The sequence below is a fragment of the Lonchura striata genome, chromosome 14 (assembly GCF_050655825.1).
Source record: "Lonchura striata isolate lonStrDom1 chromosome 14, ASM5065582v1, whole genome shotgun sequence".
Taxonomy (NCBI): domain Eukaryota; kingdom Metazoa; phylum Chordata; class Aves; order Passeriformes; family Estrildidae; genus Lonchura; species Lonchura striata.
This window is the reverse complement of record NC_140716.1, coordinates 5,381,352-5,519,463: the sequence shown is the minus strand read 5'-3', so window position 1 is coordinate 5,519,463 and position 138,112 is coordinate 5,381,352. Positions and strand designations below refer to the sequence as shown.

Below are 138,112 nucleotides of genomic sequence, written 5' to 3'. Positions count from 1 at the left end.
GCAGCTGCCACGGCTGGGGCTCCGAACAGCATGGCAAGGATGGGAAGCAGGGAAGCAGCAGAGCCCCTGCCCCGAGCATGGGGGCCAAGCACCACCCCAGCAGCTGTGCCACTCAGCCCTTGGTGCAGGAGGAGCTGCAGGATGATGGCCTTTGCACGCCTGCCATGGGGAGCGTGCCAGCCCCGTGTGAGCACTGCAGCAGAAATGCTGGTGCCAGGCAGCTCAGGGGATGGGATGCCCTGGCTGGCTCCATCCACAGGGATGTCCAGCCTGGCACACTGTCTCTGATGGGCACAGCAGGAGATGGTGTTTCAGAAAAGTGTGCTACCCCTGCTGCTTTCCACTTCCCTCGTGCTCCCTGAGGTGCCTTGGCAGAGATGCTGGAGGTGCATCCCTGGCCAGGGATTTTAGCTGCTACTTAGAAATCTGTTTCCATGAGTTTGTCTAATCCCCTTTTCCTCCTGTGGCAGTAAGTTCCCAAAGTTCACTACCTGCCGTGTCCAGAAGAGCTCTTTTATCTATCTCAAACCTAATCTCTTACTGTTTTCAATTGAGTGCCTCTTGTTCTTGTATTTACAGGATTTGGTAAAGGACCGTTCTCTGTCCAGATTATCCACTACCTTCAGGATTTCCTAAATCTAAGCCAAATCTCCGTTCAGCCTTTTCCACCTCTGCCTGGCAGTCAGCACCACCCCTTACCTGCCTTGTGTGTTTGCATCTTGTCACAAGAGCCTGGTCCACTTTTTCCGCTGCAAACCTGGATCTCCTTCCTGTGAATTCAACACAAGAGTCTCCTGTCCCTGTGCTGCTGGTGCTCAGCATCCATGAGCAGACAACACTTAGCAGCATTTTCACTCATAGAATCAAATAATAATTTGGGTGAGAAAGGACCTTTATGATCACCAAGCCCAACCATTGATTCAGCACTGCCAAAGTCACCACTAAACCACGTCCCTAAGTGCCACATCTACAGGTTTTAAATACCTCCAGGGATGGTGACTCCACCACTGATCCAGGCAGCCTGTTCCAGTGCTTGACAACTCTTTGGTGATGAATTTTTTCCTAACAGCCAATCTAAACTTCACCTGGTGCAACTTGAAGCCCTTTCCTCTCATCCTATTTCTTTTTACTTGGGAGAAGAGACCGACTCCCTCCTGCCTACAACCTCCTCTCAGTGAGTTGTAGGGATGAGAAGGTTCCCCCTGAGCCTCCTTTCCTCCAGGCTGAGCTCCAGTTCTCTCAGCCACCCCTCATCACAGAGTTGTGCTCCAGACCCTTCCCAGTCTCTGTTATTCTTTTCTGGACTTGATTCAGCCCCTCAATGTCTTTTTTGGATTGGGGGGCCCTGAACTGAGCACAGGATTTGAGGTGCAGCCTCGCCAGTGCCCAGCACAGGAACATGATCACTGTCCTTGCTCTACTGGCCACATTATTGCTGATACAAGCCAGGTGTCATTGGCCTTTTTGGCCACCTGGGCACACTCTGGCTCGGGTTCAGCCAGTGTTCACCATCATCCCCACATCCTTTTCCACTGGGCAGCTTTCCAGCCACTCTGTCCCAGTTCAGTATTGCAGTCAGTCCTGACTGCTGCTGTTGGGATTTTTGGTTTCATGGCTGCAGGCAGAGACATCCTCCACCCTGATCCCAGAGTCCTGCCCACCCAGGACCTCAGCACAGGCTGAGCAGGCCATGGGTCATCCCTGACTTTAGCAGCTGGGTTAGAGTCCAGTGGCAATCGAGCTCACAGCTCTGCAAGTTGTTTCCTCTTGCAGCAGCTCCCCTAATGCCTTTCTGAAATACCTGTTGATATCGGTCTCCTGAGCTTCCTACAGGCTGCTGTTCCTCTTCCCATTCCTCCTGATAGCTCCTCAAGTTAATTCACAACCACCTAATCATTTCCAGGGGAAAGACAAAACTCTTGGGGCAGATAAACCAGAACTGTCAAACACTCGAAGAGCACAAGCCATAAATTGCATCTCGCAGTAATGGGCACAGTGCAAACAAGAAGAACACCCAGGCTACAAAACCAGGTTTGAAATGACATAAATTGTGCCAGAGATAAACAAAGAGCCTTTGGGCTTCCTCTGCGCCATCCTGGGAACCTGACAGGATCAGACCATGTTTAGCATCTCCTGAGGTATGCACTGGCCAACCCATGCACAGAGGCTCCACATCTACTCACCTTTAGTAAACACAATTTTCCTGGCAGTTCCATGGCTTCAGAAAGGGGTCAAAATGCAAAACAACCCATCTCAAAGGCTACAGCAGAGGTTTTCTAAACATGACTTGCATAAGGCACAGAAAAACGTGGTCGGTACATGGCACAAACACAGCAGGGCTGTGCTGGAAGCTGCCCTGCTCCTGAGCTGTGCAGGGACCCCTCCAGCTCACACCACTCCTGCTCAGTGGCCCCTGGGACCATGAACTGAGCCACCATGAAACAGGGACACTCTCTGCTCTCCTCATGTCTCTGCCTTCACATCCATCTCCCCTCCAAAGCGCTGGTGGCGTGAGCTATCCACGCCATGCTTGGGCACAGCTGTAAGTTCAGATCTCTAAAAAAATGAAAAAGTTGTTGTGTTCCCTGTTGATGAGTAGGAATAAAGTTGGAATAAATATCTGCATCGTTGAGCATATTGACTATTTTGTGCCTGGCCACTTTTTTCTTATTCTCATGTAGGAGTTACATTTTTAAGACAAATAATGCATTTTCAAAGGGACATTAAGGATGTTATTGCAGTCTCTGAGGGCTACATGCCATGGCATTGAGGACTAGTGATACAGAGACAAATTCCTTGATCCCTGCATCTGCAGTGTAACTAAAGACGTTTCTAATGAAAGAGCCTAATAAAAATAAGATTTTTCAGGAGTGCATGCTTAAACAATCTTCTGCAGTAGGGCCTAATAGCATTCCTCTGTGCTGGGAGCTCAATGTGGTGCAGTTTCCCCTCTTCCCAATTTTTTAAATAGGATATTACAATGCACTATCCATGAGGAAAAATCAATAGATGAAAAGCTGGGCAAGGAGCTGAGCTTTTTGGAGTGTGATTGGCTCTGAGAGCCCCCAGCATCCCTGAGGAATGAGGTGCAGGTCCCAGCCTTTCAGCCAGAATTTGAAATAAGGGCAATTCTTCCTTTGTCAGAACCAGCAGGGACAGTTTGATTTTAGTGCTCATTGGGAAAAGTTGAAGGGAGAGGGAGCTCTTCAATAATGCTGCAAATTACCCTCACTTTAAAATGCTAGTCCTTGATTTGTCAGCCTATTTTTGAATAATTTACAGTGGATTTGGCAGGTTGCTGTGATATACAGTGTAATATGCATGTGGAACTCTTTCAAAGCAGAAGTTAATACTTTCTAGGAGAAAAAGGAAATAATTGTGTCAAAACAAGCCTTAACCACTGAGGTTTACCTGTTTCCTAATATACAGGAGTTTGCAAACATGACTCCCATTAAAGCAAACGAGACACACACATATGAGTCTGTCTGCCTTGAGAAGAAAATATTCTTCACAAGTGCCTTTCTTGGTGTTGGATGATCAATCCACCATCTGCTTTTATTTATTCATGATTTCTCAGACTACTACAACAATATTGACATTAAATACAGCTTTGGCTTATTAATTTTTTTCATTCATATGTATTTTAAGTCAATTTTATTGACTTCCCCTTGGCTTGCTCTTTTAGCTGTTTGCTTGTTTTCCTGGCCTGCTACTTTGTGCCTACCCTTACATCCATTTCCAATATTTTCTTTCCAGCTCCTTGCTTCTGCTCCAGGTAGCCACCAGAGAGTAATTTTCTGTTCCAGGCACTGTGGATGAGCTTAATTCAGACCTATTGACCAGACTGAATATTTCCCCAGCTCAGGCTGCAGATTTGGGGCAGTCCTGCTTATCCCAGGATCACTGAGGCTCCAGCAAGGTACTCTCAGACCCTGTAGCTGTTCCAAAGTGACATCAGGACATCCACATCCCAAGCAAACCATCATTCTACCCCACACTGGCCATATGCAAATCTGTCACTTGTTCTTAGCAGTGTTTGTGAAACTCAGGACAGACAATTGTTAATTATATTTGTCCCTTTTCCTATCTCATTGCCCCCAAGATCCAAGGCCTGGCTAGGGCTGCACATTTGATAGCCCACCCCTGACTCTGACCCGTCCCTTCTCTTCCTCATCTCCACACCCTCTTCCTTCACCCCTTCACTGCCTCATCCCAGTTTCAAGCAACACAGGTCAAACAACTAAACCACAAAAGGCCCCCAGCCAAGGACAAAGTCTCCTTTCGGTGATTTCAAGAAAGACTTTGCCTACAAATATTTTCAAGTTTTGGATCTTGCTCTTAATTTGCCATCCTTATGGAAGGGGACAAATCTCATTCTAGCCCAGCAATTCACAACCCTACGCCCTCCAAAAGTTCCATGTACATTTTAGGGAGTATTGTTTCCTGTAAGATGTTTTCCCTGCCTCTCCAATAATCCTCCTTTTCCCTCTGTTTCTGCAGCCTTATCTTGCCCCTGTCCCTCACGAGTCCATACTTGTTCCTCTTTGTGCTCTGCTCTCTGATCACTGCATCCCCTCTTGTCATATTCTGCACTTGTGGAGTAACAACCTGTCACATTCATAACCTCTTTGCACCAAAAATGTTCTTTGATCTGTGTAAACTACATTTGATGCTGAAATCCTTGATATTAATATCTTTTGTTTGTGTGTCAATGTTCTCTAGAATCTAATTAAGCAATGTTTTGAGAGCATTGTATATGTTTGAACAATTTGGCAGAGCAGACAATATGAGCTATTGACCTGCAAGGATAAATTGTGCTTGCAGATTCTAGGAATTCACACGTGCATGCTTCTTTATGCTGTTTCTTCTGAAATATGTGCATTCAGAATGAGGCCTTGCTTTGTAATAATCTCTGCAAGGCTTAATCAACTATCTGCTCATGCTCTTTACTGTAATTGCAGTGGCAGTTACAGCAGGGCACAACAGAGGTAGGTTTAAGCTACCAACACACCCAGTATTAAAATACAACAGAGAGCAAGTTCTACCCATACACTAATAACAGAGATTATTCAATCAATAGCCTCTCGTTATGAATGAATAGGCTAAATTGCCTTTGAATGATGTAAAGATTGACAAGGCAGGGGTCAGCCAGAAAGAACTACTTACCCTGATTTGACTTGAGTGATTTGAAAGGTGGCACTGACTGGCAGTGGGGTCAGCCTGTGGGGCTGTGCAGGTGCCAAGAACATCCTCATAGGGGCACAGGGGCCCTGGGGGATGCTCAGGACCTGGCAGCAAACACTGCATACCTCCACTGGATTGGACCTGGAGAGAGGGTTTAAAAGAGGAAGCGAGGGAAAAAGAGAACAGCAAATTGTAGTAATGAGAACTGGAGAGACAGCTCAGCTGGGTGAGGAGTTGTTGTCACGCTCACTGCGGGCCCCGCTTGCTGGGACAGGTCTGGTGGCTTAAGGTAAGGAAATTGGGAAAATTGGGCCATTCTGAGCTTACCCCACCTTGATACCTGCTCAGATGCAGCTCCCAGGTAAGAGCAGCTCCCAGTCCTGGGTTTGGGGCCAGGCTTCCCCATCCCCATCCCACATGCTGGCTGTTCAGTGGAGGATGCAGTATCAATACAGGGGCCTTATCTCATTGCTTAGACCTCTTTAGGGAGCTGATATCAAAGAAATCAAGGAGGACCAGGATATCAGTGATACCTACCAGGCAGGACTGAGAGCACTGAGGAATGGCTCTACAGAACTCCACAATACTGACCTGGACATAAGTTAGAGTCAGCCTGGAAGGCAGGAACATTTTGAGTGGTGAAATAACTCACCCTAAACCACCTGCCCAGTGCTGCTGCAAGCGCAAACCTGGAGCCATGAACATGTCTCTGCTCCTGGAGCAGCAAGCACAAACCTCAGGATGTGTGAAATAAAGAGCATTCTCACACAGGGGAGGTTTGATGGAAAAACAGGCAGGGGTTTATTACCAGGAACCAACCTCACCATCCCTCACCTCTGTTCTGCTGGTGCTGAACAGCTAGAGTCCCCAGAGCTAAATTCATTCTCCAGACAAGGGTCACCAGCTGACCCAGCTGTCCTTCCTGCCAAAATCTTCTCCCCACAGCTGATTTCCTCAGCTGGGCACTGGCACAGTCCTGAGGGGTCCACTCTGCCTGAGCCTGCCCACAGAGGCTGCAAGGAGAAAAACCTTCCCTGATGAGAATCTGAACTCTTTTAACACTGACCTAGTTTTCTGGAGGGTTTTTGCCTCCTTTTTCCTGTTAACAGATAACGTCCCCTGTGGGAATCCAGGGCTTCCCTCTGGCTGCCCTGGCAGGTCTGGGACCCTGGCAGGGGTCAGGAACCCCCCTGGACAGAGCCCCCAGAGACACTGGCTGTGATCTCTGTCCATGGAAAAGTTTTCAATCTTACAGGATAAATTACAAGCTCTGAGTGTTTGACATAAGTAATAATTATGTGTGGCACAGGTGCAAAAGTAAAATTTTAGGATTCTAGATGAGGGGTCCAAAGGGGACAAGATGGAGGAAATTGGGTGTGTCTTGTCCTTTTTCTCCTTCTTCATGCCCTCCATGTCTCACTGTGGTGTTGGCATTTTTCTGTTGGTTCAGGCTGGGGACACACTGTCCAACGTAGGTGACAGATATTGGCACGTTCTTGTAAACCCAGCCCAGGGAGTTTCTGGTATTTAATGTTTGTAACATCCCACTGAGGGCAGAGCCCCACACGCTGCCCTGCAGGACATTGCTGGGCAGGGCAGCAGAACATGTGAGAGATAAACAGAATAAACAACCTTGGAACCAGCACAGACCAATTCTGGCTTCTGCTTTGGCAGCGGGGCAGAAAGACAGAGACTTTCTACAATCTGGGAATCATCAATAGCACAGATTCTGACAGTCTCACAGCTGTGCACAAATATCCCTGCCTTGCACAGTGCTTTGGGCCACGGGCAGGTGAAGGGCCATGGAGCCTTCTCCATGCTGAGATTTTGTGCTTCTGCATGGGGAGAAACTTCTCCCAAGTGCTAGGCTTTTCCAGCATTCGGGCATCCCATCCCGGCCTCCAGAAAGGCCGGGCTCCTCCAGAAACAGCACAGTGCCATCTATTGGCTTCCTCACCCTGCGATGGATCAGAACCCTCAGAAATCCTGGGAAATCTGAGAAAAGTGTGGGGGGAAAAGTTCTGTGCATCCTGGCTTTCCCCAAACCTGCCCTTCTCACCAGCTTCTGCAGGAAGAGATGGGTCTGGAAGTGGGAACACTTTGCTTTTGCATCTGATGCCTGGCATGGGGTGTGAGCTGCCCTCCTGGCCCTGCTCCCCCAGCCTCACCGGGGTGGTGGCAGCTCAGTCCCCTGGGATCCTGGATAATTCACTACCACCAGGGCTCCTCCAGCACAACTGCCTGGAGTTCTTTTCCAGGTGGAAATGGGGAATTTATCAGGGATGCCCATGACCCTGCTGGAAGTTCTGAAAGCCTAGACAGAGAGACAGCACAGGCAGTCTGTCTGACACTCATGTACCTGCACGGTAAATCCTAAAAATCTGACTTGGGCACAGCAAACTGAGCAGAAATGGCCACTTCCTGAAAAGTCTTCAGTCCACATTCTCCTGGGTGTAGGAATGAGTGTTGTCCCCCTGTCCCTGGCCTGTCTTACCGTGTTTTATATGGGAGCCCCCACACTGAGGTGGTGGGTGGGTTTATCACCGTGCTCACACATCAGCTTCAGTGCTCGAGGATGATTCAGTCTGAATGGCTGTGAACAAATGAAGATTATATTGCCACTGTACAGGATTAAGGAATGTGTCTCTGCTCCACACATTTTTCATTGTATTAAAGAAATAAAGGAAAAAATGCCAAAAGAAAGCTGAAATTCCTAATGGGAGCTAAGAAAGGAATTTTTTTCCTAATATTTTTACCCCCTTTTCTTACTAGAGGAGAAGATTTTGTAAGTAAACCCAGAGATGGTCCCCAGAGAGGTGCTGAGGGGTGCTGCCTGGGCCAAGTAGGAAGTTCAGGATCCAGTGCTGATCCTGCCCAACCTCCTGTCCTGCCTTGAATTTTCCACCTGAGAATGCAGAAGATAACATTGCCATACCTCTCCACTTCACAGGAGCAACCCAGGCCTTCATTAGTTAATACCTGCAAATGGAATTTGAAGATGTAAAGTGTTCCAAATATTATTATTCTTAAATATTATTATTCTTGCCATAAAGCATAAAGTGGAAAGGGACAGGGACACAGTTCAGCTGAAGAACTCTCTCATTACTGATAAAACAGTGTCTGGAGTGATGAACTGATAGAAAGTTTACACCATTTCTACAGAAGAATGCAATTGTCACCTGGAGTAGTTTCTCTCCAGTAGTTCAGTCATGTCCAGACCAGCCATGTTTAGTTTGGAGGTGGCCTAAGCAGCAGAGAGAACAAGAGAGGGTGGAGCTGAAGTGTCCCCATCCACATCTGTCCACCCCTGGAGCTGAGCTGGGGCTTTCTCCCCATCCCTGGTGTCTTTATGGCAGCAGCTTTTTGCTGCTCTCTACCCAGAAATGCATTTTTGCATTCTGGAAAGAGAGACTGGGAGATCCCTGCACCGTGATATTGAACAAGCCAGGGTGGTGAGCTTGGCAGCACGGAGGGAAGGATGGGCACCCCACAGACCTCAGCCCTGGCACCACAGTGCTGAGGAAGGGTCCTGAGCTTCACCGGTGTCCCTGTGCTCAGGACAGCAGCGTTGGGCCTTCAGTGGCCACAGGCCAGACACCAGGGAGCAGCCTGAGGGAAATCTAACATTTTCTACATTCACACTAACTGGAGGGAACGTTTGAGTCACTATTTCCAAGCTGAGATGTTGTGCCTGTTTCTGCACCCTCCCAGGGGATGAGCTCCAGCCACCAGGATGTGGCAGAGCCTATTTCTTTCTGGACTATGCTTAATATTTTTTTTGAACCTAAGTAGACCTCAATTTTAAAGAAAATAATTTCCTCATCTCATTCAACACTAAACCCTCAAATATTTTTGAAATACACAAAAGGCAGCAGCACCCTTTGGTCAAAGCTGCATTTTGGGAGTGAGGATGCTGCACACCAGAGTGAGTCTGAGTGAGGCAGAGACCAAATCTGTTCCTCTGTTTCCCTTCCCATGAGATGCAGCCAGCACCTACTGACCCATGTGCAAAATGCTTCCCAAACCACGCATGAAAGGCCTTACACAAGTAGTTATTAATATTAATAATAATAATTGTTGTTGTTGTTACTAAGCCAAGTATAAAAATAATTTTTCAGAGAAACAAAGTGCCCTGTCTCGTGGTGATAGATTACACGATGCTAGAAATTACTCACAGTATGAAGCTGGTTTCCAGTCTGGTTCTTTTCAATAAATTATAGCCCAAGCCCCGAGTGAGTACAGTTTACCAAAGTAAATTCAAAATGGGCAGAAAGTATATTCTCCTATCAATTGTGCTCACGACCATTTGGGTTTGCTCCTGAGAAGAAGTTAAATATCCCCCAGCAGTTTCCCAGAACCTTTTGCTGGGGTAGGTGGGGACATGGTCGGGCAGATGGCCCTGTGCTGTGCAAAGGGAAATGGGGATCCTGGTGGGGATGGGCTCTGTGTGGAAGGGGACATGTCCCACATCCCATATCCCATGTCCCATATCCCATGTACGATGTCCCATTTATGATGTCCCATATCCCATATCCCATAACCCATGTCCCATATCCCATATCCCATGTCCCATATCCCATGTACGATGTCCCATGTATGATGTCCCATATCCCATATCCCATAACCCATGTCCCATATCCCATATCCCATGTCCCATATCCCATGTACGATGTCCCATGTATGATGTCCCACATCCCACGTCCCATATCCCATGTCCCACGTCCCATATCCCATGTCCCACATCCCATATCCTATATCCCACATCCCATACCCCATGTCCCACGTCTCACGTCCCATGTCCCACATCCCATATCCTATATCCCATGTCCTATATCCTATGTCTCACGTCCCATATCCCATGTCCCACGTCCCACGTCCCATGTCCCATGTCCCATGTACCATATCCCATATCCCATATCCCATATCCCATATCCCATATCCCATGTCCCACGTCCCACGTCCCATGTCCCATGTCCTATGTACCATATCCCATGTCCCACATCCCATATCCCATGTCCCATATCCCATATCCCATGTCCCATGTCCCACATCCCATGTCCCATGTCCCATATCCCATATGCCATGTCCCACGTCCCATGTCCCATATCCCATGTCCCATATCCCATATGCCATGTCCCACATCCCATATGCCATGTCCCATATCCCATGTCCCATATCCCATATCCCATGTCCCACGTCCCACATCCCATGTCCCATATCCCATATCCCATATCCCATATCCCACATCCCACATCCCATATCCCACGTCCCACGTCCCCTGGGTGCTGCTCTGCCCTCGCCCGCTGCTCCCCGCGGCTTCACCGGGGACGGCCGCATCTCCCTGCGCACCACCTCTTTGTTTCTTATTCCCGTTCTGGGGGTTCCGCGCCCTCCCGCAGCAGCTCGGCTCCTTGCAGGCGGGGCTGCCGCTCCTGCCGCTCGCCGTGCGCGGGTCCCGCGGCGCTGCCCGCGGCCAGGTGCGGGCAGAGCGCAGCATATGCCGCGGCTTTGGCAGCGCCTCTCGCCGGGCAGCGCTCAGCTGGGACCTGGCGCCGTTCGCAAGCACCATCTGGCCCTGGCACGCCCGAGGAGCCTTCCCCAGCAGCGCCAGCCCGGTGCCAGCCGCGCTCGGCACGGCCCGGGCACGGCGGGCGGGGAAGGCGGCGGCGCTCCGGAGGCGCTCCGTGCCCCCGGCCCCGGGAGAAGCGGAGCCTTTGGCAGCCGCGGGGGCTCCGCGGGAGCCCCGGCATCGTCCCGTGTCCCCACAGGGGCCGCCAAGTCCCTCCAGCATCAGGGGATGGGGAGGTGGCGCACGGCAGGGAGCCCTCCTTGGGGCTCCCGCACATCACGGCACAGCAGCCTCTGCTTCCAGCAGCTGAACCTGCTGGTGTGGCCAACAAAGAGCCACAAATGGGAATTATTTATGGCAAAATGAATCGCTCTGCCTGGTGGGTCTGCCTTGGAAAGCTGCCCCATGCCTCTGACTGCCACAGCACACCTGGGATAGGTGGCTGTGTGTGCAGTATCCTATCTCCTCCTCCCTGAGGAAGTACCAGCACTAAAACCATTTCTGGGTGTCTGGAGTAAGGTCAAAAGGAAATAAAAACATAAAAACAAAAACAAAACAAAACAAAAAACCCAACAACAACAAAAAACCCACAAACAAACAAAAAAAAAACACCAAAAAAAAAACCCCAAAACCAAACCAAAAATAAATAAATAAATAAATAAACCACACCTGAAGCCTGCCTGGCATTCTAACAAAGTCCATGAGGGCAGAGTCCATGGCTACCAGAAATTTGTGCAGGATATGTCCCACTCAAGGACTTCAGGATAAAGCTAAGTCCATTTGGTTTGCTTTCTGTGATGCTCACACATTTTGCCTGTACCGTGTTCACAGCTCTGTAAATCTCACCCACCCTCCAGGAAAGCCCTGCTCCTGCCATTACTCCCAAATCCCTTCCCAGTGAGGACTGGAAGGAAAGGGCTGGCATGACCTCCTCACATGTGCAGTGCTGAACTCTGGGACCAGCTCTGGCCTGGAAACACCTGAGCAGTGGCAAGAGATGCTTCTCCTCTCACTGAGCTGTCCAGCGCTCCCAGCTCTCTGCCAAAATGTGCTCACGACTTGCAAACCCATTTGCAAAGGAAAAGGGCACAGGAAGGCTGCAGGGACAAGGGCTTCTCTCCCTCCCGTGCAGTGAGGGGTGATTCCCACAGGCTGCAACAGCCTCTGCAAAGCTGACAGGAGACAAAACTTTCTGGAATGAGCTGTGCTTGCAGATATCCCTGGGAAAAAGGGTTTCCCCCACCTCCTCAGCTATAGCAGCAGCAGTTGTGAGTCAGCAGGGTGATGTGTATTGTGGCTCCTGGAGGGATCCCTCTGACCTGCTCACTCTCGTGTTGGCCTCACTGCAACAAAGCAGCCCCTGAGCAATGGGTGCTGGCCACGAGGGCAATTGTTACAGTGAGCTCATGGGCACTCTATTTCCCCTTCTCTGGGACCCTGTGATTCTGACTAAAATATCCCTGGACCCCTCCTTCCTGCCCCAACAGGGTTAGTGGAGAGCCAGAGAAGCCCACCCTGTCCAAAGTCTGTACAGACCCCTGACATTTCCTGTTTGTCCTCTTTGCCCCGCTCTCCCCTTGGACACCACAGAATAAAGAGAGCTGCACCAACATATATCGGGGTAAAAGCCTCTTTTGGAAATCTTTGCCATCTCCTGACATTCCTCCCCCCACAGCCTCAGACCTCTGAGCTAGCCTAGGATATTTTGGGGGCTGTGCAAGGGGGGGAACGTCAGGCAATCCTCACCTGCCTCTGTCCAGGCACCTCCCCCAGCTCACATGAAAATTCTCATATCTTCCTAGCCAGTTCCACCAGAAACTGGCACATCCCTGAAAGCGACTTGCACCTACAGAAAGTGGCAGTGTGACATCAGCACGTGCAAATGACTCCTTTTGTGTGTGTTCAAAGTCAGAGAACACAGCTAAGTGGCTTGGATCCCGGGACCCCGTGGTCCTGGGCAAAGCTGTGCATCATCTGTGCAACTGCACAGAAAATAAGCATGCAAAGTCACGGCTGCAGTGGAGCAGAGCATCTCACAGGGTCCATTTGCTGCTATTTGCCAGCAAATTCTGGTTGCAATTACACTGACATAAACCCACTGCAAGACAAGTGTCAGCGACACTACACCAAACTCACCAGTGCACCTGCCAGGACCCATCAATACAAACTCAAAGCTGACCTCTCTTCCCTTCTGTCTTGAGAATAAAATGGTCTGATTTCTTCCCTGCCAGATACTGATCCCCAAATGCAAACAAAACTCAAGTTTTGCCAGATCCTTGTGTGCTAGAAGCTGTGAACCCTAAACAGCAAGGTGCTGCCTGTCCTGCAGACTACTTTGTGTAGCATAGATATATCTACCTATAGCTAAATAATCTATATATATATATGTACTACACAGCTGGCTATTTTACATGTCAAGCAGCTTAAAGACAGGGTAACCTCAAACTTACTTGAAGCCCTTTAGCTCTCAGACCTCTCTAACATCCCTCTGGGGTCTGTCTAGCCTGGGAGGATGCTGACAAAGGAGAAAGAAGAATAACAGATGCTCCCTGTGCATGGAGGCAAATAGAGATGAGATGAGGGGAAAATAGGAGCCTAAAGGGAAAGAAAATGAGTGTGCATGCACACACACACACACATATGCACACAAAGACAGGCAAGACAAAGGCAAGGGGGACAAGCAAAAGGAGGGGAGCTGGAGAAACCACCTGACATGCTTGGCGAGGGCTCCTCGTGAGATCCATCCACGACATACCTGCCTTGGTGAACCAGAATCCTGACACTGTCCCTTTGATAAATATTTGTCATGCCTGGCTCTCTATCACTTCAGTTTCCACCAGATTAACCTCGATTCTTCCAACAAAAAATGCCCTGATGTTCTGCCTGACACACACGTGCCACACTGACCTTCCTCCTCTGGATTCCCCAAGGCCCTCGCTCCCGTTCAGCTAAGGGAAAAATTTACTCTCATCAATCAGGACTGGATTTCTCCCATGCCATGTAAATAATTTAGAGGCACAAGCATCCATGGCACTGCTTATGTGAAGCCCAAACCCAGTGCCAGGAATCTTGGGAAAAGGGCCCAATAATATTGTACCAGTCCAAAGTAATTAAAGTGCATCATTACATATAAATTTGTAATTAAACACTTTAACGTAATCATCCCGCACAGCACGATTCCTGATGAATTAATTAAAAGAACTCCAGAAATTAATGTTTTACTTGTCACCATTGTTGTGCTAGCTGTAGCCATCTCCCTGACTATTCCTGCAGCATGTTGTGAAGTAATTATATAATTACTGGGGAACGGGAAGGCCCAAAGTCCCAACAGAGGAGAAACCTGAAACAAAGTGGAAACAGCAACCACAAAAGGCAGAAGCAGTGCCAGTCTCCCCTCATCCAGCCCCAGCAGATGAGGGGAGATGAGGGTTTGAAAGAGGATGAGAATGATGAGGTTTCCATCAGCTGCACATCACAGATGTGTTCTCCTAGGTGGGAACACCCATATGTGCGTGTGTAGGGATGGCTCCTGCACTCTCCTGCTGTCCCAGCCTGGATTCCTTCTCCCCATATGGATCTCCTTGTCAAGCAGAAGCAGAGTGGGCACACCAACAGCTGCCTCTCTCCATATATGTCCATCTATTTCCCTGCCTCAGTTTCCCCCCCTTCCACACCCTCCTCCTCCAGCTCAGGGTTGGTGCCTGAGAGGGGATTTCTTCCAACCCCATTCTCTATCCAACCCTCTTTCCACACAGACCTCCTAAAATCCTTCCTTTGTGCCTTGCATTACACTGGGCTTCAATTTCCTTTCTCCATCCCCAACTTCAGATATGGCTGAACAACCTGATCCCCCAAGAACCAGCCACACTCTCCCCGTCTCAGTGGCTTTAAGGTGCATGTCCCCCACTCCTGGCAGCACTGAGCGCCAGGATTTGCCTCCTGCAGCAGTGAAGGGGTTAAGGCTGGGCTCAGACCGAGTCCTTGGATGCAGGGGGTGTTTGTGCCAGGCCATCCCCGGGTGTGTGTGTGTGTGTGTGTGTGTGTGTGTGTGTGTGTGTGTGTGTGTGTGCATCCATCTGCACCAGCGTGAGCCTCGCTGCACAGCAGCTCCCGGGATGCACACGGGGCAGTCCTGCCACACCAGAGCCCCGGGCTCCCCCTGCTCTGCAGGAAAACGTGCAGAGGGGTGAAAGGAGGAGCCCAGAGCTGCCCTGCCCTGTGCTGGAGCTGGGTGCCAGCCAGCTGCGTGTGAGGAAGGGGACGGGTGGCACAGAGTTCAGTGTCCCCCAGCACGGTGCCCTGTCTGAACAGCATCTCCAGCACTGCGCAGACACGTGGCTTCACATCCCTCTGCTGGCAGCTCCAGCCACGGGGACTGTTTGATGGGGTCCACACAAGAGGGGACCCCAAGGTAAACCTCCCTCTTCTGGCACCCCACAAGGCGTGGGGAGCAGCAGGGGTGTCAGTGATGGTGTGGGGTGCTGGCCCACGTGCTCCATAACAGCAATGACTGTTAGTCCATAGCTGGAAGTCCCCACGAGGGCAAAGGATCTCCTGTTGTGCATTTTCCATGAATGACATTCCCAATACTGGTTCCTACTGCTCACTGTGCTCCAGGAATATCCCTCCCTTATTATCCTGGGCACCATCCCTGGTCTCACCTGGTTGTACCAATGCTGCCACATGGTGAAAAGTCTCTGTTCCCAGCCTGTGCCTCAGCATGGCAGCAATCAGTGGCTTTGGATTTTGTCTTTTTGTTATTTTATGCGCAGCCAAAAACAACTAAATACAGCTTGGTTTTACAGCAGCAAGGCAAGGGGATCAGGCTTGGAAGAGATGACAGTGCCTTCTGAATGAGGTATGGGACAAGGTCCCAGCAACTCCCCATCCAGGCTGAGGCACTCATGCAGAGTGTGACTCTGTTTCCCCATCTAGAGATTGTGCTTAACTGGGGCTGTATTAGTTAACATTTGTACAGCTCTTTGAAAAAGTAAAGTGTTTGAGGCTTTAAATCATGCCATGTGGGAACAGATCAACAAGATTTCTAACCCTTCTGAAAAATTAAAGCTTTTGCCAATTAAGCTGGCAAACGCATGGATGTGAATCTAAAAACCTCTCAAGTTCAAGACCAAGACTGAAGCCTCCTGAGAACAGCCTCTCCTGGCTGCTCCTCGCTCTCCTCCTGCTCACCCATGTCAGAAATACATCAAGTAACCAAGCTCTGAGCCCTTTCAGCAGACACACACTTGAAACATAACCAGGCCACAGGAAGAACTGTGGTGGGGCCACAACTCTGCACATTTAAAATGGACAATGTGGATGTACGGGTAACATCTTCTCCTACATCGCCTGATCTGACATTACAAAAATGTCATAGTAAAGAATAACTGACTTTAATTGTGCAATTAGCCCTGTAATTCGAGTTGCAGCTTTGATGCCATAAGCTATGGATGATCTCCATGCACACATCTGTAGCAGCATTGCCTGTGCCTGGGGGATGTTCTGGGGGTTAAGTCACTGCTGGAAGGTTACATCCTCCTGGATGACTCTGAGGTTTAAGTACTACATTTTATGCAAATATAATATAAAGCAATTTTGCACACCCTGCCTGTACATCCATTTTTGGGCAGATTTGCACCTTTGCAGGCAGAGCTGATGAGCAGCAGCACCAAGACAAAGATGTGGGGAAAATTCCAGCTTGCGAAAAGGGAAGGGCACTGCTCATTATCACACACACACTTGGAGAGGGACACGGACTCACCTGGAGTCATGCAGGCCAAAGGAAAACCACATAGGACAGTGGCAACACCACAGTGAGTGATGCTGAAGCAAATCACTCAATAACTGAACATCCCATTCCCCTCCAGGCTAACTTCCAACGTGGCACATCCCCACCAGCACTCGTTCAGCTTGTGGGAGTTCACCAGCAAAAAGCAAACCCCTGTGTTGCTGCAGCTGCCCAGAGTGTCCATGAGGAGGGGTGGATGGAGCAGGCACACAGCTTGCAATGCATGGTGCCAAGCAGGGGCACCTGAAGCAGATCCTAGGGACCCTTGGGCAGCAGTTCTTGGTGAGATCATTTATCCTGTGGGCTCAGGCCTCAGTGCCTGCCCAGCTCTGTGCCATGGAAAAATGCCTGGCAGAGCCCAGGGAGGGTGGCTCTGGGTCCACAGGAGCTTGGAGACACCAGTTCAGACTCCTGCTCCCTGACCAACCCATGCAACTTGAAATAAGTCACTCTGATATAATAACCCTGATATTGCACCCTCAGAGCCAGGGCTGGAGGGCAGCCTGGGGGAGTGCCCTGCCCTCCCCACCACGCTAACCCTGGGGAAGGTCTGGCTCACAGAGCCAGGGGCCCCTTTTTCACCCTTTGTCCCCAGTGGAACAATTTACCTTTCGGAGCAAGTCCAAGATATTAATTAAGATAAATCTACCTCAATTTTGAGATTCTCTTATCATGTAATTTATCAAAATTATGTTAATTATTTCTGTAGGGCAGCAAAATTATTACCTCTTCCGTGTCTGATTTGTATTAATATTCATAATTTAATAATTCAGCTTCCAAGCCATCTGGTTTGGGGAGCCATGCTCCTTCCCCTCCCTCTGCCAGAGCCAAAATGTTCCCCCCTCCCCACTCCAGCACCCATCCAGGTTGCCCCCGCCGGCTCCCAACTAAAACTGTGCCACCGGCTGCTGTCGGCATCGGTGCTGGTGTCCCCCCGGTGTCCCCGAGGATGCCGTGGCAGGATCCCGATCCCCGGGGAGGAGGAGCAGCCCTTCCCCTGTGCCAGGCTGAGCCTCTGTCACCGCCACCGTCTCAGCCCGGCAGGTGAGCGCAGCTGAATTGACATTTTCCACACTTTGTGATTTTTACACTGTAATTTGACATAATTAATGCCTACATTACTGCTGATAATTTAGCTAGTTAATTAAACTCGGAGGAGATAATTAAGGAGAGGCTACTGCTTGGACTGCTAATTGTTTTTGTCATTATTTTAGGGGCCCGACAGCTGCCGGCTGAGTCATCCTCCCCATCAGCTGATGGCCAAACGTGACGGCGGCGCCGTGGGCACCGTGAGCCCGGCGGAGCGGGGAGGCTGCCGGCAGCTCGGCCCTCCGAGGGATGGCCGGGGGCCAGCGGGGTCCGGGGGCCAGTGGGGTTTGGGAGTCAGGGGGTCTGGGGGCCAGAGGGGTCCCGGAGCCAGAGGGGTCCCGCCGCCAGAGCGCCCGCGATGGGGCTGGAAGGGACGTGCAGAGATGCGAAGAGGATTTTGCAGAGGAAGAGTTGAGTGAGTGGTGGAAATCTGGGAGGGCACAGAGGGAGGATGCTCGGGGCACTGGTCCGTGGAACGGCTCAGGTGCTGTCAGCTCATGCAGCAAAGGGGATCCCGGCACGCTTTGGGGCTCACTTGCCAGCACAGCCCCTGCCCACCCAGCCAGCCGGAGAGGAGAGCGGGACCTGCAGTTCCCTGTGCAGCAGTGCCAAGGGCTCGCCCTGGCACGGGGGAAGCCCATCTGCCTGCAGTCCCCAGAGCGGGAGGGGAAGGAGGCAGAGGAGTGTCCCTCACCCCCATATGAGTGGCTTTCCCCTTAACCCCACCCCAGCTGCCCTGGGCTGTGCTGCTGCTGCGTGTCCCTTCTCCTTCTCAGGTGCTTTGGCTTTATCTTTCACTGTGAATATGACCAAGCACTGAACAGAGAAGCAGGTGGGCAAAAAACCCAGCTGGTCCCTGAAGGAAAAAGCACACCACCAAGACAAAATCCCTGCTTCCCACTGTGTTTCTCATCTTCTGGAGCCCTCTGCCAGCCTTGTCCCTCACCACCCACCCTGCACCATTCCCTGCAAGACTCCAACCAGAGCTCCAGCTCCAAATAGCACTGACACAGGCATCGAGTTCAAAATTACTCACTCAGTGCCTGGATCTCCACACCAGACCATTTATTCCTCCATCCTGCTCAGCCCCAACCTAAACTGACACAGGAGCAGAGAAGCCCTCATCCTGTGGCCAGCTGGGACCTGCAGGAGCTCTGCACATCCCAGCCATTCCCCCTTCCTCCCTGCAGCCTGGTGGGAGCAAGGCAGCCTGAGGCACAACCATCACCTTTTTCCTGTTTCATGACAGCTAGAGAAGCTTTGTCCAGCCTTCCTGACATATAAAGCCCCCCAGCCTCCCCCTGCCCACTGGGCAGCAGCAGCCCATGGCCCCTGATGTCCAGTTTCCCTCCCCACCACAGGCAGCCCTGCCAGGCTGTTTGCTGCTGAAGATTTCTCTCCACCCTCTGCCTCCTGGCAAGCTCAGTGCTCCGAGCTGGAGGCCGGTTTGACATCTCAATCCAGAGATTAGGACAGAGACTGGTCACTGCCCAGTTCTGGCGAACGCCCTTCAAATAATTTGATTAATCATCTTAGCTTCACTCAGCACAGTTGGCATCCTCCAGAATCAAAGCCTCTCCTGAAATGCTGCGCTGAAAAAAACATAAAGCTGCTGTAAAGGTTCAACCAAGCATGGACCAAAGCAGAAACAGGGACTCCAGAGGCTGTACACTGGGTTGGCTAAATATTCCCTCTAAATATCTCTGCAGCTAGCAGTCAGAGACATATGAGATGTGTAACAAATTGCACAGGGGCTGCTTGTCCTTCTCTCGCTCTTAGGAGGAGAAATTTTTTTTCCCCATCCTGCATTTCTATTTACCACAATGCAAAACAGAAACGTGCCAAAAGGATTTTATATTTTCACTTGGAACAACAGTATTTGGACAGCCCCAAGGATAGCAATTGCAGCAATCATGAAAAAGTAATACTTTGCGCTTCTGTGGTCTCTTTCATCCAAGCATCTCACAGCACTTTGCAAATGTTGGCCGTGGTCCCATGGAGGCCCATGCACATGGATCATCCAATGTAGGAATTCATTCCACTGGGTTCAGCAAATCAGGACTGTGGGGCTCTGTGGGGCTCCTGAGTTGCTCACCTCCACGCTCACCGAGTCAGCCGCTCCATCAGCACTCGCACCGCATCCTGAGTTATTTGTTGATATTTAAGTCTGAGCTCCCGGAGTCAGGGGATTGTGTTTCCATTTTGAAAACTCTCTAGTTTGTCATCCTGGTGCAATCCCTACAACAGGAATCCTAAAATCCCAGAAAGCAAAAGAAAAATAAGACAAACCAAACATACTCCCTTTCCAGCGCGGTGCTTTTTTTGCAGGCTCATCTCTCTTTGGAATCATGCTTCAGGATTTTTGTATTTATTTTCACCAGAAGACAGCAATTCCTGCACTTCAGTACTCATAAAAGAATAAACCCAGCTGATCTCAAACTGCTCAGGGAAAACTATGGCAGGGAGAACGATTTGCCAAGATCTGCAGCAGTGAAAAGAATAAACCTCAGATGTCCTGGTTCCCTACAGACAATCACAGTCCAAACGCTCAAGGGTTTGGTTGGAGTTTCTACTGTCATCGTTTTCTTGCATAAAATCAAAAAAGTTTTTTTTCTTGCTATATCCAATGCCCTGCCAGGTACAGGAGGCCAAGAGCCCCCACTGACAACATCTCTCCTTCTCCCACTCATGTTCCAGCACCAAGGAGTGGCCAACATTCAAGACAAAGCTCAAGCCACAGCCCTCTTGCAGGGCTCCTGAGGGTCATTCCCCCTCAAATGGAGACTTGCATGTCACCCCTTAGAACTTGGGTTGACACCTCCATGAAGGACTAATTGTCATTGCTAATGAGCCCCTCTGCCACAGCGAAGCAGTGGGAGATAATCAGACATTGCTGTGAGAGTGGTTTCCTTTAAGGATGAAGAGGTGGCCCCCTCCTCTCCACACCCCAGTGCTGGCCTCATCAGGTCACCAGATTCCTCATAAGTGTCAGGATGTTCTTGCAAAGATCCCTGGAGAAGCCACTGCCACTGCATCAGTGGGGCAGCTCAGCTGAGTGGGAAGCACTGTCCCACGGATGTTCCAGGACATCATCCAGTGCTTCACTGGGCAACTTGAAGGTAATTATGGCTCTCCTGGGAAGTGTGGCCCCAGGTGACAACCTACCAACCAGAGCTGATGGCCCTTCAGGGCTGTTTTCTGCTCCTGGAGGCACTTCCAGCAAAGCATCCAGGCTGTCTGTGTCCCAGCTCCTTCCCCTGCGAGGAAGGACATGTTTGCTGCACTCGGAGAAGTGCTTCAAACCCAGCAGAACTTCAAACCACCCTTCCACCTCTCACCTCTGTGCTATCTCCCAGTGAAATTAATCTCTCACCTGCCCAGCCCAGCATCTTCATCCCAGCAGAGACAACCTCAGCCCTGCCTGCCTGCCCCCTTTCCCTGCGACGTGCTCGTGCAGACACGTGTGCGCGGGGAGAGCGCCCGTGGCAGCCGAGGGGAGCCAGACGCAAAGGCAGAGCATTAGGTGGAATGAGAGATAGCAAAAGCACAGGCATATCAGACTTCTCCAGGCAAGATAACACGATAAATAATCAATCAATCCCCACAAAATCCTTAAGTGCTTGATGTATCCTCCTGCAAATTGAATCACTTCTACCAGGAAGTTCTCTCTTGTAAATAAATGAGAGCAGAAATGGCCCATATTGAAAAATAATGTTGTTAAAACCACTGATTAAGTTTTACACAAGCATATGAGAGCAAACTAAAAGGTTTTAGCTTTTTAATTTAAGAAATGAGGAATATGATATAATTTCAATTTGTGATGAGATAAGATGTTCTCGATATTGTGGCTTCAATTGGATTATATCCTAATGTACTTTTATAAAGTGTCAGGCTAGCTGCAGATTAAGGTATGTGTGTAATATTCTTTATTAACAATTTAATGGACTTGCTTTCACTCTATCCATCTTAATCAGTGTTTCCAGTCCACCTGGGAGATCTAGTTAGTGCAGAACCTGAAACTCCAACCTGATGAAAGAGGGAACTCAGTGATCTGTCAGTGTCAAAAAACAAGAGGGAAGTACTGATAAAAGACTGCTGAGGATCATCTTTAACCTCCTGTCATCAGCATCACTCCAAAAGCTCTCAACAACCGCTCTTGGAGTCACTCAACAAGACATATGCCCTTCCTCAGATCTCCATCCTTCCCCTGCCAGACTAATACAGGGGCTTTTGGCAACAGGCAGAACTTCCCAGATCACAAAATGTAGTTTCCTGATCTCAAGGGACTGGTGCTCCTATAATCCTGTTTTACAGTCAAACGCCAGTGCAAGAGCAGCCTGGTTGTGTGGACTCTCCAGCACTTGTCCATAGTCTCTGCTCTGGTGCTTAGACACTTCCATCTCATTTCCCTATGAAATTTATTAATGACCAGTTTGTATCTGCATGTTTTGGTATCAACATTGGCCTTCAGCTTAACTAGCTCCTCTCCCTCTCTTGTCTTTATCTGCCTGTGCAATCACATCTTTCAGCCTTCCTTTCATTAGGCCTAATAAGCTGTGCTCGTTTAGTCTCTCATAAATGGGCTTCCCAACACCTTCCCCACTCTGTGACCTGGCTCTGCACCTCTTCCAGTTTTCCACACTGCGCAGAAGTGTGCAGACCCCTATGCAAATGTTTCCCCATCCCTTGGAAATGCCTTCTTTCCAGACAGCTCCAAGAACCAAGCTGCTACCCCAGCCAGCTCCTGCTCTGCAAGCACCCACCTCTCCCACCCTCAGGCACCCCAGGAGGGTTAAATCCTCCACCCCAACTGAGAGCTCTCATGCTGCAGCTGTTTGGTGAGAAATTGCTGTTTCACACACACGCCAGCCCACCACAGGGTGAGCAGGATAGCTCGTGATGCGCTGCACGAGGTCTCACCGCTGGCTGGATCCCCACCTCCCCCTCCCCACCACTTAGACTGCCATGAGCATGCACAAACAGGGACTTGATGCACAGAACTGGGAGCAGCAGTCTTGTAAATAATGGCCAATCAGGGGAGGAAAAAAAAAAGTTTATACATCTCATCTCCTTTAATTCCCTTGCAATGCGATGATTCTGCAAGGGTGGGTTGGTCGTAGCTGCAGGTGCTCCCGGACGGGGGAGGAGCACAAAAATGAAGTTGTTTGCGGCTTTTGATTCCATCCCTGGAATTATTTACAGCTGCAGGCAATATTAAACTATGTAGAGCAAGTGTCCTCATTTACATGCTAATTCATTTATACCCTCTGGATTGATTTCTCCAATTCATTTTCAGCCCACTAACTCTTCTGATATGAATTATATTATCACCTCCAGAACAGCAGCAGGGAAATGTGACGAAGCCACCCCAGCTCTTCTGATCTCTAATTGCCCTCGCCGTTCGGAGCCAGCATGGCCAGCTGCAGCTTTGCCTCCTGGCTACCAGCACCCAGCTTCCACCCATCTCCTGCAGGAAAACCAGCAGTGTGGCTCAGAGAGGGAATCATCCCACTGCCATCGCTCATTTTATTCTGGGGAAGACCCAGGCAAGAGGAACTCGGGCTTGCTTTGGAAGTCATTCCCTCTCTCTGCCCAGGAGGAGGAACCACCTCATTTCAGAGTCCATCTGTGTTCTGCAGAGGGAAGTCCTGGAATAGTAAAGAAATTGAATTAATCCTTGATTTCCCAAGGGACTTTCTGAGGCTTCTCACCTTTTCACAGCAGCCTCACACTGCACTGGATAGACAAGACACGTTCCCAGTTTTCCCTGCCTTGGAATGAGATACTCACCAGTGGGAAAGACACAGTGCCCAGAGAATGGAGAAGGGCAGGGAGGTCTGTTCACAGGTAGAAGTAGCTGGAAGCAGTAGGGCTTTACTCCCACCACTGTCACTGGCAAGGTTTAGACATCCTTTTCCAGAGGGCACATCCAAATGTGCAGATGCCTCTCTGGAATCCCTGCTTGAGGTCTGCCAAGGTAACAGCAGAGAAAAGACCCATCTCCTGCACTACACCTAAGCAAAAGGGTGAGTCTCCAGGACACCAGGTGGGCTGGAGGGAGGGGAGAGAAGCCACCAGCAAATGGAGGGCACATGCAATGATGCAGGTGCAGGGCAGGGCTGCCCATCTCCCTAAAAATAACTGTGAAGTTGGGCAGGTTAATCCAGGTGCAAACCCCAGTGCAGCAGCTGTGTGGGGCAGCAGCTGAAGAACGCATCAGTCACCAGGAAGATGCTCAGCTGGACAAAGCACCCAAATCTGGGCCACTGTGGTTCATCCTGGCCAGACGCCTCCCTCTCCCTTTGGCCCCAGGTGTCATTCAGCACAGGAACCCAACTCATGATAGACACCAGCATTGTGGTACATACAGACACATCCAAATTGGATAGACAGACATGGCATTCAGTACTTCAAAGATTTCCAGAAACCTTTCTACAGCCTGACTCATTCCTTGCTCACACCCAGCATCTTGTTTGTCAGAGGGACTGGATGGTCCAGGACTGATGGAAGTTAAACAGGACCACTTCCCATCCAAAAAACTGAGCAAAATGAAAGCTATAGGGAAATAAAGAGGTTTTGTGGTTGGTGTTTTTGTTGGGTTGTTCTTTGGTTTTGTTTTTGTTTGGGTTTTTTTCTGGATGGCAGGGAAACAGCAGCTCTGTGCTCCTGATTTACATCATCTGAAACAATTAATTTGTGAAATCCACAGTACCATTCCCCTTGACATCCAGTGTTTATTATGCTTCAGACCATTTCAATTGAGCACTTGAAAAGGAGACAGAGCCCCTCTGCCTCCTGATCACTGGAGGGAAGAGAACATTGTCCTAAACAGAACAACAGACTGTCCCTTCTTAATGGCACTTCAAAGCTCTTCGGACAAGAAAATTGATAATTGTGTCAAGTACAGTTTTTCTAAACTTCATCATTTAGTGCTGAAAACTGGGCTATTGAATTCATATAGTTCTTTGATCAAGACCAGTTAATTAAGTTATTCCCTTGATATGACTCTTATCACTTTAGTGCCAGACCTACATCACACTTGTGCAATTTACATCCTGGCTTTGATATGCATCATTTAAGCTTCCTAGACCAAACTCACTGGGTTTCTGTAGATTCCCTGCTACCTTGCCAGCTTCACCATTAGGATGGGCTCCAGGTCAGTCATTAATAGAGACTGTGAACACCAGAAGGCTCCTGGGTTTCTCTACTTTTGGTGACTCCTGTCGTTCCTGTTTCCTTCCCACCTGATACTTCCTGACCCTTCATCTTCACAGCCATCCTCCATTCACCCTCTGTTCCTGACCAGCTACCCAGGGCCTCTTTCAGCAAATCCTCTTCCTCCTCCTCCACGTCTGCTTTCCACAGGAGAGTGACAAGCTCCAATTTAGGTCTCCACAGTTTTTCTTGGGCTTATCCCCTTAAACCGGATTAGCTAACGTCTTAATGCCAGTGACACCAGTCACAGCTCACCATCTGATCCTGCCTTTCAGGATTTGCTGCATCTATGCACTTTCCATTGCTCAACCAGATCCTCTGATCTTTCCTTCCAAGCTCCCCAACTCACCCACCACCCTGCCACCGTGGCCTGCTCGTTTTACTCCTCATATCTAAGAGATGCCCAGATCTCCTTTCTTCACCCAGCACCTCCAGGGTCTGAACTTTTCCAACTCACAAAGACAGCCTTTGCACTTACCGTTTTCACAACTAGGACTATCTCTTCCAGACTGGTTGGTTCACTGTGAGACACAGCCTTCCTGCAAAACTCACAGCACCCCTTCCTCAGGCCTCCCTTTTCTTCTGCATCAGACACAAAACCTCAAGGCTTTCTTCCCCACCACCATCTACACACAAACCAGCCCACATGGTGATTCCTCTTGTGCCTTTTACACTGCCTTTACAGGCCCACGTCCTTTCCAATCATTCTTTCATTTTCCACCCATCTCCACTGCGAGGTGGAGGTGCTGCTGCTGTAGCTCTCTCCATGCAGCTGTGCTGAGTATCAGGAAGTCCTTTCCCCCCCATCTCCACCTCTTTGCCCTAGACCAGCTCATAAACATCTTAGGGTCAAACCAAGTATGTCATCAAGCTGTCTGTCCTGACCATATCTGTGTTCCTGAATTTTAGCTAGTCCCCTGCTCTCTCAGTGGAGGTAAGGGACTCTTTGGCTCAGTAAAAGAATTATTAGAGGGCAAGGACCAGCCTGTATCTCTTAAAGAGGTTCTGCAGCTGGTACCCACTTGTGACTAAGAGAGGAGATGGTGTCATCTGCAGCTTTCCATTGTGGTTCTTCCTTTCTGGGATGGGATGGAGGAACCATTGAGAGAAGTGTGAAGGAAACACAGGCAGTGGTGAGCCCTGGTGCTCCCCAGCATCCCCACCCTGGCTCATTCTGGTTCCCAGCTCGTGGCATGGTGTAAACAGCAGTCACATCCTCTGTGTGATCTTGGTGGTCAGGCTGTCCCTCCACACACATGCTCCCTTTGTCCCCCCTAAAATAAAACCCCAGCTGGGAAGAGTCACCAGCTGGAGTTTAATTTCAGACTCCAAGGCATATCTGGAGCCAATTTGCAATGCGCTTACTCCGAAAATCGCCCTCCCCTGTGACGCTTGACAGCTCCAGACCACAGTCCTGCTCTCAGCTCCGAAGGAAAAATGTTTTAATTTGTCACAAACCAATTATAGCGTCTCATCTATCCCTGAATTACTCATCTTGGCTACAGTCTAGGACAAAGGGCCCCTCTGAGAGGAGATTAGACATGGATATTAACAAGAGAAAAAGTGTCCACTGTCTCACCTTGCTGGGGACGAGGCTTCCAACGAGACAGGAAAAGGAAACCCCTCCTGACTGACAGCCAGAGGGAGGGCTCCCATCCCACAGCAAATCCCTCGTTTCACGCGGAAGAATAGTCACGACAAACTCCGTATTCAAATAATATTCATGCATGGCAGATAACAGAGTCACGGCTGGCAGAGCTGCAGCATGAATATAAATAATCTTCGCTCCCTCGGCTGCTGCCGCAGATGCTTTGCCACTGTGCTGGAGCGTGGGTGAAGGAAGGAGCTGTCAGAGCAGGGCAGGGGTAGGGATGCTCCAACAGAGGCACTGCCTCCTCTGAGCTTCACGTGCCACCCCTCTCAGGAGGCCCCTCTCTCCTGAGCCCTGCGCTAGGCTGGAATGCTCTCCCATCCAGTCCTCTCCAGCCACCTCCCACCTGCTGCCAGGTGTGTTTGTGGCTCTCACAGGGCACACCAGCATCCCTGGGAGTTCTTGCTTTGGACCAGACCTAGTTTCCCAGGATCCAAGTTCTGTTTCAGTGCTCCTTCCTTCCCTTCCCAACCCTGCACTCTCTCCTTTTCAGTGCTCCTTCTTTCCCTCATTAAATCCACACTGGTCCCAGGTATTACCCTTCAACCCAACAGTCACGAGCAGGGTGTCACCTTCCAGGCTGAGACCCAGCCTTGAGGATGCCTTTGCACTGTCCCATCTCCTGAGCAGCTCATGTTCCGATTCATCCAGCTGGAAACAAGAGGTGAACACTCAAAGGCAGCACCCAAAGCTCTCAGGGCAAGAAGCACAGTTGCAATGGTGACGAGTCCCAGCCACTTTGCCCAGCACTGGGGACAAAAAGCTGTGGGCAGAATTGGCCTCAGTCAGCTGGAAAAGCTGGAGGTGTTGTTGCTCTGTCTCAAATAGACTCAAAGCATCTGAGGGCAGCCACAACATCCCCACACTCACTGCAGATCAGCTTCTTACTTGGATGAAGAGGGAGAGGATGAAAGTCGATTTCCCTTTGTGCTCATGGCAAATAATTTGGAGAATTCCCCTTGTTTACTCAGAACTGTTAATGATGCATCAGAAAGATTGTAATTAAAGAAAACAGCAGAAGAGACACACACACACACACACACACACACACACACACACACACACAGAGCCTAATCACAGCTTCATCTGCAAGTCTGGAAGTGACAGAGCCAACAGCACCCCAAACCTGCAGAAGGCTCCCCGAGAGCCCCCGAAATGGCAAAGGCTCAGGGGTGCAGCCCCCCAGCCCTGTGCAGCCCCCACACTTCAGCTACAAAGAAAGCAGCAGCAGCACTCCAGGTATCCAGGAGCCACAAACCCGACTGGAGGCCATCAGGAAATGAGCAGGAAGCTCAGCCCCCTTAAAACCATTTTGGAAGTGGAGCAGCTGACCTAGAAGAGTAATTAAGGCCTCAGTCATCACCGAAATGCAGACACCCACACGCACACAGCAATGTATCTGTCAACCCCCTGCCAGCCTGACCTCAGGGCTGGCGTCTGCTGGGGCTGGAGCAGAGCACAAACAGCTCTTTCTCATGGAGAAGGGAGAGGAATTTGATTCCCATTTGGTTATAGGAGGGTGCCTGGACTGCCTAATTACTCAGGAGTGACCACTGTGGAGAAGCAGTCGAGAGCTGGTTTCCCAACACCTCCCTTGCTGCTCAGCCCGAAGGCCAAATCCTCTTGCTTTGCCTCCTGGAGCACTTCCACAGGGTGAGCAAAGCTGCTGGTGCCAGGAGAGCAAACAGGGGTCAGGCAGGGGAATCAGCTCAGCTAAAAGCAGCCAGCTGGAGAAAAGCCATTCCTTTTCTCCACCTTAGCCAACAGCTTAGTTCTTCTAGGGCTCGTTTCAAGCACTGGATTAGGAGAATGGTGGAATTGCAAATCCTATGAGTCCCAAATTCAAGGCAGAGGAAGGAGGAACAAGTTCTCATGGTCACCAGCAGCATTTATCAGGGTGTGCAGGAGCTGTGGGACAGGCTGTACAGAGCTTGGTTTTGGTATACCCTGGCCACAGCCAGACTGCATTCCATCAATACAGACAAGAGTTTGTGACTCTGCGTTTGGATCACTACTCCACTATTTACCCCCCTAGCACTGGTGTAGAAATAACTGAGGTAAGTCTTGCAGTCAGCCTCACACCAGCAGCATGGTGAGGCAGGCTGGGTTCTGTCTCCCCTCCCTCTCAGTATTTTTCTACCTAGAAACTTAAACCTAAACCCACACAGCACTTCCAGGTGAACCTCATACCCCATAGACCATGGCTACTATCTCAAACAGACACCAGATGGGAGAAGGAGCAGTTTTCCCTTCAAAACCTGTTCTTGGAGCAGGCAGCTAGCAGGTGTACACCTGCCTGGTGTCTGGCAGCAGCCTGGCCTCACAAAAGCAAACCCTACAGCAGGTCCAACCACTGCCACCACAGGGCCTGGGGTTGTTGTTTGAGCACTTTGTTATCACATTCCTGCAGAGGTCCATTTCCTGCCTGTTTCCAGGGTGGGTGAAGGCTGGAGAGGGAAGGATTGGATGAGTTTGGATGGTGCTGCCACCATCCTCCAAATCCATGCAGACTAAACTTCTTGAGTCTGGAAGAATCAGAGCCTGAAAAGATGAAAGCCCAGCAGTAATGACAGCCTAGGATGGCTCATCAGGAAAGGTATTTCCTTCAGCAGAGATGCTTTCAGCTCTTCCTCTCAGCTGGCAGCCCACAAAGGCAGGTTTAGTTCTGGGGATTTGCTGCCACTGCCCAGGTCTGGAAGAAGAGTCCTCCTCCCTCCCCTCATGTTTACACACAGCCCCAGGGAAAAAAGAGCTTCCTGACAAGCAGACCAGGATGCCAATGCACAGCATGCCAGCCCTGTGGTCAGGATATCCCACAAACCAGTGTGTCTTCCCCTGGGGGTGGGCACACATGGGGCAGTGGTGGCAGAGCCACCTTTCCCCGGTGACAGCATGGTTCTGCCACCCACGTCACCAATGCCACGGCCCAGCTCTGGCAGAACGAGGTCTGCCTCCTGTTTCTCCCACATCTGCTGGCCAGGCTGGGACCCCACAGGCTTTGGGACATGTGTGATGCTGAAGCAGCAAGGGGGGAATTGCATTTACCTGAGAGCAGGGGTCAGTTTGACACCAAAGCAAAGTGACCGAGTGAAGGACGTGCAGCTGCCCTGCAGGCTCTGGGCAAGGGTTGCTGCATCACAGCTACACCAAGCTCCAGAGAGGGACTGTCAGTGCTCACAGTGACCAGGACAGCCATACCCACAGTATCCCCAAATCACACTGGGATGCTGAGATTTGCTCCAGTAATGCTTTATTGGGCGAAAGCAGGTGCAGTATGGGGCATCCCAGCACTTGCACAGACACGGTTCCCCCCCGTGGGCTCCAGGAAGCCCCTCGGGCACCGGGTCCCACCCCAGCACATCCCTGCCCGGAGAGTCCCACTGCCACCTCGTGGGAAAGGCCAGCATCTGCTCTGCTCTGCCGGGCACAGCAACCTCCTCCGGCAAAACCCCTCCTGCAAACCTCCCTGCTCCTGCCGGGCAACAGCACCTGCAGAAACCCCCAGGAGCAGAGGCATCGTGAATGAATCCCATCTTTCCATGGCTGTCTCCATCCCTGCTCCCCAGCTGGACTGGGAACACAGGGTGCACCCAGAGGAGGTGTCTGGCTGCAGACACTGCACTGAGGGAAGGGTGGAAAGGCTCCCTGCAGCAGCCCAGAACCTGCTCCTACACTTCTGACACTTCTGGTCTCACCAAGGTGACCCACAACACCCCTTGAGGGCACTGCATGTCCAGGGATGGAGCTCGGGAACTGAAATATTGGTCCCATGCAGAAGACTCAGGGGTGAGGCAAACCCATGAAATCCCTTGTGCTCCCAAGTTAGTACCAGGTTATTAAAATAATAGTTCTGTTCATTTTCATTAGGATAGGCCACAGACAACAAAAATGCTGCTTCACTGAGCAGCCAGAGAAATAAGGAGGCTACGAATCTCCCCCACAGAGGGAATGAAGCAGTGAGCAGCCTCTCATGGCTTTGAGAAATCAGCCTAGAGCAACTTCCAAAAGAGGTCTGGAAACAAATCGCTATTGCTGAAACTGCTGTGGGTCAAGAACATCCCGTGCCAGACACAGAGGAGGTTCTGCTCTCTGCTCCCCCCTGACATGGAGCCTCCAGTTTGCACTGGTGTGGGAAGAGGGAAACCATCAATCCCTCTTGCCCTGTAGCATCTCAATCTCTGCATCTCTGATCCTGGCCAAAGAGCCACAGCACTAGCAGAGAGGGAGGGCCCTTGTCCCTCCCACAGCTCAGTGCAGTGTTCTGGGTGCAGCCCTGGTGACAGGTTTGGGACACCATGGAGGGCCACGTTCCTGCTTTCTGAACTGTACTGACCCAGCACTGGGTGGGCACCCTGAGCTCTGCCCTCCTGAGCTGCCAACAAGGCTGAACCAGCTCTGACCCAGAGCCAAAGAAGGAAAACAGTCTTTAAAGTCCATGTGCTGGGAAAGGCATCCTTGGGCCCCATACCAGGGCCAGAGGGGATTCACACTGTCCCTTTGCTGCAGTCTCTGTGTCAGGGAGCACAGGAGCCTCTCACAGTCAGGAGCTGCAGGAAAGCAGCACTCAGGAAGGACCACACCTTTGATTGGCCTCCTGGGGCCTCTCACAGTCCTGCACAGCTCCAAGAAGGCAGGACTGAGGAAGAACCACACCTTTGATGGGTCTCTCTGGAACACTGAGAAAAGGAACATCAAGCTCCTGAGCTTTACTCTTGCTTTTTCTGCTTCCATATTTTGGACAGGCGGAACTTGTTCTTCTTCCTCTCTGGCTCCTGGCTCTCAAGAGATCCATCTGCAGGAGAGGGAGCAGATATAGAACAGGTTGAAACCCCCAGTGAGCCCCAGTGCTGCTCTGTAAGAGGAGAAAGGGCCCTTACCCAACCTCTGTATCATGTCTGCCAACATCTGGTCTTCCTCTTTCTCTCTGTAATGGAACAGCATGGCATTAGACAACTTTGCTGTGCTCATGACAGGCTGGTAGATACCAAAGCCCATGCAAATACTGCTCTCATTCCCCAGTAAGAAATGACCAACCTCCACAGCATACCCTGAGAAGGCTGCAGGAAAAAAACCCCAATATTTAGAGTCTTAGACATTAGCAAATTCCATCCGGTTCCCTTGAAATCAAGGGCCTATGTGGGGATTTCCAAACCTTCTCCCAGCTGGCTGATGAATCATCGAGTTCATGGAGTTGTGAGACACCACCACACCCGAGGAGATGAATGAAGCTGAGCCAGAGTAGCCTGGGGTGCTACAGAGGTGCTCACTGCCATCAGGAACAGCACACTGCTGTTACCACCCTGTCCTGGGCAGTACCAGAATCCACAAGCAGGAGCTGGTGCTCTGAGGTCAAGAAATGGAGGCTGTTCTCAGCATCAGGAGGCACAAATCCAGCTGCCTGACACAGCAGTTTTCCTTTCAGCTTGGGAAGGATCCAGTTCTTGGCTGGAACTGTGGAAGTTGTTCTTCCACTTGCTGCAGCAGATGAGCACATTCCTGACTTCATGTTCCCAGATTCTTCCTGTATCTCCCATACTGCCTGCAGCCTGTCCCTCTCCTCCCCTGCACTCCACATTTTCACAGCCCTGTTCTCACAGCAGCTTTAGCTTGAGAGAGAAGAGGGCTGTGGTCCTGATCTCTTTCCAACAGCTGCCAAGGATGCAAAGACAGCAGCATTTAGGACAAGATTCTTGATGACAGGTGACCACCCACCTCTCATGGAGCAGAAGTCTGGACTATAGCCACTCATCCACCCCTACAGCCTGGGCAGCAGTGGAAATGCAGTAGTGTTGGCTCATTTCCCACCACCTGAGCACCCTCACCTGAGTCTGTCCTCATCCAGGCAATCCACAATATTATTCCGATCATTGACTGTGTTCAGGTACAACTCCAGCAGCTCCTTCTCTTTCTCCTTCTCCCTGGGTGTCTTCAGTTCCTCTGCACAAGACAAGGGAAGCCCATCTCACAGCCACAGAAGTACCTCCCCACCGTGGCTCCTGCCTCCACCCTGCTCCAGCAGGGCTGATTTTATTATCCTCACACTCAGGGGCACATCCTACATCCCCTCACAAAGCAGAGGTGGGCTGGATGTCACAGGGAGCCTGCCCCTGCCAGGGGACACCCACTGCAATCTCTGCAGTGCCTTCAGAGCTGAAGGACATCCCAGGGCTGGCACACAAAGTGGAGGCCAGCAGGACTCCCAGTGTGGCTAGTCCTTACCTGGTTTGCTCATGAGGCTTCGCAGCTCCATCTCTATATTCCACTGCTGCTCCTCCAGGTTCTGCTGCTTCATCCTGGAAGGAATGACAGAAGTGATGAGTTAGTGCCCTGCTGTGCCCCAGGGCTGGATCCTTCTCCTGTCCTGCTAAAGCCTCATCTCTGTGCTGCCCACCACCTGTGCAGGGGCTGGTGGGTCAGGGGAAATCTTCCTCCATCACATTTCTGAAGTTTCCCTCCTCATGAGCTCTTCAAAGACCCTGGGTGCTCAAAGCCCACCAGCTAATTCATCGTGGTGCTGGCAGTTCTCCAGAGACACCCTCGACCCTTCTCATCCCACCAAATGGCACATGATTTTTGTGGGCTGCCACGTTCCCTCTCCTTCACTTCTCACAGGAGTCTGCACAAGCAGACAGGAGCATTTCTGGTTGTACTCACTTGTACATCAGCTCTGATTCCTGTCTGAGCAGCAGCTGTTTCTCATGGATCAGTTTGAACCAATCCACCATAAGGGCATCCTCAGACTCATCTACAGAGGAGACAAAGGGCAAGAAGCTGCATCAGTTCAGCCCCCCTGGCTCAAACACACAATCTCTTGAGGGAGAGCTTAGGATGACTCATGTGAGCCCCAGGCAATCTCAAATGAAAACAGGCAATCTCTGGAGCTCCTGGGTACAAGGGATGCAGGTCACTCCCTGTGCAATCAAGGAAGCTGCTTATGGATACTCTGCTACAGGACTCCCAAAACTCTGATCCTCAGCCGAATTAACACAAAATCTGCTCAAAAAATATATTACAAAACAGCCAGAGAAGGTTCAAAATTCCCAAGGTATCTTTGTATACCAGGTACCTCTGGCAACCTGGTGACTCACATGTAACCTGAGCTCCTAAAAATGGAACCAAGAGTGCCCAGGGGTAGGACACGAGCCCCACAGCTCCCCAGCACAGCAGAGCTGGCCCCAGGGCTCCTTTACCTCCCTCGCAGGCACGCAGCTGCTTCTCCAGATCCACTCCTTTCAATTCCAGCTCGTCCAGCTGCTTCTCGATGTCACAAACCTTCTCCTGGATTTTCTCCTCAGGGAGGTAGTCTGGGTGCAGCTAGGAAACAAAAAAGTAAGACCAAATGCAGCTCAGCAACCCTGAGACTGCCTGCTGAGGTGGGAAGGGGCATAAGGAGCCCAGCCACAGAGGCACAGCCTGGGAGGGCCAGGTCAGCAGAGGGGCAGAGCTGGCTGCTCACAACAGAGCAGTGCTGTGACACATCTGCTGCCAGTGGTAACTCCACCCACACCTGTGAGTCCACAGACATTCTCCCTCCTTCTGTGGGGAATGCAATCTACCATAGTTTTGTTTGGCTCTGTCTCATTCCAGCTCTGATTGTCTCCTTGCATGGAAGACCATCAGCAGCTTCTGCACCTTATCTCTGCCCAAGCCTTTCACCCTTTCCCTGGGTATCCAAATAAACCCTCCCAATTAGACAAACTTAGATGTATCTGGACAAGCACTCCAGAAGGATATTTAACCACCCCAGCCTGCTCCCCTGACACCTGGTTGCCAGCCATACCTTGGTTGGGGACATCACTTGAAGCTTCTCTTTGCTTTTTGGAACAGGGAGTTTAACTAGAAGGGAGAAAAAAAGTCACAACAACCTTTAAATAATGTTATGGTGTGGGAGGGTGCCTACCACCAGAGTACATCAGGTCCCAGCTACCCAACAGAGGTCACAGATGATACACATGCATCCACATGCCTGACCAAAATAAGAGACATAGCCTCACAGCCTGTTACTCCTTGTGACATGTCACTCAGGTCACAGGTTGCTGCTTTCAACCCCAGGGTATAGACAGTCACCTAATTCAGGTGTGACTTTGGAACTTCCACCCAAGAATACTGACTTGCATGTTCATTCATTATATTGTTAAAAACCAAAGATATTTGTTGTGGCAAAACCCATTCCTTATTAAGCTTCCAAACGATAGCACAGAAATACAGGGTTACTGTCACAGCAAACACCAAGACATACTAAAAATGTCCCTCTAGTGCTCTTTTACAAAGGAGTATCAGTAAATACTGATGAAAGAAAGATGGTCTAGGGGACCTCAGTGTAGATCTCAGGAAACTAAGGTTCAATTCCTCCCACAAAACACTTCCTAGGTGAGAAGTCCCTTAGGCCCCACTACACAGCATTATTTAGGCTCTGGACACCTATTAAAATCAATCCTTAAGCTATGTGTATTTGTTCCACTGTGCCTCAGCTTCCTCTGCCCAACTGTGCTGCAAGGATAACTACAGAAGAGTGTGAGGTATTTGGATACCCGAGGGGCTGGGCTGGATAATTACCACAGAGAGAGAACACAGGCATGAGTGGATGATGTGATAAGGAAGGAAAACTCTACTATCAAAAGAGCACTGGCTGTAACAAAGGCAGCAGTGATGCAAGCTCAGCAGAAAGACAGGACAGACAGACAGACGAGGGGAGCCTGCTGAGAGTCCCTGGAGATTGAGGAAGAGCTCAAGGACAGCTCTCCAGTTGCCCAGCCCAGAGTACAGACAGTCAACCTAAGCTCTACTTCTGGAGGAGTGCAAAGGGAGAAGATGCTGGATGTGGCTGTGTTGCTCCTGCACTGCTGGCCTCTGTCAGGGATCTCTTCCCTCTGGATGCTGCTGGTTTGCTGCCTGTGCACTGCCTGCAACCCACACTTCTCTTAAAGATTCCTCCAAGAGGGATCTGTCCTGCCTTGAACTATGTGCCTAAACAACCCTTCCCTCTTCCAGCTCAGTCCTGCATCTCCAGGCTCCTTCCAAGTGGCCTCTGCAGCACCTCCAAACCAAGGCAGAAAGCTGCACCACTGATAGAGAGAAGGTCATGGTCACTGGAGGGGAAGAGTCTGTAAAATGACACCCTGTGACCAGCTCAGATCTGATATCCCCTGATACCCTCAGGTTCTGACCTCACAGACACAGGATGGGTTGGCTGCTTGTCAGCAAGCTGGAAGTAGGACAGTTGGCAGGAAAAACCCTGGAGCCTCCTTTCTCAACAGAAAACACCACCTACCCCCAAAGAAAATGAATGATCTACAGAAATGCTCACCATCCACAGCTCAACACAACCCCAGGACTGAGGGCAGGAACAGCAGCTGACTGTGCACAGCTCTGAGTGCTGAGGTAAAAATCTACACAGAGGAGCAACAGCTCTGTCCCCAGCCCACAGCCTGCCCAGTGACAGCAGCAGGAACCAGACCTTCAGGTGGGGAAAAGTGGGGGGAGACTGCCAGGAAAAATTCCTAATGGCCCTCCCCCATGGCAATCATTAACCTTCAGAAATACAGATATAAACCCTCCCTTATCTTAACAGCTCACTTCTTGGGGAGACCAGTGCTGAGCCCTGGGGCTGAGTCTGAGCAAAGAGGAGGTGGGAAATGGTTTTGGGAAATGCTGGCAAAGGAGCCACACCAAACTTTTAAAAAAGACAACACAGCTGGAGACTGAATGTTTGGTAGGTGTCAAAGGTGCTGGCTAAAGACAATGCTGGAACCAGCTGACAATAAATAAAGCCTGAGGCCATTCAGGACCCATCCAGTTTGCTCCAAGACAAACTCCAAAACAGGGGCAGGACTGAACCCTGCTGTGTCAATCTTCTACTCCAGACAGGTAAGACACAGCAAGATGGGGTAAGGAAAGGGGAGACGAAGAAGCAGAGCAATCAGGACAGCAGCAAATATCAGGTTAGTTCTAGAAAATTTCCTCAGCATTGTGGTGGGATATGTCAGAGCAAGGATAACTGGGCATTGGAGGAGAGGTGCACAGTAAAGCTGTTGCTGAACAAACAGGAGTAAGAAACTGGATTAAGAGTAGGGACAAACTGGTCAGGACATCTTTGAATATCAAGGAAACAGCAGTCTTGGCTCCTGCTCCTGTGGGTCCTGCCAGCTGGAGTCTCTGGATGACAGTTCTCTGCATTCCTTTTATTTCCTAAAGCCACTCAGCTGAAGAGGAACAGAGACATCAACTAGAACCCAGCTCCCCAAATTAGGAGATGGTCCTCTTCATAGCACTAAGTTTAAAGAATGACAGGGCAGTGACCTTGAAAAATTCCTATTTCAATTTCTTCCTTTCCCACTGAATTCTCTGGCCTTGCTGCTTCCTGCTCAGGCCAAGCTGGCTAATAAAAATCAATTACACAGACTCTGCCCCCATGACAGCAGCCACAGGGGTAGTCACAGAAAACTCGGGGACATATATCACATACTGACCACTCAGGCTGTTCCCTGACACTGCAGAGGAGAGAGTGACTTTAGTAGCAGAAGAGATCTTACACGTAGCAGTGCTTGTTTTCAACTGGCTTCCATCTTCCTCCTTCTTGGCAGCCCCGCCAGGATCTTTCCAGCCTTGCTTTGAATTCTGACAGCTCTTTATAAGATCTGAGCTGGGAATCAACAACTTCTTTGTGAATCCACCAGATGAAGCTGGATTAAGAAGCACAGACAGGTTTTGGGTAAGAAATTTCTGCCCTTATCTCATAAAAATCCCTTTATTGTCCAATGTCTCTGGCACTCATCACTACCAAGCTCCATTTCTAGTCCTAGTCCTCCTCTCTTGATGATAATGAAGGGCATAAGCACAAAGTAAACAGGGAAAAACACTCATTACAAGGCCAGAGTAAGAGGAGAATAAACAGCTGTGAACCATCACTAAGATTTCTCAACATTACATTTCTCAATCATGCAAGACAGAGTCAGTGAAATCTTGCTGGCTGTCTTGCAGAAGAAGGGAACCCAATGGGTACTGAGTCCCTCTCCTTGGGGAAGGATGGAAGGCCACCCATCAAAGGTACAAAATAAAGGCACCACAAGGCTAAAGCAGGTGCACGGAGCAAAGATCCCTGAAAGCAAGGCACATTCTCCACCAACACATTCCTCACATGAGTACCAGTGTCTGGCCCCTTCCTGACAAGCAAAATGAAGGCAAAGCTTTTATCCTTCATACCAGAGTCCTGCTTTGCTGGTGGGACAACTAATGGGCTTGGCTTTGGCCCCTTGTGTGCTGGGCTCCCTGTTCCCACCTGGGAGTTATCAGTAGGTTTCTTAGAGCATTCTTGGTCCCTGCAAAGAAAAAAGACAAAGGTAGGAAACAATCCTTCTTGCAGAATGGTCCACAGGAAAGGTTCTGGACATCCTGGTGTGGATCTCCAGCTGGGATGGTCACATTTGTCATGGAAACCCACCAGCTGCAAAGACACTCACTTGTTGGCTACAGGCTTCAACCGAGATCTCCACCCTTCTGGGCTCTCAGACTTGTCAGCAACATTTGTGCTTCCTGAAGAAAAGAACAGAGCAAGGTAAGTAAAAATAAACAAGAACAAAAACATCCAATAAAAAGAAACAAGCCAGATTTGAGTCTCAGGAGAATTCTAGGAGATAAGGCATGCACTGGGGCAGGTACTATGATGTTATTGCAGCAAACCAGCACCAGCTCAACAAGTTTAACATGGACAGATTCAGATACAATAGGTAGTAGGCAATCTCAGTGGCATTTTGTCTTTCAGATCAAATGCTTTTAAACCTACACAGTTACAGAAATTCAGCCACAGAGTACATAAACAGGTACGTTCAACAGCAATACAACACAAACAGCTCAGATCTCAGAGACCAAAGGCTGGGGCAGGAGGAGGGAGAGACAAAAAGCCCCACAAAGTCACAACAAACTGCAAACAGACAGTTCTTCTGGCCCAAAAAAATACCAGCCACCTGAAAGTGCCTGGGACACTGGGAACCCCTAGATATCATTCCCTGGACTACTGTTAAATCTCTGTGATGGAAGCTTGAGACAAGGAGGCTGGGTGACCTGCAACTGCAATCAAAAACTCATCCCAAAGCTCTGGCAAGGTCTCCCATCTGGGAAAACCTAAGCCTTTGAAAGCCACCATGATCTCAATGTTTGATGACAGCAAGTACAGCTTCAAATACCTGGAGATCCTCAGAGTAGTAGAACTCACCATGCTAGAGGGAGCAATTGCACAGGGATAAATGGAGGTGAGTTGAGCCCCACAGCTCAGAAAGCACTTTAGTGGTGCTACAGACACAAAGGAGTCATGGTACATTTGCTGTACTAGTCCAAGAGGAAGGCATCAAGCTGGAGTGCTGTGTCAGGCAGAACTGTGTGAATCATTCATCCTCACCTTTGATGCCTTTTGACTCTGGCTTGTGCAAAGACTCAGGAGGTCTGCTGGCAGCCTGGCTCTTGGGCACAGGGTCTGTAATCTTTTCCTGCTTTGGTGCTGTGTACCCTGTTCTGCTGAACTGTGTTTTTGGAGCTGGACTCTGAGAACTGGTGGAAGAAAACTTGCCACTGCAAAAAAGAACAACTTAGTGAGTCTTGTTGAAAGGATGGACTTTTTTATTTGCTTCTGTTCCAATGATTTGATCTGTCCCTTTACATGCCCTTGAAACTGAGCCACAAGAGCAGCCAGGGCAAACCAAAGAAAGATGCAGGGCTTCTCAAATTATCCCAAGGAACATCCTGGCAGTAAAAAGGGAAAAAGAAATGGTGCTTACCTGCCAGGTGCTGAGGAGCCAGTGGAGCTGAGTGCTCCTGGCCTGTTTGGAGAAGAGCTTGTTGCAGACAGAGCCTGTATAATGTGGTTACGTGCCTGGTCCTTCCCAGCATTCACTCGACTGACCTCAGCAGTGGTTCTGGCAGGGGCAGTTTTATCAGGGCCATGAGGAGACTGCACTTGTTTTGGAGTGTCAGAAGATTTATTGCTGGAGGACTCCAAAGACCGAAAAAAATTTTCTCGGGCTTGCTGTGTTTTTGTGGTGGAGGATGCCCAAGGAGGCTTTGATGGGGTGCCTCCATGGTGATCTGTTTTATTCCCCAACGAGGCACCTTTGCAGTCATCTGATTTATTTACAGCTGAGGAGGACCATGCAGTATTTACACTTTTGAAGCCAGAACTTCCAGAAGATGAAACAGATGGCTTGGTTGAATTAGTGAGGCCTTCCTGGCTGGGTTTATTCAACACCTGCTCTGGTTTCTTGGGTTCTGCTGCCTTCTGGAACGCTGTGGCAGCAGTAGGTGCTGGGGTGCTGTCAGGCTTTTTCCCAGCACTGTGGAGCCCAGAGATCTGGACATTGTCTGGCTGCTGGTGGCTGGTACAGATGAACGTACCGGGCTCAGGCCCAGCTTTGTAGCTTCCAGGAAGAAGCAAGTTCCAACACTGCCTGCACCTGTGGATACAAAAGTCTCAGGAAACATCCTCCAGAGTGCTGGGAGACACACAGCTGGGTCTGCAGGTACAACTCCACCAGCCACAGGAGGGTGAAGCCACCACACTGCAGTGAGCAGACCCTGTGTGCACATTCCTCAGGCACCAGAACGAAGCTGTTGATAGCACAGCCTGAAGCAGGAAAGGTGTAGATGAAAACAGACCCATGGAGACAGTTTCCCTTACACACAGGTCAAGAGCAAGCCCAGATTGCCTCCACTCTGAATAAAATGTACCACATCACTCTCTCCAGTCCCAAAGAACCAGGCTGGCCCTCTGTGTCCCCCAGGGCTGTGCCCCTGCCTTCAAGAGCTGCTGTACCTGAAGCAGTTCCTGTGGTAGAGCTTCCCATCGACCAAGTAGCGCTGCACCAGGTGCACGTGTTTGCCACAGACCCCACAGCTGCTGCTGGGGACATTGCCACTCTCTGCCAGGACCCTCTTCTGTGGGGAGAAGCAGAGGGTGAGCAGCCAGGAACATGGCCCCAGACACAGCTACAAATTCCCCAGGAAGGTGAGTGTTTGGCATGCACAGCCAGAACAGAGAAGTGACATCCAGGAAATCTCCTTTCCCTCTAATCCCTCTGTCATAGAAGTCACAGAAGTGGGACAGCCCCTGGAAGGACAGAGTATAGAGAATATGTTCCCACAAAACCAGAGGACCAGGGTTCCCTGTCTGCCTATAGGCAAAGCTCTCTGATTTTAATTAGCTGGGAAAGGGCTTCTACCTTGTTTTCATCCCTACTCTGCTTTGAAACCATGTCCAATAATTGGATCAATGTTTTCTGGCAAAAATAATACTACATTCTGTAAAAATCTCCATCCCCAATATCTGGGAACAACATATCCATGTCCTAAGACACCCACATCCTGTTCACGAAGTATCCAGGCTGACTGACGGTTTTGCAGTGACTCCCACCTCAATCTATGCTAGAATCAGACCTCTGGATTAAATCACTCATAGTGAACAGAAAATTTAGAGACCAAATCCTTACCAGGAGGAGCCTTGAGCTAGCCCAGTACTCTCTATCTCACTGAACAGATTTAAGGCATAAAGAACACCCAAACCCACATTTCTTACTGTGGTAACTGGGGAGGTTTCCTTTGGCTTAGCTCTGGCTGGTGGGTGGGCAGGAGGCAGTTTTGGTGGCACTGGCTTAGGAGGCTCTGGAGCAGTTTTCTTCCCAGGATGTTGCTCTGGAGATTCAGAGGAAGGACGCTTGATTCCAGCCATGCCTCCAACTGGAAGAATGAAAGAAGGGAATATTTTTAGGAAACATAAGGAAAACTCACTGGTTTAGCAATAATTTACAAAGTAAGGATATCCAGGGGTGCCTGATGGGCAACATGAAAAGCACAAAAGGGGATACAGACTTCCTGCATGAGCAGTTCTGTACTGGACTGAGGGGCAAGAGGCAACAAGTGAATTGTAACAACATTCTGAAACTGCTGATTTTTCTCTTCTCAGGGAATTTCAGGAAGAGAAATGTACAAGTGAAGAAATGCAAGCAGAGAATTCCATGAAGAGAAATAAAAGTGAAGAAATGCAAATTGCCATCCATCACTGGTGAGAAGATGACCCTGGGTTTTCAATTCCAGCCCATGGTTTGGCTGGAACTGATCCCAACTGAAACAGGCCCTGCTGGAACAGGCAGAGGTGTTTTGGCTCAGCAGCTGAAGGGTTTGCAAACAGAGGGTTTGCTTCATTCAAGTCCTTGTGCTCCAGACTTCCTACACAGCCTGAACATTCACTGCTGCAAGTGTCCACCCCCCATCCCAGCTGGGACTCCCACAGAGCAAACAGCCTCGTTAAATGTGGAAATGACCACTAAAAATGGGTAATTCTGCAAAGACTTGGAGGTGCCATAGAGCTGCTGATGTGGAAACCAAGAGTTGCTACAAGCAGCCTGAAAATGCCCAATTCTCTTTTCTTTGCAGATAAAATAGAACCCCTCAAAATTCACTATAAGTGGAGAAAAGAGAATCCCCAAGACACTTCAGTCAAGCAGGGAATGGTGCCCTGTGCCCTGGGAAGTGCAGGGAAACCTCCCTGGGAAATAAGCCTTTGTGCAAAGTTTTTACAGACACAAACCCCAAGTGTCTCACAGGGATGTTATTCTTGCACCACTTCCTATTCTGAACGAGATGTCTCTGTGTTCCTTGTGGGATATTTGAGCCACGGCTTCACTTTCCAAGTGACACTTAAATGGCCACTCGTCTGAAAAGAGATTATACCCTGATCAGTAAACACAGAAAGGGCAGGGAGCAGAGAGGGAGCCCAGTTCCCAGCAGTCTGCCCTGAAGAAAGCAAATTTTCCAAATAAACACCCAGAACTCCTCCTGCAGGGACCAGCACAGCTGACCCAGTAAGCAGCTCAGGCTCAGACTGCCCCTCACTTCTCACTTGTGTCATTTACTGAATTCCCAAAGCCCAGCACAAAGATGGGTGGCCTCAACTCTGCTCATCCCCAAAAGCATGACCTCACTAAAACCTTGCCTGCCCACCCTCTCTGTCCTCCTGTGTCCTGATTATTTCATGGTCCTGCTGGAACCCATCTGAAGGGCACAACTGTGATTCCATGACTGTTTGGTGTCAGAGGGCAAATTCCAGGCTGGGCTCATTTTCAGACATTCACATTCACCCCAGCAACAGGAATGCGACCAAAGTGTTTTGAGGGACACTTGTGGGAGTATAAAAATGTGCTGTGCTTGATGATGTGGTAGACAAGACGTAGGGGGAAGGGGGCAAAGACCCCAACCTGACCCAGATTCTCACCACTTGGCACCAACATGATGGAATTTGATTTCAATCAGAGCAGTTTTAAAATAAGACACAAAAAATGAAGAGGGGGAGGGAAGAAGTTGTGGAGGAAGAGAAAAAGCATGCTTAAATGTGTAAAGAGGTAGAGAAGTAGGAAAACTTTAAACATTAAAGGCAGCTCTGAGTGAATTGTGCTTTCTTTCCAAGATGTAGAACATTTTCAATACATATCTCTCCATTTGCATTCACCTTAACCAGTTAAGTCACTCATGTCCCACTTTAGAAAGTTTCCTCTGGAGGAACCTGTAAAATTGGTTTATCATATTACTTCATGTTGTGTGAGCTTAAAGCCAAACATAAACCAAGACTACAACAATGATCCTGTGAGCCTAGCTAAACTCTCCAGTAGGTGAATACAATGCCTTGGCAGCTCTGTTTTATGTTTGACAGAATTTCTATCACAATTATGTCAGTAAAGGGTGATAATTTTCTTCTCCTTCCTTCTATCGTGCTGCTGTGCTGTACAAGCCCTAGCACTGATGCTGTCACACTGGCACAGCCTCACAGACAAGCTCAGCCTTGTTCTACTCCATGCTCTCACCAGCCCTCAGGTGTGCCAAAGACTGGAAGAGGGGTGGAGGTGCTGAAGAATGGAAAGCTGAGGTGGGGACCATGGAGAGGAACCTTCAGTGGTCCTCTCTGGCTGGATCATAAGAAATTTTAGACTGTATATTAAATTTTAAGGCAGTAGTTTCAAAGACAAGACATAGCCTTGTACCCATCCAAGAGCACTGGTGCAACTGTAGGCTGGTGTGCAGAGTCCAGACACCCCCAGTGAAACAGTCCTGGCACCAAAAAGGCATCTGTGCAGTTTATTTTGCTTTTTCCAAGCTGTCAGGAGGCAAGGGAAAGCATGAAATGAAGCCCTGATGCTTCCCAGCCCTCCAGGGAATATGGTACTTACTAGGAGACCGTCCATGGAAGTAGTTATAATACTGGGAAACATAGGTGAGGATGCTCAGCCTGTCTGGTACCTTCAGAGCAACCATATCCTCTGCATCCAGCAAGGCTGGGATCCCCAGCTCCTCCTCTGCCACCCGAAATGCCTGGAGAAGGGGAAAAATAAAATAAAACCAGAGGGGTCTTATCCATGGCAGGCAGCAGAGCTGCTCCTCATTCTAAGTAAGAAAATGCACTCCAAACAGCCCCACTCAAATAAAAATAACTCTTCTGGGGAACAGCTGCACCACTTTAACTCCTGCATCATAGGAACCAACAGAGTCATGGCTTCCAGCCACTGCCTTGAGAAATCCAGGCAAGGAGCCAAAAATCTGGCCTGGCAAGCTGGCCATAGCTCACTGCACAGTAACTCACCTGGGCTTCCCTTGCTCTCCTCCAGCCTGCCTGTGTGTGTGAGAGCACAGCTGCAGAGAGCCAGGCCTGGCAGAAGGGGATGTGTCAGCCCAGGCTGGCAGAGCTGCTTCCAGGCTCCCAGCCCAACCTGGAGCACTCCCCAATTAACGGTGGGCTGGTCGGTGCTTGCAGGCAGCTTCCATCTCTGAGTGCTGGGCAACAGCTTCCTGCCTCCCACTGCCTGCTCTTCTCCATCTGAAAATTGGGCTGCAGGAGGGACCCTGCTCTCCCAGACCAGAAAGGGGGAAAAGAGGTGTAATGCAGAAAAATTCCTGATATATAGCTCCCTTCCAGTTTAACTGTTTCCATGCTGCCTAACATTTATTTGGGGTATATATTCCTCTTTGTGGTGTCCTCTGCTTTGAAACTGCAGGTAAAGGAGGCAAAAGCTATTTTCTCTTGCTTCTGAAAAAAAGACTTTAATATAATAGAAAAAAAAAGCAACATCCAAACTTCACCCTTGCCCAGTTCAGTTTAGGGCTTCTACTAAAGACCTTCTCCAGCCTTGTTCCTTCCCAACTTACGGGGAAAAAATCCTTTCCTTTTTCCAAAGCAAAACAGCACTTGCACGACCAGAGGCACAAGGAAGGCTACTGCTAAAGTCCACAGTGAAAGGGTTAAAAAGAAAAAATTGAATATATTAAACCCCTCCACATCTGACCTCTGGCAGGGACACACACAGTGTTGGTGAACAAGCCAACCATTCCTGCTTAGAAGAAACAAACAGCCACTATTTTTCAGCAAGATAATTACCATTTTTTCCATTGGGTATCCCAGTAAAAATGTAACAGAGCTGACATTTAAAATGCTTTCAGCCAGTTACCACTGGCTGTGTCACCCCAGTGCCAGGCTGGGCTGTCTTGTAAACTGGCACTTAATACATTGTTTGGAGTGTTCCCCACTGCACTGGCTGCACAACTGGTCTGACCAGTTGAGTTTTCTTGCTGGCCATTCCTGGTGTGAGGTTTAGTGGGAACACAGGTCATGCCACCTCCTGTCCCCCTGTGCCACGGGTGACACCGGTCACGGGCACGGAACACGAGCGAGGGGCTCCTGACCACAGAGAGGAGGAGGATGCTCTGTGCACACACCTGGATTGGCCAGAGCCAGGTGAGCAATGCTGAGAGCCTGCAGCATCCTCATGTCCCTGGAACTGCTCTTGTCTGGAGACCCAACAGGATCAGCACCTAACGGGACCCAGCCACCCTTCTCCTCTGCCTGCCCAGGCTGCCCTTTAAAGGACCAACATGCTGGTTTTGCATCATGTTTTCCATCAGTGCAGCTCCAAGTGCTTTCCAGGGGAAGAAAGTGCTACTGCTGCCACGTCCATGCAAAAATGGGAAAGTGATATGCTTGAGACCACCTGAGCTGGCCTGGCACAGGTTCCCTCTGGCACAGGCTCCACCTGCTACACCACACCACCACCCATCAGCACTGACTCCAAGGCCCCTAGAAACTTTCCTCCTCTTCATATGCTTTTGAAACCTCTAGGCAAAAAAAAGCCACCAACTGAAATTTTTCCAGGGTTTGGGGTTGGTCTTGTGGCACGTGAGAAGTGACACATTCTTCCTTGACAGATGACCTCATATGGCAAACTGCATTGCAAACAAGGCTTTTTTACGTGCACAAAACAGCCCTTGCAAAGAAGCCTCTGACTGAGTAAGACATCAAGGAGGGCCTGGACAACAGCAGAGAAATAATGCTGGGAGAAATCAGGCCCTCTTGTATCCCAAGGACAGCCAGAGCAAAGAGTGTAGGAGCTTGGAGAGCAGCCCATGGGGGAGGCCAGCCCAGGAGCACAGAGAGGTGGAGGGCAATGCCACAGAGAGCACAGCCCAGGCAGCAGGACACCAGAAGGGAAAGGACAGCACAGACAAGTCACCCCACAGCAGGTGGAGTAAGGAGGAGAGAGCAAAACAAAGGACACGAAAGAAGCTCAGAAAGGCGGAGGAGGGGACACACAGACTGCAACAAAGGAGGGGAGCAACTCTTTATGAGAAGCACAAAGAAGCCTTTCATTAATAAAAGCAGCAGAGGCAGCTCGCAGAGCTCATTTCCCAGACACAAGCAGACACCATCAGCCCAGCTGGACAAGGAGCAGCACTCAGGGATCCTCAGCACTTCAGCCAAGATACGCTCCCACGGAGAAGAGGCCCCAACTCCTGCCAAACACCAAACCTCCAGGGCAAAATGCAGGGCCTGGATCTCCCCTTGAGGAGAGGAACACACAGGGCTGAGCCCCAGAGTGTCACCAACTCCTCACAGGCTGCAGCCCCAGCCTGGGGACAGAGGGTCTGTGATGGGAGCTGCAGGAGCTAAGGAGCCATGAGGGAACAAGTTTAGCTCTTCCAGAGCAAGAAGGACTTCAGCCAGCTCACTGCCTGAGGGGGTGTCACTCCTCCAGCCCAGACCAGGGTAAGCTGCCATGGTTCGTTCACATCCCAAGCTCCTGTCAAGCAGCCATGAAACTGCATGGAGCAATGCCAAGGGAAGAGAAGTGCTATAATTCACTGCCTCTCCTTTTGCAATGGAGAGAGGGAGAGGAAAATCCTTCTTGGATCACCAAGACCATGCTAGAATCCAGTGCAGGAGGGGATTGGCCTGCCTAAATTCTATTTTATTTGTGGAAAGAACATGAGCAACTCCAATACCAGGCTGGAGTGAAGTGTCCAGGCAGCATCAGGTTTTAGGATGTTTCCACCCTGATCCCCTGCACCAGGAAGGAACAGAAGTGGGAGAACACTCCCTGTGCTTCCCCTCACATCAGCTTTTTCCTGGCTCCTGCTCCACCCCTCAGGAGCATCACATACTCAACAAGTCCATGTTTTGAGCTCTGTCTGAGCTCCTGCTGCCACAGGACACATTGGGAACAGGAATCACTGTGTGGTCAGCTAAGTACAAACAGCCTGAAGGTGCTTTCAGTGTCCAGCCATGCTGGACATTGCTGTTCAGAGGAGGAGGCTGGAAGCTGCAGAGTAAGGCAAAGGGTTGGAACACAGCACAATGGGCACGCTGTGTCTGCAGGGTTTCTGTTCCTAAATCACATGAGCAAAGTGCCAGGTCACAGACTAGGCCAAAAGTAAACATTAAAAGTCACTTACCAACTTGTTGTTCTCATACACATTTTCTTTTCTGAGGGAGTCAAAGTTTCTGAAATACAGAAAGAGAAAAAATCTCAGGTTGGTAATGTAGAGTGAGATGCTCCACTTCCAGCTCTGGCTCAGGGGACAGAGCACCCCATCCACCCCTGGACATCTCCAGAGAGGGCAGGATGGCAGATCCCACCCGAGAGTCACAGACCTGTTGTACCCAGGACAGAGATGTGCAGCAGGCACAGCATCTGCCCAAAGGCAGCACAAGACAATTCTGGCACATCTACCTTTGCAGGGTTGACTCCCACAGCTGCCTGTGGAAGGACATATTGGTGCAAAAACATCCCAGGCAGATTGAGGGGCTCTGCAGAGACAGCCAGAAGAAACCCCTAATTCATGGGGTAGTTTCTTGGCCCCCAGAAAAGCCTTGCTTCCCTCCCACCTCAAAGAGACACACCAATACCTGCTGGCCAGGTATGAACACTCTCTCCCTCAAAGCACTTTACAGTCACATCCATGTTTTTCTCCTGTCTTCAAAGTTGTCTCCACACAGAGAGAGCTCAGCTCCAAGGAGGTCTCTCATGGATCCCTCACACACTGCACGTATCACATGCTTTTCCAACACACCCATATCCTCTGATCTCTGAAGCTCCTGGGTCCAGCAGCACATGAGTTCTGGCTTCAAATCTTCTTTTTTCCCTCTGGCAGAACTCCACAAACCAGCACCAGGGATCTGCCTGGGAAAACCTCTGCCCACACCATACTGCATCTGATAACACTGAAGTTGCCAGTAGAAATTTTAGTCTGCTTTCCCTAGGGCTGTAACTTTTGATTTGTGCTCACAAGCAGTAACTGAAAAGGAAGTGACAATTACTGTTCACAAATCCAAGCCAAAGTCAACAACTCCCTTTCTGCTGTCTCCAGATATCACTTCCCTCTTCACCTCTCCCCAGATTTGCTTTCCCTCTCCCTGGTCCAGCCCAGATGCCACACCCTCTGCACTGTGCTGGGAACTCAGAAGCTGGGATGTGCTGGTGGAAGCACAGGGGAGAGCTTGTGCTGCTGAAGTAGAGCCACGACACAGCGTGCTCCCTCAGCCACAGCAGAGCGTGTCCCTTGCTTAGGAAACAGCATCATCAGCTTTGTTTTAAACTGACTGCCACTTGCTAAACAGGGAATACAAAACTGGCTGCTGGCTGGCAGCCCTGCTCTCCAACACTGCTTCCTTCTGCCCAGGCAAGTTGGCAGGGTGAATTCCTTTCTGATAACCCCGTTTCACTTTACAATCCTTGTGTCTGCTGGCACAGAGCTGAGCGAGAGGCTGATACCTGAGAGGGAATTCTCACTGATAAACAGAAAACAGCACCAACTTTGCATTCCTTGTATGTAGCACCTTTATACCTGGTGTGGACCCTCCTTCTTAGCCCATCTCTCTCTCCTCTGGGATGAGCCAGGGTAACTCTGAGAGCCAGGGCAAAGCTGGCCCGCAGCAGCCTATTCATGAGAGGAACACATGATCTGTATCGCAGCAGGGGAACTTTTTCCACTGCTTGGAACAGCAAGGAGCAAGCCAGGTTCTTTATCTACTCAGCACAGAAAGTGGAGCATTACATCATAAATAAGAGAGGAACCTTAAACAGGCTTGCTCATCATGCCACAGCCTATGCCTCCTCCCTGCTTCCCACATCTGCCATTGCTGTGTGGGATAAGGAGAGAAGGAATGACAGATAAGACCCTGAGGTGAAACTCCCCCAAAGAGCACGTAAAGACAAGGCACATCCCACCTCTAAACCATAGAGTCTTTCCTGTGCAAAATCAAAGGGAATCAGAGGTTTTTCTTCAAGCAGTGCTCCTGCCCAAAGATCTCCCTTCCCTGAGACAATGGATTAAAGAGCAACAAAAATAATCTTGTGCCAGAAAAGTCTCAGTGAAACAATAGATACAACCATCCTTGGGTTAAGTCAGGCCAGAAAACTGGCTTTTTTAAAGATCCAGCTGAAGGAGGTGATTTCAGCTCTTTGCCTCACTCCCAGTTCTGCTCCCAAACAGTGCCTGTAGCATGGGAATGCAGCAAAACACTGCAAGAACAAAGAGGAGCTCCAGCTTCCTTGGTCATTCTGACATGCAATGCACTGGAATTATGATTTATTGTCAGTCAGTGGCCTTCAGCCACACTCAATGCTGTTTGCTGTGGTGATGTGTGCACTCCCTGGCATGCAGCAGAGACCTAAAAAACCCAATCTTTTGATGGTGAATGTCTCAAATCCACTTCTATTCCTCAAAAGAAAGTGCAAATAACCAGGTTATTTGGTCATTTCAAGAGTCCCCTGACCACTCAGCATCATTCTTTCCCCGGCTAGTCAGGTGAACTGCTTACATCTAATATTTCTTTTGGAAATTGATCTTGCTGTTGCATCTCCTATCTTGGAATATCAAAGCTCTGTGGACCAACGTAATCCTAAGACAGCAAAGGTAATACAAACAGAAAAGTAGGAGTTCTCCACTGAGAAAACACAGGCAACTGAATTAATTGGAAAATGTGAAAAATATAAATGTGACCCAAGAGAGGCCTACAGTGTTGGAAACAAATCAAGAGTGGAGTTCACAAGCACAGGAATAGTTTTATTCCTGTTTTAAAACAGGAGAAGTTTTTAGCTCTGAAAAACCCCTTCCCTTAGCAAGTAAGTGGCTGAGCATTTCTCATGCCCACAAATCTCCGTGACCACCCCCTGCTCCAGCTGCACAGACCCAGCACTACAAACATGCCAGTCCCCTGCAAGCGTGTGTGCTTCCATAGGAGGAATCTCTGCTGCTGCAAGCACAAACTTGATTGGAAACTTGACCTTGGAGGAGACAGAGCGAAAAAAAATCCCAGAGCCTCAATGGCACCAAAAAAGTTTCTGCTTTTTGGCACTTTTGCACTACTTTCTCTACAGACAATAAGATGTGTAGTCAAAAGGATCACTGTAAAAATGTGAGGCACCCTTTGCCAGCTCACAGCTTTTGACAGGGGGCTCAAATCCAGCATGCTCTGCTGGGAACAGGACCTTTCAGCTGTGCTCTTTCTGGAGATGCAAAGCCCAGGAGGTGGGACAAGGCTGGGAATTCCAGGAGGGAGATGTCCCCCATGTGCTCATCCTCCTCTCAGGAATGCCTGCTCCACACTGCCATGCTCTGGCTGGCAAGTGACAGAATGCTGCTGAAAGGAACCCCGAGCCATCCTCCCCTGCCTCTGCCTGTCACACAAACCACAAACCCACCAAGCCAAGAAGGCAGCTCTGCTTCACCCCAGGCTTCTGCTGAGGAGAGAGTCTGCAGACAACCCATCCCCAGCAGGGCCAGCGCCTCATCCTGCCCTGCTGAGCTGACACTGACCTGGAAACGCTGCTGGAGGAAAGAGCACTGCTGCTGCTCAGCTGCCAAGGGGGATTTCACCACCAGCCCATTCCCAGAACACCAGCTTGCAGTCTGGGAAAGAGCAAGATCCTGGATGAAGAGAAGGATCTTAATCAAAACCTTTCCTTGACATCTGGCATTGATATCTGAGTGAGCGTGCACAGCTCCCCTGCCTCTTCTAACTCATTTATCAGGACAAGGCCACTAAAATTGTGGCTGAAGCTTGCACAACCTTCACCACCACATGTGGCAGCTGCTAACCTCAGCCTCCTACCACGCTGCAATGAGGTTCATGTTCCTCTGACAAGAGATGTCCTGAAGCTCTATAATCATCCCAGAAAATGGGCTGGAGCCTGCCTGAAACAGTGTGTGTGCCCAGCTGAGACTGACTCTGAAGCACTCTTGAACTGGGACAAAAAAATTGGATTTCCATGGTAATTCAGTGTGGATCTCTACTCCCCCAAGTATCCTTGCATGAGTGGGAAGTGAGTGGGAAATGCATTTCTAATTTTACACAGCTTGCCCTGTTCACTGGTAACACACAAGCCAACACTGGCTAAATATGAGAGAAGTTATCATATTTTCCATATGTTTTCCAGCAAGAAAACAGGAAGGAAGGAGAGACCCTGCCTGTCCTCTGAGCCACATACTTCACAAGAGAAGCTCATGTTTATGTCCATGTTTTAAGCTTGAAGTTTTCCTGGTAAATTTTCAGGCTCCTGCAGAAGAAATCCCCTGCACTCAGCCCAAGAATGTCACTTGTGTAAACCAAGACAGAAAACACGCTGTTGCAAAACTGATGCTGTGACTGAATCATGTTCTGCAACAGAGCTGCTGCCAACACACCAAGCACTGCAAACATCCCTTTCTAGTTTTACTTTCAGTCTGGTGGTTTTAATTTTTAACTAGAATCTTTAGTAGAAGCAGAGACAGGAGCCCAGAATGGACCTCTAGAGAATCAGAAGTCACAGTCACATGTGCACCCAGCTATATTTCTCCACTGTTGTACCCTGCACCAAGAACACTCAGAGAAGTTTTTTGGGATACATGGAGAATCTGCACAAGTGTTCTGCCCCAGGATCTGACACATGGCACCTGGCAACCATGGCCACCAACCACCTGAAAGCACCACTTCCTTCCAGCAGGACTTTGCCCAGTCAGTATTCCCTTTGTACAGGAATACACGTGGTGCATTCCTGTATTACAGCACTGACACAAATGAAGCAGGTCACAAATACTTTAACCTTCAGGCAGACCTTGCTGAGCCGGTCCGTGTCAGAAGGAGCTTCTGTGATGTCCCAAATAAAGTCAGGCAGAATGTCCACCATAAAAGAAAATGAATGGGAACAGAGAGATGCCTCAAGGAACACCTTCCCTCTTCAGCACAGGAACATTTATTTAAGAGATGTCTATCCACAACGCTTTCTGCACAGTTCAAGGATTATAAAAAACTCACTAAACTGGGCAACAGCATTATTCCAGCTCTCACATCGCTGAGCCCCTGTGTACAGCCGGATGGGCCAGCTGCAGGAAGCAGTCACAGCCCCTCCACGAGAACACCTCAACCCTTCTGCCCCGGTGTTTTGTATTTTTGGGACTGTGAATCAAAGGAAGGAAAGGAAATATCTGGAGTCACATGGACATGACAACATGTCAGGAAGTCATACACAGCAACACCAAGGTGACAGCCCAAGCACCAGGACAACAAAGTGTGTCTGGAGCTCCTGAACCAACCTCCTGCTGCCCGAGCCTGCTCCAGCTCCTGTCAAGTTTTGAGATAACAGAGGAGAGAAAACAAAAGGTCTTCTCTTGGATTCAACCAGAAGCAAGATCCTACAAGAGGGATGGCTGCACACAGACCCATGTGACAGACTGTCCTGGGAGCATGAAGAAAAAGGAAGAATACACTCCACAAAAGGAGGAAAACTGCAGTACAGACCACCCAATCTGTTCCTCACTCAGCAGGATATATCTGAACAGGAGAGACCCAACGCTTAAATCAATATTGATGGGCACTCTTTCCAGGGCTCCTTTGACTTCATCTTCCCCCTCAATCCCACCATCTCAAAGAGCCCAAAAAAAGAAATAAACTCAAAAAAACCCCATCTATGAAGCAGGATCTGTGACTCCCTTTGGCCATTCACCTTCCCAGATTTGGGCAGAGACAGTTCAAAACCCACAGGACACCAGTAAATGCCCCAGCACATGAAAAACACTTAAGCTCCCATACACAGAGCTCTAGATGGGAAAAACAAGGATGTGCAGGAATCCAGTGGCTGTGGGGCCCTGCCCTTTTACTGCATTTTGTTTAAACAGCCCTTGCCGTGCAACTTGTGAGCTCTGTACTGCTGTTGGGCTGAGCGAGGAGAGCCCAGCCAGAGCAAACACGACAGCAAAGAAGGAAATGCTGCCCCAAAGATCAGTGCCTGAACTTGTTTTGCAATGGAAAGGATGCATTTGGAACATTTATAATCCAGCTACTGAGGGAAGAAAAGGGAAAAGGAAAAAAAATGTATGGAAAAAAAACAGCACGTAGGCTGGGAGAGCAGAGCTTTTCTCCGGGAAATTCTCAGCGTGGGTGTGAGCCGAAGGCTGCTTGTGATGTGCCCACAGGAGAACCCAGGGCAGGTGGAAGACCAGGGTCCACAGCTCAATAGACGGCAAGACAGCCACAGCCCATCCACAACTTGATGGATGGCGGCATGGCCACGGCCTGGAGAGGGTTCCTGGGTGGATGGAGAACCAGGAGTCTGCAGCTCCAGGGACGGCGGGATGGGCACAGCCCATGCACAGCTGGATGGAGGGTGGGATGGGCACAGCCCATGCACAGCTGGATGGATGGGCACAGCCCATGCACAGCTGGATGGAGGGTGGGATGGGCACAGCCCATGCACAGCTGGATGGAGGGTGGGATGGGCACAGCCCATGCACAGCTGGATGGATGGGCACAGCCCATGCACAGCTGGATGGAGGGTGGGATGGGCACAGCCCATGCACAGCTGGATGGATGGGCACAGCCCATGCACAGCTGGATGGAGGGTGGGATGGGCACAGCCCAGGCACAGCTGGATGGACGGTGGGATGGGCACAGCCCAGCATGGGTTCTGCGGGGATGGAGGACACGGGATCCTCAGCCCGATGGACGGCAGGATGGGCACAGCCCAGCGAGGGGAGGGTCCCAGCCCCGCCGAGCCCTCGATGCCCGGCACGGTACTCACATGAGGTCGGGGCGGTGTCGGTGCAGGATGGCGCAGAAGGCGAGGCCGTCGCGGAACGAGGTGGTCATGTTGGTGATGCTGACATCGCGGTAGCCCTCGCACTGCTGCCGGCACCACAGCTGCAGGTTCTGGATGGCCGCCATGGCCCGCGGGGCCGGGCGGGGCCGGGACCCTCCGCGCCGAGCCCAGCCCGGCCGAGCCGCCGCGGCCGCGCCGGCGGCGGAGGGCGGCGAGCGGGGCGGGCCGGGGGCGGAGAAGCGGCGGAGGAGGCGCGGCTGCGGCGCCGCCTCGCCTCAGGGACCGGGCAGGGGCACAGCCGGCGGCACAAGGGAGATTTCACTCCCGGCCCGCACGGAGGGCCGGGGAAATTTCCTCCGCTCCCACACAAAAACCTCAAAACGTCCTGCCCCCGAAGGGGCGGCCACCGGGGGAAGCGTGAAGTGTATTTAGTCACTGGGAGGGATGTTTTCTCCCCATTTGGAGGAGAAAAAAGTTAAAAAGCACCATAGAGCGCCTAAATAAAAGTGTCCGTTGGGTAACCCTGAGCTGTGGGGGGCGGATACATCCCCAGCATCACCAAGGCGGTGTTACTACACCGAGTGCGAGCGGTGCCGGGGCTGCCAGAGCCCCTGTCCCGCCCTAGAAACAGAGAACGGGGAGAAGGAGGAGGGAGGATGAAGCTCGGCTGCCAGAACGTGCCCAGAACCTTCCCAGACCCGGCTCAGAACCTGCCCAGAACCTTCCCAGAACCTGCTCATAACCTGCCCAGAACCTGAGCCTGCCCAGAACCTTCTCAGAGCCTGCCCAGAACCTGCTCGGAACCTGCTCAGAACCTGGCCGGAGCCTGGCCAGAAGCTGCTTAGAACCTTCCCAGAACCTTCTCAGAGCCTGCCCAGAACCTTCCCAGAGCCTGCCCAGAACCTGCTCAGAACCTGCCCAGAACCTTCCCAGAACCTGCTCATAACCTGCCCAGAACCTTCCCAGAGCCTGCCCAGAACCTTCTCAGAACCTGCCCAGAACCTGCCCGGAGCCTGCCCCGAGCCTTCCCCGAGCCCGCCCGGAGGTCTCGCCGCGGCGAGGGAAGGAGCCCAGCCGGGAGCGGGGCTCTGTCCCTGCCGGGGCAGCGCAGCAGGGCTCGGCAGTGCCGTGAAACAGGGAGCGGCTGAGGCTGGCAGGAACCCGCGGTCCCCCCGCCCCGTCCGCACAGAGCAGCCGGGCTGGCTCGGCGAACGGGCGGCCCCGCTGGGCTCGCTCGCAACAGCTGCCCCGCAGCACACGCACCCCGTAAAATAACTCAGCAGACCTCATGCAGCTGGCAAAACATGAGAAGAGACAAGGTAACACTTAAACAGATGCCTATAAATTAGGGGAAAATAATCAATAATACATATAATATATTAACGGCATTTCTGTGACATGATATGGATAATATACATTAATATATAAATACCTCACAAATAATTCAGAGTGTTTCCATTTCATCAACAATCACTGGCCAATGTATTTACTTTATGGTAAGGATTATACATTTCATTATAAATGGCTTGCTGGGCATGTCAGCAACTTTTACATCTCCATTCACTTTATTATTAATGGTTTCCTGAACAGTAATGGCATAATAATGCACACAATGCAGCATGAATATTTGATGTGGCATCTATAGTCTCCCATTTATCATTTATAACAGGCTACAAAAACATTATAAAACATTTATTACAAATTTATAGATCACTTTATACTAAAAAAAAGTTGTGTTATAAATACATTATTAATCCTTTATGCCATTTATAGGAATCCCTTGTAATAAGGCCTTAGCATATGTCGCTGCACAACCGTAACAAGAACGGTGTGGTGAGGAGGAAATACGGCACTGTGAGGCTGCTCCCAGGTCCTGGGTGTATTCTGTGATGGAAAGCAGAAACATCTGCACTCAAAATTAATCAGAATACCAAGGGACAGATCAAAAGAAATGCTAGATTAACTCAAAGTTGGGGTTTTACTCCTCACTTCCCTCAAAAAAGACACTTGCTGGAGCCCTGAAAGATGAGCTGTCCCATATTTCCACAACAATCCTTTGATTAAATTGTGTAATTTACAAAAAGCCTGGCTAACAATGAGCAGCCCTTCCCATCCTCAGGTATCTTAGGGCTTGGTGAGAAATAAAGAGGAAGCGCTGGGTTTAGGAAATGTGTCTGTGGAGTTTCTGTTTAGCAGCGTGCATCTCCCGCTGTGCTTCCAATTGACATAGTTCAGCTCTGGGAAAGGAGGAGAAGGAAATGAGGTTTGGAAATGGAGTGGTTGCCAGTTGCCAGTCATACAAACAGTAAAAATCAGCTCCTGAGTGCAGCTTTGACACAGCTGTACTCACCCCTTTCAGATTTAATGGCCCAGATGGGGCATAGCCCAGGGAACGAGAATTAGGGGTTTTTTTAAATATATTTGTTTAACATGACAATCTGTCTTCTAACAAACCCAGCTCAGCGAGTCAATGCAGCCAGTCCCTGGGGCAGGGTGGCAGGGGACACAGACCCAGGGTGTGGAACGCCAGGCTGGGCTCAGAGCAGCTGTGATTTTTGGTGTATCACAGACCACCACGTTTCACCTCGTCCCTCCCTGCACTGAGCCCTGTTTTTCACCAGGACAGTCAGACCATAAATCCAGAAGAAGAAACTATTAGTTGCTGGCTCCAAGCTGTGCATCCCAAGAGAGGATTAGTCTGGAGGTACGGCCCTTGGTACACCAGAAGAATCAGGTCCACATTTTCCACTAAGGTGATTAAAACGACATTGCTGAAGGAGTTTGCTAATACAGTAAGGGTATTACTGCTGGCCCAATAATGGCTTTCCAAAGCACAGGCAGCAGAGACTTGTGCAACCTCTGGGGGAGAGCTCTGTGGGAGTTTGCAGCTATGATGAGCCTTTAATGTACCAACAGGTAAACTAACACACACTGAGAGAGGAATGTGGCAGGAAGGGAGCAGAGCTGCCTGTGCAGCTGCCTATTACCCACAGCTGCTGTTCTCTGAGGATGTTCCTCAGGGGATGATACTTACAAACCCTTACTCTGGCTTGTACCTCTCCTTTCTACACCTTTTCCTTCGAGGGAGCCTTACAGGTCCTTATCCTGTTTTGCAGACCCTGCCCCTGCTCGCTAAGCTTTTCCCAGAGCTGCTGGGTGAGGTTTCCCACCTGTGATGCACAGCTGGCTCATGGAGCAAAGTGTGTCCTGCAGCACAGTGCCTGCCCCCCTAGCTTCCTTCCCAAGGTGTGTTTGGAAGCTTGTTGGAGCAGCAATCCACAGACATGGACTGATTTATTCTTCTCTACTTACAAACATTCTTCTTCTTAAATACCAGGCTGCAACAGAGAAATGCTGGTACTTCCTGACAGTTACTATGACTAATGGGGATTACTTCACCATCACCTCTTAAATTTGTCCTGGTTCCCATATGCAGCAACCAATAGACTTTACCATTAGTGGAGAAAGAACTTAAATATCTGACTAGGCCACCCTAAAGCCCAAAAACACCCAACCAACATTTGCCACCTTGAAGACTCAAAGGGAGGAAGGGCTGATTCCTTGTATCAGGAAATGTGGGGCCCCATGAAGCTGAGAATCAAGTGATGCTTTTTTTTTTAATAAGAGAGTGTAACATCATAGAAAAAAATCACATCTTTTAACTATTGTGAGAAATCAGCTGATCAAATTGAGCTACTTCATAATTTTGCTGTAGGCTGTGTGCAGGGCTGTTCACTCCCAACAATAGGAAGTGTGTGTCATAGCCAAGAGCTCTCATACATCCCCGTGCCAATGGCTTGAATTAAATTGAGGGATTTAAAACAAGAAGGAAAAAGCATTTGTCTCATCAGTAACATGCCTCATCAGCTCTCTCTTCCCAGAAGGCAGTCAGGCTGACTCCACAGAGATGGAAAGGCCCCAAACAGGGAAAAGAAAGCCCCAACAATTTCACAGCTACTCACGCAGAAATGCTTCCACATGATACCTGCCTCCCCTCAGAGACTGACTAGTTTGACCTGTAAAAGTAGCAGAAGAAGAGTTATTATGAAATTCAAGTCATAAGAAGAATTTCCACTCCTTCCATTCTTCCAAGAAGATGAAAGAGAAACGTGAAATTACAGGAAAAGGAACTTTGGTAAATCTCTCTGCAACACATCCCCCCAAGAAGCTCATAAATGGTAAACCCATTATCCTAAAATCTCAAAGGACCAAAACCAGTGAGCACCAGAAAAAAAGAGTGTCCTATCACCTAGGTATAATATAATACCACATCAAAACAGAAAGAAGTCTCTCTCCCTTGTCCCTCCTACCCACCACCCAGATGTCCTGCTGGTGCTTCTGTCCCCAGTGGAGTGAAATGAAGGACAGGCTAGAGGGTGATTTCAGAAAGTTATTTCCAGGCAACAAAGATAAGAGATTGCTCACATCTGCACTCTACACACTAGGTGATAGGAAAAATGAAAAGGGCATAAACAGCAGTTTGGTGGGTCACCAGTCCCAGGGAGCTGAAAGGAGCACGCCAAGAGGATTTGGGGCAGTACTTATTTCATAAGGTGATCTCCCATTGTCTTCCAAGGAGGGGAAACATGATGGTGATCCCCAGTCTTTGCACTGCCATGGCAGAACACTCTCTCTGGTCCTCCAGGAGCTGCACACATCCCCATTCTTATCAGAAAGTGAAAGCAAAGGTGTGTTTTGCAGACCAAAACCTGTTTGGATCATACAACTGGGTGAAGTGACCCCAGGTTTATCAAGGCACCACCATAGGAGGAGAACACACCCTGGAGCAGGAACTGGCTTAGGCATTTTGAAATCCTGTGTCTTATCAGTAAAGCAGAATTTAAAGCCTATAAAACCAATAAAATTTGTTAGTGATTAACAGTGTGAACATGCTGAAGCAAAAAAGCACTTCATGTTTTCCAGGCCTACTGTAGATATGAGTAAGTGCAGTTTCCTTTTCCGGGTAGTGAGGGTAAGTTGTTTCAAGGAACACAAAAACACTTGCTCATCATTCAGCTTATTTCTGAACCTTGAAATCCAGCTGGAACCTCACCTGAAAAAGAAGCCAGCTCTTACCTCAGGTTATGAACTTCATAGCAATAAAATCCTTGAGACAGAGTAACTCTAAAGGCCAGAACTTTCCACTTCTGCACTGAATTGACAGAAAAACTACAAACTGCCTTGTTTTCACCCAGACCAAACCTGAATGAAGCACTATGTGCTTTATTAGGGGGAGAACAGGGACTTCCCTAGAACATCTATGACAGTATAAAATTGTGACTCTCCAGTCCTGGCCACCCTGTGTCCCTGTGTTGGTGCCTTGGTGGGTGCAGAATCAGGGATGGCCTGGTGTGGGCCACTACCAGCTCTGCAAGAGAACTCGTGGTGGGTGTGTTTTGGGGTGCCTCTAAAGGGCTGAGCACCCTTAGAGGTCTCACTCCTCTCCAAAGATACTTACAATAAAACTATATGCATAACTTTCGATTTTGAATATCATTACTGGTTTAAAAAATAAAAGAGAGAGAGAAAGTGAGGTAATTTTATTACTCATATGGTATGTTTTCCATTATTTGCATAATTGCTTAATGCTAATAAGACAATTAGCAATTCTTACAGCTTAATAATTACCCAGCAATGACTGGGCTACTGTAGCTTAATTAATTTTTTAATTGTTGCTGGGGGTCTTGACATTTTTTGTCAGTATATTGTGTTAGAGTGTTTCTGCAAAACAGGCTGATACCAAAACACCACCAGCAACACAGGACAGGCAGATATGTTGTTATAGAGCTCTTCTGATTTTAAAATGATGGGAAATTTCAAGCTCTATATTCTGCTACTTTAGGGGCACATTATCTAAATACAAAGACAGGCAACACAGAGAACAGTCCACCTCAAGCAAATGCTCAAATGCTACCTCTATAGCAGCCAGGCTACTTGGATGGCATGGGGCTGGCTTTGACAGTCCTGAAGTTAACAAAAGTCTTAACATTTTTAGCTTTTAGCAAACAAGTCCTCGAGTTAAGTGTGAACAATACTGTCCTGAATCATGGTATGGCCAGAAGGAAGCTGATTGAGGGCAGGCAGGGCCAGGAGTGCATTTGTCACTGATGGAGGTCACAGATGAGGTTGGCTGGAGGAAGTGGATGGCAGGGCCCCAGGGATCAGTCCTGGGAATAGGCTCCACTCACAGACACCAGGTAAAATGAGAGGTTTCCTCTCCTTTTCTATTTTGCACAAGACTTCTTGCCTGCTGCTCCTTGCAAGGTGAGGCTTCTCTTTACCCCTTCTCATTTCTCATGGCTGGCACATCAGCCTTTAGCCATGAAATCCTAGTTGGTGGCTGTTAGCTGCACACCTCTCTCTCCCTGTGCTTTTGCTGTTGGCACAGCAGGTTGGGCGGATTTCCCTCTGAGCTCAGTGGTGGGACTTGTCCAGCTCCCCAGTGCCAAGCATGTCCCAGAGGCAGCAGCCATTGAGACAGGAAACAGGTAGGCACCTCCCTGCTTAGTCATGCCCTGCTCATGACCAAATTTACATGCTGCTCCAGGATACCCCTCACAGTTCCTGGGATGCACAACCTTGCCCAGAGCTGCATCAAAGAGCCACAAACCTCCAGGATATTGGCACATTCCAGCCACACAGAAGGTGCCAGGAGTGTGGCATGGCCAGCTTAGAGATGCCCACTTGTGCCCAGCCAAGCAGTAGAGGCCCATGATGTGCATGCTGGACAAGAGCCAGCCTTGCCCTGAGCTGGGTGCAGCCACAGGATGAGAAACAAACCTCTGGCCAGTTTTCCCCATCATGCCTCCCCTACAGCTGGCAAGGGATTCTCAGTGTATCTAAGAGAAAAAGCCTCCCCACAAGCCAGTGTTAAACATTCCCCAGCCTCAGACACCAGCTCTGGCAGCCCAGTTCTCTTTAGAAACCTCTTGACTACAGGAGATGATGGTAAAAGGTGTTTAAACAAGCATTTTGCACCAGTTTGGGATGTGCTGCCTGTAAGGCAGATGGGAGCAGTGACTTGCACTGGGGCCCCATGGGCTCCGTCAGGAAAGACCCTACAAACCTCGTCACTACTCCTCTTCTGATCAAGGCACAAGCTCTTGAAGACACAGAAGATGGCCTCAGCCCCAGGAGGAGCCTGGGATGAGCTGTGAAGGGTGAGCCTGTCAGCTCAGCCAGGATAGGAGGAGAGGAGGTGCTCAGCCAGGCAGAGATGGAAATCACAGAGCACAGATTACAGGCAGGCAAGTGTCAGGGCATCAGTACCACTGTCACCAAACATTTGAGAGCTGTCACGGCTGCCTTCCCCAAGAGCAGGGATGGGGCCCTGCCCTGAGCTGCCTCCCCCCAGCCAGGCACTCTCTGACAGCCCTGATTCCAGCACTGATCTGGCTGCGATGATGTGTTTCAAGCCAAGGCAACCTGCTTAGCTCCACTGGGCCCAAGCAGAGGATGGCAGCGTAGAAAATGCATTGTGGGAACCTTCAACACAGCAAAAAGGAGAGATCAACAAATCACAGAGCATGATTTTTGTACCGGGAGATCTATGGGAAGTCTCAGTTCTGGAGAGTAACTTCCACCCACATCATCTCCATTTGGCTTCATTTCCTGATTTCCCAAAAGGAGATTGCTGCTGCTGTTAACGAGATGCTCCTTCCACCTTCCCAGACACATCTCTTTCCACAGAGCTCTGCAAAGCCTGTCTGCTCTGGACTGAGGGGGTCATGAAGTAGTTCTGCCAACATCCAAGCGTGCCCTGCTCCTGCATCCTGGAGCAGGTCTGCTCACCACAGGCATTGCAAAACAGACACAGGACAATTTGGGACCAACCACATTGTTTGGTTTTGCCTGTAAATGTTTCTAGTTGCAGCTCCAGAGTGGAATTTCTGGAAAGCCCCAGCTGCAGAGATCTTTACCAAAGCACCACTATCGTGTTTGAGTCACTCTTTGCACAATCACACTCTTGAGACATCTTCCTTGCTCCTTGACTCAAAGTCCTTATAAGCCCTTTTCCAGGAAGTCCCACAGGTTCCCAGCTGCTCTAAGCCCACAGCAGCACCAACAGAACTACCTCCCTGCTCTGACAAACAGCAGTGCCTTAATGCTGTGTGATAAGGAACTGAGGTAAGGGTTCCCAGTGAGAGTAGTGGCTCCCCTTGGACAGGAGTTAATCCTGCTGTCACTGAGCCCCTCAGGAAACCCATTCCAATGACTTGATCTCCTTCAGCTGCTCCTCCACATAATTTATATGGAGCTAATTGCCACAGTAGTGGCTCTGGATGCAAAGCAGATGCTGCTGAGGAAAAAAGCATGTTGCATCCATAACTGATTGCTCTAATCTCTATTTAAAGACAAAGCTACTTAGAGTTGATGGGAGGTTCAGTTCTCCCCCTTCTCCATTTCTTTGCAAAGCCAGCTAGACATTCATTCAAACTTTGACACACCAGGTAAAGTGCTCAGCTATGGTATTCCTCATGTGCAAGAACAGACAATATTTCCCCACCCAGCCACCTATGAAGTTACAACTGTCCCTGTCACCAGCAAGGAGATATAGACAAAATTCCTCCAGGTTGTTTGTCATTACTATACTACAGTGTTTCTCTATTAACAAGTGGAGTACTAGAGGAATAGAGACAATTTACATGAGAGCAAACTGGTGATGAGAATTAAGTGAGGCTGGAGAAAAAGCACATGGAGCAACCATTTATCTGGAGCAGGTGAAAGGAAGATTTCCTGTCCTCAAATGACAGCTGGCAAATAAGCCCTCACCCCTATCACCAGGCAAGGACCAGAGAGCAGGGGTCAGAAGAGTCACAGGGAGGAACTGGCAGATCCTGAAGACTAAACAAAGCTGCTTCTTCAAAGATTCCACTGTGACAGTGGCCAGCTGCTGGGATGTTTGCAGAAGTACCAAGAAGTTTGTTTTATTTGTTTTTAAACAAAAGTTTTCCAAGGAATCTCTTAGAAGTTGTCCTGTCAGCAGTTGGTACTGACCCAACTCATCCATGGTACACCACTGATCCTTCCAAATATGCTCCATTTCTTGCACATCCTGCAAAAGGCCTAGACAGCTCTGTGAGCACTTGGCCATGGAGACAAGTCTTCCAGAGATACTTTGTCCAGAGTAACAAGAGACTGAAGAACAGGGTGAGAGGGATGTCAAGCTACACCCAAGGGAGCAGAGAAAGGCACAATGGAAACAAAGAGAATTTTAATTATAAAATAAAAAAACCCACCCCCAGAAACCAAAGTGGTCTCTCCCCCTGCACAAATCTGCATGTTCTCTCCAACACAGAGAGTGCAAGTCAAACGTAAGGGACAACACTCACTCCCTTCTGCTCTCCCAGCAGCTCTGCCTTCTTGGAGACACAAAAAACCCCGAACAAACCGACAGCCACTGTCCCAAGACCCCATGAAGGAAGTGGTCCCTGTTTGGCACAATGTTTAGGAGATTTTTCTCCCACAATAATGGCATCTTAACCAGCCAGATTGATCCTTGCCCTTTTCTGATCTTCAGTCAGCACATTCTTCTTTTCCAGCCCAGTCTGGCCTACCACATCACCTCTGATCCTCCAGCACATGGGTTACAATACACTGTTCTTGTTACAGGGTTGTAATGCAGCTGATGAATCCATTAAATTAATTCCTCTGGAAGTGGAACTCCCAGAACCACATGTTCATATCGTGGCCTCCATGTGCAGAATCTTCAAGGCCTCTGAGATCTGAGAGCTGGTGTCGATCTGGCCGTACATGCCCACCAGGAAGGCCCTGTGCAGCAGCACTGCTGCGTGCTCTGGGAAAGGGAAAGGCAGAGTGAGGACTGGCCCCAGGGCTCCATGGGCAAGAGCAATCCACCAACAATCACTGGGTGAGCATTTGCAGCTGTATGAGAAATCTCCCCTTCCATAAGAACTCGGCACAATCCCCCCTCTAACAGCTCTGTGGGTTTGTGATCATGTGAGAGGTCACACACAACTCAGAGAAAACCATAAGGGAGCAAATCTATTTCAAGGAAGCCCCCCCATGTGTCTATGACAAATCCCCCTTGTGAAGCTCAGCCCAAAGCTAATGCTGATATTGACAGCCTGGTCTAAGCAACAGCAATCCATGGCCACTTCCCAGGGGAGCACAGGACCCCAGTTTTGACCAACCAGGCCCCAGAGTGGCTGATCTCCACCTACCCTGGCAAAGGAGGGTGTATTCAGGCAGGTTCCTCAGTGCTGTCTGCACCACCTCGAAGTCTCGGCTGCCGAGGCAGTACATGTAGGTGGGCAGGAAATCTGCAGCAATGCTGGGAGTGAAACATGACAGGGTCAGTACAGCCCAAACCAACCAGCACAGCCTCAGTTCCAGTGGTGCTCACCTGGGGTTGTTCTGGATGGAGCGCAAAGCCAGGCTGAAGGCCAGGTTTCGGCAGGAATCCTCTGATGAACTCATCAGCTTCTGCAGGTTTGTCTGAAAGATGGACAAATGTGGATCACAGGGCCATTCAGGGAGCACAAACTCCTCAGATTGGAATTATTCCCCCTCCACACCAATCCAGCCAAACACAAATCCAGCAGGTACTGGCTGACCCCAGAAATCCCTTTTTATAAGACAGATTATCCTGGTTTTGAATACTTTAAAGTACTCTTCTGTAATCTTATTTCATGTGGGACAGCTGAGTTTTCCCTAGTTTCCAGTTTATTCAACAGAGCTGTTCTGTTCTCTCCTTGCCCTGGGAAGAGGACAGAGGTTTAATTCTTCCTCTGACATAAAGCAGATAATAGTTGAAGCAGTATGCAATGGAGGGAAATACCGTCTGCCCTTAGCAGGGCTACCTGAGGACACTTTTCTCCTAAGGTGCTGCAACAACCACCCAAAAAGGAGAGGAATGGTAGTGCTTAAGATGGCTGTGCAACAGACTCTGGTGAAAAGAATCTCTTCCTTCCAGTGGCAGTCTGAGATACCAATACTCACAGCAAAAAAGGCAAGAATTTCTGGCCTCCGTCTGGACATCTCATCAATGTCTGTCAGCACCTCCAGGATGTCTGGGAGAAGACACAGGTTGAAAAGGTGACTGAAATTCACTGATCCAACAAAGAATCTTTTCTTTCTCCCCACAAAACAGATCACCCAAGCCATCAAGTTTTCCCACTTGCACACAGAGGTAGCATAATAAAGGCAGTTCTTCAGAAAGGAGGAGACCAGGGATGTGCCAGATCAACACATCCCAAGCTGCCCAAGCAGGTGAAGGAGTGCAATGGTGTGAGAGGTTTCAGTTTCAGAACATCTTCTGTTTCTAAAGACCTTCAGAGTGTCTCTTTAAAAGACAGGGTACAGGCAGGACTTTTTTGTCCTATTCTACCTTGGAAGGAAAACTGTCACAACCTAAGTTTGAACAAAGGACACCTGTAATTTCAGAAGACCTTTGGAGATTATTGTTCCCATATGCCAGATTAACATGGTTTTCTTCCATTAAGGCCATTTAGGGATTTCTAGCAAATCCTGCTTCTCATCAGTTTGGTATTCATTCCTATCAGCACTTTAGAACTGCAGCACTCCTTGATTTACTCATACTATCTCCCAAAATGCTTAAAGATCCTTGAAGAGACTCAAAGGGGCCATCAAATGGCCCAGAAGGGCCAATCTCAAATGGCCTAGAAGGGCCACTGAAGTACTGCTGAGCTAAGTGATAACAAAATCACAGGAAGCCTCTGTCACAGAATCACAAAAGGCCATGGACAAGTTAATCCAAAAATGGAACAACATCCTAACTGCTGGAGATTTCCAAACACAAGACTGGAAGAGGAAACCAGGCTGCTGCTGACAGATAAGTAAAAAGGTTGACAGATATCTGCATTTGCCCTGTGTCTTTGCACAGCAGGTCCTCACTCACCCTCCACTGTCTGGCCTCTGGAGAGCCTCTTCATGTACGGGGCCATTTCAGCCGGCGTGAGGGGAGTGAAGAGGGACACGCTGACCAGGGGGAGAGAGCCAGCAGCTGCTTCATCTGGGGGGAGAGAGAGAAAGCAGGGCACTCCTCACAGCCTGAGGACTGGCCAGTACTCCCTACCAGTGCAGTGGTGTATCATGAGCCACCAGCAATGCTGAAATACAATTCCTGGCTCTCACACTGTCTCTAATCTCGCTGCACCTCCCGTAACCCCCTCAGCTGACACTGAGGAGGAAGCTTTGCAAGCTCTTTTAATACTGAATAATCTTCCCATGCAAGCTGTGCAAGGTGTAAACAGTGGAAGAATGGATGTACCTTTAGAGTCCCCCCAACAGGTCAATTCTTAAGTGTGGATCAAAAGGGCAAAGTCTATGACCAGGAAACTCACCCTTGTTAAGAGCTGTTCTGCTCCAGTAGTGATACACTGGCAGGAAAACAAATTAACCCATCCCAAATACTGGTTCCCAACTGCTGAGCATACAAGTGCCATTCTCCACTCCAAACACATGGAGCTGTTACAAGAACAAGCACAGTATACACCCCACAAAAACACCAATTATACAAAACAGACTGCAGGTTTATCAGGTGGAATAACTCTTCTTCCACCCAGACTCACCATCTTTCTCTTCATCAGAGCCCCTGTCCAAGATGCCACTTTTACTAGGCAGACTCAGCCCAGCCAGGAGGGACTTCAGCATTACTAGGTCACTGTTGTCTGATGACAGGTCACTGGGAAGAAGAGATGGTGTGTTTGGCTTTCAATAGCATTAAGGGCATGAGCACAGATATGTACAAAAAACAAAGAGCTTCTCAGAAGGAGAAACAAGATTTTTCCTTTCTTCATAACTGGCACTCAAATGCATTTTCCCCACTTATCTGTAGGTGGGAGCCTGCAGCCACTGCTCTGGGGAAAGACTCTCCAGCTGCCTCTCTGGAAGGGTTGCAGGGCACTATAATACCTCAATATAACATTTAGGCCATTATATGAGGTAAAGTCATTATGTGACTTCCTTGGGCTCAGTTTTCACCTATAAAGAAGAGATATGCTGCTCATTTCAGTGGAGACTTAAGGGAGCCAAGGGTAAAAAAGTGCTATATTAGCAGCTACTCTGTCATATCCTCTTGCTGTCTTCTGTCTGATTAGCTGCTGGCAATGTGACTGATCATGGGCTAACAGGCATAAGGAAGCTTACTGGAGTGGATCCGAGTGCTTCTGCAAGAAGGAGACAGCTGCCTGGGCATTGCACGTGATGTACTTGTGGATAAACTGGACAAACTTGCTGATGAAGGCAGCCAGGTGCCGTGAAGATTTTCTGTAGTTCTGGGAAAGGATCAAGAAGGTGAGAATTAACCAAAAAAGAGCAGCAAAGCACTGCCCCATCCTACCTCTGGGTACCAGGGAGCAGCTTCTTGATCTCCCGCCTCCTCTTCAAGCTCTCCAAAGTACTTAATGAACTTTTTTGTTCTTAGGCATTTAGGAAAGCTTTCCATTCAAATGAGAAGCACCAAGGTTGGCCTTGTGTTACACGAACTTCCCCATCTAGTGGCCAGCAGCCTGCACACAGAGGGAAGCAGGATTTTCCTACCAGCAGCAGCCGGATGAAGGACAGGAGACAGTCCCAGAGTGCCGCCTGGTGCTCGTTCTGGAAGACCTGCGGCTGGAGCAGCTCCAGGATCCCCAGGACATGGATGAAGAAGGTCAAGTGGTTCTGCTGCCTGAATTCCTGGAAATTGAGGTGAACACGGCCGTGCAGCAGTGCTGCAATCATTGGTAAGTGCCTGAAACATCAAACAAGAAAATCTAGGCCTAGATCTTTCAAAGTTACATGTTACCTCAGTTCCTGGAAGGCAAAATCCCTTATCATCTCTCAGAGTTCTTGTCTTGTTCCCTGTGTCGATAGACACAGCATGCCCCATTTCCCACTCATACTCTGTTCCCTAGCCTCCAATTCCAAGATTATTTCCTGACAGACACAAAGTGTTGCCTCACTGTAAAAGATGTAACTTTGCTGTCTTTTCTCCTGACTTCTGTACATGAAGGTGAATTTCATCACCACCATTGTTATTGCTGCAAGTTCACTTTCTAGGACAAGGGTGGATGCTTTTCAATAAGCCCTATCACACACAGGGAGAGAGAGGTACCTAAGGAGGAGGATGGGATGAGCCACAGCTAACTTCCTGCAGGCCATATTGGCATCCCACACGCGGCTTTCCGATGACTTGGAGTCACTGGTGTCTGCGAGGAGGTTAATGAATCTGTGAACCAGGGCATCAAGCTGGAAGAAAAATAATGAGCAAACTGTTAAGAAGTTTAATGTACAAACCAGCCCCTGGCTCTCCAGCAGTGTTTCCCAATTCCTTTCCAGCTACACAGCGGGGTTAACAGAAATTATTTTCAGGTAGAATCTGTGAGCAAATGCAGGGTTCCAGCTGGCATGGGATCTGAAGTCCACAGTCCCTACAGACATCAAAGCAGGATCAGATGCCTGCACACTTGTGCCTTACAGAAGCCTTTGGCACACAGAAGCTTGTGGAGCTTATATTATTTGTTAGAAGGACACTGCAAAATAAACCACACCAGAACTCTCTGCTCTGGAGAGTGCAGGCAGGGATGGGGTAACAGAAGAGCAAAATAAAGAAACCAAAGTCACCTAGGAAGCTTTTGCCAGTCCTCACCTTCTAAACTGGGCATCAAGGTAGCATCCATTCTGCATACACAACTGGAAAGGGGTTTTCCTATGCCTCTAACTTTACCTTGCAAGTGCTGCTGTCTCTGGCTCCTTCACTGGTAAGAAGCATCTCAGGCATAGGCACAAGGAGCTCAGGTAGTTGCAGGTATATCTGCAGCAGAAGGTCCTGGCAGCATTTCCCCACAGAGCTAAAAGAAAAAGGGAGAGGTCAGCCACTGGATACTACATTAGTTCAACCAGCAAACATCCAAGAACCATCAGATTAGTAACACCCTTCCTGCATGTGGCAAACAGAGCATGTGAAAACACAGACATGACTAATCTCAACTAGTGTTTTTTAAGACTTTGCTTCTTTTGAATAGCTCAAATAATTCATTTTCTACAGAGATCCATCCACAGTCTATAGGGATCCACCATGAGGCCATCTGGAGTTAGCAAACTGCAGTTCAAAGGGCACAGGACAAGAAAGCTCTGCTTACATCTCCAGTGCAGAGTGGTACTCACAGTCAGCCCCATCCTAATTGGAAAAGAAGTCAGAACCACAACTATTTAGATTAACCAGCATGTTCTCTACAAACCTGAAACCCCTTGAAATCCCTGACGTAGTCTGTACTGGGAGGCAGTAGAAAGCAACAGTTACTTAGAATCTTTCCTAATATCACCATAAGTAAGGTTGGAATTAGGTCAGTTCCTTTCACTGCCACAAAAACATCATCTTCCTGTTCTTTCCACAGTCTTAAAATAGCTGTTAGGAAACAATTTGGTCTCCATTCAGCTTTGAAAGCAAGTCAGAAGCAGGATGTATTACAAGCAGTGACTCAAGGGATGAGTAGACAAGAAATCCTATGTTAGGAACTAGTAATTAAAAATAACCACTGCCTTAAAGAACAAAAGAAAAAAACCCAAGCATGTCAAGAATCTCATTCTGGTCCTAAAAGCAAGAAGGTCCTTAAATTTCACTTGTGAAGTCAGCTTCCTGGGCTGAGTACCACTTAAAACCTCTTGTTCTTTCCCCAAGCCTCCAGGAGGATATTGTGCATTTTCATACAGGCTCTGGAACACGATATTCTTAAATGAAGACATACTGGCAAGTCTCATCATTACCTGCCTGCCTGTGCCCAAGAACTACAACTCCAGCAGACAATGCTCCTCATTTGCACCCTCACCTGCTTCCCCACTGCTGGATGCAGCTGGTCAAATATTCTGTTACTTTTTTGACGTTCTCAAGGTCTCCATGAGAACAACTGAGCAGCAGTGGCAGTCGGGACTGGATGAGCGTGCAGGAGGCCTCATCAGTGTTCTGGTATCTGGTTTCTGCCTCAGCCAGGATCAGCTCCACCATGCTGATCAGTTCTGATGCCCTCAGGTGGAGCACGAATTCCTCACGGCGCTTCTGTAATGCAAGAGCACACCCCAAATTATTCCACATTAAATCCCAAGATCCTTAGCTCCTTCTAGTCACACCTTCCCTAACTGGAATACTACATCTTGGAACCAGACTTAAGAACAGTCCTGCATCTAAAGCTCTGAAAACATCACAGCCCCCCAAAAAATCTCTTTACCCCTCCTCTACTTCTTCATTCACTTCCATCTCAACAAGTGTGATGGGTCAGAAAGCATAATTCAGTCACCAAACCAAAGAAGAGACACAGCTTCCTTTTCTTTGTGAAATAGCAATTATCCCATGCTGAGTTTTAGCTTGCTTGCCACTCTCTTGTGCCTTTACCAGATATTGTGGCAACTGCTGCAGGGGAAATGCCAAGTGGGCAAACTTTATGTGTTCCTATCAGCTTTTTGGACTCTAAATTGCCACTGTAATATGTAACAGCAGAGCAGCTAAGCAATCAGCTGAGGTACAGGCAGCAAACTTGGCACACTGCACCTGAATCACTCCAGCCACTTCTTGGCCATGTAAAAATCAGGCACTGTGAAAACATTGCCTCTCACACCATCCAGAAATGAATCTTGGAAGAACTGAACCAATACCTGAGGAGTTCTCTGGTCCCTTCCCTGCCAGATCCGAGGAATGTGAATACAGGCCCACAAGAAATCCAAGGATGCAGTTGGATCAAACCTGCCAGAAGACAAAAGAAGACAGATTTGCGATCAGAGTCAACACAACCCTCAGGCAGCACAAGAACACATGGAAGCATCACTAAACATGATGAGTGCTGTGGAGAAAGAAACATCTGCAAATGTAAAAATAGGACCTATTAAGTCTCAAGAAGGGGGTTGGTTCTGTTCCCAGATTATGACTAAATAGTTGTTGCAATAAGTACAGCACAGAGTACAGAACAGAACAAATGGCATTCAGAAAGTGTGGGGGCTACATGGAGCCTTACACCAAGGCCAGGAGTTCATCATCAACACAGTTACAATCAGACCAATGACCTTACTGTCCCTATCACAGCAGTTACCTTGAACTGAGAAAGTAATTTAATTTTGAGCAAGAAATTAAGAATAAAATAATAATCTGAAATACTACCAGTTTTAGAAGTATTGCTGTTATTAGGTTTTAGCATTTCCTGGTCCATAATTGTAACACTACTACTACACTGGAACTTCAGTATTTGAAAGCTGTGCATAGAAGCTCAGAGCTAGGGCTGCTGCAGAGATCAAAACTGGGAGGCTGATGTAATGAAAGGGCTAGAGAAAGACTGGAAATAGAGTTTAGCACAACCAAAAGATCCATCAGAGCCTGATCAAGTACAGAGAGAGCCCTCAGTTTGCTATCCAAGCCATCCTGCAAACCCTGTGTTCATAAAGACTACCAACAAGGGCAATGCAAGATGGATTACCCACAATTAGCACTTCCTGTTTAGAACACAGCCAAATCTTTATGTGCTGCTTCCATCAAACAGTAGGTAATATTTATATCAAGGTACCCAAATCAGCAGGACTGAAATCTGCATCCTTCTCACAAAGTCTGCTTTTGGCTGACTTACATCTCCTGGCAGACACATCATGAACATGGCAGGTTTTGTTCTTGCTCAGACAAACAGAGCTGCCCAACACAATCCCTTGGCTAGGCCTGACAAACAAGACTCACCTTTGCTCCCTGTTCCTGCCAAGCAGAAGCCTGATGCACTGGTGCAGTGTGCTCCAGCTGGACTGGTGAGTCAGAAGAGCCAAGAGGTATGGGCGGAAGGAGGGCACCTGGGACCCTGCCTGGAAGCACCAAAAGAGGAAGAGATGTAATGAACAGGTTCTGGTAGCAATGTGGTGTAGGAGATGCCATATTGTGTATTACAGAGGGATGATGATCCAGGAAAAGAGACAGCACGAGGATTTAGGGCAGCACTTTCTCAGAGAACATGGCATCAGATGTGAAATTCAGTTTCAGCTTTAGCTTTGGTTAAGCACTTTGGGCTTTGGCATGGCACTTTGGGCAAGCTATTCATCTGTCTTCAAAAATACCAACGAAAACACAGCTGGCTGGGTTGTTATGGGACCGTGCTGTGTCTGTAAAGCACTTTGAAGTCCTTGAAAGAACATAGCTGAGGAAATATAAAGATAAGAGGAAACATAAGCCCTGCACTGAGAAATGTGAGCCTTGCACAGAACTGTCCTCCCAGTCAGCCTGTACTGCTTAGGAACTCATACAGTAACCTGCGGCAGAACATAAAACTAGCTCTTGCCCTGTTTTCAGGTGGAGGTCAGTACCCCAGAAAGTCCTTTCATCACAGCAGTCCCTCTGCCCAACAACTCTTACTTTGTTCCAGGAGAACAGTAGTTTCTGCTGTAGATCAGGGCAGCTGCTGATCACCTCTGGGTCCAACATCTCCAGCCAGTCATTGAGAAGGCCAGAGGCAGGCCCTGGCCAAGCTGAGTCAGCACTGTGGACAAAACAAGGCCAATGTCACTGTTGATACCACGCACCCAGACCTACTTGTGAATTCCCATCATTGCCTTGGCTCACCTGCAACTCTCCACCTCCTTCTTTACTGGTGTTTCTTCTTTGTCCTGGAGCAACAAGGAGCACACCACAGCAATTGGTTTCATGGCAGGACACTTGGTGTCAACAGTAGCTGAGAAGAGGACAGTCAGGAGCTCCTCCAGGTATGGAGAGTGGGTTTCAATCAGACCTTGAAGGACTAGCAGAGGGAGAAAGATGCCACTCATTAACTTCAGAATGTGGTGAAAGGTATGGAACTTTCCAAGTATTATTCCTGATAGCCAGGCTCAGTGAGGAAGAGAGAAGCCATTTTTATCTGGGATAGTAGGCTTCCATTTCTTTTTGTTAGTGGAAACCAACAGTTTGCTCAGAGACTTAATCTGAGCCCTAGATCAGAGTTTATAAACCCACATACAGTGGGGGAAAGGAAGTGATACAGGATAGGGCCAAGTTTGCATCAGTTCACATTTTCTGATCCAGGGAGAAGGCAGATTCCCACAGCCTGCACACTAAGCACTGCCCTGCTGGGATGGAAGTTCAAGCTGCTGCTACAAAGGAGAACAGAACATCCATACCTTTGCTGATGAGCTCTGGCTCCACATTACATTTCTCTCCTGATTTCAGGGTTGCAATGATGGCACAGACTGTGGAGCTGATCAAGTCCGGGTCACGACGGAAAGAAAGAGCTTCTGTGAGGTGCAAGAAGCCACCTCGCACTGTAACAAAATCACAGCACTGGCATCATAGGGACAAGCCAGCCCCCACATCAGACTTCCCTCCTACAGATTCCCCATGTAGCTCCAGGGCACAACTATTCAAACATACAAATATACATTGTGGACTGCCATTTATGGCCACCACAACCCTTGACAGCTCTCCTGTTTGTTACAGGGACATGTGGCTAAGAAAAAGCTCTGTGACCACAAACCCATTCCCATGCCCAAGCCCTTGGTTAGACTCCTGCTCCCAAGGGATGGCAGATGATAAACAACTCTACAAGTCATCATGTGACCTTGTTCCAGAGGCATTCCTGCCTTCTCATCTACCAAAACTACAACTTATGCAGAATTCCTGGCCTGGGAAATTTTAAGTTTTCCCTGAGAGATCTGCTGTGCTTAGTGAGATGCTACCAGGTGTCTACTGCAAGCGCCCAGGGCTTAAGGCACTTGTTCACAGCCTCAAAGAGTTTCTGCAGCACAGTGTGCTACTTTTGTAACTCCTTGTGACACCTGTGTAAAAGGCTGCCCATAACACTTCCTGCTCCAGGTGCAGTTTTGTTTGTCTCTTTCTTGTCCCACTTTGTCCCTTCTAAGTTACATAAAAGCTACCCAGTGCCAGTACCATCACTGATCCTGTGCCTTGAGGAGTATTGCACAGCAAAGGCCTTCAGCTGAGCTCGCAGGGGACCATCTTCCACCGCGGGGTTCTCCAACCACTGCAGCATCTGCATGAGCACTTTGAAGAAGAGCGAGGAGAAGGCAGTGTCCTGTGGCAGGGAACGCTGGGAAGAAATTCTTTACAGTGAGGGTGGTGAGGCACGGGCAGGGGTTGCCCAGAGGTTCTGGACTCCCCATCCCTGGAAGTGTTCAAAGCCAGGTAGCAATGGGCTTGGAGCAACCTGGTCTAGTGAAAGGTGCCCCTGCCCATGGCAGGGGAATTGGAGCTGGGTGATCTTTAAGGTTCCTTCCAACCCAAACCATTTTTATGACTCTTTAAATTAGACTTCAGCTCTCAAACTGTCTGCAAATGCCCTGGCTTGCAAGACATGTCCAATGCTGCAGAACAGCACAGACTACAGATCCCAAAACCAGCAGAGACCTACAGCTGTAAATCCAAAAAACGGTTAGCAGGCTGGGTAAGGTACACTAATTCTGCAGGTAATCTCAGCAGTGACAGGCTAATGTGGCCAGCCTGCATCCAGATGCCCATGGCTGGGCAACCTCAGCTGGGCATTACACAGTGTGCACACAGCAGAGCAGATGCCCTGCAGATTTCCTGTTCCTCCCTCACCCCTCTGTATGAAATGCTCCCAAACAGATTTCCCGTTCCTCCCTGACCCCTCTGTATGAAATGCTCCCAAAGGCACTCACGTGGTACTGGTAGAGCTGGCGCATGAGCGGGCAGGAGATGAAGTGGTGGCGGTGCATGGCCATGACCAGGGCGCCGCCGTGTGCGGAGTTGAGCAGTGCAGCCATGGCCTGCAGCAGCCGCGCTGTCACCCCGCTGGCTGTGCCCCCGCTGGCTGTCACCTCACTGGCTGTCACCCCGCTGGCTGCCACCCCGCTGGCTGTCACCCCGCTGGCCGTCACCTCGCTGGCGGTCACCCCGCTGGCTGTCACCCCACTGGCTGTCACCCCGCTCTCTGGCTTGGCCCCTTGGCGGATCTGGGCCAGCTCCTGTCCCAGTGACTGCTGCAGTGCTAGGGCCAGTGGCCGCAGGCTGGAGTTCTGCCACCGCGGGTCCGGGGTCAGTGGGAAAAGCTGGGGGATACAACAGGGAGTACATTTATGACAGACAGTGAAAGGGTTGCTGTATCATGAACACCCCGAGCAGAGGAGCGATTTACCTTGTACAGTTATACTGACTGTAGGCTAACAGGAACCTTACAATACAGCTTTTTCTGTATTCTAGTGCCTGGCACATGAACATAAGCAACATCTCTGCAACCCCAATACGACTATCAACACTGACACTGCAGGGGAATCCTACTACCCAAACACCAACAACTGACTTGGCCAATTAATTCTCTGTAGGCTCCTTCTGGAGTCAGTGGAGGGAGGGAAGCTCTGTAAGCAGACAAGCCAGAGTACAAATGCTGTTTGCACACAGCTTTGCTGCCAGGGCCCTGTGAGCATTTCACAAATCCTGCATCCACTGCTGAGAGGAAAGGCACTATGCACAGAACAAACAAGATGCAAAGACAGCAACATGTTAGCAGGTACTGATAGTACCATCCGTAATCAAAAGCCACATCACGTTCCAACTACAAGAGAAAATTCCTGCCAGTATCAACTCCACCAGCCTCATTGCATTGGGCCTTTCATATTTATTGCCTGCAAACACTGCAGGATAAGGAGTCACAAGATGCAAGTATAAGAGAAATGGATTTAGCAAAGCTGCTGCAGGGAAGCAGCTACTCAGCTGGAGGTTAGAACAGTACCTGCAGCAAGATGCCTGCCAGATCATCTTCTGGGCCCAGAACACGGACCTGGCTCAAGGCCCGGATCCGACTCTGACTTTGAGAGTTTTCAGGACTAGATTTTGACCTTGCAGTCTCAGCGCTGTCTGCAAGAGGAATAAAAGGGAAGAAATGAAAATGCTGTTATGGTAGATAACATCTGGAGCCCCAACACCAGATCATCTTCAGCTCTACAGTCTCTAACTACTGAGAAATTCAGCAGCTTTCTCTTAATTCCAAGCAAGACCTACTTTTCCATATGACTCAGAAAAACTCACTGTAATAAACTCCAAAAATACTGGAATTTCTATTTGTGCCAAAAGCAAAAAAACTCTAGCAAGGACTGGTGTCTAACTGAAGCTTGCTGGTTTATTACAATGCCTGCTTTTTAAGACATCTCTGCCTGTTCTTCTCAACAGCAACAAAGGAGGGAAGTTTGGAAGGTGACTTTGGTATTTAAGCTATACTGGTCAGTACCTCGGCGGGCTGGTAAGGAGGCAGTAAGCAGGGAGTGGAAAGTCTGGCCTCCTGTTGCTCCTCTCTCATGTTGAACCTCCACAAGGTGAGCCATGTAGTCTGAAAAAAGGAAGAAATAAGAGCACATCATCATCTTGCCCTCTTCATTAAAGCGGGACATAATTGGTTGTTTGTACAGCTTCCACAGACAAGAGAATCTGCTGCTCCCACAGACTTTGTAAACATGATGCCCTGATAGCTTTGTTTCTTTCACAAAGTACCTTCCAAAGTACTTTTTGACTCTGCACATTCCAATCCAAAAAATCCTCCTCTATTTTGGGAAAAACAGCCAAGGGCTACCCAGGTGTCTACAGTGACAACAAGCTGCCTGTGCACAAAGTTTGCTGAACTAGCTTGGATTTTTCCAAGGAAGTCATAGGAGATACTCATGGAAACGGTTCAAGAAAAAGTTAAATGCCTAGTCAGCCTCCTCTGTGGCTCTTACTCTTGTCCATGATGTTCTGCTCCAGTGTCTGTGGGTCATGAGATACTGCCTGATCCAGGTACTGCAGAAGTTTGCTCATGCTGGAAACTGGGATTCCAAAGGACTGAACAAAGAGAAGCAGCTGCTGTGGCTCCAGGTCCTGCAGGGCTGAAACAGACAAACACTGAGTCCTCAGACATCTGAACTGCCCATGGAGGGTCATCTTTATTACCTGATCTTTGTGCTTTTGTCTGGACCAACAGTGACACATTAATGACAGAGCTGCAGAGAGCCTAAAGCCAGAAGTCTGACAGCTGCCTACTATATTTTCTTTCCTCTGCAAATCATTGCCGCCTTATTGCATCTTCCAGTTAATTCACTCACTGGCTAATCTGATCTTCTGTTTAATTTTATTAGAACCTCAGTAATGCAATCATTCATATTAAAAAATAACTTCCACCCTATCTCTTGATGGCTGCAGGCAGGAATTATTGAATAATTCAATCACTGGCTATAGACAGCTGTCATTTAATTAGTAAAATGGGATGAAAGCTCTGAATACCAAGAAGAGAGCCCTGATGAGTGGTACAAGGACCAGAGTAACCAGAGGTTTAGCTTACATCCTTTAGGCATAGCTTTCCACAGTACTGTGCCTGTTGTCTGGTGATTGCATAGCTTAGTTCCATTTGTACTGTTGTAAAAGAGATGGGACTTCAATTCAGAGTCTCCCATTCCTTTAAAATACACAGAAAGGGGAATATCCATTGAGACTCACTTCCCTATTTTAAAAGTAACAGTGACAGATGGCTACATCCAAAGGCATCCAAACAGGATGGTTGGGCACACTTGAGCAAGGAAGCCTCTCCCTTTCCTTTCAGCAGAGTTTGAAACACCAACAAATGTGCCACAGGCTCACCTGCATCCACGAGCCGTGGGACCTCGGAGCGGATCATCCGCAGCTTCAGCCAGTCGGGGAGCAGCAGAGCCTCCTCAGAGGTGTCAACCAGGAAAGCAGTAGGAAGGGGCTTTTTCTCCGGGAACCATATATCCAGTAAGGTGTAAAAATCACCATCCCCTGCTTAAGAGTGGATTGATAATTATTTCCCATGTTCACAAGCATTTATAATACCCTGCTCATCTCTATCAATACACCAGAACACATGATTGTTTTAGTATTTCCTACTGTCTGCAGAAAGCAAAAAAAAAAAAAAAAAAACCAAAAACAATCAGCCTGCAATTCCTTCACTCTTTGCAGCAATATTCTGATAAATCTTACAGCTACAAACATGTATTGCAAGGGTCAAGCCTGTGAGTAGAAGGATTAACATCAGTCTTACCTGCTGAGAGACAACAGATAGAGAAAAGCCATCCTATTGACCATTATCCCCCAAAAAAATCTGAGCATACTTCACCAACCTTGAGGTGGCCCCAGTGTCAGGAGAATAACCATGGCATGGACCACAAGGATGTGCATGGTGGCTGTTTCCCCACTAGTCCAACGAAGGAACACCTGATCCTGGGACTCTGACTGGAAAAAGGCAGGATAAGACAGGATGAGCAAAGGTGGGGAAAGGAGAACATGAGGATGGACAAATTTATTCAGTCCATAGCTCCCAACGTCTCCAACAGAAGCCACAAAAGATACTTGGGTAAAAGTTAAAAAGGCATTTTACAAACACATAGGCTTGGCTCTGATATTATGTCACGATTTGATTATTTTCAGATCAGGGAATTCTTGAGCTGGACTTGGTTTATTCAAATTGAATAACTCATAAAGGGCTTCTGTTCTGATAACCTGCCCAATCTCTGTGAGCTGCTGGGGCAAGGCAGGAGGCACTCACCCAGCTGTACACCTCCTCGCCCTCCTTGCTCTGCCGCATGCGCTTGATGTAGCGGGAGAAGATGGAGAGCAGAGCCACGAGCACTGCATCTGACTCAGCGCTGTAGGAGAGCTTGGAGAACAGGTGGGACATGATGGTGGAGCGCTCCACGATCAGCCGGGCGACATCCTGCAGGGAAAAAAACATCCAGGAGGTCTTTACTGCAAAACACAGCCAGGTCCCACTGCTTCATTGCATCATGTCCTCCAGTTCCCATCATCAGCCCAGTATACACCACTCTGGAGATCAGCTTGTGGAGTCAAGAGTAGAACTGACCCAGGAGGGAAAAGGCCAGTGCTTTCCATGCATCTTACAGTGCCCCAGTGGAGCAGAGATGCATTCTGATGCATCCCACTATAAAGTAAGCATTTACATAGCATTTCTCTAAAAAGTTCCTGATGCTTATCATTCAACCTCCCCCACGTACCCAGAGGTACATAAGTCTTAAAAGCAACAAAAAATGTAACCAGGGAGAAAAAAGAAAAAAAAATCATCATAAAAAAAACACCAAAAGCTTTTCTAAAAAGAAAAAAACTCACACAAACAAATAAACCCAGAAATCTAGTTTTGGTTACAGAAACAACCCACCACTATAGTTCCTGACTTCCCATTCTCTCTACAAACACATATGACTGCAGGTCTAGCACCAGCTTATTTATGAAACACTGCCAGGTGGTGGGATTTCCATCAAAACACTATTCACTCTTGCATTCTCCATTCCAGCTGATGGGCTGCTGCACCAGAGGTTTTGCTCTGATCACCATTTCATTATATAAACCAAAGACACAGGTTTGTCTTTCAACCCATGCACAGACACAAACATGCAATTATCGGAGTAACACACTCCCCAAAACTCATCCTGGTGGTACAGCAAGTCCCATGCCTACCACTGTCCTGGAACATGCCATGTGTCCCCCACACAGTCCCTCCTCTCACCAGAGCAAGGTCGTTGTGCTGTCCCTGCTCCTCTACTGGGGCATGCTGGGAGAGGTACACCAGGTAAGCACTGATGGTCTGGGGATCTGTCTCCATGTGGATGGCCTAGAATGAGAATTCCTTTCATTAGAAATCAAATCAGGATTGAATGAAAACAAGCACCAGCATAAGCAAAATTCTTCTGCAAGCACACAAACATGCTAATATCACATGCAGATCCAGTTTGTTTAGATCTGTTTCAGCACTAGTAGAAAAAGAGCAAGCTGACACTCCCTTTGAGTTGCTTCTACCCACCTGCTGCAAGGCCAGAGCTGTCGTGGCTCTCACACTGTCAAACAGTGGCAGCCTTGGGAGGTCTCTCAGCAGCCACTGATATCCCTGCAGCAGCTCAGAATCACCAGAGTCTTCTTCCATGGGGTGATCCTTCTCCTCCCCATCACGCATTCCTCCTTCCGACAGCACCAAGGACAGGCCCTGCACATGTCACACACATACAGCTGTTGCACATGAAGCCACAGCTGGATTACTAGTTTCATATTACTGAATATAACAGAAACAGGCTTCAAACACCACAGAAGGATCCAAATGCAGCACACAACAGGTTTTATCTCATATAATGTGTTTTCTTGACAGATACCCTGCTTGAAGTTTCAGTCTGAGCATCTCTGTGAGGTTTCCTGCAATTCTCTTTACCTTGTCTATGCTCCAGAGCACCAGGCACTCACTCACAAACAACAGCCCCTGCTAATTATTCCACATGGCACACAATCTCCTGAGCCTACACCTGAACTCCACAGGAAACATAGTAAAATCCAGCTCTGTCTTAAGTACAACTTAGCTGTTGAACAATAACTTCTGAGCAGCAGGGAGCAGAAGTGTATTTGATGGGGTTTGGATTGTGAGACAAATCACTGAAGGAGGATGACAGGGAACAATTTCACTGTTCTGGCTCTGGACTCAAGATAACCTAGGGCTCTGCCCTGGGCTTCAGAAGACTCTACTCAAGATGATTTTCATTCTGCTCACCTTCATGGCCAGGACCCGGGAAGCCACCTGGGAGGAACTCAGGCGCCGCAGGAAGTAGTCAAGCACCTCACAGGTTGTCTGTTCATCTGCTTTGGGTCCCAACAGCAAGTCTTGCAAGCGTCCAAGCAACTGCCTTTGTTTCTGTTGTCTCTGTGGAGTGATAAGTTGGTCTGTCTAGTGAAACCAAATCTGGGATGCACAGAAAGTAGGTAACAGAAGAGATCCCCAAGAGAATGCTCACCTGGCGTTTCTTGGCACGCTGGTCCTTACTCTCACCCTCCTCTTCTTCTTCACCTGAGGTCGATTCATCAGCAGCATCATGAAGCAGGAACTCACAAAGACACTGCACAGGCAGGACATCCAAGGAGCCCTCACTGGACTGAACCAGATCTGCCAGCCATGGCATTGACTGTGATGAGGCCTGGGAAGGATGAGAGTAACAAGATCAGCAGAACATAGATGCAGCACACTGATCATTTAATTCCTGAGCAGCAAACCACATTCCCCTGAATCTCAGCAAACCACATTCCCCTGAATCTCACTTGGCTTCCTGTTGCCCCTCACTCTGCTCAAGTTTCAGAGGTAAGGGATCCAGTCCCACCACAGCCCACCTGTCTTTGGATGATGTTGAGAAGAAAGTCAGGATGGCGACTGCGACACAGAAGGTGGCCCAAGCGAAGAGACTGGTTCAAGCTTTTCACCTGCTCCAGGACATGCGGCGGAGGTCTGCGAGGGGGGCCCCTGCCACAGAAACAGCAAGTTACAGGCTGACAGGCCTTCACTCTGATGTGATGAGGATCAGTCAGTTCTGCAGTGCATGAGGGGTTTATAGGAAGGTGGCAGGCAGGTTGGAACCAGATGATCTTCCAATCAAAACCATTCTGTGATTCTGTGATCCCACACCACAGGGTTCTTCTTCCCCACATCAACCACCCTGTGGAGGAACAGTGCTTCCTGACTTGTTAACTAGGATTTCATGATGATACTAGAATGCAGAATGCTACTTACTGAGGGTCCAGACTTGTCAGCTGGGACAGCAAGAGGCTGCTGCTTTCTGTAATTGTTTGTTTTGTGGATGCAGCTGCCAGATGACCCTCAAATGCAAGAATCTCCTGTTTTTCTCTCTGGGAGATTTGAAGTTCACGATTAATCATCTCTGTGCGTGTCTCCTCATCCGTCAAGGTACATTGAGGATAGGAATAATTACTGAGAAAATAAGTTTACAAAAAGGAAATGGTTATCTTTTTCTATTCAAAATTCATGAACCAATAAGAAAGAACACAGGACCTCAGCTCTGATAGACAACATAGAAAAAAACAAGTAGTTTCTCAATGGAGTCAGGAGACTGAGACCTTCTCAGCAAGGCACAGCAGACATCCCCCTCCCCCTTTTTCTCAGCTTTATTCCCTTGCTTATAATATTTTTGTCGAGGGAAGGCACTTTTCCCACTCCAACTGCAGTGTTGATGCCAGTTTATTTTACACAAGTCCCTCTGGAAAGGAAGGAGTTGCCTGGCGCAAACTTAATTCAGAAATGTGTGTTTTCAGTAGTCTTTTTGATATATGTAGGGATTTAACCATACTAACTTGGTCATGACCATTTCCATGAGCATCTTTAGTGAGGGGTACTCCTCCCATGCAGCCAGACCTGCAGCAGAGAAGAATAAAAAAATATAGGAAAAAAATAGAGCCTTTAGATATACTCTATCACATTGCAAGGTGGGGAGACACAAACTCACTTGAGAACAGCTCATAACACTCAGAGTACAAACAAGGCAACTCCAGGCACATGCTGATCCAAATCCCAGCTGCACACATTTTTCACCCACAGGAGATACACAGTTATTTAACCCAGTACAGACCTTGCACACAAGCAACCAGACTCATGCAGAAAGCACCTTGGCTAATTTTTGCAGCAGAACTGGTACCCTGAGAAATGTCCACACTCACCAATATTTTCAGGATTGAATGCAGCTACTACTAGCAGGAGAGGCCAGGCTTTCCAGTAGAGAGTAGAAATAGCTAGATTTGGAGGCTGGTATCTGCAAAAACCACCAATAAAGATAAGTGGTCAAGTTTGGTTCCTTAGCACATCTCAAGTCTGCTTTTCTCCTTAACCATGCACTGTTTAGATTCAGTCATGCCAGTTCAGTGCTTTTCCCAACAGACACCCACACACACACACAAAAATCCTTTCAGGAGGGAAAGCAGGATTCAGCTGAAGATTTCTAGGGCAGAAAGGTCAGTTCTTTCAGACCAAAGTACATTCCATGACTCGGGTCTTGATTGCTCTAGAGAAATACCCACCTGAACGTGACCCTGAAAATCCTTGTCATTTTGTTATTACAAATTTTAATAGAGAAAAACATCTTAAAATCTGTGAGCTGGGAATGTTAGTCACAAGGTGATAGTGAGCTAGATCACAGCAAGATTATCTGTGTGATAAGTCTTACCCTGGAGGTAGCTGGATATTCTCTGGATGGTGATAAGTGCACAGATTTAAGACTGCATCGATCAGCTGGATTCTTTCTACCCTCAGGACCTCAACATCTGGAGAAGAAAAGACTGAACAAGTTATTGACCTGTCTACTTGCCTGAAAGTCCTTCAAGAAAAGCATCACAGTGTAAAAAAATTTTTACTTCAAGCAACTATGTTATTGTGGGCTTGCTCTTGTGATATTACAAAAACTAAAAATCAACATTTAAAGAGCAACAACACTTAAAAAAATCCTATAAGTCAATATATAAGGATATAGAGCTTTTCAGCAGCAATCTGGTTTAAATTCTTAAGGGTACTTTTTTTCCCCAAATGCATCCAATATGATACTTGTAACTTTTTCAGAACTTGGATACACTCCTTCAGGTAAGCAACAAAGCTGCTCAGAACTTCTGGGGCACAGAGGAACTAAAAATGCATTTCAACTTTGTTGCAAGTTTTCAGATTCACTCTGAGTCTTCCAGAATATGAAACAGGGCAGGATTTAAAATCCTATATGAGAAGCTGGACACATTTTGAGAGGATACTGAAAAGCAACAAAGCAAGCAAAGTCTAGACCCTTCCACAAGCACTGAGCAGTTCAAGAGCACCCTTTGCCATTAATCAGTCAGCACTAAGAGCATGTAAGACGCTTTAGAATCAAACTCTGACCACACCCTCAATTCTGCCACAAACACATACAGCTCAGCTAAATGGATGTATTTACCAGCAGTGCAGGAATTTAGACAAATGCTAAATGAGTTCATAAAAGGAGTAAGAGTAAAGATTGCTTTTGTAACTGCTATTCTGTAAGTGTCCCAATAATGGACTTGCGAAGAGCACACAATTGGCTAATTAATTTAACTTCCAATCCTTCCATTTTTGCACAGCCTACAAATTTCATTTTACAGTACGTACAGAGGACTAAATTGAATTTAAAAATGCTGACTCAAAACCCTGGGTGGTTGTTCACAGTCCTTCATTCTCCACACAACCAATAATTTCCCAAACACTCCACGATACAAAATTAGCAACAGAGAGAAACAGTAAGAGAAAATAAGAAGCTTCTCTAGTGAGAAAGCAACAGCAGCATGTCTGGCTTAGAGCCAAATGTTTAGCCATCACGACTAAAATATGCTTTAAGTGATGCAAAGGCTCTTTGGTAGGCGGTAGGAGCTGTCTCAGCCCTGGGTGGCAATAGGAAGATGTGAAGAAGCAAGCCCTGGCTGGTGGGAGCTGTGTGCAACCTCACCATCTGCCTGCACAGCTGCAGCCCTCTTCACCAAGTGGTCAGCGAGCTCCATGGCATCGGCGGGGCCCAGGGGCAGGTCCCGCGACAGCCCGATCACAAGGATGCGCATCAGTGTGTCCTCCAGGATGGGCACCTCGGAGCACAGGCGGAGGAAGAAGCTGCAGGAGACACCAGACATCAATCACACTTCTTTAAACAGCAGCGTGAGGGCTTCTGGAACCCTCCACAGACCCTACAACTCATCTGAGCAGAAGATACATCATAGCTTCTTTCTCCGAGCTCCAGCTCCAAATGCAACTATTTGAAACAAATTATTATCTGAGTATCACTTGCAGCGTCTCACACATCAACGCTTCAGCCTCCTTGAGTCTGTGCTCCCTAACTTTACCCCCGTTACCCACACACTGTGGGGCTGCCCTCCTTACAACTACAGTGTCAAGATACAGAACAACTTGGCACAGGAAACAGGAATGAAGGAGGAAGAGGAACAGATGGAGAGTGGAACAACACCCCCCAGTTTTATGGCAGGGTAACAGATGAAGAAAATCTGAGCACAGTTCCAAGCCTTTCCAACACAGAGCTATATAAGGATCACCAGGAAACGCCCACTCCTCTGCCTCCAGCTAGAGCAGCTCCCCACCTGCACCTGCCACGGGAGGGGCACGCACTCACTTGCGGTCACTCTCAGGGGGCCAGTTGTCCCATTTGTAGTAGGTTTCTGGCTGTTCTGTGAAGAGCACCTTGTGGAGGCTGTAGAGATAAAGAGGACAATAAACACTATCTGTGAGGCTTAAGAATACATACAACAGTCCAGTCTCCTTCAAATCCTGCTAAGGCTTCCCATTCTGCACATGAAGGAGTCCCCTCAGATAAGTGAGACTAGCAGCAGTAACATGATTCAGAACAGAGAGGACTGTACAATCAATATGGGCTCTGGGTTTTTATACTTTCAGTAACCTATCTTGCTTATTATTAATTCTGGCTTGAACTGTCTCAGTAATGCCTTGTGTCAAGACCCCAGAATACCATCTGTCTGCCAGAAAACAGAGCTATCAGTGGAGCCCTCAGCCATAGAGCCTTAAAAAGGATGTCAAACAAAAAAACAAGGAATCCACAGAGAATTTGTTTGGTCAGATAGCTAAAAATCCCCTACAGAGTGGATGCAAATAATATAAATCAAAAATATTTCCATTATCATATATTTCTGGTACAAGGATTCATCTGAAGGAATTTCAGAGAGGGAGACAATCCCTGCTAAAACTTTCTGCTCCCTGTCTGAAAATGGGAGAGAAATCTAACCAAACTCTGGTGTATACCTGGTTTTTCATAATGTATCAGTGCTGGGGAAGGGATTGGTTATACAGATATGACCAGGCTGACTCTCACCAGTGCACATAGTCCTTTGGAGCCAGCTTGCTGATAGATGGAACAACTGTATGCAGCCACCAGACAGCATCACGCTGGATAGCAGCAATTTGGTTCTGGAAAGAGCGCAGCACTTCCAGGTCTGAAAAACAGTCAGGTCACAAAATATATGTGGGCATCATCAGAAGCATGGTGGTTTCAAGACAGTAACCAGGACTCTGAGGCCTCAACAGTAGATCATTGAATCACAAAATGGTTTGGGTTGGAAGGAACCTTAAAGATCACCTTGTTCCAATTCCTGCACCACAGGTAGGGACACCTCCCACTAGAGAAGGGGAACCAGAGGAGTATATGAGAAAGACTTGAGTCCCTCAGCTCTGACAGAACATGCTCTTTACTTTCTGACATGTGCTGCAGCAAAACCCTAACACAAAGCACAGATGGATTAGATTTGTAAGAAGCCATGTGGGCAGTCATGTCAGTGCCACACCAAAGGCCTGTCTTCCCAGCCCCTTAATCCTTACAGCTGCTCCTTGAGGCCTGAGGCCCCTCCACCCACAGCTCCCAGCCCCAGCCTCTCAGCCACTGCTTCCACAGATACAAGAAGCGTCTGGCCATTCAAATGCCACATTCCCAATCTCTGTCAGCCCCAGGATGACAGCAGGCTCCCAGCCCTAGTTGATGTTCTCTCAGCATCAGGGACAGGTATCTATTAAAATGCTTATCCTCAGAGAGAACCTAGGTTCTTCTGCTTACTCTTTTTCTCTCCTTTGTCCCAAGCAATTCCAGCCTCCTTCACTTGGGCTGTGATACCCAGCATCATGGAGACAGCGAGCAGGTCGGTTATGTGAATGACAAACCGCTCCTTAAAATAGAAAGAAAGAGAAAAAAAAAAAAGAGTTGAATAGCAACACCCAGAGCTGCCTTCTGGAAGTGTTATGTCATCAAAAATTATGAACGTGGATGTCTGGAAATGAGATATGGGAGTGCTGCTATGAGACACACGAATAGTGACTCACTCAGACACCAAAAAGCAAAAGGAAGAAGGGCCAGGAAAGCAGACAAAGGAGAGCTCAGTGCATCACTGGCACATCAGCAGCACAAGGGTCGAGGATGGTACCTTGAATTCCATCTCTGCATACAGGGCCTCCTTCCTCTCCTGCATGAGACCCAGGCAGAAGGCCTGGAAGTTGATCTCATGCTTTGTCTGTTTGATGATCTCCCTCAGCAGAGCCCGTGAAGCTCGCAGGTAATCGTCCTTGGTGGTCAACAGGTCCTGGAACACCATTGCCAGGTACTGGGGACACACAGAAAGAAAACTTTCAGTACACTGTAATGGGTCTGCATCCACAAAATGAAGAGACACAAGGAAACCATGCTGGAGGTATCCTGTCCTTCAGACCCCTGGGGAGCTGCAATAATATTTCTCTCATAAAACTGCATTATCACCCAGAATGTGGGAGTTAGAAAACGCCCATTTATGTTTATTCCTACCAAGAATAACTATATAATTTCAAAACAGTATGATAACTATCAGACAGCTGTCTGTGAAAAGATTTATCTGAGCCTCAAAACAACTAAATCTGTCAGGTGGGGTTCTGGGGTCACCATCAGTCATCCAAGACACTGCACCTACCTTTGGAGCTTGCTCTGAGCTGTGCTGAAGCACAGTATACAGGATCTGCATATTGTTGGGATTTCTTGCATTTGATAGCTCATTGAAAATCACAAACTTAATGGTGGTGCCCAGGTTATCCCTGTGTGCATTCAGCAGCTCTCTGCAAGGAAAGAATAGGAATACCTGAACTGACATTTCACTGCAACTAGACATATTCTTCTCATTTCTCCTTGAAGTATTTAGCACACAGAAGTGAAAAAGGATAGAACAGCACATATCAAAGGACAATATCAAAGGACTACTAAAAGATTTCTAAGACAGTGAAATTCATTTAAATGAACACAAGACACTCCATGCCCCAAGCTGGTATTTAAAACCACTGTGCAGAGACACTGAGACTGTTAAGTCCCTGGGAACATCTCCCACAGTGCTTTCTCTTCCTGTCACAGACCCAGTCTCTCACCTGACACACAGCATGTAGTGGTTGAGAAGGACTTTTGGCTTGAGACGAATTTTGATCAGGTTGGAGATAACTTCCATGTCCTCTGAGCTGTGGGTGTTACAGTTCATACAGACTGACATCAGCAAGTCCTGAGCTGGCTTGGTCAGCTGCAGAGAAAGAGCAAACAGACTCCAGCCATTCAGACTAGAAATGTAACTGGAGTACACCATGCAGCCCTTCTGGCTGGATTCCAGACCAGGGTTGTGCCTCAACAGCTCCTCTCCTTACCTTTGGATTCTGCAGCCACATCTCCAGCCTCTGCACGGCCATCTGACGCACCTCTTTGTAGCCACAGGTTGCTGTCAGCAGCCGCAGGAGGTTCCTGGAGACATTGTCCATGGGCTGGCGCCGGTTCAGCTGGTCCCGAAGCATGTCCAGGACATATTCCTCCACACTCTCTGCAAGGTCTTCATACCTGGGCCACACACATTGAACTTTACTCATTTCCACACAATCCAGTCCAGAGATCAGCACTCTTTCTTGTTTGAGGTATGACTTGCAAACCAAGAAAATCCCCTCGTTTCTCCTGGCACTAGTTTTACCTTTTGTTCAACATCCCCCAGCAGTGCTACAGGAGTACAGAGAAGGAGCTTCCTGCCACAGCTCTGCAGGGTGGGTGGGCACAGACACACCTGTGTTAGGAGAGGAAGAGGCACTGTACCTGGGCATGAGCTGGCCCGCCTGCTCTGGGCTCATTTTCTCCTCAGCAATCAGCAGCTCACTCTGGCTGTCCTCCTCCTCTGTCATGGAAGGGTGTGGGCTATTCCCTAAGAGAGACCAGAACACAGCACTCTCCATGAGATAATTCCTCTTGCTAGAGATCACTCACGGCACACAGCTTCTCTCTCTAGAAATCAATCACTTGTGCTCTGGTTTGTTCAGCCTCTTTCAGGGATCCCTTCCAGCAAGACCACAGCCTCTCACACTGCATCCCCTAAAGGCCCATTTTTTACTACCCTCAAACATCCTCTGGACATGAAAGAGCCCCAAAAAGAAGAAAAGTAATGCCTGGAACTCAAAGCCTGGTCTATGTGACTCCATCCAGTACCAAACTATTCTAACCAGTCAATAAGCACTGCAGACTCCATCCTCTCCCTAAACCTTTGCTCCTGGTTCCCAAACATCATCTTACCAGCACTAAGGTCCCCTCCACTACGTCCAACTTCTCCATGCAAGAGCATGGTCTTAGGAGGCATCTTTGTGTTAAAAGCTGTCTGGATGTTATCCACAAACATCTTGCAGTGAGGGCTGTCCACCCAGATGCGCTCCCCAAGGGAGTCCTCGATGTACACCTGCAGCAGGGAGCACAGTCCATTTTCATGGGGTTAATTAAAGAAGTATTTGTGAGTTTTTATGGATTTCCAATACACATATTTTATGGATACAATATTTTATGGATTTCCAACATAGACATATATACATATATATGTCATATATATATATGTCATATATATGTCTATGTTGGAAATCTATAAAAAAATATATATATTATAATATCCATATATATAGTATATATATATATATAATATATATAGTATACTATATGTGTGTGTATATATATATATATAATAAGAAACTAGCATAACCAGTGCATGGATTAAAACCAGACCAGATAATCATACAAGAGCAAAAATATACACCACCACATCCCAAGCTCTACTGGGCACTTTCTCAAGAAAGACTTTACAACAATTTCTCCCATCAAAATATAGAAGCTGGTCAGCTCAGCCTTTTTGAGCTAATGAGCTATTTTAATCCCTACACACCAAATAGAAAGCAAGGAGTCTCTGCAACACTTACATCAATACAGACTCTCAAAGACATCTCAGAAAAGAATAGACTTAAGACAATTCCAGAAACCCATGGAGATTTTTCTTTAAAAAGATGGGCCCAGACTCCAATTTTGACCTCCTCCAGCTGCATTCCCAGTGGACAAGAGGACACTAGCCACCCCCTTCCCTACAGCTTTAATAAATCCCCTACTCCAACATATCCGCATTTCCCAACCTCGTCTGCCCACCACTGCCTCAGTCCAGCAGAAGCCCCCTCAGTTCACCAACCTTGACAAAGATCTCTGGCCAGTTCTCATCCTCTTCATAGGCTGCCATGAGAAGGTTGCATGCCAAGACAGACACAAGACTATTCCCTTTGGCTTTGAAATTGATGGAGGCATCTCTTCGGAGTAGGCTGCACAGTGCCTGGAATAACAGCCACCAAAAAAAAAAAAATAAATTAACAAGTGATCTATTGAGAAAGGATGCAGAAAGAGAACTACAAACTGCAGCAGCTTGTCGCAGAGCTCTAGTATTCACAAAGCCATGCAGACCATGCTCTGGCCTGAGAAAGTGCAACTCTGCTCACAGTTTGGCAGGAATGATCCATCAGTGACTTGGTGAGTCCTCACCTCGATAACTCCTTCAGTGGCAAATATGTTGGGTTTGATTTTTGCCAGGTACATAAGGCTCAGGTAGAGAGTGGTGTCAGGTTTGGCTCTGTTCATCTTCAGCTGCTTCACAGCTCCACACAGCACGCCCTCAATACGGTCATCGTTGCCTTCTGCCTCTGCTGCCTCAATCTCATCCAGCAGCACCGTGGGGACGACTGCAACCACCAACACACAGGCATCAGCATTTACCCTCATGGCAAATGAGCACCCTGAGATGCTGCAGAATCAGTCACAAGGCACAGCAAAGGACAGACCAGCTCACTTTTAGCCCCTGCAATAGCTTTTCCCTACTCAGTTGCCATTAAAAGTTCTGCTTCACAACTCAAGATGCCCCTTCATTGTTTTTCCAGGCTAGCACACTCCTGTGGAAATGTATCCAACATCAGAAACAGAATGACAATTTAAAAGGCAACATCCAGACCGAGAGTTTACTAAAGAAGTAAATTAATAAAATACCACAATCCAGACTTTGAGATTTCCTCAAAGGAGTATTTCACATACAGCTGCTAAACAGCTGTCAGACAGAATGAACACAACCCAACGCCAAAAGAAGATAAAACCTTGACTTCAGCCCCATATGCAGGGAAGGAAACCCTCGAGAACAGCACATAATTACAGTGTGGGCTTCAAGAAAGACTCCCGGGATGAGACTCCAGAGAAAGAAGTTTCCCCGAGGCTTCCGTGCGACGGCAGGAGCGCAGCGAGACCTCACCTTCGATGGGGATGACAGACGGCTCCTTGATGGAGGGCGAGATGGCTCTTTTCTCCGCCACGGCCGCCTCTGCCAGGCGTCCCAAGGCGCTGAGGGGCGGCGTGGAGGAGAGCTTGGGGCGCTTGGTCAGGCCGGGCAGCCCCGCCGGGCCCGCCAAGGCGGCGGCCGCGTCCCGCTTGCGCTCCGAGGGCAGCCCGGGCGGCGCCGGCTTCAGCAGCGCCACGGCCGCCTTGCCCTCGCCGCTCTGCCCCTTGGAGCCCAGCGCGATGAAATCTCCGGGCGGCGGGTGCGCTGCGAGGGGAGACAGGGCGGCAGTGAGCGACAGTGACAGTGAGGGACAGGGAGGGACAGTGAGCGACAGTGAGGGACAGGGAGCGACAGTGAGGGACAGCGCCCGCAGCCCCCGCCCGCCCGGCCCCGCGGGACTCACCGGAGGGCTTGGGCACGGCGCTGGGCCGCCGCACGGCCGCCGCCTTGGGCCGGTTCATGGCGCCGCCGAGCACCGGCCCAGGGACGGACGGACGGACAGACAGACAGACAGACACCGGGGACGGACGGACGGACGGACACCAGGACCGACAGCCAGGACCGACCGACGGCCGCGGAACCGGAACCGCCGCCCGGCCCGGCCCGGCCCGGCCCGCCCCGCCGGGCAGCGCCGCCTGGCGGGCGGGAGGGGAACTGCACCGCCCGGGTCGGGGGCTCTGAGGGAGCCCGAGGGCGGAGGGGCCGCGAGAGGTGGAATATGTGAACGTTTTGTTAAAAAATGTGTTCTTCGGTGATTGATCCGCCTCTTCTCCCACGCCACTAGCAGCAGGACAAGAGGGCATAGCCTCAGGCAGCAGCAGGGAGTGTTAAGTCAGACATCCAGAGGAATTTCTTCACGGAAAGGGGGATTACGTATTAGAAAGGGTTGCCCAGGGTGGTGATGGAGTCACCGTCCCTGGAGGTGTTCAGGACATGACTGGACGTGGCACTCAGCGCCATGGTGTATTGGAAAAAGTGATTAGTCCACGGCTGGAGTTGATCTTGGAGGTCTTTTCCAGCTTAAATGATTCTGTGATTGGGGGTTCTGGGGTCAAAGAAGGGAATCAAGGAGGTGGGATTGCAGCAACTGACAGAACAAGAGGACACAGTCTCAAGCTATGTCAGGGAAAGTTTAGGTTGGATATTAGGAAAAAAAAATTCACTGCAAGGATAATAAAATACTGGAATTTTCTTCCTAGGGAGGTGGTGGAATCACCATCTCTAGATATGTTTAAAAAAAGACTGGACGTGGCACTTGGTGCTATAGTCTAGTTGTGGTGTTAGGGCATAGGTTGGACTTGATGATCTTAAAGGTCTCTTCCAACCTCATTATTCCGTGATTCTGTGATTCTATGATTCTGCGATTCTGTGATTCTGCGATTCTGTGATTGGAGGCTGCAGTCAGGGGCTGAAATTGGGGAACTGAAAGTAGTACCTGAAAGTGGAGGGGTGGAATGTGGGGCTGGAATAGGAGGTGTTGGACTGGGACTAAAATTGAGCAGCTGAAATCAGGGTGATGGAGTCAGGAGAATGGAGGTGGAGGACTAAAAGAGCAGGAACTGGCTGCCCACCCCTTCTGTCCCCATATCATGCTCCCAGGACAAGTTCTCCACATGCCTTTATTGCAGTGGGGACCCACACCACCCACCCAGGACCATGCAGGGGGCACCCAGCAGCCAAGCCCCCATCCCACGCCCCTGTCCCCAGCTGTGCTGGAGTGGGACGAGCAGCAGCAGGTGACAGTCCCCAGTGCCCTCTCCATGGCAGCATCCTGGCTTCAGGGCTGGAGCATGGACCCTCTCCTGGCAGGGTGTCCTGGCAAGGTGAGGGTGACCCCAGGGCCTCCTGCTCACAGCCACTGCAGGGAGAAGCTCTGGCTGAGGCTCATGCCAAGGTCACTCACGGTGAGAACCTGTGGGGGAAGAGGAGACATTTTGGGGTACAGCCTTGACAGGAGGGAAGTGGAGAATGCTTTTCCCTAAATCCTGGCATGGCAGGAGAGCCACAGAGAGTCCTGACCCCCTTCTTTGGTCGCACTGTGACCCTTGAGGAGGAGGAGTGGAGACCCTCAGGATGGGGACACTCTCTCTTAAATGGGGCCAAACCTGGTTGTCCAGGTAGGAAAAGGGCTTCTCCCGGCCATTCAGGAGGACCTTGCTGGGCGGTTTCTGCACCCCAAAGATGCTCAGTGTGCCAACGGTGACCTTGGTGGCCTCGGTGCTGGCATGGAGGACAGTGGAGGTGAAGATGTTCTGTAGGATGGAACAGCATGAGCTCAAGGTGACCAGGTACCATGGACACCCCACTCCTGCCCTCCCCACCACATCCCACCTGTGTGACATTGAACATCACGTAGGAGTAGTTGCCCTTCTCGAAGGTGTCCAGGCTCTCGCCATCATCCCAGAAAAGGTCACCCCAGGCAGTGGCATGTGAGGACAAGGCCACGATGAGATGCAAGGGATTCCCTCGGGTCACCTCTGTGGTGGTTCCCGGTTTCTGGGGTTCAAAGACATGGGTTCTGTAGGGCCATGAGCACTGGGGGATGGGGGCCAGGAGTTGAGGTGTTGGGGGACACACATGCTGCGAACAGCACCCAGGAAGGCGATGGGTGGACACTCACCTGGGTGGGCAGGATGGAACCTTCCCGGATGTGCAGGTTGAGGTGCTCCAGAGGGGCCGACATCTTCAACATCTCCCCACTGCTGTTCACCGAGGAGCCCTGGGTGGGGGGTGAGGGACGTGGGTGTGACCAGGGCTCAGGCATGGGTCTGAGGAGCAGCCATCCCCAACCCTCCCTCCACGAGGGCACACTGGGCTCAGCCAGGGCTTCCCAGCCCAGCCCCAAGAGGGTCAAGCAGGGATCACCCAGCCCCCAGCCAAATGCCATGATGCTTCTCACCGTGTAGAAGTCGTACCACGTGCCTTGGGGAACGTAACCTGTGACTGAGTCCACCCCGGGCTCCAGCACTGGTGTTACCAGCAGGCTCCGGCCCCACAGGAACTGCCTGTCCAGCTCCCACGTGGCCACATCCCAAGGGAACCTGTGGTGGAATGGAGATGCTGCTCGATCCCTCTGATTCAGCCCAAGCATCTCCCCAGCTCCTGGTGGGGATGGCCTTACTCAAAGAACAAGGGCCGGGCCACAGTGTCCCCTTGCAGGTGGGCACGGTGGAAAAGGGTGTAGAGGAAGGGCAGGAGGGAATAGCGGGTCAGCAGCACATCCTTCATGGCTGTCCTGGCTGCAGGGCTGAACACTGCTGGCTCCTGGGCCTGGGGGAGACACAGGCAGTCAGCAGCTGTGCCACCCGACCCCACCTCCTGCATCCCTCATCCCCCATCCCACATCCCCCATCCCAGCCCTAGGATGCCTCCCACTGGGCACCCTGCCCTCGACCTTCTCGTTCTGGGTGTTGTGGTTGCGAGCGAAGGGGTAGAAGGCCCCGAGCTGCATCCAGCGGGTGCACAGCTCCTCCGAGGTGCTGCCGGAGAAGCCGCAGATGTCTGCCCCGACCAGTGGGATGCCAAAGAGGCTGAAGCTCAGCAGCCCTGAGGGCAGGGACAGTCAACAGGGCACAGCTTTGGAGACATGTCCAAACAAGCAGAAAGCTCTAGGAGTGGTGGTAGGGGCTGTGTGCCACCCACCTGGGATTGAGTAACTCATGTCCTTCCACTGGCTCCGGTTGTCACCCAGCCAGTGCCCTGAGTAGCGGCCCTGGCTGGGGAAGGTGGAGCGCGAGATGACGAAGGGGCGCTTGCCCCGGATCTTGATCAAGGCGCTGGAAAACAACAGGAGAGCTGGGGGCAGAAGGTAAGAGCAGCCCACCAGGTGTTTGCCTTATCCCACAACACTTGAGGGAAAATTCCAGCCCCCTGGCAGAGGGGTGGAGAGTCAGTCTGAGCACTACGGCAAAGGCTTCCAGTAGGACCAGCCTCATTCACCCATTCCTCCCAGAGCACTGTCAGCTCCCCTCTTCTCCCAGGTTATTCCCATCCCAGAAGCTGTGAGCAGTCAGAGCTTCTCCACTTCAGATCACACTCAAATCCCCATCCTTTTCCTACTCAGCTCTGAGAAGGATTTTGTCCCAACACATCCCCAGGCTGCCAGGAAGCGGGATGCTGAGGTACCTTGCTGTGGCTTTGGCTTCCATCAGCCCATAGAGGTTGTGGAGGTTGTAGTGCACCGAGACCTTCTGCTTTGCCGAGGCACACACTGTCTTTGCAGAGAGGGAATCGCCCAGCACAGCTGCCAGGAGGGAGAGCCCAGTTGGACTCACTTGGGGTGCAGGGGATATGAACTCCCCACACTTGCTGGCTCTGGGTCAGTCCTCCCACACCCAGCTGTCACTGCCAACCCAGTGCCAAAAGTTCATGCAAATGGCCCCATCCTGTACCCTGACATGGCCCTAACAAGTGTGCATGGCTTAGACATGGATACTGGCACATCAGGGTAGGGATGGAGGCATTCAGAGTGTAAAAGAGACACAATGTGTCTCAGAAATGGCTTTCCTTCACCACACTCAGTTGGCAGCCATCTCAAAGCACACTGTACCTATAATTACAGCCTTGTACCTCACCTCCCTCCTTACCTGGAGTGTAGGGTGGGTTGTCAAACTCTCCTGGGGGGCAGCCAGCTTCAGACCCATCCATGAAGTTGGATGGCTCATTCATGTCCTAAGCAAAGAAAACTGTGCTGCAATTTCAGGTGTGTGTTTTTGGGATTTGTGGTAGAGCTGGAAAAGCTGCATTTGAGGGACAGTCCTGCCAGGACACACAGCAGGCATGAGCTGAGCTGCTGGCAGGAGCAACCCATGGGCGAGGAGGGACTTACAATCCAGAGGCCATCAAAGGGCACGTGGGCATGGAAGTGCTGCAGGTTCTCCAGCCACCACTGGTGTGTGTCTGGGTTGGAGAAGTCTGCGAAGGCAGTGAAACCAGGCCAGACCTGTGGGGACACCACAAATCCATGGGTTCAGTGAGCAGCTGATTTGTGGGGAGCCACCATGGGGAACAGGCTACCACAGCACGCCAGGGATTTCAACTGGGGGTGAAACAGGCAATCAGACAGAAGATAAACCCAGCCAATGCTTTGAGTCCTGGGTGCTACACACACAGAGCATCCCTCCTACACCCATGGTACTGGGAGGACCAGGTGCTGCCCAGTCCATGGGCAGTGGCAGCTGATGGAGCAGCTGCTCTGCCCTCACTTGCAGAAGGCCTGATACCACCTCACCAAGAACATGTCAGGGAAAAGCCATGATTTCTCTGTGCTTTGCCTCATTCCAGGAATTTTAGCTAATTCATTTCCCCCCATGTTTTCAGGCTACATCAAAAGCTCCCTCCTTGGAGACAGTGAGAGAGAGCAGGTGGGAGAAAACAGCCAGAGGGGTCAAAGTGGGAGGGAACAGCTGCAGAGCAGGTCTGGAGGCACACTGTTCATCACAGACAACCTCCCCTCACCCCAGAAACAGGAAGGGAGAGAAATCAGATGACCGGCCTTAGGCAGCACTGCTGACTGTGAAGCTCATATGACTTCCACAGGCTCCTCTGCTGAGCAGGGGCTGGTCCCGGGGTGGTGAAGACACCAGGAGGTGACACATGAGGAGGACAGGGCTGAGCCAAGCTCTGGCAATTATCCCAGAGAAGTCCCTTGCCCACTTGGCTTTCCCTCTGTTGCGATGAAATTCCAACCCTGGTATTGCACAACCCCACTGGGCTGGGATTTCCCCCTGGAGCTCCTCACCTGCCCGATGAGTGGCTGTCCTTGGGTGGTGTTGAGGAACAAGCCCCGTCTCAAGCCTTCATCAAAAGGCCAGTAGGAGCCCTGAGGGCTGGTGCTGCTGATGCCAGGATCCTGGGGATGGAGCAGAGGGTTAGTGCCCCTCCAGGAAGCCCATGGCTCCTTCCCCTGGGCACACCGGTGTGATTCACAGCAGAGAACTCAGACAGGGTCAGCCAGAGCCCGCACACGGCGGCTGTTTCCCCCCAAGGGGAAGAGAAACTTGCTTCAACGCTTCCAGGCATGTTTTCTAAAATGCCACTTCTGCAAGTCCCCAGGACAGTTACGGTGTTTTGGGGAAGGGGAGACAAATACAAGAAATCTTGCTCTTATGCAAGAAATGTCAGGTCATGGAAAGGGCTACTACAGAGAGTTCATTGAGGAGGAAATCCAACTTCCCCCTGCAAGGATCTGGTCTGCACTGCCTCCAGGAAGAAGAACCTGTACTCCCACTCCTTGCAGAGGGAAGAAGGGACATCACAGCCAGGTCACAAGATCTCAGCACATGTGGCGATGTGAGGGCACCTGAGCTGAGCACCCACAAGTTAAACTGCCTGACCCACAGGAGTCAGGGCTATCCTTGTACCCACAGAAAGATAGAAGCAAAGCACAGGAACATGGCTGTGTCTCCAAGGTCCCTGCATTAGGGGGATTTCCAGGCACAGTTTACAGCTGCCTCACCAGCACTGGGAACTGGCCTCCTACAAAAATCCCCAGAGCCAGGAACGACCAGCTGAGACCAGGAGCACTCATTATGCCCATGTCTGACATCCCTGCAGCAAAGACAGCACAGTGGGAGAGGAGGGGAATACCAAGATCATGACGTAGTGCTGGCTGTGTTTGTGGAGGTCTTCCACCAGGGAGGGGAGGGAAGCAAACTTCTGGGAATCCAAGGTGAAGTCCCGATACCCATCCATGTAATCGATGTCATTCCACTGCCCATCCTGTGGGAAAGAGGCTCAGGAATGGGTGATGGATACTGGACTCCCTGCCCCACAGGCCTGGGGGTTACCTGGGGGATCTGGTAGTTCCTCATGGCTCTCACGGTCTGCCACGTCTCATTGCTGGATCCGTAGCCCCAGCGGCAGAGGTGGAAGCCAAGAGCCCAGATGGGTGGCATGGCTGGGAAACCTGCAGTGGGACAGTGGGGGCATGGATGGGGTTACCCAAGATGGCAGCAGCATCTCAAAAGGATGGAAAGGTAAGGGGAGAGGGAGGATAAAAGGTGATCACTGACCACAGTGTGCTGGAAGGGCTGGGGATGGAACAGCTGGGGGATGCTGAACCCTGACCTGCTGAGAGGGTTGGGGATGGTGGTGAAGCTGGGGTGAGACAGCTGGGAATGTGGGCATGAAGGAGGTGCCTGTAAAGAGCTGTGTTGGGGTGTGGGCACTTACCTATGACCTGCTGGTACTGCTGGATGACCATGTTGGGATCAGGACCCAGGAAGATGTAAAAATCCAGCACTCCTCCAATAGTCCTCCAGGTCAGGCCTGGAGCAGGCTGAAGAGCCACCTCTTTGAGTGGGAAGGTAGAAAGGGAAAGAGAAGAGAAAAAGTTAGTGACAAATGAGGAGCAACCCCCAGACCTTAGCCCCTGTGATGGGGCCCAGGCAGCACCACAGGCAATGCTCAGGGGAAGAGAGAAATCCCTGTCTTGCACTCAGCAGATGTTAAATGGGTGTCTGGAAGCTTAAATCATCACAGCCCAGAGAAATCATGTGCTGATGCTATCTTGGAAATCTGCTCTTTAAGCTCAATCTATGCCAGCTTCCACTGCTGGACCAAGACTGAGCACTTCAGTGCCGTGCTTTCCTTCATGTCCTCCTCCAAAACCCCTCCTAAATGAATAGAGAGCCACTTGTACAAGCAAGCACGTGGGAGCCAGGCCTTTCCTGGGAAGGGCTCTTCACATGGAGCAGCCTTTTCACCTCAGCTCAGGTGGTTGCATCTCGCAGGAGCTCCTCCTCAGCAGCATCACAGCAACAGAGCCGAGCACAGCTGGAGCGCTGCTGCGAGCAGCATCATCCCAGCTGGCTGCAAGAGGCAACTGCTGGGAGGAACGGGAGGTCCTGGTGCTGCCCCTGGCACGGCGGGAGCCCGCAGGAGCTGCTGTGTTACCAGCTGGCACACCCGGGCAGATCCCGGGGCCGCAGCTGGCACAGCGCAGCTGGGAGGAGCACGGGTGACAGATGGCACCCCCGGCTGCGCCCCAGCCCTGCCCCGCTGCCGCTGCAGGGGGAATGTGCACGGAACTGCATGCAAGGGACTTGCTTTCCTGATGGCAACTCGGCAGCTGGGCGTGTGGTTAAACTGCTCGGCAGTTGCTAAAGAGCCCCGCCGTAGCCAGGAAACAGATGGCTGCGCTCAATAACGGAGCCATCAAACCACAGCTTTCCTTTTTATGGCTCCCTCCCACCCCAAGGTCCCAGACTGGCCACTCCAGCAGCTCCCATCTGTCCCAATCTGCCAGGTCCTCCACCATGGACAAGCTGACCTGGGGTGCCATGGTCACCTACCCATGGCATTGCTGTTGAGTAGGAAAACACCATGAGCATTTCCACCCTCCTCCATCAGCAGGTAGAAGGGGTGGGCGCCGTACAGGTTGAATGATTCCTGCAAGAAGAGGTGCCCAGTAAGACAGCAAAGAGGGCAAAGCAGGAGAACCCCATGACACTGAAGGTGAATAAATGACCCTTAGCTGTATATGCTGCCACTACCTAACCAGGCATCTGTCACTCCTCTGGAGCGTAAGACAAGGAATGAGGACAGGTTTTGATCTTAAGGCCATGGGAGGCTGCTTCTTCCTCCAGCTCAGGGGCTGCTTCTGAGCTGGGCTGGGTGAGGGGAAAACCTCCTGCCTCACCACAACACATTGCATGAGGAGCAGGGTGGAGCAGAACACCCAGTGCCTTTGGAGTGCCAAAAGCATTTTGCAACTGCTCTGAAATCCTCTCCGGCACATACCTGCTCATCAGCCTCAACCATCCCCAGCCTCTCCCAGTGCTGCTGCCCACCCCTGCCATGCTTTCCCAGGGTTTGTCCAAGGCACAGGAGAGTGGCATTCCTGCCCTCACCCCCTGCACCCCTACGGGGAGAGGGCAGATGTACCGTGGGAGGGACGTCGCGGGCCCACAGTGTGAGGGTGTTCCAGTCCAGGCTGTGCAGGAGGCTGCCACGGTGCTCCCCCAGCCCATAGAGGAACTTGGATGGGAGTGATGTGGATATCTGGAGAAACTGGTCAGCAAAGATCAAGGGGGCCACAGTGGTGTTTAGCCTGCCAGGGTGACACCAAGAAAGAGAGAGGGTCAGGAGAGGATTCTGGGACTTGTTAGGATCCATTTGCCCATCAATAACTGATCTCTTCCCTCTCAAAGCATCTCAAGGGGAAGTCAGCAGCACATCCCTCCCTGCATCCAGCCCCAACACCCTGGCCCAGGAGCAAATTCAGGTCTGGCTGGACACAAGGCATAGCCCAAGCCCACCTGACCCAGCACAGCACAGCCTTCCCTTTGACACCAGAAGTTTCCACCCAGGTTACTGTTAACCACTGAATGATATAGCCATGGTGTTTCTCAGCCTGCTGTCACTGATAAGCAGCTCCCAAGTACAGAACTGACCACAGCCACCAGCAAATGGGAAAAAGGATGAAAGAATGGGATTCCAAAACACTAAGCTGCCCACCAACTTAGTGTGGACAAAGCTGTGGAGGGGACAGAAGATAAACAGCAAAGTCACCCACAGTCCTTTGCCACAAAAAGCCTGGAACTGTGGGTGTCCCCATAGCTTGGACAGCCAGGGAAACCCAAAAGCAGGGAGAGGGCAAAGTCACAACTCTTCTTTGGCATCTTTCCTGAGCCACCAGACCATTTATTTGTGATGTGCTGGGATTTACACAGTGTTTGGCTTCTGTAGGACCCTGAGAGGTATCAGAGCATTGGGAAGTTTTTGGAGAGATGCTGATCCCACCCAGGTCTGCCATGGCCAGAGCAAGAACATGGCCAGCCCCTGGGGCCAGGAAGCCACCTGATGTCAATCCCCATGTCAGCATCTCTCAAAAGACACAAGACAAAGAGCAATAATTGTCTGGAGACCTCACAGCATGGGTTTTCCTAATGAAAAAACTCTGGGAAGCATGCTGGCTCCTGACTAGGGTGGGAAAAGCTTCTCTCCACCTGACACAGTGTGAGCATGAGGTGTGTTCTTACAGCACTGTCCCTGTTGCCTTGCGCTGCAGCAGCACCCCAAAGGGGTCCCAGGAGAAGTTCAGACTGTAGATGGGGTTTTCTGCTCTCTTCATCACCCGGGGAACATCAAGGGGAACCTCATAGCGTGGGTTGGTTGCATCTGTTATCTGCAAAAGGTAGAGAAAGGTCTTTAAAGACCAGCAGAGCAAGAGTGCAAAAGGCTGGAGATGCTCACTGGCCCCACACAGCCATGCCTGGAGCACAGCAGATGCCAGACTTGATCCAAGCGAGGGATGGTCCCCTACAGGACGGCAGGAGCAAGGAGCACAGTCACAGGCTCTTGAGGGCAGCCAGCAGGAAGCTCACCTTGATGTGCAGCCTCGTGTCCGTCTCCAACTCCACATCCAGCCTCAGCTTCTCGATGTCCCGGGGGTAATAGGCCTTCTCCCTTCGCACCAGCAGCCCCACCATGCCCAGAGTTGTCTGGTTGAGGCTCTCCAGGGTGTAGCTGGGGAAGTCAGGGGGATAGAAGCACCAGGGCACCCCCTGCTTGCCCTCTGCCAGCGGGGGGCTCTGGATGAAGCAGCACCCTCGGCTTTCGCAGAGCTCCTGGGTCACCACCACACGCCGCTCTGGGTAGCAGTCGAAGCGATGGCTCTCGGGTACCAGGAGACATTTGGGGGGTGGCGTGGGTCCCAGCCAGCCCCCCGATACTTGCCGCAGCACCCAGACAGTGATGGTGCTCAGCAGAACAGCGGCCACCAGCAGTCCACTGCCCACCCACCACGGGGCCAGCTTCCCATGGCTGGAGGGCATGGGGGCAGCCTCCTCCTCTTCCAGCCGGCATGCTGCTGGCTGTGTTGTTGTCAGCTTCTGGTACGACTTCATTGTCCTGGTGCTGGATGGAAGGGGAGATGGTGGCAGGTGTGAAGGAGACAGAGAGGGAGAGCTTGCCCAGGCCTCAAGGACAGCTTCCCCAACTCCTGATGCCTGTGGTTTGGGCAGAGCCTGCCTGCCTCAGCACCCTGCAGCATCACATCTGCACCTTCAGCCAAGATGCACCTGGCAAACTCGGCAAAGGAAGGCTTTGCCAAGGTTAGGTGGTCCTGACCCTGCTAAGTGTGGGGAGACACAGACTGTCCACCAGTCCCGAGGGACAAAGCACTGTTTGCTTTTGGGAGGTGACAGGGTGGCCCCTCAAGGGGTTTTTCCCAGGTTTCAATTAATGGGCTGCAGCGTTTCTGGAAGGTGCAAGAAAAACCGAGCTTGCTCTTCCTGTGGGAACAGAGCTGTGATGCTGAGAGCTGCAGCTCCGAGGTGTGGAGCACTCTCTGCTCCGACCATTCCTCTGCTCTGAGCATCCTCTTCGAGCATCCTCTGTCATCATCGTCCAAAGCCCTGACTCAGGGGTTTTAGACCTGAGGAGGGAGGGCTGAGCAAGGGATGGCTGGGAATTTGCCATTAGTCCTTGCTTTCCACTGATAAATGCTGATTCTCACAACCCCTCAGGCAAACAACTCCCAGACTAAGCAAAGGAGACCCCCATGCTGCTGTTAAGTTTGCAGGGAGCAATCTCAGCATCTTAAAAAAGGAGCCACAACTTTCTCGTCTCTGTCTCCTCACTCTCATTTAGACCCTGCTCCCTGCAAAAGCTCAGAAAACGGCTCCATCCCCCACAAACAAGTTTAAACCCAGCTCGGGTCACCCGGACGGCTCAACCCGCCGGGGCCTGGCCGCGAACCTCCCCGAGCGGCAGCGCCTCCGCCTTATGCAACCGCCCGCGGCTTCCCCACGCGCGGCTGGCCCGGGGACCTCTGCACGCCACGGCACACGGCACACGGCACACGCAGCCAGGGACAGCGCCCGGCGGGGACACACAGCCAGGGGGACACACAGCCAGGGGGACACACAGACAGAGGGGACACACAGCCCGGTGGGAACACACAGCCTGGCATGGACACACAGCCCGGTGGGGACACACAGCCAGGGGGACACACAGCCCGGTGGGGACACACAGACAGAGGGGACACACAGCCCGGCGGGGACACACAGCCCGGCGGGGACACACAGCCAGGGGGACACACAGCCCGGTGGGGACACACAGACAGAGGGCACACACAGCCGGTGGGGACACACAGCCGGGGGGGACACACAGCCCGGTGGGGACACACAGACAGAGGGGACACACAGCCAGGGGGGACACACAGCCAGGGGGACACACAGCCCGGTGGGCACACACAGCTGGGTGGGCACACACAGCCAGGAGGACACACAGCCCGGTGGGCACACACAGCTGGGTGGGCACACACAGCTGGGTGGGCACACACAGCCGGTGGGGACAGACAGCCAGAGGGGACATAGGCACACACAGCCCGGTGGGCACACACAGCCCGGTGGGCACACACAGCCCGGTGGGCACACACAGCCAGAGGGGACACACAGCCCGGTGGGGACACACAGCACGGTGGGCACACACAGCCAAGGGGCACACACAGCCAGGGGGGCACACACAGCCAAGGGGCACACACAGCCGGTGTGCACACACAGCCCGGTGTGCACACACAGCCGGTGTGCACACACAGCCCGGTGGGCACACACAGCCAGGGGGGCACACACAGCCGGTGGGCACACACAGCCAAGGGGCACACACAGCCGGTGTGCACACACAGCCGGTGGGCACACACAGCCGGTGTGCACACACAGCCGGTGGGCACACACAGCCGGTGTGCACACACAGCCGGTGGGCACACACAGCCGGTGGGCACACACAGCCGGTGTGCACACACAGCCGGTGGGCACACACAGCCGGTGGGCACACACACCGGCGCGTCCCCGGGCGGGCACGGGCAGCGCCGCGCCCCGGGAGCCCCTGCCCGCCTGCGGGCCCCGCTCCGGCCGTACCGGCGCTTACATACGCGTGTCTCCTCTTGACATTGTGGCGGCGGGCGGCGGGCGGCGGGCACCGAGCACCGGGCCGCGCTCCCGGCGCTGCGGCTCCGCCGGCCCCGCCGTAAACACCCGACGAGCCGCTCGGCCGGCTCCTACCGCGCCTCTGGAGTAGCAGCGCATCGCCCCTCCTCCGCGTTGGGCGGTTTTTCAATTTTATTTTTAATAGTTGTGTCTACGCTCGGTGCTGTTCAAGAGTGGGGAGTATGGGAGAGTGGAGGGTTTTTTAGGTTTTTCCACAGTTGATGCATGCACGGTGTCAAAACCCAGAGAATGAACAGCTCTGTGCCCTCTTATAGGGTGAGAGCAATTTATCCCTGCTCAGTGGCTTCAGGGAATCGTGATGCTGGGTGTGTTTTGGGCCAGACTCACAAAACCCCACACATCCCAGAACACTGCCCTTTCTCCATCCAAGTTTTCACCAGAGGTCCTGTCTCCCATGCACTCCTCTTCATTTGCTTAACAAGTGTGTGTGCTGCACAGGCTTTCCCACATTTCAAGGGACTGGAGAGCTGTTCTTTGTTTACTTTGAAGGCCACCCATGTCTAAAGTTCAACAGCGAATGAAAACCGACCTTTGGAGCACAGATACTTTCCCCAGGGAATGAAAACAAAAAGTAACCTGTTGTGAACAGCAAAATTCATCCAGAAACAGAATTTCACGTGACACAGCTGCTCCCCTCCTGCCATATGTGATCTTTCAAACCCCATGTTGTTGCAAAAAGAGGGGGAAATACCTCAATTCTGTTGAGCCCCATATGCAGGGCTGTCACCACAGACGGTGAAACCCCCATGCAGGATGCAGCCAGCCCATCCCTCCTGCCCTTGAGGACCAGCATCTTGTGAATGTCTCAGGGATAAACCCTGGATGATTTAGGATGGCTCTGGCCACTCTTGGTTATCACCACTCAGAGAGAGCACAAGGAGCAGGTGGCTATGCTGGGGACATCTGTGGCTCCAAAGGCTCCCACACCCAGCATCTCTCTCCTTGCTTGGCTTGGCTCTCTGAGACACTAGAACCTTCCTGGATGGAAAGGAGATCTGGAGACAAACCTCAGAAGCATCAGTAGGGCCCTCTAGCCCTTAGATCACCCTTCCCAGCACCCAGGGCAGTATTTCAACCAGTGTCTGCAAACCTGGGAGAGGTGAAGGCCGAGCTGTTGCAGCTACACTGGACAGCAGCTTCATGCCACCCACCACCTGGGAGCTTTAGCCAACCTCATTAGCTCAGTTCCAGTGATAAATGGGGATTTCTTAACATCAGGGAGGTGCATTCACCTAAACCTTGCTCTGGCTGCCCAGATGCATGGGGCTGTGCCAGATATGAGGCTCCCTGTGTTTTGCAGCTCTTGTTATTCAAAGGGAGCAGGGAAAGACGGGATCTTACTCACAGCCTCAGTTATGGCCCTTAGGCTGGAAAGCACAAACTGCATGAGGCTCACACAGACTTTCCAACATTGTAATGGACACAAAGAATGCAAAACAAGTCCAGCTGAGATGGAGGCAGTTTGGTTTAGTCAACTGCCTGTGTTATTACATTTTTTGATGCATTATCATCATTGTTGAATGGCCCCAGGGTCCGAAATGCTGTTCACACCATAGGGGTCAGGGTGCTGTGTTTAGTAGCTCACATAACTGCATGAAGAAAGTGCAAAGATTGGGTTGAGGATCCAGCCCTGGGCAGGATTTGGCCCTGCTGCAATGCTCAGGGAGCTGCAGGACGAGCAGTGCTGGCAAAGGCTGGTCCAGAGCTAGTGGAGGACAAGGCTAGTCAGTGGCCACCTCAAGGTGCCCAGGGAACAAGTGAGTCCTCCCAAGAGCATTGGGATGCCCAGGACATGTTCCCCCACCATCATTTGCCCTGCAACAAAGCCAAGTGCTGGTGCTGCACCTGGGTCAGGGTAACTCCAGATATCAATCCAGACTGTGGGATGAATGGATCAAGAGCAGCCCTTCCAAGGATTTGAGGGGGCTGGTGGATGAGAGGTTGGATATGAGCCAAGAAAACACTTGCAACCTAGAAAGCCAACTGTGTCCTGGGCTGCACCTGGCCAGCAGGTCAAGGGAAGTGATTCTACCCTTCTGCTCTGCTCTGTGAGAGCCCACCTGCAGTGCTGTGCCCAGCTCTGTGGTTCTCAGCACAGGAACAACATGGAGCTGTTGGAGTGAGTCCAGAGGAGGCCACCAAATTGATTAGAAGGATGGAGCACCTCTTGTATGAGGAGAGAATTGGGATTGCTCAGCCTGGACAAAAGAAGGAGACCTTCAGGGAGCTCTTACTGTCATCTTTCCCTGTCTGAAGGGAGCCTGCAAGAAACCTAAAGAGGGACTTTTGACTGGGGCACGTGGTGGCAGGACAAGGGGTAATGGCTTTAAACTGACAAAGAGCAGGTTTAGATTAGAAATCAGAAATAAATCTTTTCCATGACGGTGGTGAGACACTGGCACAGGTTACACAGAAAAGTTGTGGATGCCACATCCCTGGAGGTGTTCAAGGCCAGTTTGGATGCAGTTTGGAACAGCCTCGTCTAGCGTAAGGTGTCCCTGCCCATGGTGGCAGGGGGGTTGAAAGGCGATGAGCTTTGAGGTCCCTCCCTAACCAACCATTCTATGACTGCACAAAACGTGTGAGCTCCCGCCATCGGGGCTGATGCGGGTGGCAGGGAGCTGCCGGAGAGGGGTGAACCCCGCAGCGGGGCGGGGGCACGGGGCATGGCGTAGAGGAGACGGGGATGAGGATGGGGATGAAGAGGGATAAGGATCAGGGTGAGGATGAGGATGAAGGGGACACAGAAGAGGGATAAGGATCAGGGTGACGATGGGGATGAAGGGGACACAGAAGAGGGATAAGGATCAGGGTGAGGATGGGGATGAAGGGGACACAGAAGAGGGATAAGGATCAGGGTGATGATGGGGATGAAGGGGACACAGAAGAGGGATAAGGATCAGGGTGAGGATGGGGATGAAGGGGACACAGAAGAGGGATAAGGATCAGGGTGAGGATGGGGATGAAGGGGACACAGAAGAGGGATAAGGATCAGGGTGTGGATGGGGAGAAAGATGGAGGTGAAGGAGGGATGAGGACCAGGATGAGAATAAGGATGGGGACGCGGACGAGGACGAAGGGGGGCGACTACGTGCCGGCAGCGTGGCCCCGCCCGTCCCGCGCCCTTGCCCATGAATGAACGGCGCGGCGCGGGCGGTCCCGGCGGTGACGCGGCGGGCGGGCCGGGCGGGCGGTGACGCGCGCGGTGACGCGCCATGCCGGAAGCGGCGGGGGCGCTGGTTGGTCGGCGGCGCGGCGGGGGGGAGGCGGCCGCCCCGCGCTTGTTGTTGTCCGCGGGACTCGCTGGCAGGGAGGGAGGAGGGAGCCGCGCAGCGCCCCCGCCGCCGCCCCCGCGCCCCCGCCGCCCCCGCCGCCGCCCCCGCCACGGGGCGCTCCCGCCGGCACGCAGGTGAGGAGCCGCCCGGGCGCGGCGCGGAGGGGGCGGGGGCGGGGGGGTGGGTCGGAGCCGGGAAAGGGGGGGTGGCCGCGCGTTGCCGCTCGATGGCGGGGGAAGGGGCGGCTCGGCGCGGCTCCCGCCCGGGTCCCGCTCGGTCCGGTCGGGTCCGGTTGGGCGCGGGCGGGCGGGGCGGCGGAGGTAAAAGTGCTGAGTCACCACCGCGCCGGGCACGTGGTGCCGCCGCCCCTCGCACCGGGCCGGGCCGGGCCGGGCGCGCACGTGGGGCCCGGCGGAGGGCGAGGGGAGGGCGGCGGCGGGGCTCGGGGAGCGCCGCCCGCCCCCGCCGAGCGGCCCCCGAAGCCCCCGCGGGGCGGAGGCGCGACGGCCCCGCCGTCACCGCTGCCCTGTCACCTCGCACCAGTGCGGAGCCGGCTCCGCTGAACCCCCGTGGGACGGGGCTGGCAGCGCCCCCGCACCCTAGGGGACGCGGGGCTGAGGGTCCCCTGGCTGTTTGCCGGGGTGATGCTTTCCGTGTCTCTTGTTGTTATTTTTCTTCCCCCCGAGGATGAGCGCGCTGCCTGCCTCTGCCTTTGAATGGCTCTTAAAATACATGTGAGGAAACCTGTTGTGACGCCGCGCGCTCCGCCGACTAAGAATAGCAGCTTTTGTAGTACGGAGGGAGCCGGGGCGCAGCCGGGGCCGGGCAGCGTGGCCGGGCGTGGTGGCGGCTTCGCGATCCGCTGTCCGCCCCGGGTTATCGGGCAGGAGCAGCCGCCGCCACCGGGAAACGCCAGGCGGGCGCGTCGCTGCCCATCGGATGGGCTGGGGGTCAGGGCTGCGGCGGGTGGGGGGCTTATCTCTGCTGAGCACAGCTGCTGGTTGGGTCGAAAGAGGGAGAGGTGCATGGTGTGTTCGGTGCCGGAGCCTGTGGGGAGGGAGGGCTGCGTGTGCATGGGGCCGCCCTGGAAACGGGGTGCTCTGCGGCCGCCGAGGGACGGGCCGTGGGAGGAAAGGGGACGGTGACATTCCGGGAGCGGGCACTGCCGCGTGACTGTCTGGTGGGTGCGGGACGGTTTGGGGATCTAATCAGGAGTGCGGAGGTGGGTGGGGGGAACCTCTTCAACCTCCCCGTGACGGCAGCGGCATAAGGTGGGGAAACATCCAGACCACGAGCGACGGGAACCGAGATCGCCAAACTCTCACAGTGTGTCAGGGTCTGTTTCCTTCCTCCTCCTCTTCTTCCTCGGGCTGAGAGCCCGTTCCTCTCCCTCGTGAGTTTCTCCGTGGAGGATTTATTTTACAGATTCTGCTGAAAGCAGGCCATGAGGTCTCAAATTAGGAACGAGCCCCCTTTGGGCAAAGTTGTTACAGAAAAGGGAAGGGCCTCCATTTTCGCTTTCACCTGGCCGCCCCCTCCTTTGCTAGCGTGCCTAATGCTGAGCTGGGACTGCGGAAGGTGGAGGGAGCCAGTGCGAGCTGCGTGTTTCCCTGAAAAGCTGCACGCCTTTTTCTTGCACTTTCAGTTTTTGTAATGAGCCCTGTGGCGGTCGCAGCCCCGCGCCCCAGCCCTGCGCCCCGTGCTGTCGGGCTTTTAGCAGCGAACGAGTTTACCTGGTGGGTGGGCGGTGTTTTATGTTTTTTTTTTTTTCCTCACTGATGAAAGCAGCGTGCGTCCCTCCTCTTTTTTTTCCCCCCTCTCCTTCCGTGTGTGTCCGCGGTGCTGCCTGCGGAGAGCCCTTCCTCGAGCCTTCCCCGTGCAGTCACTTCCTCGGGCTGATGGACGCCGCGCCCGCCCAATGGCTGCGCGGCCGCGGAGTTCGCCGCGCTCCCGCCCGGCCGCGCTGCCGGCCCCGGCGCTGCCGGCCGAGTCCCCGGGCCGCTTGCCGCAAGGTTGGGCACACGGTGACTCTGGCCGGCAGGACACCCTGCCCGCTTCGGCGGCCTCCGAGCTTGACGGCTTTGAGCCCTCTTAGGTGTTCTCGGCTGTATTACGCCAGCTTCTCGCCTTGCTTCGCAACTGTTTCTGAACCACAGGCAGAAATTTGTTGGCGGTTTTTTATTTTATCCCTGCTTGCTTGTCAAGGGCAGCGTGCTTTGTCATGTTTTATGTCATTTCTGCGCCGTCGCCCGTCTCGGCAATCTGTTGCAGCATGGAGTTCAGTACTGCTGTGTGCCTCCTGAAAGGGAAAAATACAGATCAGCTTGATACCCTCTGATTTCCATCAGCATTGGAAGATGATTAATGGCATGGAATGTGCTGCAGGACTTGGTATTGAAAATCTCTAGCTGTGTGAGATGTTTGGGAAGTGAAGAAAGGACAGCTGGGAGCGCTGGCCCCTGCGGCAGTCGGGGTTTGCGGGATAAGCTCGCTCACTGATCATTTTTGTAAACATCCAGCTGTGAAATACTTGAGCGGTGCTAGCACTTTCAATTATCAGGAAGTTTCAGGCTCAGCACCCTGTAGAGATGAACAGGCAATTTCCACTTCTGTCTCAGCTATTGTTTGAGGCTATCTTCAAACTTGGGCAGAGAGTCTTCCAAGCATGAAGCAAGCACAAGCAATGCAGTGCCCTGTGACCGTCAGCACAAGGGCTGGGGGAAGGCAGTAGTGAGAGCAATTACCCTGGCACTGTGCTCCTGAGTTGAGGGACAGGCTGCATAGTGGATCCCACTGCTTTGCAATATTGAAGGATGCCAAATAGCGATGCCGCTATGTTCCGTTATTACAGTTAGTGAAGATCGCTGACTTGATGGCTGGCACTTTGGGTCAGAAGCAGCAAAGTTAGGAATCCCAATCCCAGTTCTGCCCCAGGGTCTGGCTGTGCATCCGAGGAAGTTACTTGTTGCTTGGTGGTTCAGCTTGTCCGGCTGGGGAGCTGCATCTCTGGGCTGGTGATGCTGAGGTGTAATTCCAGTATATCTCTGTCACCGCGTTTTACAAGCACGTGATGGAAAAAGTGCTGTAAGCTTGTCAGTACCAGGGCTGGCTGTCGCATACCTTTCCCCTTCAGCCTCCTCCTCCATGAAGTTTCAGAGGTGACACACAGACGTGCCCGCCTGGTGCTCCATATCCCTGCTCCCTAACCACAGGCTCTCTGCAGCTTCTGACTAGGTTGTTTACCAAACCACTGAAGACTGTCTGATCCATGTCCAGGCTTCCCCAGAGAGCGCCTCAGAGAGCTGTGTCCTGGCAGCTCTCAAATGTGCTCTGAAGGTTCCTGAGTCTCCCCTTTGCTGCTGGATGCTGGTTCCGATCCATAAGGGAAATGGAAAGCTGGCCAGCTGGGCGAGGGCTGTGTGGAGCTCCTCTAGAACAGTAAACAGTGACTCACCCCCTCCTTGTGTCTTCTCTCTCTTCATGTCAAATATATTGCCTCGCATATGCTTCTCTACTCTCTGATTCACACCACCAGCCCGTCCCTCCCCGCTCTCATTACAAATGAGTGACAAGCGTCAGTCTGCCTTACAGGATGTGTGAAGGTTGTCAGAGCAGGAGAATGGCTTTTTGAGTGATGGGGAGAGGGATGGTGCTCTGCCTACCATGCTGCAATGTGCTGGAAATCCGTGTCGTGCCTCCGAGCGGCGGCGGCACGGCAATGAGGATTTAAGCATCTGTAGTTGCCTTCACCTGTCAGCTCAGATGTTACCCGTGGTAGGCACATCCGTTTGACTAGCGCTCTGGAGCTGGGAAAAACTTGAGGATAAACGAGAAATTTAAACAGCTGCCTAGGATTTAAATGGCTGCATTTGGGAAGGAGTAGAGTATTCCCTGTGTAGCTGTCAGTGCTGAATTGAGACGTGATGGCAGAGATCCCCGTCGCCGCTTGAACCTTGCGCTGTTTTTCTGCCCTCGGGAAGTCGTCGCTGGCCTGGAGGAAGGTGAGGGTTGCATGTTTTCAGTTTGCTGTATGTGTGTGAGGATGGAAGCTAAACACCAGCAGGGCTGTCTGCCAGGCACTCGTGTTGTGGCCGGGGTTGTCTTTCAGCATAGAAAGAATTTTAAAATTCAAGTTCATCTGCAGTTGTCGGGTGTCAGCAGTGATTTTATAGTAATTCCTTAATGTGTAACGCACTTGGAAAGCCCTGTAGCGTGGAAAGTCTGAAATCTCACTCTGGCATGTTTTCTTTCTTAATTGCAAGCCTTGTGTGGAAAGCTGTGTCCTACCTCTGCCTGAGTCAGGCTTTCTGCTGCCTTTCCCTTTCAGAGCGAAGGAACTGGGATCTCTAGATGCTCTGAGACTGTCAGACTTAGGATGTCAGCTGGAGACTTCCAGGTTTTTGGGAGGAAGCTGCAGGAGGCATAGGAGCTGTCTGAGAGAGGGAGAGGGCGTTGGCAAGGCTGTCAATGGGTAACTTTATTGCAGAATTACAAGGGCTCTTTATGTAACCCACAGTCAAAACACTTGCTGTAAATACGAGCGTGGAGCTGCTCTGGAAAAGCTTTTTCCCCTCACAGTTGGTGTAATACTACTTGCTGCTTTATTGATGTGGCATTCAAAATGTGTCGTACTGCTTACAGAGCAGGGATGTAGCGCGGTCCTTGTTCCAAAAAGCTGAGCTCCTAATTTTAGATGTGATGCAGCAAATGCAATTAAGGAAAGAAGGGCAGGAGTAGGGTAAAGACTAAAAGGGTTCTAATAATCAAATCGCAGGCAGGATCCCAGAAGACCCCTGTGCAGCATGTTTAGGGAACGCTGCTGGGTATGACTTGTTTGCAGAGTGGTTTATGATTTCATTGCGGGGTTTTGCTTTGTAAGTAACAAATGTAAGGGGGATGACATGCTGATTTTTAGTGTCTTCTTGCTGGTAGCTGAATAGTCCCAAATAATCCTGATGGGAAGGATTTGGTAGATGAGATGAGGCCCAAGGCCCTGGAGGACTGCTGGTGAGGATTGCGAGTGTTGTTGTATCGGTTTCGAGCGGAGCCAGGACCACACCTGTGCCTTCACCTAGTGCAGAGATAAGACTCACCCTTGCACTCGTATCTGAGTGTGAGACTTGAGCCTGTTTGAGTGTTTCTACAGGCTCTATGAAATCTTGCCCTTTGGGTCAGGCCAGCCCACTGTCTCCCACCCTTGTTTTAAGAGGGTCTGGCATCACAATTCCTGATGGTGCCTTGAACCTTCTCGTTAATCTGTGTCAGCAGCAGCTCTGGCCATGCACCCCTGGTGCAGTAGGGTGGATCCCAGCCTGTGTCTGAGGGATGCTGGCCCATCCGGGGTGTTTTGGAGTGGGGGGAGACAGGTGTGCAGCAGAAGACGCTGAGCCAAGCGCCTGTGCTGTCCTCTGAGGAATGTGCAGGGTAAGGAGCTGTTGCTTTGGTGACATGGAGCAACAGGTGACCAGCAGGGTTTCATCACTCAGAGCTGGAGCATTGCTCAGGGTGGCAGGTGAGCCCTCACGCTGACCCCCACCGGAGGCAACCTCACCCCTCGGCTCTTGTTTTCCATGATACTTTACATTTCTTTCCGTCTCCGCGCGGCCAAGTGGCCGCGTTCAGTTTTTCCATCGGCTGGCGCACAGAACGCTTTGAAGAGGCTCTGGGTGAGGATCAAAAGGCTTTTTTGTGCCCTGGGTGGGTGTGACGGGGCTGTCGTCGGCCTCCCCCTCCTTTCTGCCTTTCCTTTTCCGGCGTTCGCAGCGCGGCGAGCGGCCAGCGCGCCCCTTCCCTTGTAGGGATGGAGGCGGCGAGGGCGGGGGGATGCCGCCGAGGGAAGGAAGAGTTTGTGATGCTGTGGGAATGTGAGCGCTCCAACTCTGTAAACAGCTGGTGACTCACTGCATAACTATGGCACCAACTGCCTGCGGCCCGGCTGCGCCTCTGCAGGGAGGGGGCTGCCGGCCCTTTCCTCTGCGCTCCTCCGCTCCGAGACCTCCCGGCCAGCGCAAGCAGCTCGTCCCTTCCCCGCCCCGGCTGCCAGCGGCTGGCTGCGGCTCCGGCCGGGAGGTAGGGTGGGCAGCAAACGCCTGGTGTGGAGGGGAAGCGATGGACAGGGCAGTGCTGGGGTCTGGAGAGGTGCCTGTGCTCGCAGGAGATCGGCACGCAGACAGAGGCTGGGCACATCCCCGCCTGTCAGCCGAGAGGGGCTGGGACTTGCCCCCCTGCCCCGAGCCCTGCCCGCTCCTGCTGTCCTGGCGAGACAAGGGGCTGTGGCTGAGGTGTGCCCAGGGTGGGGCTCAGTGCTGGAGGAGAGCAGGGAAGGACTCGGTGATGCTCTAGAAAATGCAGCGCACACCAGTTGCTGTAAGTGGTCCATTCATCACGGAGCATCTTGGCTTGTGTGCTGTGCGGCTGTCCTTGTCCCTCCTCCAGACATGGAGAGCTGTGCTGTCTCAGGCTTAAAAATAGAGGAGGCGCCTAAATACACTCCCTAATATCTAGGATAGTATCTTGCAGCTCTGCAATTACAGGATTATTTTTTCCCCCCTCCTGCTCTTCATCTTGATTTTTATGTAAGTCGTGTGATGATGAGGTGCCTTGACTGATAAAATTCAAGTGACAGCAGCACGGGCTGAGCCAGCACCTTCACCCACCCGGCTCCCACTGGTCCCCACGCCCCACCTTTGCAGCCCCCCAAATCCCGCCACCCCTGTTTGCAGATATGAATGAGTTTGTTTACTCTCCGACGACCTCGTGATGTCTTTGCACAGACATGACCTGAAGTCATTATTGCTTTTGGGCTTCTCTGTTTCCATGGTGACTGTCTCCGGGTTGGCTACTTTCCCAAGGTCACCATGGCAACTATCAGAAGGGAATCATGCTTGGGATGCTTTGGCTGGATTTTTCATGAATGATTAGGATGTGTGACACGATGCAGACGTGGAAATGGGGAGGGTTTGGGCTGGGCTGGAGAAGGTGGGGGGGAGAGAGGACTCCCGCCAGACAGGCAGCGCTCTGCGGTGCCGCGGGTGCGCAGCCCTCGAAGCCGCCCTGTGTCGGGGGCACCGGAGCCTCGCCCTCCCCTCTGGGGAGCCTTAGCACAGGCTGTGATGGTGGCACGGCTGCCGGTGCCTCTCCCAGGGTAGGTACCATCGGACCACGGGGTGAAGGGGCTGGGTGGAGGTGTGGGCAGGTGGATTTTCTGCAAGGCGCTGGTCGCAGGGGTGTAGTCACTGGCTAAGGTGAGAGTGAAGGGCAGTGTCACGGCAGGGGACGGGCTGGCTGTCGATGGACATGACTCCACATCACTAAAAACATCAAGCAGGTCTGCTCTCGCAGTCTGGGGCTGGAGGATTGGGAAGCAACAGTCCTGGTGTGTTGGGAGAGGTGAACTCCTTCCTGGCTTTGTTATTGGGGGGCTTTTGTTTTTGCTGTTTGGGTTTTCTGGTAGCGTCTCCTTTGGGTGGGGACAGCGCTGGAAGCAGGTTACAAACCAGGCGGCTTCTCTCTGGGTTGCTGGCTCAATTTCGAACCCAGCTAATAATCATCAAAATGAGAATGAAGGGAGTTGTTGTCTTGTGGCTTTTCAGTGCCTTTTATGAGCAGAGGTAACTCTTAATTCAGTCCCTAATAGGCCATTTGGAGCGTCTGGGATGCCTCCAGAGGGAGGTGAGCCAGTGACAGGGCCTTGAAGGCCATGCTCCATTCTCCCCTTGGGAATGGGTGGCACATGGCAAGGTGGTGCATGATGCTTAGTGTGACTCTTGTTTACAGATGAATGTGGGTGTCCTTCTTTCCTCCCTGCCCTGTCTTCTCTGCTGCATCTTAGTGTGGTTAACTGCAAAATACGAGGTCTTGGTGTTAAAAAGCAATACAAATTTCTCTTTCTTTTATCTGAATAGGGTAAATGATATCTGAATCCATCCTAGTGCTTCAAACAACTGTGTGTTTATTTCTTTTAATGGTGGTTGATTTGGGGGTTTGGGCTGTGTGCTGGGTATTTTCTTCCTGCCCTCGCCTCTGCGATTAACCTGGAAACCTTGTTTTGTTTTTCCAGTTGCAATTTCTGAGCAGTTTTGTCCGGAAGACTGTGCTCAGGTTATGACGACTAATCCCAAACCGAACAAGGCATTAAAGGTAGGGAAAAGCTGAGTGGGTGGTGCTGGGTGGCTGGGGAGGCTGTCACAGAACTGTGCTGTGCTGGTCGTACGTGACTGTTCTTTTTCATTCCGAGAGACTCTTAGAAATGGGTGCTGATACAATTTCCCACTGCCTACAGGAAAGGTTAGGGTACAAGAATACTGGCATTACCCAGAAAGAGGCCTGAAGTCTCTGGGATGGCATGGAGGCTGGCATATCCCAGCAGCTATCCAAGAGACTTCTGACTACAGGAGGTATTGGCAGCATCCTGAAACCAGTGCTCCCAGTCTTGGCTATGAAGTACTTTTACTCTCAGGACTGGGAGGCACTGGGGAAGGGACTTGTTCAGCTGGTGTCTCCCAGATCCATGAGACAGTAAATGCCTCAGACATACCAGCTTGATGGTGGTCTGTGCCTGGGCTGTTCATGCATGGTTGAAATTTCTTTCCAGTGTTTTGGCTCTGCATTCCATATGTCCTGCAGTCTCTGAAAAGACAAAAGGATGGTGTCTCAAAAGTTCTGTGTTCAGTGGTATTGATGGTGTTTTTCATCCTAAACAATTTTGTGATTCTGAAAATAATAGTGTTGGCAAATGTGCTTTAGGAAAGGGCAAGGCTTGGTGCTTTTCTCATGTAACTTCAGTTACTACGTGCTGTGCCCCAGCAAAACCAAATCAGGCTGTCCTTGAAGCCAAGCATGGCTGGTTTTGTTCACGACTCAAATAAGCAATCTTCAATGAAAACCCACAAAATGCTGAATTAAGCCCTGCACAGAAGCAGCTACTCTGCTTTTGAGATGCTGCACTGGTGTCCCACCATAATGCTGGGATAAGGTGTCATCTTTAGCATTCATTATGAATTCCAGGTCCTGACAGAGGACTTCACAAAAAAAGGCTTCAGCTGACTTTACATTTATCCCCTTGAAAATCTTGCTGTTGGGTATGTAAAATTACTGCTTTCTGTGACCTAAGTTGTCTGTCTAACCCAGACAACTGCAATGTTCAGATCTCTCCATGTTTAACCCAGATGTTCTAGTGCAGTTTGTGCTGTGCAGAGCACATCAGGGGTATTTTCCAGGTAGGGATGTCACGTTGCTGAGGGGTGGCCTTTTCTCCTTCTGCTGCCCAGAGCATCCGCTCACGTCGGGTTGCTGCTACCCCTGTGCTGTTGGTATTTGCAGGTAAAGGAGGAGTCAGGAGAGAATGCCCCGGTGCTGAGTGATGATGAACTCGTGTCAATGTCCGTACGGGAGCTGAACCAGCACCTGAGGGGTCTCACCAAAGAGGAGGTCATCCGTCTGAAGCAGCGGAGGCGCACGCTGAAGAACCGGGGCTACGCTGCCAGCTGCCGCATCAAGCGTGTGACTCAGAAAGAGGAGCTCGAGAGGCAGCGGGTTGAGCTGCAGCAAGAGGTGGAGAAGCTGGCCAGAGAAAACAGCAGCATGAAGCTAGAGCTGGATGCCTTGCGCTCCAAGTACGAAGCACTCCAGACCTTTGCTCGTACTGTGGCGCGAGGGCCTATTACCCCGACCAAAGTTGCCACCACCAGTGTCATCACCATCGTGAAATCGGCCGAAATCTCATCCAGTTCTGTGCCGTTCTCAGCAGCCTCCTAGTGCCCTCGGTGGGGGGAACTAGCAGCCTTTCAGAGGGGAGGGGATAAGGCTCTTATGCATTGTTCCGGAGTCCTTGGTCACGTCAAGAATTGGCATTTTAAGAAGTCTCTTCCAAAAGTGCAAAAAACAGAAGAATATAAAAAAAGAAAAGAGAAAAACAAACCCAAAGGGTTCCTACAAAGGGAACTTAACTGGCTGCTTCTGTCTGGACTCAGTGGCTCCATCAACCTCTCGTGTCCAGGATTTGAGCTCTATATGCAGTACAAATTGCAAGATCTGCTTCCTCCTTCCCTCTGCCTCCACAAACCCCTCTCAGCTGTGGGCAGCTTTCCAGCTGGGAGAAGATACCTGAGGAGCCTCCGGAGTCTTCGTGAATGATGCTCAAGAGCCAGGAAACATATGGACCGTAGAAATCATCGTGTGAGATGAATGTATGGGAAAAAGGGTTTCCTTTAGTGGCCTCCTACTCCTTGTAAGAAGGGTCTCCCCTACCTTCCCCACTTCCACCTGATATTATGAGGGCAGGAATATAGGCTTTTTGGGTTTGATTTCATCCTGCTAACAGTGGATGGGAGTGGGAGGATGATGGAGATAAATGCTTGGGTCTGACCACACCATTAAGAATAACCTTCTGATTTCAATCCATGCTGTTAAAATATGGAAATATATATATTTTACATATTTTAATATGCCCCATTACCTGTGTGGCCTGTAAAAAAACTACATTGCAGCCTCCTTTATTCCAAGCCCAAGTTTCCTGATAGCTCCTTCCCAAAGGTGTGCCTGTGAATTGGGTATATTTATGCAGTTTATTTCTTCCAAATGATCCGCAGTCTTGAAGTAGCAGCTTTTTTTTCCTGGGTTACCTGAAGCTGAAGGGAGGGAGGCACAGTAAATGCTGTGAAGAGCAGTGTGGTGAGGAGGACAAGGGGAGATGAGGAAAAATGCTGCATGTATTACTGGTGGAGGCAGAATTGGCTGTGAGAGAAGGTGGGACAGTTCTGCTGGGATCAGCACTACGAGAAGGGGTTTGTGCAGAGGATTTCGAAAGATGTTTTTGAAGCACTGAAGTGTAACTAGAGGGCAATAGCATTCAGCCAGGAGGAGAGAAGTTTAGAGTCTCCTCTTTGACAAAAGCATTGGTATGTTAGCAATGAGCATCCTTAGCTGGAGATCTGTGCTCACCAGTCCTTGGTGATCAGAGAAGGGCTGTGGAGAGGTCAGATGGGAGCTTGGAAGAGTCTTTCCCTCTCCATAGCACATCAGATGCTGAATTTGGGATCCAAAGAGTACAGTGAACAACCCTCAGTGTTCAGACAACCTGTGTGAATGTGACCCTGAAACTTGATGCTTTCTCTTGCAAGTGGGTGAGTTATAATGAGGGCAGGATGGAAAATCAATGTGTGTGCAGGGGACAGAAATTGGGATCGAGAAGTCGTTTGTTTGGCTCTGAGCAGTGGTTTGGGAGAGGGATTTCTGGCTTGGCAGTGGGCAGGATTTGGGAAGCTGAAAGGAGAGGTTCTGCTGTCGCACAGCAGTGATGAAACAATGAATGTTTCCAGGTCACTGTAAAAAAAAAATAGCTATGTTGGTGTTTGTGTGTTTTGTTGTTGTTTTTTTTTTTTTATTCTTGAAGTAGGAAAGGAAAGGGACTGTGTGTTTTGTAGGGCAGATCAGAGACTTAAGGAAAGGACGATGCCTGTTGTCATGCAGGTGAGAAGAGAATGAGATTGCTGAGGTTTTAAGATGAGGAGAAGAGCTTAGAGAATTTGGGCTCTGGAACAAAGATCACGGAGAATTTATAAGTGGTTTGGACTGAAAGAGAATAATCAAGTGCTACCGCTGTTGGAAAGAGGACAGTGAACTGGCATCTGACACCCAGTATATAATTTGTTGTTTGAGGCTTTGTCTTGCCTTGAATGGCAGTAAGTTGGTAGAAATTTAGTGAAGCCCTACTTGTCTTTGGAAGAAGTTGTTAGCTTGCTTTTTCTTTTTTTTTTTCACCTTGTCATCGGAGTCTCTGGATTTCCCAGGAGGATCCTTTGTGAAATAGGTTAATGAAAAGAGAAACCTCAGACTTGGTTCTCATTCAGTCCCCAACATCGACATCCGTGACTTTACTGAGCCAGAAAGGGTGTCAGTGAAACGCTTCCTGAAGGCTCGTTCCCCCTGCCAGATCCACACGTTTTGGAGGGGAGCAGGGAGTTTCCTTCAAGTGATTTTCCAACACGTAGAGTTTGGATGGCACTTAGTGTTACCTCATTTCTCCTCCATTCCCTCCCTATCTCCAAACAGGCAGATCAATGTCCTGTGTATCAGTACCAGTTATTGACTCCCACAGCAGAAGCTGAGGAAGAGAAAGATGTTACGGTCATTTCCTGGTCCTCTCATGTTCTCCAGCTCACAGACATTGGACACTTTCCCAGACCTTACAGGTGCCTCCAAAACCAGGCAAAATGGAGACTCCTGGCACTGTTGGGGCTTTAAATGAAAACTTTAATGAAAAAGGCCAGTTGACTTGAAAATGCCCAAATGCTTCCAGTCTTTAAAACAGCTCCAGAGCTCCATAACATTCCTGGCTAGATAGGAACACCCTCTGGCTGCCCTTGACACCCCTCTGGGGAAATCAGACCTGTCTCACTGAAGGGGACAGAGGTTGAACTTTGTTCCTGGGGTCTTCTTGATGTTGGAATGAGTTGAGAAACATATCTTGATGTGGCACTTCCCTTGTGGCCAAGTATTTCTTTTTTTTCTAGTTCTTGGAAGGGTGCCAAAGGCTTGTCCAAGTGATTGCTAGTTTAGTGCTGGTAGGCACTTAAATCTCTGGTCACTCGATAAAGAACAAGAGGCCTGGGTGTTGTTAAAGCTGTTGATACCATAGCCATGGTAGGTAATCCATATTGGATATCCATAAGGACCACGTGGAAATATTTAAAGAGAGAGAAATATATATATAAATATATAATTATATACATTTTATCGTACAGATTTTTCGTAAAAAAGAAAAAAAATAATTTTTTTTCCAAGTTTGATACTGTAAATCTTTATTAAAAGAAATTGCCAGTCCAGGGCTCCCTGGGTGGTGACCTGGAGGAGAATGAAATGTCCTGGCTAAACTTCCACAGAGGGATCAGAATTGCAAGGTAATGTGGAGGGAGGAATGACCCGAAAGCTGTTGATCGCGTTGGAGACCCAGCTCCTCCACCCTCCTCCCTGGAGGGCCCTCCAGCTTGGGGTTGTCGCGTTGCATTCCTCTGGGGTTCGGTTTGTTTCTGTTGCGTTTTATTTTGTTTTGTTTTGTTTTTTTTCCTCTCCGTCCTGCACTTGCCAGCCTGACACCCAGGGCGAGCGCGGCGTGGGGGGCTGGTGGCGAGGGGCGCGTCCCCGCCGCGCCTCCCTGCTGCAGTACTTTGGATGCCGGGGCTCCCTTCTCTGCCCCTCTTAGTTTGTCCCCCCGACCCCGCTGAGGAGGAGCGGGGGCTCTGATTTTTGGGTGCTGGGATCCTCTCCCCTGGGCCTGGCCTTTCTTTGGTTGCTCCCCATCCGCAGTGTGACGTGGGAACCGAGGGCTGGGTGGGAGGCAGGAGAAGACGAAGGCGTCGCGCAGGGAGCGGGAAGGGACACCTCTGTTCTTGTAGATGTGTGTGCTGTGCTCTCTGTTGGGAGTGGGGAACCTTTCCCTCCAAGGGCAGCTCCAGATCCCTTTGAAACAAGGCAGCGTCTCTGCTCCTGCCCAGCTCCACCATGTGCCAGGAGGAGACCACACAGTGCAGAGACCTGGGTGCCACAGCAGCTCCAGGACGGCGGGGAGGGACGAGGCGCTGGCACTGAGCCGGGGCGGAGGTGAGCTGTGCCACGGGATGGCTCAGACCCGGGGAGGAGGAGAAGTGGCAGTTTTTTCTCTCTCGAATCATTTAAACTTCATTGTCATGATTGTTTTTATTTAAAAAAAAAAAAAGGAAAAAAGGAAAAAAAAAAAAAGGAAAAAAAAGAAACAAAACAAACCGAAAAACTTTTGTAATGTGGATTTGTTTTCCTTCGTCTGTATTTCAGTCTGCTGGGGTGTTTCTGTAGATGGTGGATACTTGCTTTCATTTTTTTAATGATAGAAGTCTTCTGTTTTAAGTTGTTTTTTATCACCAGCTCATTCTATCCTCTGTGGTTACTCAGTAATTTCATTTCAATATTTATTTTTGTGCTGCTTTTTTATTATAAAATAAATTATTGATATACCAAGCAATGTGGATTCCTGTTTGTAAGGCGAATAGCCCTGTGTATGTGTCCATTACTTCTCTTGACAGCCACAACGTAATTTATTGCTGTAAATTTAGCTGCAGTGACTGGTTTTTTTGTACCTTTCCAATAAAGCATTTTCTGGTTTCAGACTTGCCCTGGTCTATGGTCAGCGTTTTGGAGCCTGAATTGATCTTCAGTGGAGTGTTTTCCTGGGGTTTTTTTTGCTGCCTGTCCCCAGTGCAGCACCCGGCTGGCTGTGGCACTGCGGTGAGCGATGTGTTTTTTGGAGGCAGGCGAGTGGGATGGCAGCTTGGGCTTTTGCAATCATCTGACCCAACCTCCTGGAGCCCATCTCAGCCTTGCTGTGGTGCTTTCCTGGGACACTTGGAATGTGCTCCAGGGATAGCTCCTGTCCGAGCTGTTTGTCAGGTTGATGCTGTGCTCAGACCGTGTGTCTGTTCCTGACCCAGGGGCTCTGTCTTTGTGCACAATCGGGGGTGTCTGTGTTAGCACAAGCAGGACTGACAGCTCACCACCCCTGCCTGCAGTCGTGATGCTGAGCAAAGCCACTTGTGGCTTGGAGACACCATGACCTGTCTTGAAGTGCTGGAGAGAGACACTCCTCTCTTCCTTTGGGTTGTGAAATGTCCCTTCATGGTTTCCCTGTGTGACTGCTTGTGAATAAACTGCTTTAACCCCTTACATCAATACTTCATCTTTTTGCTTTTCCCTGTTGAGGCTTTTAAAAAGGTGGTACCTTGTGCCAGTGAGCTTTTAGGGGTTGTGTTGGCTTTAATTCCCTATTTCAAGTGGTAGAGTTTCTTGAGGGAACAGCTGAAGGGGGTAAAACACTTGGGCTGTGTTGGGGCAGTAGGTTGGAGACAGATGGGTGTGTTGGCCAAAGCTGGAATTAAGAGGTAGGGCAAAGTGAAGAGGAGCAGGCTGAAAGGCTTTTTTTGTGTGTCAGCAGGTAATGGATGGTCATTAGGTGGGGCCAGGCAGGCTTGGCTGAGCAGGCACGTGGGTGAAGCCTGAGGGTGATGGCAGTCTGCTGAGCAAAAAAAGCATCATCAGCTGCTTTGGCTCCTGTCTGGAGTCACTGCAGTGAGGAGCTGTGACAACAGAGGGGACAGGGAGGTGTGCCAGTTGTGACTGTCGGAGGGATAGAGGAACATTAGTTCAGGAAGGAAAGGCCAGGTGAAGATTCAGAAGTGAAAGAAAACATTCACCATGCATAGAAGAGGAGTATAAAAGGTCTCTGTGAAGAGGGTGGTAAAAGCACAAATCTTGCTCTCTGGCACAGGTCTGGCAGTCTGCTGCCTGTCAGCAGCTGGGCCCAGGGACTTGTTGGTGAGTGCTGGCACCCAAAAAAAGAAGTGTCTGTCTCTGACTGGGTGCTGTGCAGTGAGCAACCATGCGTGAGAGCTGCCTCTGCTGTGGTGCCAGCAGCTGCCTGCCTTCCCCTCTGCTTTTAGGGAGGTCAGCCTGGGCTCCTGCAGGTGTAGTGACAGAGTGTGCCTGTGATGATCATCCCTGACATAAGTGGGGTGTAAACCTGCCTGATCCAAGCCCAAAAAGCACCAGGAGATCCGATAGCTGTAACTCAGCCTTGTCCTTGGGGAAAGCCCGAGGACAAGTGACAACGGGAAAACAAATCTGCCGACCACTGGAGCCTGCTGCTGGCAGTGAGAGATGCCTGTTCCTCCCTGGCAGCCTGCTGGCGTGGCTCCAGGCACAGCAGGCTCCTGTGTAGGTCACCCGTGTGCTCGCCGCCAGCTTTCCCCGTGTCCTTGCTGAGGAGGCAGAGGAGACCGCGTCCAGCCTACATCACCGTTGACATTTCTATTCCCCGTGGATGCCTTTTGACAGCCTAAGGGTTTGAGGGCCATGACAGCACCCAGCCTGAGCCATCAGCTCTTGCCTCTCTCCCCTCTCCAAGAAAAAGGACGAGCAGGAGGCCCAGCTCGCGCCGGCTGGAGCAGGGAGGGTGCCTGCTGTTGCTGTCGCGGCAGCCAGCTGGTGTCCAGCCCAGCACGGCTCCTTCAGGCTGGTATCACACTGCTGACTTGCATGAGTCACAGCTGACTTCTCTTTTTTTTTTTTCTTCTCCCCCTTGTTTGGCTTGCAAGAAAGATCTGTTTTACATATAATACAGTAATCAGGGCTTGACATAAATAGGCAAATGTTATTGTCTGCAGTGGGAATTGCACCTGCTGGCAGAGCAATGGAAGCAGCCCATTATGCACTGGAGTCGATCATTTGTGCAATGAAGTACAACCACGCTTCTTGCTGTGTTCTTGTGCAAGTCTTTATCTCAGCGGCTGCGAGCGCGCCAGCAGATGTGCCATCATCACCTTTGCAGTCTGTGCTCACCCCAGGAGCCAGAGCAGCCTCTGTTCCTGCAGCTGTGGCCGTCCTCTCCCAGAGGGGTGAAGACCAAGATGTTCAGTTGAGATGTCCCTGCTTCTGTGCTGGCTGCATTACAAAGCCAATCAACCTTGTCCCTGAGTACTGAGGCTGCACTTTCTATGCAGGACAGTCTTGCTCCCAGGATGTGCAGGATCCTGGATGAATGCCTGGATGTGCACAGCCTCTGGCTCTTGTTTATGGGCCTCCTTGCAGGAAAAGTGGCAGCAGTCTCACCGGCTGAGCAGGTGTGAGCAGTGCTCCTTCGGACTAGAGGGACTTGCAGGACTGGCTGAACTCGTGTGGAGTCTGGGCTATAGCATGGTAGAATTTCTCCAATAATAATAATAATAATAATAATAATAATAATAATAATAATAATAAAAATAAATAGAGCTTGTCTTGTTTGTTCTGGAGTGTGGGCTTAGCTTAGCTAAACCAGATCCAGCTCCTCTGAACCACTGTATCCACAGCTTAGGCGAGGGTTGGAAGAGGGGCTGTGCAAGGAGAGGAAGCTGGAGACACACACATTCTTTGTGGAGTGAAAAAGATGAGCACAAATCCTGTAGGAATGCCAAAATGTGCAGGATGCTGCGTGTGCAGGTATTTCTGCTGGGCCAGCATTGAGGGGCAGGGAGGACGTTAAGCTTAAGAGCATCAGCATTATAGCAGGAACAGGCAGATCGTGGGCTTTGCTTGCTGAGCTCAGTGAAAATGCTTGCTTGCTCTGTGCTAGAAATTGCTGTTTATTAGAAAAAAAAATAAATAATTTTCTGTTGTAATTTACATTTTGCAGCTTAAGAGCAGGGCAAAAAAAGATGCAAATTCTATGTATGAGTTGTGTTTAAAAGGGCTCCAAGCCTTATCCATTGGTTTGTTTGCCACATGACTGCAAATCTGAGGATATAGATTTGCCTTCATCCTTCCACTAGCCAGCTGCCATGCCAGACAACAGCCCAACCAGTGCCTAAGTTCATTCCTAAGGATCATCTCATTAACAGGAGAATAGAAATTAGACTAAAAATTGGGGAAAAAAGGAGAAGTCTTAAGAGGAGGACGTGAGCTCACCATCACTGATACGAAGAGCATCCCTCCACGCAGTCTTTCCTTGCCTGTGGTCTTGCCCCACTGGCAACATCCCTCAGCACCTCTCTATCCTCACCATGATCACCCAGCTGGGCTCAGCTCCTGCTTGCCTTCCCACAGGTCAGGCAAAGCCCAGGGATGGGGAATAGTGAAGGGTTAGGAGGAACAGACAGTTCCCAGTAAGTGAATTCCTATCACCACCATAGTCTGGTTCCCTAATAAAGATTCTGAAAAGGAAGCTGGAATCCCTTTTAACTTCTGACCAGTTCAGAGATAAGCTGGTTTAGACATAAACAAGCACTTCTGTCACTGGCAGCTCTCAGAAATGCAGCTGCAGACCTCTGGTTAGTCCCAGTGAGGTGCTGCCACACTGCCAGGGGAGTTACTTGGACAGCTGCATCCACATCTGGAGGGAGAAGAGGATGACTTACTCTTTCTCCATGGTAAAGGTCTTTTGCACATCTCTATAAGCTTTGCTGTGAGAAGGAAAGGGGAAAAGATGTAAAAATAAGGAATGACGTCTTTCAACCTTTACCAGGTTTTGAGGTGAAGCGAAGTCACCTTCCTGGGTTGGTTTTCTCCACAGAGCCCTTGGAGATAATTTTTTTACTCAAATTGGGAGAAATTAGAGCAGAACTGTGCTGAGAAAAGCATTTCTCTCAGGCCTCAGCATTGCTTGGAGGTAAGAGTAGAGCAAGGGCAGCTGGTCTGTCCTGCACCCTGACTCCCCTCCCTGCCTGGCATCCCCCAGCACTGGCACAGGGCTGGCAGAGAGACAGCAGCAGTGGGTCAGCAAAGCCCAGGCTGCAACACAGGGTTCAACACAGCTCCATCCATGATAGTAGAAGCTGGCACTATTTGACTTAACCTTTTCTGGATTATTACATCTTCCCTTTGAGAGACTGGCTTTTTGGATAGAGTTCCTGGCTTCTCAGTATTCTGATTAGCCCAGGCTGTCTCAGCCTCAAGACACCTCCCCTCTGCACGAGTTAAAACCTCTTCAGTGTCAGTGTCTCTTCTGATACCTCCTACAGCTCCTCATCTGACAGGATTAGCATTCTCTTTTCAATGTTTTTGCTCTTCCTGCTGCTCTGTCCATCTATCTTGGTGGCCATGTGCCCGTTCTCCCCCGGTGCTTTGCGCTCTGCCTCCTGCATGGACTGCTGGGTGTACTGCTGGTACGCGGGCGAGAAGTTGTGGATGGCATCCTGCACAATGTCCTGGGGGCTGATGGTCTCCTTCAGCCCACTCGAGATGCTCTGCATCGGGGCGAGGTTTGCTGCAAAACAGGGAGAGCAGGAGGGTGATGGGGCAGCAATCGATGAGCCCAAGTGATCCAACGCACTTCTCCTTAGAAATTCAAGAAGATCAAGGGCTCATTCTGGGCCACAGTAGCTTGTGGTCCCAGGTTTCAAGGAGAAGGAAGAAAATCCCAGCTCCATGTTCCAAAGGGTAGATCCTCTCCAAGAGCATGTGGGTAATACCACCATCCCCTAATCCTGCCCAGCCACACCAAGGTCTCCTTACCTGCCCCCTTGTTTTAGCTTGTGGGTGTCATGAGGGAAGAGGAAGAAGAAATGTAGAGAGCACAGGATAAAGAAATTCCTCTTGTAGCTTCTAACATCCCATTGGTAATGGGATACTAATAAAATAAGGGAAGTTTCCTCTTTCCTTAGTCATTGAAGAAAGGAAAAAGTGAGGAAGAGTTACCTGTTGAGTTTTCTTTCTTCTCCCTGTACACGTGGCAGGTGAATGCGTAGCGCAGGGCAATGGAAGCGAAGAACATTTCAATGCAGATGATGAAGTTCTGGTAGCCAGCAGCCACTGTCCCAGCTCCCACCTCCTTCCCATCGATGATCTGAACTTCAGGGATCACCCCACATTTCTCCAGGATTGCCAGCAGTGTCCCTGTGCGGGGGAAGGGAGAGGGATCAGTTCTGCTCCTGCACCCCTGGTCCAGGTGGGGCTATGGGAGGAGAAGCGCTGGGTGTCTGTGGTGGGGCCCACCTTGCCAGAAGGAGAGGAAGATGACAGCCTTGATGGTGATGAACTTGAGGACCGGCTCAAATGGGCGCAGCAAGTCCATGGTGGCGAAGTAGAAGAGGAAAAGGGCATAAAGAGCCAGGCTGACAGAGAAGTTGTAGATGATGGTGATGTAGAGGTATCCACTGTGGACACTGCAGGCAGAGAGAGAGAGAGAGCTGCTGCCCTGGGCTTTGGGGAGCAAAGGAAGTGCAGCTGGGGGCAAAGAAAGATCAAATGGGGAAGGGGAGGCTGCACAGCTTTGCTGTTGGGGAGAGCACAGCCCAGGAAAGAGAGGAGGGCAGAGGTAGCAGCTTCTCCTCTGCCCATGGGATTTATTTTTATTTATTAATTTATTTATTATGGCTCACAGGCGTTTTGTCCTTTTATTGTTTGGGGGCAGTGAGTCTCTGTTCCCTGGCTCTTTGGGCTCACAGTGCTCTCACTATCCATGGAGCAGCTTCCTGGGGAGACTGGTGGTAGAGCAGGGATCCATCCTCTCCCATTCACTCCCCCCCAGCCCCACCCAGCAGCCTCACTTGAAGTCTCCATCGTGGTACTTCCCAAATGCCTGCAGGATGATGGTGACGATTGCCATGAGGGGTTTCACAATGCAGAACTGCAGCGTGGCCTGCACAGGGGAGAGACACGGTGTACCACGGGCAGCAGGACATGCCACCCCTCTGCTCCAGGGACACACACAGAGGAGAGAGCAGTGCTCTGGGGTGAAATATGAACCAACACAAGGTCTGCAGATGCGAGGGAGTGGGGCTTCCAGAGACAGCTCCTGAAAGGCAGCATAGCCAGTGCAAGGTGGGGGACAGACAGGTGACAAGATTCAGCCCACTGTGCAGTCCTGGAGAGTGAGACAGCATCCAGGCTAACCTGGGACTGGACAGAGATGGCAATCTGAGCTCTGCAGTGGGAGGAGGCCCTGACTCAGCAGTGAGTCAGAGGCAAGGACAGCAAGCAGCCTTGCTGCTGGCCAGGTGCCAGCAAGCTGGTGACCTGCCTCCCTCAGAGGAAAAAAGCCTCCAAATCCAGCATCTTAAGTGAATAATGAAGCTAAGCCCCCTTGGCAGGGCAGTGGGGAAGGAACTTGCCACCCAGAGAGCCTCATCTGAGGGAAGTGCAGTCAATGCTCCCCAAGGGGTACCCACCTGCTTGCAGAAGCGCAGGAACCCGATGGAGTAGGACATACCCTGAAGGCAGCAGGTCCCATAAAAGCAGCTGGACCTGGAAGCAGAAGACAAGGAGATGCCATTGGGGGTGCTGGGTGGGGAAAGTGGATGGAGAAGGAGCTCACAGGATGCTGGGACTTACGCAATGGGCTTCCCTCGGATCTCTGTCATGATGGTGCTCTCCCCTCCAAGGTACTCGAAACACAGGCTCAGGAAGCTGTAAATCACAAAAGCTGCCAAGGCAAGGGCAGACATGATCAGCAGGACTGATGGGAGTCCTGGAGGGGGTATTTAATCTCACATTCCTTCCTGCTCAGGTGTTTCCTCATCCAGCCTGGCACTGCATCAAGATTTGGGATGCTGGTGTGTGGGAGCCCACTGAGAGGAGCAGCACATCAAATCTAGCTGACTTCCAAGTGGAGTCAGACACATTGCACTATGTGCACAGAGTCCATTACAGACACAGAAGCTCCTCTGGGCACACACAGTCTATCCAGTGACCATGTGCATGGAAGTACCTCAAAATTGCTAAGGGGCAGCACAAATGGTTGGTGGCCAGCAAGCAGTGGGTCCTGAACAGTTTTCTTGGACATCCCCACTGCTTATTTTTCATATACTCCAAACCTGAAGTAATGCAAATGCCCACACAACTTAGTTCCTGAGGAAGAGAGGACCAAGGTAGAAAAACAGCCTTAATCCTGACAAGTTTCCTTTGCACTTCAACACACCCCAATGCTCCATTTCCTTAGGTACATCTGCCTCATGTTTTAGAGAAGCTGCACTTCTACCTCACAGATAGCCAGAAAACCTCTTTCCCAGGACTGTGGTGCTGGGGTCCCTCCAAGCCCGTGTGTGAAAGGCTGCAGCTCATGTTGGTCTGTGGGACACCCCCTCCCTGCTGCCAACAGAGAAGAAAGGAGAAAACCTTTGCCTGGAGGGAGAGTGGGAAGTGAAAGCAATGGAGATTTGCCGCTTCACAGCCCAAGATGCTCCAAAGACAGGTCAGCAGGATGAGAGCCCTGCTCTGCCTTCAGCCTCCCCGCTGAGCAGCTGCTGTGCTCACCTTCATAGCAGTCACGCACCGAGTCGAAGTAGACGTAGTACTGGTGGCTGCCGAGCAGGAGGAGGCTGAGCCACGAGTCAAAGGCATAGACAGGCACGATGAAGAGGATGCGGATGATGTAGCGCTGCTCCTTGGGGATGGTGTAGTTCCTCAGGTGTGTGTAGATCTGCAAAGTGCCCAGCATGCAGAGTTGTGGTTGCCACAGGTCAGGATGGGAACTAGAGGTGCCCCCAAGCCCACACGGGTGCTGTGTTAACCCTCCTCTCTGGGGTGAGAGCTCTGCCAGCTTTCCACCACAGACCATCACAGTGAACACACACAACAGGCTCCATTCCAGTCCCTGGGCCCATCCCTTCCATGAAAACATGTGGAAATCAGGTTTCTTCTCTGGGCTGTGTGAGGAATGTGCCCTCCCCTGTGCAGTCCCATCCCAGTGCTTGAAGACAGCCACTTGCCCCAGGCCTGCCTCCAGCAGCATGGACCTGCACAGCCCCCTAAACCATGCCCACTCGGGATATGCCTCAAGGCAGCTGGTGCTGTGCACCCCAAACACCCCAAATGCCCCACCTTGATGCTTCTGGGCAGTGCCTACAGCCTCTTCTGGCTCTGGCAACCACCTGGGGAGTGTGGCAAAACCATCCTTATGAGCTGCCAGCACCAGGCTCCTGACAGCAGGGATATCACCTCTGGGCAGCAACAGGAAGAAATACTTACCTGGAGCTGAGTGATTTGCAATGGACTTGGGGGCAATTGATAGTTTTGCTCTCATGTCAGCCCCTGTGTTGAGCCCCATGTCTGCTGCAGCCCATACCTGGTGGAAGGTGACGATGAGTGCTGACCACACGAAGATGCCAGAGATGGCCTGTGCTGCTGTCGTGGTCAGGAAAAGCTGCTGGTCATCCTGGGAGTTGTTGTGGGCAGCCGTAAGCAGGGCAACAGCTGAGAATGGTGGGGCTGAGGCCAGCCTGGCTGATGTGCCAGGCCCCAGCGTGCCAGGTGCCACGGGAGAGGGCACAGCACGTGTGGCATTACTCATCTGCAGGGAGGGAGAAGGAAGGGGAGTGGTGCAGGAAGGCAGGAGCAAGGTAAGCTGGTGACAGGGAAGGTCCCAGCAGATTTCCCAGCCCACACAGCATGTACAAAACCTCCTGTGAGATTTATCTCCTCCCCAGGGTTTTTCCAGGGTGTCCTTCACCCAAACTAGCCCCTTTGCCGTGATTGGGTCTGCTTCTCCCAGCAGGAAAATGCAAATATCCTTCAGAAGCAGACCCTCATTTCCCTGAGGAGGTCTATGCAGTTCCTATGTCTCCCAAAAGACACACTTCTCTTTCTCAGCTTTGCTCCTGGCTTTCTCAGGAATCACTCCCACTTGAAAGGGAATGATCTGTACGTCTTTTCCATCAGAAACCAGAGACTTAAGGGTTAAACCAATCCCTCACCCAGGATACTAAAGAGTCCCTTACCAACAAGCCATCAGGACACTTGTGTCATCTTCCGTGGGAGCCCAGAAAACACCAGATACCCCCCCAGATTTGGCTCCTTTCATCATGTGTGGCCTGCTGGGGGCAAAGCCTGGGGCTGCCCAAGAAACCAGACATTTGGTGTCACCCACATTCTTCACCCAGCTATTTCGGGATTGTGGGGGTGTCAGTGTGCCAGTAGTGCCAACCCCAAGACCTGAAGGACAGCCGGCAGTCCCTCCTGCACCCAAATTAAGCACAAGGGAGCAAGCCTGCTATTCCAGAGGCAGATCTGCTGCCCTTTGGGGATGCAGGAGTGCTGTGGCATCTCCCTGCTCGGTGTGTGCTCCTCAAAGGTGGCTGCCCCAAGGCACTGAGCATTCCTGTGCAGAGGGTGGCTGGGCATACGGACACCGTGTACCCTGTGCTTACAGACAGCAAGGACCAACCTAATAATAAGCAATTATTTATAGGGCAGCTTCGTATCTCAAGGCCAACAGATGCATAAACTGCCATGTTTGGGCTCTCTTTCTCTTAATCTATGGAAAGCTGCTTTTTCCCCAAGTATAACAATAGTGGTTTAAAAAACCAACAACCTGCGAGCTGAACTCTAACAATATAGATGCTTCTCAGTGCATTGTTAATAAACAAATACTTTAGCTGCTGGGTAACTATCGCCTGGGGTAAAACTGTAAGCATGAACTGGAGAGAAGCATAAAAATATCTGCCATGGATAAGAGTGGTAGGGAATGACCTCGGTCCAATTAAACACTGAAAACAAACCAAAGCAAGAGCTGACCCTGCGGCTCCCTGTTCTGCCCTCTCACCGAACCCCAACCTCACAGGAGAGCAAACTCGGCTGGTGTCAGATCAACAGCCCTAAAAATACCTTTCCGCGGCTCGGCCTGGCAGGAGTCGCGGGTAAGCGGAGCTGCCCTGGCGCGGCCCCAGGAGCGCGCCCGGAGCGGCCGCGGGGACCGGCGCTGGAGCGGGGACAGCCGCGGGGCCGAGAGGGTTACACAGGAGCAGGAGCCGCGTTTTCCTCCCTGCCGCCACCGTCCTGTGCTCCTGCCCCGGCCAGGATCCCGGAAAGCCGGGGCGGGAGCTGGTCTTTGGACAGACTTGGATGCTGCCGGACCTGCCTTGTAAACATTAACAGGAGGACGGAGATAGCTGGTGGTACGGGGAAGGACATGGGAGTCTGGCTGCGCCCCGTTCCCCAGTCACTCCTCACTCCTTCTGGGGGCTGCCCTGCTGCTGGCTGGGGCTAAATGGCTGGATTTGGCCACGCTTTGCCTCTGCCAGAGCATCATGACAGAGCAGGATGAAAGCTCACTCTTTCTAGCTGTTTTTCTAGTCACTTTTCTAGTGATCCAGCTTATTCCCCAGGACACGGCAGAGAGCTGTGCTCTTCACTAGATCCATTTATTCAGTTTTCAACCCAGCGCTGTGCCACAGATACTTGGTCCAAGACATCCCATCTCTTATGAACTTTCCCAGCCATGGCGGTGTGAGCACGGTGGCACCAACAGCCAGTCCTGGCAGCCTCCCCGACATTGTCACACTCTGAACATTGCAGAGCAAGCCATTAAAAGCAAAAGCCGCGGTGCCGCTCAGAGACAGGGCTCCCAGCTCCACAGGTAATTAGATCCCGGCCGTGCAAGGTAGTCAGGCAATTCAATGCAGTTACAGAGCCATTTGCTTCCAAAACAAAGGCAGCAAGGAGACACCGGGAATAATACCAGCTGCAAAATTCAGCTCCTCGATGGGACTGAGCCATATCCAATCTGTTTTCAGACACCTTGCAGGTACCTGCCATACAGTGTCTACCTGTTACATACACTCTCTGGGATATTAGAGATGCTAAGTGAGAACTGAAAAGATAAACTGAGCAGTGAAGCTTGTGTTCAGGCAGGCCACCTGCAAATGGGGCTTTTCACCTTGCCAGGGACTCCCCTCCATCGGCAGGCTGCCAGAGCCCAGACTCCCAGCTCACGTCTCCCTGTGTCCTGCAGCACCTAGGACATATCCCCATCTCAGCGGCAGCCCCCTGTGGAGTGAAGCAGGTCAGCAGGGAAAGGTGAGCCCTCGCAGCCCCCCAGCACTGCCTTTGAGATCCCTGACCCATATCCTGGGGAGGGGAGCATCCAGGCTTGGCCCCACCAGAGCAGGAGACATGCCCTTCCTCCTGATTGCTGTCAGATAAAGCCGGGATACTCTATTTACGGGACCAGCCTCTCCACACCACGATCAGGCCACTCAGGGGGAAGGACCTACAGCACACAGCTACAAATCGCGGCAGGGCAGCATCGAGCACTCCCTGAAGCCCATCTGGAGGAGTGGATGACGCAGGCACAGGGCTCTTATAGGAGGCTCTGCCCTCCCAGAGGCTCCCACAGGTGCTCAGAACCAATGGCTGAGTCAACCCCGATTTGTGGGGTTTCCCCCAGCTGCTGTGCACCCCCCCAGGGCCCCACTCACCCTTTGGGGCTCCTCCGGGAGGGAGTCCGGCTGCCGTGCACCTGCCTCTGCATCCCCCGTGCCCTCCTCCACCTGCCCCGCCGGAGACTCCTCCTCCGGACACCCTCCCAGCCCTGCCCGCTGCTGGCCGCGGGCCCTGCCGCTGCCCCAGTTACCCTCGCTGCTCCCGGCTCCCACCAGCACCCCACTTTTCCCAGCAGCGTCCCACTCTCCCCGCTGGCCCTTGTGTCCCGGCACCCCGCTTACCTTTACCAGCACCCCCTCGCTGTGCCCGGCTCGCCCTGCCAGCGCCCTCGCTGCGCCCCGGGCCCCGCGGGAGCTGGAGCAGCAGGTCGGGCTTTGTCTCCCGCAGAAAAGCTACCCAACTTACCTTTCCAGTCCGCCGCGCTCGGCACCCACGCCCGGAAAGCAAACACGGATGGAAAGCGGCTGTGCGGCCCGACACCGCTGTCCCCCGCCCAGCACACGGGCCGAGGGCAGGAGCTCTGCCTGGGCGGCAGAGGCAGCTTTCCCAGCAATTGGGAATTAATCTCTACCTGGAGGAGAGCAGTGCTAAAAGGCAGGCAGCTGGTGGCATCTTGTGCCTGTTGTTTGAGCAGGCCTTCCCCTTGGTTTATTGTGCAGCAGAGAGGAGCAAAGTCGAAGGACCAATTGCTCGGGCTCTAATTTATCAAACATGGAAAGGCAGCAAGGTAAGTCTGTCCGGGCTCCGAGCATCAAATCAGAGATGCTTCCATGACCTTTCCTCACCCCCTGCCCTATGCAGACCAGGTGGCACATACACAGCCAGGAAATGAAGGTACTTAACTTGTGCCTGGCTTTTAGGTAGTAACACTCAGCTCTCTGGGGCACAGCAGTGGTATGCCCCTCTATCACCACAGTGGAAGATGCAATTTCTATCCAATTTGCTGATTCATGCATGTTCTCTTCAAGCTGCTGGAGCTGTGGACACAGTAAGAGCTTCAGTTTTGTGTCAGGAGAGAATCCCTCCTAGCAAACCAAGATTGACAATAACTAATTCCACATGGCTCTCTCAGCCTTCCTAGACAAAAAAAAAAAAAAAAAAAAAAAAAAAAAAAAAAAAGGGAAGTGGAAAAGAGGAAAAATTTATAGCTCTGACAGATGTGAATCTTTGATTCTTGGAAGCACAGTTTAGAAAATTATTTTTAGATGCAGTTTCTTGTCAAGGGCAGCTGGAAGCCTGCAGTGTTTGAATGTATTTTTTAAAAAGAGTTTCATTTCTCATAATCCCTTTAAATGCTGTAAATAACTCTTATTTCAGAGAAAAGAGTCCTTTCGAAATCCATTTTCTGCTTTTCTACTTCTAGGGGATTTTTTAACAACAGAATGACCTGGCAGCTGGATCACCATGATGGGGCAGGCACAGGCTCTGTGCTGATTCTGCTGTACCAACTGGTCTTAGCACAACTCTACTGTGCCCAGAATCCAAGACCTGGCCTCTGTCTGTGCTGTCAAGTTCATAAGTGACAAAAGTGTATAACAGCTCACTTGAAAATTTACTACTTGTTGTTGTTTATTACAAGAGGTAAAAACAAATGTGCTTTCCAGGCAAAAGTTTGGCTATTAATCTTTGCATCAGCTCATACAACATAATCTGACACATTTTGTAGGTGACTTGTCAGAAACAACCCTGTGTAACCCCTCAAACCATCTGTCCTCACATCTCCTGACAGATGTTCATTGATCAGCCAATGGATGCTGTTTCTCTGATGTGTTGGTACCACGTAATCCATTGGCAGAGATTATTTTCTTACCACTAATTTGGGTTCCTGTCTTCCACCCTGACATCAGCTTTCATGAAATTTGCAAAGTGTCATGATCTGCCTTTCTTTAAAATCAGAGTGAAAGTAGAAAATTAATTCAGACTACATCCAGAAAGGAACGGACATAAGGACAAAAGCAGCCATCTAAGACTCATTTCCTAAAAAAAGGCAAGAAAATGTTTCCCATTATGCAACTGTTGATTTTTTACCAAGGCTTGTATTTCAATTGAAGTGATTCTCATAGAGCAAAAAAGAAAACAGGTAAAATTTGATTTGACAATGTTTCTTTTATTCCCTCTGCACTGGGTGTTCCCCCTTTGCGGTATGGCACAGCTACAGACCTTGGCATCTGCTGCTCCTCAGGACACATGAGCAGAGCTGAGCCCTTTCCCAAATAAATGACCCACCCAACATGATAAAAGTAGCACTTCTCTCCTATGTTGAGACAATTGCTCTCGTCTCGCCACTGTCTATATGGACTTGCAAACCTGTCCCAGTAATAAAACCCACAAATGTTCTACACAGTAGAGAAAAATTCATGAAATTCCTTAGGACATCCAAAACCACCACAAAGACATTCCATCGTTTTCATTTCTAGTCCTTTTAAATAGGTGGTGATGAGTCACGGACTCAAGATCATTTCCTTGAATCCAGATGGCACAACTTCACCACACTTGGCAGCTCCGGATCACTTCTCGTAGAGCCTGTATTCCTTCCATGGTTTTGTCCTTTAAAGCCATGGCGAGGAGAACAGGTTTGTTCCCAGCTTCCTGCGACACGAACGCCACCAGGTTTTTGGCACAAACATGAACGAGGGGCTGAAAAGCAAAGGGATACAGATGTACACTCCTACAATGGGAGAGCCCTCCTGCAGGAGAGGAAGCGTCCCTGAGTGACGTGGAGAAACTCTTGATTCTGGACTCAGACTGAGCTCGATGCTTGTTGGCCAGTTCCAACATGGTCAGCAAAGGCAAGCCATGGGACAGGGAACTTCAGAAAGCATTTTCTCAACCAGATTAAAAGGGAAGAGTTTGGTCCCATGAATGTGCCAGCCACCCACACCACCCGGAAACAACTTCAGTGGAGCTGCACTTGAATTGAGTTCAGCACTGTCTGGGAAACTTGGAAACTCCGTACGGAGAATCTTTCCTTCCATAATCCTCCCACCTGAACTGTGGCACCAGTGTTAAATTATATGAAATGCTATGGATCCAAATGCCTTTATTTCCTTCACAGCCAGGTTTCTAAAGAAGTTTGCAAGTACATTTTTTTTTGTTTAAAATCTTGTTCTGAAAAGGGGATGTTCCATTGACAAGCTCTGGAAAAAAGCTGTTATTTTTGTAATTCCTAGAGATCCCCAAATGGTGTTAAATACACAGTTTTTGTATGTCTGGTGTTACAGACATGTTGCCTTTTATTTTAATAGAATAATGAAGAGCAGAAATAAGTAGTGAGGCTGAAGGAGGCAAAAAAAGGGATATAACCTTTTCCATGAGGTTTCTTTAACAAGAATACATCAGAACAGCATTGACTATGTCACATGGAAGGCACATACAATGACATCTAGCCCAGCTGCCTGACCAACTCAGAGCTGACCAGGTTAAAACATTATTCAGGGGATTGTCCAAATGGCTCTCAAACACTGACAGGCTTAGAGCATCAAGCACCTCAAGCCTGTTCCAGTGTCTGACCACACTCGTGGTGAAGAGGTGTTTTCTCATGTCCAGTCTCAACCTCACCCAGCACAGCTTCGAACCACCCAGCTTGTCTAGGGTTTATTTACACCCATAGTTGTGTATCTGTTGGAAGGATGAGTTTGCTTGATTTCAGCTGCTGTTTGGAAGTGTGCAGCGTCCCAAAGAAGGATGTTAGCAGTGACAAGCAGGAAAGCAGCAAACTAGTGAAAGTCTTTTCTTGAAATTTAGATCAGTTAGTTAAAATTTTTTAAAAATAGAATGGAACAAAGTAAACATAGCACTTCCCATTTCCAAGTAAAACACAAAATAAGCTTGGGGGTGGAGGTGGTCAGAATTTGCATATATCAAAGCAGAGAAAGCAAAATATCTCCCAAAAAGGGAAGGCTATTGCTCAAGAGAAAGAACTCCACAAGGAAAAGTCATGGATAAAATCAGGAACTTGTGTTGTTATAGCTTTTCTAGTTAAATCTAGCAAGTAATATGCAATAGCTTCAACCTTGATGGAAAGCCTCATAATCTTGTAGCTCTGTAACTCTGTTTTAATGTTTGACCAGTTGATGCTTTGCGAAACACATTTGCATCTGCTTTCTCTCTAGCTTTGTGAAGTGGTCGATAAAAACCTCATTTTGTTGAAGCAAAACAAATTTAACTTTATCAAGGGAAGGTGCTGGGCACACTTGGGAGTGGGCAACTAAAGCCCATTATGGGGCTGGCATAGACAGGGGAGGATGGGGGTGGGAAAACAGACCTGAAAAGGAAAACAAACTCACTGGAACAGAAACCCAAAAAGGTTATCAATGGCTGCATATTTAATCTTGCAACCCTTAAATCAACACAGTTTTATCAAACTTTCCATAAACACGCAGAAGCAATCCATATCCTGTAGGATACAAAACAACAGATCGCCAAACCACTCATGGTTAGTTACACTTTTATGTCCACAGAGCAGACGAGCGCACATACTTTTCTGATGAGCCCCTCTTTCCTCATTTTAAAATTAATCTTATCACTGTTCAAACACTGCTTAACTGCTGTGATTCATCAACTCCCTGGCAACTTGCACAGCCCCACCCACTACATTTCCCCCTTATCCTTGCTGCCCCAGCGCTCCGCATCCGCTCTCACCTCACCTCATCCTTGCCCAGCAGCACCTTCGTGGTGAGCGTGGGCCTGCCCACGTTGTCGCCGACGATGTTGGGGTCCACGTAGACGATGGTGCCCATCTTGCCGTACTGTGTGACCACCACGAGGACGGAGTTGGAGAAGGCCGTGCACACCACCTCCGTGGGCACCCCGTGCACCACCTCCTCCCGCTGCTTGGACGTCACGATGGGACCCGCTTCCATCGCTTCCGAAAGGAACAACACGGCGACAGTACGACAGCATTACATGAAAAACATGCGCGACGCGCTACAAAAAGACCGAATCCTTCCCATAGTTTGAAATACCCACGCTGAGGTTAATTTCAGTACAAACCCGCAGCCCTGACTGGGGGGGACCTCGCAGCGCCGCAGCGATGGCATCACTGCCCCGCACGGCCCCGCTGCCTGGCAGGGGCCCCGCTAACGCGGGCAGCTGGCACCGAGGGGGAAACCTCGAGCCCTGCTTTCCACCCGGCTCCACCAGGCTTCTCCTGAGGGAGACATGGAGACAGGGAGACAGCCACCCCCATCCCGCCGGGCCGCGGCCCTCACCGCCCCTACCCTTGCCAGCCCCGCCGCGCCGCCGCTCTCCGCCCAGGCCCGCCCCGCCGTGGCGGAAGCGGCGCTTTTCTTTTCCTTTCCTTTCCCTTCCCATCCCTCCCTCTCTCCCTCCCGCAGCCGGCGGGGGGCGATGGCGCAGGGCAGCCCTCACGGCCTGTTCCCTCCCCTTCCCTCCGCGCCGCCGCCATTACCCGCTGTGCGCGCGGAAGGCGCCATGTCCGCCCCGCCGCGCGCTCCTCACGGCCCCTCGCCGGCC

The 138,112-nt window shown here is 50.6% G+C and overlaps 6 protein-coding genes and 1 long non-coding RNA gene across 25 annotated transcripts; 1 reads left to right on the top strand and 6 right to left on the bottom strand.

The window, feature by feature from the left end:
* Nucleotides 1–29,729: 29,729 nt before the first annotated feature.
* MICALL2 (MICAL like 2) lies at nucleotides 29,730–54,079 on the bottom strand. Of its 5 annotated transcripts, none has more exons than XM_085592176.1 (18): nucleotides 53,856–54,070; nucleotides 50,617–50,727; nucleotides 47,251–47,299; nucleotides 43,701–43,842; nucleotides 41,057–41,217; nucleotides 40,298–40,419; nucleotides 39,267–39,938; nucleotides 38,891–39,060; nucleotides 37,956–38,028; nucleotides 37,699–37,814; nucleotides 37,029–37,178; nucleotides 34,277–34,332; nucleotides 33,687–33,810; nucleotides 33,151–33,241; nucleotides 32,716–32,789; nucleotides 32,319–32,433; nucleotides 31,374–31,420; nucleotides 29,730–31,288 (listed from the first exon to the last, which is right to left on the bottom strand). In XM_085592176.1, exons 4-18 carry the CDS (start codon nucleotides 43,783–43,785, stop codon nucleotides 31,203–31,205), a joined length of 2,142 nt encoding a protein of 713 aa, XP_085448302.1. In that variant the 5' UTR covers nucleotides 43,786–43,842; nucleotides 47,251–47,299; nucleotides 50,617–50,727; nucleotides 53,856–54,070; the 3' UTR covers nucleotides 29,730–31,202. The 5 variants fall into 5 exon arrangements, with proteins under 5 accessions (XP_085448302.1, XP_085448301.1, XP_085448300.1 ...); XM_085592175.1 differs by having other exon boundaries at nucleotides 41,048–41,217; nucleotides 53,856–53,993; XM_085592174.1 differs by lacking the exon at nucleotides 50,617–50,727 and having other exon boundaries at nucleotides 41,048–41,217; nucleotides 53,856–54,079.
* Nucleotides 54,080–63,070: 8,991 nt separating this feature from the next.
* Nucleotides 63,071–91,326, bottom strand: INTS1 (integrator complex subunit 1). 2 transcript variants are annotated; one of them, XM_021539703.4, is made up of 47 exons: nucleotides 91,157–91,326; nucleotides 90,727–91,017; nucleotides 89,973–90,169; nucleotides 89,629–89,766; nucleotides 88,701–88,860; nucleotides 88,230–88,335; nucleotides 87,797–87,983; nucleotides 87,530–87,675; nucleotides 87,085–87,226; nucleotides 86,569–86,745; nucleotides 86,205–86,313; nucleotides 85,470–85,590; nucleotides 84,756–84,833; nucleotides 84,084–84,241; nucleotides 82,809–82,905; nucleotides 82,306–82,397; nucleotides 81,943–82,003; nucleotides 81,365–81,562; nucleotides 80,968–81,097; nucleotides 80,598–80,777; nucleotides 80,357–80,506; nucleotides 79,625–79,804; nucleotides 79,331–79,435; nucleotides 78,356–78,523; nucleotides 77,931–78,042; nucleotides 77,431–77,592; nucleotides 76,536–76,682; nucleotides 76,052–76,150; nucleotides 75,557–75,681; nucleotides 74,487–74,876; nucleotides 73,738–73,897; nucleotides 72,972–73,112; nucleotides 72,421–72,595; nucleotides 72,214–72,337; nucleotides 71,551–71,669; nucleotides 70,488–70,575; nucleotides 69,668–69,894; nucleotides 68,566–68,689; nucleotides 67,954–68,087; nucleotides 67,398–67,590; nucleotides 67,005–67,132; nucleotides 66,428–66,540; nucleotides 65,755–65,868; nucleotides 64,836–64,906; nucleotides 64,240–64,331; nucleotides 64,058–64,167; nucleotides 63,071–63,669 (listed from the first exon to the last, which is right to left on the bottom strand). In XM_021539703.4, exons 1-47 carry the CDS (start codon nucleotides 91,212–91,214, stop codon nucleotides 63,554–63,556), a joined length of 6,693 nt encoding a protein of 2,230 aa, XP_021395378.2. In that variant the 5' UTR covers nucleotides 91,215–91,326; the 3' UTR covers nucleotides 63,071–63,553. The 2 variants fall into 2 exon arrangements, with proteins under 2 accessions (XP_021395378.2, XP_021395379.2); XM_021539704.4 differs by having other exon boundaries at nucleotides 77,431–77,589.
* A 1,028-nt stretch (nucleotides 91,327–92,354) lies between these two features.
* LOC110475464 (lysosomal alpha-glucosidase) lies at nucleotides 92,355–108,894 on the bottom strand. Of its 5 annotated transcripts, none has more exons than XM_085591676.1 (20): nucleotides 108,715–108,894; nucleotides 101,082–101,613; nucleotides 100,737–100,882; nucleotides 99,640–99,805; nucleotides 99,048–99,144; nucleotides 97,927–98,046; nucleotides 97,542–97,660; nucleotides 97,342–97,473; nucleotides 96,494–96,604; nucleotides 95,582–95,695; nucleotides 95,340–95,424; nucleotides 94,879–94,996; nucleotides 94,396–94,529; nucleotides 94,148–94,299; nucleotides 93,875–94,023; nucleotides 93,653–93,794; nucleotides 93,374–93,472; nucleotides 93,085–93,249; nucleotides 92,859–93,005; nucleotides 92,355–92,665 (listed from the first exon to the last, which is right to left on the bottom strand). In XM_085591676.1, exons 2-20 carry the CDS (start codon nucleotides 101,601–101,603, stop codon nucleotides 92,603–92,605), a joined length of 2,781 nt encoding a protein of 926 aa, XP_085447802.1. In that variant the 5' UTR covers nucleotides 101,604–101,613; nucleotides 108,715–108,894; the 3' UTR covers nucleotides 92,355–92,602. The 5 variants fall into 5 exon arrangements, with proteins under 5 accessions (XP_085447802.1, XP_085447803.1, XP_021395317.2 ...); XM_085591677.1 differs by lacking the exon at nucleotides 108,715–108,894 and adding an exon at nucleotides 103,617–103,727; XM_021539642.3 differs by lacking the exon at nucleotides 108,715–108,894 and adding an exon at nucleotides 103,627–103,727.
* On the top strand, nucleotides 106,959–120,977 carry MAFK (MAF bZIP transcription factor K). Of its 5 annotated transcripts, none has more exons than XM_021539701.4 (3): nucleotides 106,959–107,115; nucleotides 115,041–115,120; nucleotides 116,303–120,977. In XM_021539701.4, the coding sequence occupies exons 2-3, from the start codon at nucleotides 115,085–115,087 to the stop codon at nucleotides 116,735–116,737; spliced, it is 471 nt and encodes a 156-aa protein (XP_021395376.1). In that variant the 5' UTR covers nucleotides 106,959–107,115; nucleotides 115,041–115,084; the 3' UTR covers nucleotides 116,738–120,977. The 5 variants fall into 5 exon arrangements, with proteins under 5 accessions (XP_021395376.1, XP_085447829.1, XP_085447827.1 ...); XM_085591703.1 differs by lacking the exon at nucleotides 106,959–107,115 and adding an exon at nucleotides 107,501–107,715; XM_085591701.1 differs by lacking the exon at nucleotides 106,959–107,115 and adding an exon at nucleotides 107,834–108,161.
* LOC146766067 (uncharacterized) lies at nucleotides 109,073–110,018 on the bottom strand. The gene is made up of 2 exons (XR_014958384.1): nucleotides 109,726–110,018; nucleotides 109,073–109,280 (listed from the first exon to the last, which is right to left on the bottom strand). It is a non-coding gene; the product is annotated as an uncharacterized LOC146766067 (long non-coding RNA).
* On the bottom strand, nucleotides 118,348–133,729 carry TMEM184A (transmembrane protein 184A). Of its 4 annotated transcripts, none has more exons than XM_085591692.1 (9): nucleotides 133,043–133,729; nucleotides 129,543–129,767; nucleotides 128,732–128,897; nucleotides 127,811–127,901; nucleotides 127,648–127,723; nucleotides 127,027–127,118; nucleotides 126,473–126,642; nucleotides 126,176–126,373; nucleotides 118,348–125,744 (listed from the first exon to the last, which is right to left on the bottom strand). In XM_085591692.1, exons 2-9 carry the CDS (start codon nucleotides 129,765–129,767, stop codon nucleotides 125,494–125,496), a joined length of 1,269 nt encoding a protein of 422 aa, XP_085447818.1. In that variant the 5' UTR covers nucleotides 133,043–133,729; the 3' UTR covers nucleotides 118,348–125,493. The 4 variants fall into 4 exon arrangements, with proteins under 4 accessions (XP_085447818.1, XP_085447816.1, XP_021395316.2 ...); XM_085591690.1 differs by having other exon boundaries at nucleotides 132,919–133,052; XM_021539641.4 differs by lacking the exon at nucleotides 133,043–133,729 and adding an exon at nucleotides 132,673–132,855.
* A 994-nt stretch (nucleotides 133,730–134,723) lies between these two features.
* On the bottom strand, nucleotides 134,724–137,907 carry PSMG3 (proteasome assembly chaperone 3). Of its 3 annotated transcripts, none has more exons than XM_021539639.3 (3): nucleotides 137,857–137,907; nucleotides 137,284–137,563; nucleotides 134,724–135,274 (listed from the first exon to the last, which is right to left on the bottom strand). In XM_021539639.3, exons 2-3 carry the CDS (start codon nucleotides 137,497–137,499, stop codon nucleotides 135,122–135,124), a joined length of 369 nt encoding a protein of 122 aa, XP_021395314.1. In that variant the 5' UTR covers nucleotides 137,500–137,563; nucleotides 137,857–137,907; the 3' UTR covers nucleotides 134,724–135,121. The 3 variants fall into 3 exon arrangements, with proteins under 3 accessions (XP_021395314.1, XP_021395313.1, XP_085447830.1); XM_021539638.3 differs by having other exon boundaries at nucleotides 137,284–137,501; XM_085591704.1 differs by having other exon boundaries at nucleotides 137,284–137,503; nucleotides 137,866–137,907.
* Nucleotides 137,908–138,112: the final 205 nt, after the last annotated feature.

Excerpts from the sequence above, each read along its gene's own strand:
- MICALL2 (XM_085592174.1), bottom strand. The coding sequence starts at position 53,998 with ATGGCGGCCATCCAGAACCTGCAGCTGTGGTGCCGGCAGCAGTGCGAG. Across the intron at positions 47,300-53,855 it reads CGACACCGCCCCGACCTCAT|AAACTTTGACTCCCTCAGAA; the intron begins GTGAGTACCGTG and ends TCTGTATTTCAG. Across the intron at positions 41,218-43,700 it reads CTTCCATGGACGGTCTCCTA|TTGGAGGCATGGCTGGAATC; the intron begins GTAAGTACCATA and ends TCATTCTTCCAG.
- LOC110475464 (XM_021539642.3), bottom strand. The coding sequence starts at position 103,649 with ATGTCAAGAGGAGACACGCGTAT. Across the intron at positions 97,661-97,926 it reads GCAGTACCAGCAGGTCATAG|GTTTCCCAGCCATGCCACCC; the intron begins GTAAGTGCCCAC and ends GTCCCACTGCAG. Across the intron at positions 97,474-97,541 it reads GGAACTACCAGATCCCCCAG|GATGGGCAGTGGAATGACAT; the intron begins GTAACCCCCAGG and ends TCTTTCCCACAG.
- TMEM184A (XM_085591692.1), bottom strand. The coding sequence starts at position 129,767 with ATGAGTAATGCCACACGTGCTGTGCCCTCTCCCGTGGCACCTGGCACG. Across the intron at positions 128,898-129,542 it reads TCATCGTCACCTTCCACCAG|ATCTACACACACCTGAGGAA; the intron begins GTATGGGCTGCA and ends GGCACTTTGCAG. Across the intron at positions 127,902-128,731 it reads GGTGCGTGACTGCTATGAAG|CTTTTGTGATTTACAGCTTC; the intron begins GTGAGCACAGCA and ends TTGCCTTGGCAG.
- PSMG3 (XM_021539639.3), bottom strand. The coding sequence starts at position 137,499 with ATGGAAGCGGGTCCCATCGTGACGTCCAAGCAGCGGGAGGAGGTGGTG. Across the intron at positions 135,275-137,283 it reads TGCTGCTGGGCAAGGATGAG|CCCCTCGTTCATGTTTGTGC; the intron begins GTGAGGTGAGAG and ends TTTGCTTTTCAG.
- INTS1 (XM_021539703.4), bottom strand. The coding sequence starts at position 91,214 with ATGAACCGGCCCAAGGCGGCGGCCGTGCGGCGGCCCAGCGCCGTGCCC. Across the intron at positions 79,805-80,356 it reads CCCGGGTCCTGGCCATGAAG|GGCCTGTCCTTGGTGCTGTC; the intron begins GTGAGCAGAATG and ends TGACATGTGCAG. Across the intron at positions 73,113-73,737 it reads AAGGCACAGGATCAGTGATG|TGCGAGGTGGCTTCTTGCAC; the intron begins GTACTGGCACTG and ends ATTTTGTTACAG.
- MAFK (XM_021539701.4), top strand. The coding sequence starts at position 115,085 with ATGACGACTAATCCCAAACCGAACAAGGCATTAAAG. Across the intron at positions 115,121-116,302 it reads AACCGAACAAGGCATTAAAG|GTAAAGGAGGAGTCAGGAGA; the intron begins GTAGGGAAAAGC and ends TGGTATTTGCAG.